Source organism: Anomaloglossus baeobatrachus, chromosome 2, assembly GCF_048569485.1.
Source record: "Anomaloglossus baeobatrachus isolate aAnoBae1 chromosome 2, aAnoBae1.hap1, whole genome shotgun sequence".
Lineage (NCBI taxonomy): Eukaryota > Metazoa > Chordata > Amphibia > Anura > Aromobatidae > Anomaloglossus > Anomaloglossus baeobatrachus.
In genome coordinates, this window is record NC_134354.1 from 489,084,739 (window position 1) to 489,228,917 (window position 144,179).

Here is a 144,179-nt window from a genome sequence, read left to right on the forward strand (position 1 = left end):
ACTTGCTTCATTGCCATCATCATTGGCTGACATACAATTGTGCCATCACCGAGAAGCAGATTAATTTGCATCATACGGTGGCTCCTGATAGTCTCAGTCCTCAAGTCTATTACCAATTCTTTTGTCAAGGAGCCCCCTAACTGGAACCTGGCCCTACTCAAAGGTCCCTACTCCCATGCCGCTATTGCACAATATACTGTCTCAAGGGATGGCATATCGACAACATGCGGTGCAATCGGGCATGATAGGGATCTCTGTATGTGGACAGGTTCCAGTTTGGGGACCTCATCAAAGGTAGGTGGTAACATTAGAAATTGCGGTCTCGCCCTATAAGGTATAGGAGCCAAATCTCTACACCCCCATCATTTTAAAAGTTATCACATATAACAATCATGAGTCCGCCTATGACAAAAACTGGACCTGCTGACAGTACAAAAGTAGCAGTAAGACAGACCCAATTTAGCGCTGTTCTCAGCTGTGTGTATGTTTAGTTGATTTTCTGATAGACAATTCAGGTGACTATGATTAACCCTTTAACAACTGGGTGATTTCCCGTTTTTGTGCTTTCATTTTTCTCCTCCCCTTCTGACACAAGTTATATTACTTTTTCATCCACATAGTCATATATTGGTGTGGTTTTTGCAGGTCGAGCTGTACTTTTGAGTGACACCATTCATGTTATTATGTGATGTACTGTGTTGAAATTGCAAAAAATAGTACAATTCCGCAGTTTATTTTTTTTTTTAGTTACCACGTTCACTATACAGTAAAACTGATCTGGCAATATAATTCTAGAGGTCAGTATGATTACGCAGATATCAAATGATTTAAGTGGTGAAAAATTTCAGAAATTTGTAAAAAAAAAAAAGTTTGCCTGTGTCTCCGTTTTCTGAGACCAAAAAAGCTTTGAATTCTGATGTGACGGCTCATGTTTTGCATCCTGAGCTGACATTTGTACTTATACCGTTTTTGGGTATATGTGATGTTGTGATCGTATTTTATTGCCAATTGGATTAATTTATTTCATATTTCGATAGATTTGACTTTTGCGAATGCAGTGATAACAAATGTGTATTTTTTTAAAACTATGGATATTTTTAATGGGCAAAATGTTTGAACTTCTGATTTATTAATTTTTTCACATTTTTAAAAGCATTTTTTCTGTATTTAATAGTCCTCTTAGGGGACTTGAAACTGCGATCCTCTGATCGTTTGTGTTAGGCCTGAAACACACGTCCTTGAAAACCACGTGCGTGTAATACGGGTCGTTTTTCGGGTTCGTTTTCCAGGTCCGTTTTTATGGTATGTGTGGCCTGCGTGTGTATCCCGTATGCTAGCCGTATGTGCGGGTGAAATGTCCGTGTGTGCGTGTGAAACTTAACTGACATGTGTTTGTGTTTTCCGTGAGAAATGTTGCATGTGTGATGCAAAATGTCGTTACCACATGTCGGCTGACAGCAGACAGAGGCACGCGATGAGAATGAACTCGGGTGAACTTCACCCGACTTCATTGTCATGCTGTGGCTCTGTCTGTGTACCGCGTAATGATTAGGATTCACCGGTGACCGCTAATTCCCCGAGTGACGGAAGTGAGCAGCCCTCTCTCATACTCACCGATCCCCGATCACCAGCGTGGCGCTGCACGGCATTCACACTGCTCTTGCAGCTTTTTTTATTTTGAAAAAGCCGGCCGCTCATTAAACAATCTCGTATTCCCTGCTTTCCCCGCCCACCGGCAAATATGATTGGTTGCAGTGAGACACGCCCACACGGTGAGTGACAGCTGTCTAACTGCAACCAATCACAGCCGCCGGTGGGCGTGTCACTATGGAGCAGAGAAATAAATAATTTAAAAAACCGGCGTGCTGTCCCCCCGCAATTTTAATACCAGCCAGATAAAGTCATACGGCTGCAGGCTGGTATTCTCAGGATGGGGAGCCCCACGTTATGGGGAGCCCCCCCAGCCTAACAATATCAGCCAGCAGCCTCCCAGAATTGCCGCATACATTAGATGTGACAGTTCTGGGACTGTACCCGGCTCTTCCCGATTTGCCCTAGTGCGTTGGCAATCGGGGTAATAAGGAGTTAATGGCAGCCCATAGCTGCCACTAAATCCTAGATCATGTCAGGCGTCTCCCCGAGATACCTTCCATGAGTAATCTGTAAATTACAGTAAATAAACACACACACACCTGAAAAAATCCTTTTTTTGTAATAAAAACCACTAACAAATACCCTCATTCACCACTTTAATCAGCCCGAAAAAGCCCTCCATGTCCGGCGTAATCCACGGAGTTCCAGCGTCGCTTCCAGCTCTGCTACATGGAGGTGACAGGAGCTGCAGAAGACACCGCCGCTCCTGTCAGCTCCATGCAGCAACTGAAGAGAGTCGCGCGATCAGCGATAACGTCAGTCAGGTAACTCGCGGCCACCGCTGGATCATACAACTGTGACAGCAACTCACCTGTGACTTCATCGCTGTCACTCGGGCGACTTGCTGTCACAGTATACTTGGAGCTTGTGAGACCATGTTCACACTGGCCATAAGACAAAGAGAAGCCAAGGAACAAATTGTGAAAACATACCCTGTTGTAACTAAATAAAAGCATAGTGCATATAAACTTAGGGTACTTAGTAAACACTTTTTTTTTTTATCAAAAAAAGCATAAAGCTATCCTAACAAACGTCAAGAGGTGTACCCAGTTGGGATAGTACCTACACTCTCTAATATTAAAAACCTTACCATGGGTCTAAAATAGGCCTCAATGTGGCTAAGGGCTGAGAGTGACCGGGTCCCAACAGGACACACAGTCAGGAGATGCACAGAATGAAATGCCCAGCACACTGAGAAGGGGGCCACTCCCTGTTTGTACTTAATACAAAAAAACTACATAAAAACAAAAAAGTGTTTTTCTGGTTTTCGAAAACCTCTGTCCACTGGCTACAGTTTGTTTAAAAAAACAAACAAAAAAAACATTGTGCTTTACTCACCCTCCCTGGGTCCAGTGCTAAGTCTCCTCCGCTACTCCGGAAGTCTATTATTGTCTGTATTGTCAATAATTGAATTCAGCAATTCTGCCCAAGCTACTGAGCTCAGTGATTGGCTGCTGCGCTGTCCACTTTATATCAGCACTGAAGACGATTGTCAACAAGGATTAGCCACTGAGACTCGGCGCTGGACCCAGAGAGGGTGAGTGAAGTACAGTTTTTTTGCCTATTTATTTGTTTTAAACAAACTGTACATGGAGAACAGAGGTTGTCTGAAACCAGAAAATACATTTAAGTTATAAAATGTTTACTTCTTAAGTTTTGTTGCATTTGGGCTGACCAATGAGTGATGGCTACTCAAACTACCAATATATAATATAATATTAAAGGAGAATTCCACTTTCAGCAAAGTGGTTAGAAATGATTGCGGGCATGTAAAATAGCCTGCACCACTGGAGGCGGCCCTATCCCTATTCCCGAATTGTTCTTCCAGGGGAAGGGACTGTTATATATGTCTTGGGTTTTTTTTTTTTTGTTCGTTTTTCAATAATAATAAATACGAACCTGATTAAAAAAATAATAGTAATACCCTGCACCAACTCTCCGATGCTGCTCACACCTTTGTGTTTTGAGTGAAGTGGCAACAGCAATATGAAGTATCACTACTGCAGTCATTCACTGTCCAATTTGCCTTTTTTCTGTTGTTCGAATACGCACAAAGGAAATAAACATGTGTATAACAAATCATATGTAACTGCAATAATTTTCTGGAGATATAGTTAATTTTCTGGAACAATTTCAAGGGTGCCGACACTTTTGTCAATGGCTATATATAATACATATACGGTAAGTTTATTATTATCTGGGGTCTGGAACAAAATAATGGACATTAAATTAGCAGAGGATATATTCTCTGTGAATTGAATTTCCCAAGAAGAAAAACCTGCAAACAGGCGAATTCAATTTTGACTAATCCACTCATCGCTAACATGGCAGAAAAATAAGTGCTATGGGTCTCGGACAATGATGACAAAAATATTATTTTTTTACCACTTAAATGAAAAAGAAATGATGGTAGTATGGTATCTTTGAAAATTATGTTGCTGGGCAATTTTTGTAGCTCACTGAACACTAAAAGCAAAACATGCTTTTTTTCTTTCCTTCATGTCATCACTATACATAGACATTTTCCCCATTTTTCAGTACATTATATGGTAAAGAAAATGGTGCATTCAAAATTGTAACTCGTCCTGTAGAAAAACAGTTATGTTAATGGGAAAAAAAAGTAATTTATAAGAAAGTGTTCTGGTCAGATGAGACAAAAGTAGAACGTTTTGGGCTAAATGCAAAACACTATATGGGACAGGAAACAAAACACTGCACATCACCCTGAAAATACCATCCCTACAGTCACACATGGTAGTGGCCACATCATGCTGTGGGGGTGCTTTTCTTCAGCAGGGACAGGGAAGCAGGTCAGAGTTGATGGGGCAATATGCAGCACACTGCACCCTATGGTGTCAGGTGTTGCTAAGAAACAACAAAATCCCAGGCTCCTGGAGTTCAGTGCTGGCAACCGACAACAGACATTCAAATTGTCCACTTCCCAGCCCAGGCAACAGGTTAGCAACGGGTTTAAAGGGGTCGCTGTCCATTGGCTAGGACCTGCCCAATCCGGGAGCTGGAAGCCCAGGGAGAGGAGTAGTCAAGGAATCAGTTAAAAATAACGGTTTAGTGAGGAGGAATGGAGGACGGATGTATGTGTGGAGGCTCAGGTCCACTGCAAGGGCCTGAGATGGTCTTAGTTGGCGCATAAGGAGTGGTTGCCAGGGAGTCGCGTAACAGGAACTCCAGGGACCAAGGCACAGAAGGGTACAGAGCTCTAGGCCAGGTGGAAGTTTCAAGCCCATCTGGCAAGTCTGTAGGGGACTGGGACTTTCACGGTTCATCACCACCAGAGTGTCCGGGACACAGTGGTAGAGCGGGAACCAGGGAGTGACACGAAGGTCTGGCTCCGCATCGGTTCATGCCACCTGTCATACAGGCCAGCAGCAGCAGGAGAGAGAGAATCAGAGAGAGACCCCAAACAGCTTCACGCCACGGGGGGACCCCCAATTACGAGGTGCCAGAAACTGAGCCAACAGAGCCACAGGACCAGCACTGCACAAAGGGAACCTGGGATCCCCGCAACCAGCACCAGGCTGCATATTACCACCTGTGTGAGTAAAGAACCGGTTAACCTTCAGTCCCTGTGTGGTCTCCATTACTGCTGCATTCTTGCATCACGAACTAACATACTACTACAACCACCAACATCCTCCCCTGGGCCACCGCTCTACTTGTGGAGAGTGATAACATCCAGGCTGCCCTACACAATCAGCCCCAGTGGTGACATATTGTGCAGAAGCGGCTTCTACACATTGCCACATACCGCAAGTGGCGTCTCAGACATTAAAAACTATATATCCCCTGTAAATATAACCCATTTTACAAACGGCCCCTGGGGTCATGGAACCAGGCACTGGCCACCACTGACAGACTCTGAGAACCGGACACCTGGGTCTGATCAGCTCCTCTGCAGGCCCAGGGACACGGCAAATATATGTGGTTAAAATTAGGGCAATCCTGGAGAAAAACCTGTTAGAGGCTGTAAAAGAGATTTGAGCGTAGGTTTAGTTTCCAGCAGCACAACCCTAAACATACTGCCAAAGCTACAATGGAATGGTTTAGGTCAAAGTCCAGACCTAAATCCCATTGAGAATCTGAGTAAAGGCCACTTTACACACACATACACACACACAGATAAATCTGTGGCAGATCTGTGGTTGCAGTGAAATCATGGACATATTGTTCCATTTGTACACAGCCACAAACCTGGCACTGATTGTCCACAATTTCACTGCAACCACAGATCTGCTGCAGATTTCTCTCTGTGTGTAAAGTGGCCTAAAATTGCTGTTCATAGATGCTCTCCATCCAACACACGTGACTTTAGATAACGTGCTATTTGCTCATCACTAGTAAATGATGTGTCAAAGTGCATTTTTCTGCTTCCATAGTTTATTGGCATGACACTGTATGGCTTGTACATATTTACTATAGATGAGCCGCTGTTCAAAGGATTTACAATGAAATGAAGATTGCCTAATGTATGAAAACAGATTTGCCCTAGAAACAAAGAATGTTAATGGACTTGAGTCACATCTTCACAATATATAAACAAGACATTATTGCTTGGAAATATTTTCACATATAAATTCTTTCTGGAGGAAGTGTGAAATCTAATTAAAAACACTTCTGCTTGTATGGCAAGGAATTCATAGTGCGTGGGATGTGAAGGTCAGAGGAATACAGGCAGTAAACGTCCTTGAAGATGTCTGAAGATGTCATCCTTGTGCCAAGGTTACACCACGCGTGTATGTTTCCTTCCTCGGTTGTGTGATTTAGGTGTGAAGCATCATCACTTAAGAGTTGTTTGGCACAACTCTAGGGAGAGCTAAATTATCGCTCTGATAAAGGGAGGCTTTCATTTACCAGAATTCATTAACTCTGCGTTAATTAAACTATCCCTCTCCTGCTGGTACAGCTGACAAGATAGCCCACTGATGAGAAGCTGTCCATCAACAATGAACATGCAGACACCGAGCTTTCCTCTAAGGAGAGGGATACAAGTCACACACTGACAGCTAACCTTCATCCACAAACATTACATTCTTTATATTGAGGGATGTCATACAAGGCTGCAGAAGGAATGACAACAATATATCAGGAATGTTTATTTGTATAGTTTAAAGGGGATGTCCAGTCTCAGAATAAGTCTGCAGTCATTGTCTGCCTGCTAAATCGTGACAATGAGCAATGTGTATACTGTCATGATTCCCTTGTATTATCAGTGCTGATGGGCAGCCACATGACTGCATTTTAGATTTACATATTTGTGCTCACCTGACAACTAGACTTTCCTCCGCTGCTCAGTTTTCAAGAGAAAAGTCTAGTTTGCACATGTATAGAAATCGCATAGATGCAATGACGTTACCGCCCACCCATACTCTGTCACATAGAATGACTGTAGAGTTTTATCTTAGACCAGACAACCCCTGAAAGGCCATCTTTAGGGCCTTTCAAATTTGTAATGATCTCATATTTGCAACCCTAAAGCCTATTTCTCACCAAAGTAAGGCTATCACACATCAGTGTATCATGGTCTGAGCACGGACTGTAATGCCGCAGGTCTCCTGACCCCACCTTAATAGCCTGATAGTCATATCAACAGGGTACTTTACACGCTGCGATATCGGTACCAATATCGCTAGTGAGCATACCCGCCCCCGTCGGTTGTGCATCACGGGCAAATCGCTGCCCGTGGCGCACAACATCGCTAACACCCGTCACACGGACTTACATGCCCTGCGACGTCGCTGTTGCCGGGGAACTGCCTCCTTTCTAAGGGGGCGGTCCGTGCGGCGTCACAGCGACGTCACACGGCAGCCGTCCAATAGCAGAGGAGGGGTGAAGATGAACGGCTGGAACATGCCGCCCACCTCCTTCCTTCCTCATTGCCGGTGGACGGAGGTAAGGAGATGTTAGTCGCTCCTGCAGTGTCACACATAGCGATGTGTGCTGCCGCAGGAACGACGACCATCATCGCTACTTACCAGACAACGATTTTTGGTATATGAACGACCTCTCATATACCAACGATTTTTGTCTCTTTTGCAATTGTTTAAGGTCGCTCTAGCCTGTCACATGCTGCGATGTCGCTAACGACGCCAGATGTGCGTCACTAACACTGTGACCCCGACGATATATCGTTAGCGATGTCGCAGCGTGTAAATGGCCCTTAAGGATTACATCCTAGTACCTAACAGCAGTCAGTGTACTGTTGGCCATCACATGGACAGTCCCTCAATAATACGCCTCACCTGACCATCATTGATCCAACATCAAACCTGCAATGCAGGCTAATGTTGCAGCCAGTACAACTTCAATCACAGCTTTTCCAGACTCTTATATCATATGTGCTCCGTGTGAATCTGCTTTTGTCTCTAAAGAGAAAGCAGCAGCAGCAGAGCTGGACCTGCCAATGCAAATTAAGCTGATGGACTGTGAGCATAGGTCCCCTGCAGGGCCCTCATACCATCGTCATATAGTCTGTTTCTGACAATAGTACACTAGCAAAATTATATAAGAATCGGTCAGGAAGGGAAAGATCTTGCCTCTTGGGGTAGTGACCTGGAATATCACACCCTTTTGGGGTTGTCTTATTGCAGTCTCCCCAGTGCATGTGTTGTAAATTTTCATTTGCAACAAAGCAGGTGAAATTGATTGTCATTCACCTTTTCTTCTTAACCAGACAGATTTATATCCCTGAAATGTAATCGATTTGTTTGAGGTTAGGCCAAATTCATCTGTGAAAAACAGTTTGTGTACGTAGTGGCCTATGATTTACATTTGTGCCCGTTTCACACGTCAGTGAAAAACAGACGTTCTTCACTGACGTGTAAAACACGCACATGTCCCTCCGTGTGCCGTGATTCACGGCACACGTGGGTTGTCTAAGTGCAATCCGGGCTCCGTTCTCCGTGGTCCGTGATTGCACATAGAGATTAACTCACCTGTGCCCGCTCCCGCTCTCCATGGTGCTGAACGCTCCCACGGTGCAGCATCCGGCCGGCGCTGACCCCCGCAGCAGCTGCTTCCGGGTCGGCTATGTTGTGCATTCATGAATATGCACGACAGTAATGAGCCGGCTCAGACGCAGCAGGCAGAACAGGCTGCAGAGAGCGCCGCTGAAGCCAGGTGAGCAAAAATTATTTTTTTTATTTTATATGCACGTTTTTTTCTGGCACGTGTTTCACGGATCACACCACTGCGTGGTCCGTGGGACATCAGTGATGCCAGAAAAAAATGGACATGTCTCCGTGCGGCAATCACGGACACGCGGGTACGCCACATGGAGACACATTCAGTGAAAAATCACTGATGTGTGAGCAGACCCATTAATTATTATGGGTCTGCGTATGTCAGTGATTCTGGTACGTAGAAAAAAAAAAGCACAAACGTACCAGAATCACTGACGTGTGAAGGGGGCCTAAGGCTCTGTGCGCACTAGACCGTTTTACCCGCGGATTTGCCATGGAAATTTCTTGAGAAATGTCTGTAATCTTTGTGCAGACATTTCCCAGCAAATTCTATGAGAAAAAAAAATAGCTGTGCGCACTGTGCGGATTTTTCTCAAGAAATTTCCTTGAGAAGAATTTCTCGAGAAAATTTCTTGAGAAAATGAGCATGTCCATTATTTTCCGCAGGTACCCTGCGGATTTCGGCAGTACAGCCTGCAAAATCCGCAGGGAACCACCCGCGGGAAAATCGCGGCAAATTCGTGGCTATTCCGCAGCTAATCCGCGGCAAATCCGCATGCGGATTTGGTGCGGATTTTTTCCGGAGGTCCGGAAATCTTTCACTCCCAGAAGTTTCTGTAAGCCGTGCACCGGGGTGGGCTCTTTAGGATACAGCGAAGTCACAAATGGGAAATAAACGGCCCCAAAACTAGATTAACTAACAAAAGTGCTTTACTACAATTTGGATATGAACACAATCTAACAGGGGAAGACACTCAGGGAAAAATTCACAAACACTCAGCGATTAAGCTGAGACCCTCGTGCTATACAGCGTGGCGCCTTTTAACATGAGTCAACTACAATATATACACTATATGTTACCTACAGGCATGACTGGATATTCCAACTGCCAACTACCTATTAGTACCCTTAAACATGAAACAAAAAAATGGATGGGTGTGAAATACAAGCCGCCCGCAGTATAGCACAACAGTTTACAAACTTAAAATAAATTTACTCTAACCCCAAATTGACTATTCCCCTGCCCCAATATAAATACAGTGCCCATTAATGGAGGATCCTTCCCAAGATTCACCTTGAATAACCAAACAACTTACTATATACAATGACTGCTTAGCAAAGAGCATAAAGACATAAAAAAAAAAAACAGATATATTGTTCAATACAAGTTCCCTCCTGAATGAGCTCAACTCTGGCCTAAAATAGGTCTTAGCAACATCCAGGTATGAGGTCATTGTGGTCCACAGAGAAGCCTCAATAGCAGATAATTAGATGTTGTAGTTGTAGAAACAATGGTCCCAAACGGTGATTGTGCAGTAAGTGTGGCCTGAAGGGGTTACAATGACTACCTAAACTAACTACAAGCCCTACCTGAGTCTCAAATATTTTGGCGCCAAACTGATGTGAGGTGCGTGCACGGTTACCCACTGCGATGGCGCAGTGGGCCTTACTTATCTTATCGACCCGGGTCTGCTCTGGACAATATATCTGAAGTACGCAGTCAGATGAGAGGCCTCTCCAACAGCTGAGCAGTACTGCTGGTCACTGTGGCTTGTCTCCTTGGCAACGTCCTATCAACTTCACAAAAGCGCAAAAGCATTCTTTCAGCAATCTTCTCCCATCTGGTAAGGATACGGATACAGTGTCACAGCTCTGATCAAGATGATAGATTTCTAGTCGCAAATATCTCTTCCTTCTTCCGCACGTCCTCTGTCTCTGTATTCATTCACTGCCAACCGCTTCCAAGATGGCTGCTGCTCTACTTCCTTTGATGTACTTTTTTTTATCAGCCTGTAGCTCCGCCCCCATCTGAGCTACCTATTGCAGTCTTTCATCTCTGCTGAGAAACAGCGTCCTCTTATGGTTGAATAATGACATTTTTGTCCCTTATAAAGTATTATCACATCATTACTGACAGCTGCAGGTTATAAAGTTACATACAATAAATACTGTTCACATTTATGAGACACAAATATATACGTCTAAACTATGCTTGTGAGGTGATACAGGGGCTTGCCATGCACATCTTTAACCAGGTACATATTTCTGGCCATGAACAATGGGAGCTGTTTCACCATCTCACATTTCTCAAGAAATTTTCTTGAGAAACGTCACATTTCTAGTGCGCACATAGCCTAAGAGAGGATTAACCCTGGCTAAGAAGATGATCCTGCTTCATACCAGGCAAATGTCAGCTGTGTTACATTGCCGGCATCTGCAGCAACTGGAGCTTACTTTCATCAATGCAGTTTCACCATTTAAATGCTGTTAATCACAACAGAGGCATTTAAATAGCGTCATTGCCTGTGTGCATCACCAATAGTTATAGTTACTCATTCGTAACTAGTGTTTGGCCTTCTGGGAAGCTCAGCCAGAGGCTGGGCTTCATAGGAGCACAATGGTTATGGTATATATTGCAACACTGTAGCACTGCAGTATATACTGTAATATGTGTTCAGTTTACTTAAAGTTCAAATACTCTAGAAAAAATAATGTGAAAATTAAAAAAAAAATAATCAATCAAAATCTAAAATTATTTAAAGCGCAAGTTACACAGTAAAATTGTCAATTTTTGGTCACTGCACTTCACAAAAAAAATTCAACATAAAAGGATCATTAAAAACCATAAGCTCAGGTGCAAAAAAAGCCATCACAGCGCTTCATCATCAAAAAACAGATGTAAAAAAAAATTACAGGTTAAAAAATGGCTACAACAAAAGTATTTTTTTCCAGAATTTTTTTTCACCAATAAAATAATGAAAAAAAAAATATCTAAACAAATTTGGTGTTGGCAAAATTATTACGATCCGGGAAACCATCTTGTCAGGTCATTTTTAACATACAAAGAACGCTGTAAAAACAAAGCCCCCCTCCAAAAAACAACAATTGGTGGAAATGCAGGGGGAGAAAAGGCTTTGCAATTTCAACTACGCTTGAAAATTTGTGTAAGCTTTCCAGTATATATTATGGTAAAATAGGTGGCATCAATCACAATTGCAACTTGTCTTGCAAAAAACAAGCCCTCAAATGGTTGTTGATGGAAAAATAAAGTTATGACTCTTAAGGGTACTTTACACGCTGCGACGTCGCTACCGATATATCGTCGGGGTAACGTCGTTAGTGACGCACATCCGGCACCGGTAGCGACATCGCAGCGTGTAATCCAATGAGCAACGATCAACGAACACAAAATCGTTCAAAAACGGTGATCGTTGACACGTCGTTCATTTCCTTAATATTGCTGCTGCCACCGGTACGATGTTGTTCGTCGTTCCTGCGGCATCACACATCGCTATGTGTGACACCGCAGGAGCGACGAACATCTCCTTACCTGCGTCCACCGGCATTGCAGAATGAAGGAGGTGGGCGGGATGTTATGTCCCACTCATCTCCACCCCTTCGCTTCTATTGGCTGGCCGCTCAGTGACGTCGCTATGATGCCGAACGCACCTCCCCCTTGAGGGAGATATTGTTCGGCGGTCACAGCGACGTCGCGGACAAGGTATGTGCGTGTGACGCTGCTGTAGCGATAATGTTCGCTACGGCAGCGACCACCAAATGTCGTACGCGCGACGGGGGCGGGTGCTATTGCGCTCGACATCGCTAGCGATGTCGCAGCGTGTAAAGCACCCTTTAGGCCAGGGGTCTCAAACTCATCAGATTAAGAGGGCCGCACATAAAAAAAAAACATTTAAGGCAGAGGGCCACATTCCTTTCAAATTTAGTACAATACAATATAATTGTTAATCATTTATTTCAAATATTATAACAATGCTACAATAGTATGCGCTGAGAATCAAAAATACCGTGAAGCCAAACGTCATTTTTTTATATTATTTATTTGTCAAAGAGAGTGGGCATCTGTGATTGGCATCAGCATCAAAATGTATAAGCAGATTCCCGGTTATTCCAACAGGCAAGCACAGACACTCATCTCTGTCACAACATCCGTGATTGGCTGTTGGGTCTGTCACACATAGTAGTATAAAAAGAAATACATTAAAAAAATGACAGCGCTCCACAGTATTTTTGATTCTCAGTGCAGATAAAGCGGACAGCTACGGGCTGCCACCCCCAGCTGCCTGGCTTTACCTTAGCTGGCAATCAAAATACAGGGAAGCCCAATTGTTTTTTTAATTAAATAATGAAAAAAAAAAAATGCGTGGGCTCCCGCCATATTTTGATCACCAACCAGGTAAAACCAGACAGCTGAGGGCTGGGATTCTCAGCGTGGTAAGGCCCAAGCATTTTGGCCCCCCCACGCTGAAAATCGCAGCCCACAACCGCCCCTGGAAATGGCGCATTCATCACAGCACCATTTCCAGGTGCTTTACCTGACTCTTCCAGCGTCCCTGGTGGCAATGGCACGCTGGGTAATAATGGGGTTAATACCAGCTTTGTATTCTCAGCTGGTAGTAAACCCGAAATTCATGGCGTCATGTCAAATTCGATGTGACCACCATGAATTTCTAGTAAACAGTAAAAAAAAACACAACACAGAGAAAAATATTATTATTAGAAATTAAACAAAAAACACATTTAGGGACGCCATCTTTTTTAGAAGAAGAAAAAAAAAAAGCTTCCCTCTGACGTAGTCCAAAGTCAATGTCAGCTCAGCTTCATCGCTCTGAACAGATGAGCGTCTGTCCAGACTGACAAGAAGGCTGAGACCGAAAGTAACATTTTCCGGTCTTCCAGTCACCATCATCAAAATCATTTTTATCATCATCATACACACACAGCCACCATCATCATCATACAAACACACACGGCAATCATCATTATACACACACACAGCCAACATCATCATCATACACAGCCATCGTCATCATCGTCACTCACAAACAGCCACCACCAGGATCATCATCAGTCACACACAGCCACCACCACGATCATCATCAGTCACACACAGCCACCACCACCATCATCATGTCACACACAGCCACCACCGCCATCATCATCATCAGTCGCACATAGCCACCACCGACTTCATCATGATCAGTCGCACACAGCCACCATCACCATCATCCGTCACACACAGCCACCACCGCTATCATCATCATCATTATACAGCCATCATCATCCACACACACACAGCCATCATCATCATCCACACACACAGCCATCATCCACACACACACACACAGCCATCATCCACACATACACAATCATCATCATCATCCACACACAGCCATCATCATCATCATCCACACACACAGCTATTATCATCATCCACACACACAGCCATCATCATCCACACACACACAGCCATCATCATCATCCACACACACACAGCCATCATCATCCACACACACACAGCCATCATCATCATCATCCACACACACACACACACACACACACCCATCATCCACACACACAGTCATCATCATCATCCACACACAGTCATCATCATCCACACACACACACACAGCCATCATCATCCACACACACACACACACAGCCAGCCATAATCATACACACACACTCATCATCAGACACCACACAAACACAGACACCACAAACGTTCTAACATGCCCTATGCTCTTGTTCCTTCCGCTGCACCCGCTGGCAAAGCAGCGGACGTCAGCGCTGCTCGGGTCGCGCTGCTGAGCTCGAGTTGAACGCCGCCGTCGATTGGTTCGCCCTGACATCTCATTGAACGCCGCCTTTGATTGCTTCTCCCTGGCGGCGTCTCCAATGCGGAAGTGTGGCCGGCCGCGGCTGCAATTTGACCGCTAAATGACTGGAGGCAGTGGAGAGCAAATATCAAGTGTTCTGCACTGTGTGTCTGCGGACCGCATAAATCAGACTGGCGGGCCGCATGAGGCCCGGGGGCCGCGTGTTTGAGACCCCTGCTTTAGGCCATGTTTACACAGGACGTTTTTGCAGTGTGTTTTTCCTGACCAAAACCTGATTTTGTGGCAGGATGTGTCCTGGGAGTCATCTGCGGTTCTGTTGCGGTTTTTGTGGCGGCTTTTTGTGGCATTTTTACAGCGTTTTTTTCTGTGTTGTCAAGACCAGCAAGGGTTCAAGAGTACTCGAGTGCTGGGCCGGGCCAAGATTGACCTGGATTCGGCACTTGGGTAGTTAGAAAAAAGAAAAAAAAATCAAGCGCGCTATACTTACCAGTCTCCGGTAGATGCTAGAGTGTATGGGCTCTTTCCAGGTATGACGTCATTCAACAGGCCCCTATCACATGGGGGTCGAAGCATGATTGTAGTGGAAGGGAGAAAACATCGCTAAGCTCACTAACCAAGCCGTACACACTCACTAAGTCAGCTAACCATGCCCGCTAACCTGGAAGGAGTCCATACATTCTAGGATCATCCGTACCTGCTCCCACAGTCCCTCCTACGTCTGGTGCTGCTCATTAGCCTCATGCATATTTACTGCCCCCCCCCCCTCCCCCACACTGGAGTCTGTGGGTCTATCATACAGTAAAAAATAAATTAAAAAAAATGAGGTAGGATCCCCCCATATTATCCATTAGATAATAGATGCGACAATCCCAGAACTCTTCCCGAATTGCCCTGGTGTGGTGGCAATTTGGCTAATATCAGAGGTTAATCGCAGCTCATAGCTGCAACCAAGCCCTAGGTTGGTAATGGCAGGCGTCTATGAGCCCCCCCCCATCACCAATCTGTAATAAGTGAGAAGAAATAAACACAAACACCGAAAAATCCTTTATTTGACATAAAATACAAAAAGCCCCCTCTTTCACCACTTCATTAACCCAATAATCACCCTTGCAAGTCCGATGTAATCCACACGAGGTCCTACGACGATTCAGCTCTGCTACATCCGAAGATCACAACGCGCAGCCATAGAACTGGACTGCCCACTGTGAGCTCCAGAGAATGAATGAGCTGCATGATCAGCAGTCACTTCACTCAGGTGATTTCCGGTCACAGCTGGCAATACTTGTGACCTGAGTGAAGTCACAGCTGAATGAGCGGCTCACTCATTCTCTACGCTAGACCCGCACACCAGGTCTGTGATTGGTTGCAGTCAGACGGCTGTGGGTACGTCTGACTGCAACCAATCACAGATGAAAGCAGTGAATATGTAATGAGCGGGGACGTGGAGGAACCGCATGAGCGTACAGCCGCACCAGTGATTCGGGTAAATATACCGCACCTGCTCCAATCCCCCTATCCCCACCACCATTTAAGTCCCGGACAGATACCCTGGATCACTTATGGGCCTAACCGGGTTTTTTATTAACCTGGTTAGACCCACCGATCCAGGGTATCTGAGAGTCCACCTGTCACTAGGGTGAAAATCATGGCAAAACTGCAGAAAAGAATTGACATGTTCATTGTTTTCATAACATAGCAAAACCAGAGGTATTTCACAAAACTGTCAGGAAAAAATCCTGATGTGTTTGTGTGGGTGTGAATGAGATTTTAAAAATCTCATAGGTTTTGCTGGGACTGTAAAAAGTAGCTTTTTATTAGCATGGATTTGCATAAAACCAAGGCAAATCCGTAGCTAAAAAAACACTGCAAAAACGCCCAGTGTGAACGAGGGAAGGAAAAAAAAAAAAGTGAAAAAATAAAAATGTTCTGGTCATTAAATGGTTAAACTGCAAGAGGATGATAATGATATACCAGGTCCCTATACTCTATGCAAAGCCAGGACTAATATATACAGTTTATTCACAAAGCAGGAAATAACAGAAGCATGTTAAATTGGATTTGTTTTATGTGGATATCTGCGTCACATTCTCCATCTTGCTTATGTCTGGCTTTGGAAGTGAAATGTTTCCCTATAAATGCAATGTAAAGACATTCTTAATTTATACCAGTTTACTGAAGTGTAATGTTGCTTAGGCTAAGAACACACATCCGGCTTTTCTCACGTTTGTCGGATCCGGTGCGCTCCCGTACAGTTTATACAGTAAACAGTGACTGCGCTGCAACTTCCTGGTCACATGCACCGGTCATATGACAGCGTTTGACCGGAGCTTGTCGTGCAGCCACTGTACTGTATAAACTGTATGGGAGCGCGAAGGATCCAAGAAACGTTTGAAAAGCCGGATGTGTGTTTGTAGCCTAAAGGCCGCTTTACACGCAACAACATCGCTAATGAGATGTCGTTGGGATCACAGAATTCGTGGCGCACATCCGTTCTAGTTAGTGACGTCGCTGCGTGTGACACGTACGAGCGACCGCTAACGATCAAAAATATTCATTCACCTTATCGTTGACACGCTGTCCAGTTCCCAAATATCGTTGCTGCTGCAGGACACAGGTTGTTCATTGTTCCTGCGGCAGCACACATCGCTACGTGTGAGACCGCAGGAACGAGGAACCTCACCTTACCTGTGGCCGCCCGCAATGAGGAAGGAAGGAGGTGGACGGGTTGTTCGTACCGCTCATCTCCGCCCCCTCCGCTTCTATTGGGCAGCCGCTTAGTGACGTCACTGTGACGCCGAACGAACTGCCCCCTTAGAAAGGAGGCGGTTCGCCGGTCACAGCGACGTTGCTAGGCAGGTAAGTAGTGTGACGGGTCCGATCAATGTTGTGCACCACGGGCAGCGATTTGCCCATGACCCACAACCGACGGGGGCAGGTACGCACGCTAGCAATCTCACTAGCGAGATCGCAGCGTGTAAAGCGGCTTTTAGAGGCATCCTAAAGATTCCATTACCATCATCTAACCAAAGACCACGATTCATCATTCAAGTTTTCCGGAGTAATTTTCTCCATTTTACTGTCTTTACTATCTGTGCTTTATTTCTATACATTTTGCTCCACTTTTTAAGTTCGTTTTTTTTTATCTTCCTTGAAAACTATTCGGATGTTTTCTATTTATGAAATGCAACTTTTACAAAAGGTCACTTTTTTCGCACATATATAGTCTCTAGTTCCCCCTCTGTGAGGTTTCTGGAGTTTTCAATTTGATGCGGTTTTGCAATGTTTGGGGTTTTCAAAAGAAAAAAAAAAAAAAAGTCGCAAAAGCTGGTTAAAGGAAAATAAAGAAAAAAAGCGTTTTTGATTTTGCCCCAAATTTAATTACTACATATGCAATTTTGACGACTGTGGAGCAAAAAAAAAAAAAAAAAAAAAAAAAGTGACTTCAATTGTCTTTTGTTCTACTTAGAGCAATGAATTGTGCCTTTTGGAAAGAAGTACAGTAATGATGTGAAGAGTTGGTTGTGCACAAGTTCATGGCAGAAATACAGCAGAGAATAGTGAGTGCTATGATTCAGTCTGTGGGGAAGGGGAGTTCATTGAGCAGACTTATTGAATGAATAGCATTAATCTGAGTGTTGTCTGTTTTTCCCCCATACAGAATACAGACGGTCACGTGAATGTAGAATCCAGATTTAAACAAGACTTTTTTCCATACATTGACAGCAGATTTTGGAAACTATTGATTTGCTGGACACCTCTCATACACAAAATCTTCAATAACGGAGGTTTTTGGAAATCGCTTTGCCTTGTAATTAGAAGATGAAGATAAAGGGGTTTTCCAGGAATCGAATATCTGTCACCCAGGATCCCCGACCGATCAGGTGTTAAGCTCCAGTGGCAGTCAGATGTAAACACTGAAAGGAGCTAAACGGCTTAGGCTGGTTTCACACTTGCGTTTTTTTCCTTCAGTCGCAATCCGCCGTTTTGGATAGCAGCAGAATCAGTTAACAGATTCCGCTGCTTCCCATAGACTTGTATGGACGACGGATTGCGACTGATGAACCTGCGTTGCTTCCGCTGGCCGACACTGCGTTGCTTCCGCCGGGCGGAAGGAACACAGCACGTAACGTTTTTTTGAGCAGCGGAATCCTTTATTTTTTCACTGCGCATGCTCATTTTTATTTTTTTTTTTAAACCACAGAAACTTTATTTGGTCTCTTGGTGGCTGAACGATCAGAAGAGCGCCCGGCAGCCGGCTTTTGAGAGCGATCAGCTGAGCGCCCGGCAGCCGGGTTTTGAGAGCAATCAGCTGAGCGCCCGGCAGCCGGGTTTTGAGAGTGATCAGCTGAGCGCCCGGCAGCCAGGTTTTGAGAGCGATCAGCTGAGCGCCCGGCAGCCGGGTTTTGAGAGCGATCAGCTGAGCGCCCGGCAGCCGGATTTTGAGAGCGATCAGCTGAGCGCCCGGCAGCCAGGTGATAAGCTGATCGTTCACAATAGTCTGCTGCCAGTAAAACTGTATAGGAGAAAAAAAAAAAAAAAAAACAGATTCCGTTGTTTTGTACGATCCGTTGCATCCGTTGTGCCACTATATGTAATGCATCCTTCACACAACGCAATGCAACGAATGCCATTCAACGCAAGTGTGAAACTAGCCTTAGCTTTATTCAATATGTGGCGGTCACAGCCGAGTGCTGTAGATCAGCCCATACTGAAGAGAAGAAGAGCCGGTCTGCACTTCTCGGCAATGTAAATATTAAATAAATCTTTGCTAAATGTTAACTTCCTTTCGTTCTTTATTTATTAATATTTCTAAGATATTTCCTCGAGAATCAAAATATTACATTAACAAACTTACCAATGACATTCAAAAAGATTTTTTTATTTGAAACGTGTGAATGAGATTTCATAACGTCTCATCCCTACTGCTACCACTTTACTAAGGCTACTTTCACACATCAGTTTTTTTCCATCAGGTACAATCCGGAAAAAAAACGGGTAAAACGGATCCGGTACCGCATCCGTTTTATCCCCATAGATTTGCTTTGTTACCGGATTGTACCTGATGGCTTTGCGTTGCATCCGTTTTTTTTCCAGATGCGGCAAAATTAGTTAAAGCGGCGGCCGGAGGCAACGTAGCTTGCAACTTTTTTTGTCCGGCAAAAAAACCGCATTGCGCCGCATCCGGCTGCTGCGGTGCATTTTTGAATGCATGCCTATGGACGCCGGATGCGGCGCAATGCGGAAAAAAACGCATCCGGCTTCTTCCACTGCGCATGCTCAGTAGCGTGCCACAACCGGAAAAAAACGGACGGGCCGCATGTAAAAACTTATGCAAAGGATGCGGTGTTTTCGCCGCATCCGTTGCATAGGTTTCACAGCCGGATTGAGCCGCACTGCTCAAACCGGATGTGTGAAAGTAGCCTAAGCCACATGTGAACCCATAGGTCAGATTTATTAAAGGGCTTAAAAGTTCTGTTTTCTTGAACAAAACAATAATATTTTTGAATAGAGTATAAATTGAAAAGCCATAAAATACAAGTAGAAACTATATATAAAAGATAATTTAGCAATATTTTCTGGACTATAAGGCTCACCTTCACTTTGACTTGAGAAAAGCAGATGTAAAATGTGCAAAAATACATATTTCAACTTCTTGGAAAGGAAGACTAGATAAACAGAAGATTGCTGGAGCCCACCACAGTAAAATAGAAAAAGAAATAGCAAAAATACTTACTAAAAGAAGCCAGGTAGAGAAGGCAAATGACATTCAGAAACAGCACCTTGGTAGCACTCATGGCTCCTGTCTGGTTTCTTCATACAACAAAGTAGTCAAACCCAGTATTATATACTGCACTATGACGAAGGCCTGACCACTACACTGCATGGTGTACACCCTCCTTGAGCAGGGACCCAACAAGGTTTTACCATCTAACATATCCTCGTGAGATTTGTATGGCAAGAGAGACATCTTACAAAACCATGCTAAAATGCAGCAAAGGAATCTGGACTGCGAAGAGCAGAGCCCTGCAGCATGTATACATCATTACTTGTACACACACTATGATTACATACACATACAGAGGCTCAATATAAACTGTTAGGATGTCTCTAAATTGTAATTTTGGAAAAGTGTGTTCTGCATTTGTCATTTTTAAAGGATCTCTCACTTGTTAGAGCATAACAAACCTGACAACATAGAGAAGTGGCTGCAGAGATTAGTAAAACAGTTTATATTTTAATTTTTCCTCTCCTATGCAGAGATATTTGCTTCTAAAGTATAGATTATAATTTATTTCAAGTGCAAGGGGGACATTATCAGAGTATTTTCACAGGGGGCATATACTTCTTCGCCACTATGACACTGACCAATCAGAAGCATGCAGCAACGTACAGGGGAAAAAAAAACACCCTCCCCACAGTAGCATTGAGGAGGTTTCTCATGGTGAGAAGTGTAATGACTGTCTGCTCTCATTAGTCTCACTGCAGAGATTACTTACACCTTTCATCTCACAGTAGTCAGTGTGGGGGAGGGGCAGTGCAGCAAAGCTGACAACACTGTGAGGAGAGATAAGTTTGTAGTGAGACATAGCTCAGCTCTGATGTACTACCCCTCCTCCAACACTGACTGCTGTGAGATAAAAGCTGAAGGCGTTAATATGTTCTGCTCTACACCCAACTGTAAATCATTCTGCAGTGAGGAGAGCAGACTGCCATTACATCTCTCGTCTCACAAAGAAAAAAGCCTGTGGGGTGTTCTTTTTACCCTGGTATGCTGCTGCTGCCTATGATTGGTCATCATCATACAGGTGAACAAGTAAGCCACCCCCCTCCTCCCCTCAGTGAAAAATCTCTTCTCTCCCTTGGAGCTACCATAAATCATAATTAAACTTCATAAGCTTATATCTATGCAAAGGAGAGAAAAAATTAAAAAATAAAAACATTTTATTCTGCTCTGAATCCACTAGTCCATAATGTGGCTGCAGACAGCATACCTGTCACCATGTAAAAAAGTGCCCAATTTTTGTTCTCATTTTACACCTTATGTTTTTTAAATCCAGAAATAACTGGTTACAGACATAGTGGCCTTTTTTATTTAATGCTATATTTTATCATTTTTACCACAAACGTAAGAATTTGTACCAAATACAAACACCCATATCTCTGCAAACATATAGGAAATACAAAAAAACAAACCACTCAGGGGAGCAGAAGGAATAAAATACGAGCAAAAACTGGCGGCTTTTAAACTAGTGACAAGTACTTTATGCTTAAACTAGTGAATGCTCCTTAAGGCCCTGTGCGCACACGGCGTTTTTACCTGCGTTTTTTTTTGCTGCAGAAATTTGAGAAAATGGTTATAACCTTTCTGCAGACATTCCCCAGCAAAACCTATGGAGAAAAAAAAAAAAATAGCTGTGGGCACACTCCGTTTTTTTTCTCAAGAACATTCTTTCTGCAGAATTTCTTGAGAAAAAGCATGTGCATGTCACTTCTTTTCTGCAGGTACCTGAGTTTTTTTGCCATAGACAATACCTGCGGAAAAAAACGCATCAAAAACATGGTAAAAACGCATGCGGTTTTCGGTGCGTTTTTTGAACGCAAGTGTGCTAATCATTCAGATTCAAGAAATTTCTTGAGAAAAATCCTTTTTCTAGGGTGAACAGAGCCTTAAGGGGGCTTTACACTCTGCGACACCGCTAGCGATGTCGTGAGCGATAGCACCCGCCCCTGTCGTTCCTGCGATATGTGCTGATAGCTGCCGTAGCGAACATTATGGCTACAGCAGCGTCACACGCACATACCTGCTTAGCGGCGTCGCTGGAGACACCGAACAATCTCTTCTATAAGGGGAAGGTTCGTTCGGCGTCACTAAGCGGCCGCCCAATAGAAGAGGAGGGGCGGAGATGAGCGGCCGGAACATGCCGCCCACCTCTTTCCTTCCTCATTGCCGGTGGACGCAGGTAAGGAGATGTTAGTCGTTCCTGCGGTGTCACACATAGCGATGTGTGATGCCGCAGAAACGACGAACAACCAGCGGAATGCACCACCAACGATATTATGAAAAGGAGCAATGTGTCAACGATCAATGATTTTTGACGTTTTTGCGATCGTTAATCGTCGCTCCTAGGTGTCACACGCTGCGATGTCGCTAACGGCGCCGGATGTGCGTCACTAACGACGTGACCCGGACGATATATCGTTTGCGATGTCGCAGCGTGTAAAGCACCCTTTAGTCTGGATTTGTAGGATTGTAAACTAATTCACAAGTAATCCACAAACAGGTTAATTTTGCTCTTACGATATTAAAAACATCACAATCGTTTCAAAAAAACATTTTTTATTTGTCTGTATTAGCATAGACAGCTACACATACATTTTACTTTCGGAATTAAATACTTAACTGTATATTTATAACAGGCAGAAGATGGGGCATAGAAAAAAAATGAGGATGGCACATTTGGTTACTTTTCATGTAGAACTTTGAATTAAATAACCTGCTTATGAACTTTATTATTTTGCAGTAATGACAGACCAAATACACTATTTACTACAATCATGTCACCAGGGTATTCTGAGATATACTGCCACCATACGTTGTGCACTCAGCAGAGCGGTGAGGAGGTATTGTATTGTAGTGGCAGAGCACTGTACAGTGTAAAGAGTGTTTCAAGAGCCTAGGAGCGGTTTCAATAAACTACCTGGTAAGCAACAAGGCTACAAGTTTCACAGCCACAACCGATACAGCATGTCTACATTATTATTACCTAGTTGCTGCAGCTTCAGTGCATTTCTTTGTGCCTAACATCTTTCAATAAAAATTTTTTGTTTTTATATGATAAAAAAAACAAAACAATAAAGTATCTTAACACTGCTTCAAGTTGCCCCCTATTCCTCTTGCTAGCCATACCTAGCTATGAACTGTAAACATATGCAGAATAGGAGACTTTCAACCAAGGCATGACAGTGAGTGCTACAATGGTCACTTAAGTGAGGTCTTTAACCTGAGGGCAAGATGACTTACAAAACAGAAAAGACAGAACAAACACACAAATAAAAAAGATAAAAGTACTATGTCAGAGTGTTTGTGGTATCAGAGGGTCCGTATTGTAGAGATTGCGTCTATTGTAATGATGGCTCTGTTCCATGGAAGTCATTTTTCGGAACTAAGGCTTGAAGATTGAGGCCAGTCTAAGTGAGGCCGCGGATCAGTCTGATGTCACTGTAGTGCTTTCACCAGATATAACTTTTCGCCATGTTCACTAGTGAAGATGGGGGCTTTTTTGTAATGTTCCACCAGTTCATCCATGTTCTTAAACCTCCTCTGTCCAATGCAATAGACCGTGTCCACCATCTGCACTTTGAAGTGCTTGTTTTTTCCTGATGCCTTTAATGATATGGAAAAATCACTGGGCTGTACCAAGAAAAAGAAAAGACATATATGTTATCTTCTGTTATACAGTCATTATTACGTATTTACATGAAATGTGTGAAAAGATCCAGCACAATATTAAAAATCCCTTAAAAGGGGTTACCAGAGCTTATTTATTTCTTCTTGTATAGGACTAGGCACATACAGTGCCTTGCAAAAGTATTCGGCTCTGTTGAATTTTTCAATCTTTTCCCACATTTCAGGCTTCAAACATAAAGATAAAAATGTTAATGTTATAGAGAAGAATCAACAACAAGTGGGACACAATTGTGAAGTTGAACGATATTTATTGCTTATTTTAAACTTTTAAAAAAATAAATAACTGAAAATTGGGGCGTGCAATATTATTCGTCCCCTTTACTTTCAGTGCAGAAAACTCACTCCAGAGGTTCATTGAGGATCTCTGAATGATCCAATGTTGTCCTAAATGACTGATGATGATAAATATAACCCACATGTGTGTAATCAAGTCTCTGTATTAATGCACCTGTTTTGTGATAGTCTCAGTGTTCTGTTTAAAGCGCAGATAGCATCATGAAGACCAAGGAACACAACAGGCAGGTCCATGATACTGTTGGAGAAGTTTAAAGCCGGATTTGGTCACAAAAAGATTTCAAAAACTTTAAACATCCCAAGGAGCACTGTGCAAGCGATCATATTGAAATGGAAGGACTATCATACCACTGCAAATCTACCAAGACCTGGCCGTCCATCCAAACTTTCATCTCAAACAAGGAGAATACTGATCAGAGATGCAGCCAAGACGCCCATGATCACACTGGATGAACTGCAGAGATCTACAGCTGAGGTGAGAGTCTGTCCATAGGACAACAATCAGTCGTACAATGCACAAATCTGGCCTTTTTTGAAGAGTGGCAAGAAGTAAGCCATTTCTCAAAGATATCCATAAAAAGTGTCGTTTAAAGTTTGCAACAAGCCACCCGGGAGACACAAACATGTGGAAGAAGGTGCTCTGGTGAGATGAAACCAAAATCAAACTATTTGGGCACAATGCCAAATGACATTTTTGGCGTACAAGCAACACAGCTCATCACCCTGAACACACCATCCCCACTGTCAAACATGGTGGTGACAGCATCATGGTTTGGACCTGCTTTTCTTCAGCAGGGCCAGGGAAGATGGTTAATATTGATGGGAAGATGGATGGAGCCAAATACAGGACCATTCTTGAAGAAAACCTGTTGAAGTCCGCAAAAGACCTGAGACTGGGACGGATATTTGTCTTCCAACAAGACAATGATCCAAAACAAAGCAAAATCTACAATGGAATGGTTCACAAATAAAACGTATCCAGGTGTTAGAATGGCCAAGTCAAAGTCCAGACCTGAATCCACTAGAGAATCTGTGGAAAGAGCTGAAAACTGCTGTTCACAAACTCTCTCCATCCCACCTCACTCAGCTCCAGCTGTTTGCAAAGGAAAAATAAGCAAGAATTTCAGTCTCTCGATGTGCAAAACTGATAGACACATACCCCAAGCGACTTGCAGCTGTAATCGCAGCAAAAGGTGGGGCTACAAAGTATTAACTTAAAGGGGACAAATATTGCACACCCCAATTTTCAGTTTTTTTATTTTTTAAAAAAAGTTTAAAATAAGCAATACATTTCATTCAACTTCACAATTGTGTCCCACTTGTTGTTGATTCTTCACCATAAAATTACGGTACATTTTTTATCTTTGAAGCCTGAAATGTGGGAAAAGGTTGAAAAATTCAAGGGGGCCGAATACTTTCACAAGGCACTGTATCAGCAGGTAGTTACTGACTACCTACCTGTTCTGCCATGTTCTCACATTCGCCACAACCCAGCACTACATGACAGAGGTTATACCAAACCGCTCCTCTAACTAATTCCAAGCGGAAGACAGCACATGAGTCTCCACTGCATTATAATGACCTTTAAGGATTAAGGACAGACTTTCCAAATCCCTCACCAGATATTCATATATTGTCTAAAAAACACTCTGAGATTGCTGACTACTTTGGTGCTAATCCCTACTTAATATGTTCTCTCTTCAAAAACATCATAGGGGCGACTAGTGAGCAAGGCCTAATAAAAGGCTGAAACGTTTGTTCGATCGCAAGACTCACAATAAAAGCACAATTTTGATTTCAACTTCAGGAGAGTGCAGTGATTTCTATTGTTGTTTGTTCTGCCATGTGACAATATCTCCCAGCTAAGAGCAGTCATGGTCCGCTCCTGTCAGCAATTCTATTTCCTGTGACGTCACGTCGACATTGCAGTTCCTCTTATTCTGCTCTGCTGACAGGACGTTAATGAGGAAGTCATGCTGATAGACAGCTGCCTCAGCCTAAATCAGCCGAGAGACGGCTGTCAAACAACAAGATGTTGTGTGTGACTCCCTGTCAAAGCGGAGAAGTAACTTCCCTAAAAAACATGCTGTCACAGAAAGCAAGATCTGCTACCGCTCTGAACCGGTAGAGATGGTCATGCGGCAGAACAGACAGGTAACTAGCAACTACCTGCCAATAAGTGCTTACCCCTATAAAACAAAAATAATTTAAGTTCCCTGATCCTTGAGGAAGAAACAAGTAGTTTCGAAACGCGTCATATTGGCCTTTGGAGGCCGCCATACTTTGTGGCGACGTCACCTCTCCTGCGCGTTGTGTCAGGTGCCTTGCTTTGTTTGGGACGCCGACGGCCAAGGCGTCCAGCAGCAGTATCGTGCACAGCAGTCCAGGGGAATCACTCTACTGTGTTGGGATACACCCTCACAGTACCCCGCACCGAGGAGCCATACATAGGTTGGCGAAAGTTTAAGCAGATCTACTTTATTCTGAGTAACTAGAGATCACTCGGACACAGTTAAGGAATTGCATTCCTGCAAGTGAACGATTTGCAACCAGCCTTAACCCCTTAAGGACGAAGCCAGTTTTGTACTTAATGCCCAGGCCATTTTTTGCAATTTTGACCAGTGTCACTTTATAAGGTTATAACTCTAGAATGCTTCAATGGATCCCGGTGATTCTGAGATTGTTTTTTCGTGACATATTGGGCTTCATGTTAGAGGTAAATTTAGGATGATATTTTTTTATTTTATTTGTGAAAAAATCTGAAATTTGACAAAAAATTAAAAATTTTGCAATTTTCAAACTTAATTTTTATGCCCATAAACCAGAGAGTTATGTCACACAAAATAGTTAATAAATAACATTTCCCACTTGTCTACTTTAGATCAGCGCAATTTTTGAAACAAAATTTTTTGGGGTTAGGAAGTTAGAAGGGTTCAAAGTTAATCAGCAAATTCCCATTTTTTCAACAAAATTTACAAAACCATTTTTTTAGGGACCACATCCCATTTGAAGTGACTTTGAGAGGCCTAGGTTACAGAAAATACCCAAAAGTGACACCATTCTAAAAACCTGCACCCCCCAAAGTACTCAAAACCACATTCAAGAAGTTTATTAACCCTTCAGGTGCTTCACAGGAACTAAAGTAATGTGGAATGAAAAAAAATAAAAATTAACATTTTACCTAAAAATGTTGCTTTAGCACTAATTTTCTTACTTTTTCAAGAGGTAACAGCAAAAATTGGACCTCACACTTTGTTACCCACTTTCTTATGAGCACGCCGATACCCCACATGTGGTCAGAAACCTTTGTTTGGGTAAATGGGAGGGCTTGGAACGAAAAGAGCAATATTTGAATTTTGGAAAGCAAAGTTGGCTGAAACAGATTGCGAGCACCATGCTGCATTTACAGATCCCCTAAGGTACCTAAACAGCAGGAACCCCCCTCAAGTGACCACATTTTGGAAACTAGACCCCTTAAGGCTTTTATCGAGGGGTATAGTGAGCATTTTGGACCCACAGGTACTTCACAGATTTTGATAACGTTACGTTGTCATATTGAAAATTGTCATTTTTTTTCTCAAAAATGTTGCTTTAGCATCAATTCTCACTTTTTCAAGAGGTAATTCCAAAAATTCCAAAAATTTGACCCAAATGTTTGTTACCCACTTTTTCATGAGCGCGGTGATACCTCACATGTGGTCTGAAACCTTTGTATGGACAAATGGGAGGGCTTGGAACGAAAGGAGCAATATTTGAATTTTGGAAAGGAAATTTGTCTGAAAAAGATTGCGGGCACCATGTCGCATTTGGAGGTCCCCTAAGGTACGTAAACAGCAAAAAACCACCACAAGTGACCCCATATTGGAAACTAGGCTTCTCAAGGAATTTATCTAGATGTTTGGTGAGTACCCTGAACTCAGGTGCTTCACAGAAGTTTATAACGTTGAGCCATGAAAATAAAAAAATAAAATTTTACCACAAAATTGTTACTTCAATCAGGTAGCTTTTTTTCACAAGGGTAAAAGGAAAAAAATCACCATGAAATTGATTGTGCAATTTCACCTGAGTTTGGTGATATCTTATATGTGGTGAAAATCAACTGTTTGGGCACACGGCAGGTCTTGGAAGGGAAGGAGTGCAATTTGACTGCAAAATTGGCTGGAATCAATAGCGGACACCATGTTGCACTAGGAGAGCCCCTGAGGTGCCTAAGCAGTGGAGGTCCCCCACAAGTGACCCCATTCTGGAAAATAGACCCCTCAAGGAATTTATCTAGATGTTTGGTGAGCACCCTGAACCCCCAGGTGCTTCACAGAAGTTTATAATGTTGAGCTGTGAAAATAAAAAAAATACATTTTTACCACAAAATTGTTACTTCAACCACATAGCTTTCTTTTAACAAGAGTAAAAGGAAAAAAAGCAGCATAAAATTTATTGTGCAATTTCTCCTGAGTATGCTCATACCTTATGTGTGGTGGAAATCAACTGTTTGGGTGCACAGCAGGGCTCGGAAGGGAAAAAGTGCCATTTGACTGAACATTTGGCTGGAATAATTAGTGGACACTATGTCGCATTTGGAAAGCCACTAAGGTGCCTAAACAGTGGAGGTCCCCCACAAGTGACCCCATTCTGGAAACAAGACACCTCAAGGCTTTTATCTAGGTGTATATTGAGCATTTTGAATCCACGAATACTTCACAGAATTTGATAAGCTTAGGTTGCCATATTGAAAATTTTCATTTTTTTCACAAAAATGTTTCTTTAGCATCACATTTCTCACTTTTTCAAGAGGCAACAACAAAACGTGGACCCCACAGGTTGTTATCCAATTTCTTGTGAGCGCAGGGATACCCCATATGTGGCCAAAAACCTCTGTTTGGATAAATGGGAGGGCTTGGAATGGAAGAAGCACCATTTGAATTTTGGAAAAGTTGAAATAAATTGCGTGCACCATGTCACATTAGCAGGGCCTTTCGGGTACCTATACATTAGAAACCCCCCACAAGTGACCCAATTTTGGAAACTGGACCCCTCAAAAATTTTATTCAGGAGTATAGTAAGCATTTTGAATCCACAGGTACTTCACAAAAATGTTGCTGTAGCAACAATATTCTCACTGTTAGGCTATGTGGCCATGATCCAGCGACAGTGTCAGCCTTCCTGCAGAGATGTGAGTGTTGTCCACGGGAGAACGCAGATGCCCATGCCCACGATTTGGGTTCAGGCTGCTGTGGTCTTTAGTTCTATTCTACCTGCAGAGAACACTCCTCTCCGCAGCATAAAATTGACATGCTGAGGCTCGGGAAGCTGCACCACAGGTCGGTTTATGCTGCGGAGAAAAGAAGCCCAGTGGGCATGGGATTTCTAAAAATCCTTCCACTGTGCTTCTACCGCACAACGTAGCATTATGGATGCAGGGAAAACACTCTGCGCCCAAAACGCTGCAAACCCTGATTGTGGGGGCACAGCGTAAAATGCTACAATGGATGAATGGATAGATGTCAAACATATATAACGTCCCACCCCCTGCATATTCTAACCTGGCGCCCTTTAGTGCGTTTCATGTGGCACTAAAAAATGCCTAGCCTTGTATTTAGCCCAAAAAGAAAAAAAATAATTAAAATAAATGACGTGGGGTCCCCCCTATTTTTGATAGCCAGCTAGGGTAAAGCAGACAGCTGTAGTCTGCAAACCACAGCTGACAGCTTCACCTTGGCTGGTGATCAATTTGGAGGGCTCCCCAAGCTGTTATTTTTTTTTTTTTTTTTATTTATTTATAAATAAATAATAAAAAAAAACCCAAACAAACGTAGGGTCCCCCCAAATTAGATCACCAGCCAAGGTGAAGCTGACAGCTGGGGTCTGCTAATCTCAGGGTGGGAAGAGCCATGGTTATTGGACTCTTCCCAGCCTAAAAATAGCAGGCCGCAGCCGCCCCAGAAGTGGCGCATCCATTAGATGTGCCAATCCTGGCGCTTCGCCCCAACTCATCCCGTTGCCCTGGTGCGGTGGCAAACGGCGTAATAAATGGGGTTGATTCCAGATGTGTAATGTCACCTGGCATCAAGCCCAGCAATTAGTTATGTCACGGCGTCTATTTGATACCAGACATAACTAATTGACAGTAATAAAAAAAAAAAAAAAAAAAAAGACAAAAAAAAAAATTATTTGAAAAAACACTCCCCAAAAACATTCCCTCTTTGACCAATTTATTGAAAGAAAAAAAGAAAAAAAAAAAAAAAAAAAATCGGGTCCCTGCTGTAATCCATTGTGAAAGTCCCACGGCGATTCTGGACCTTCTAGAATATGGGGGGCATGTTCAGGGGGCATGTTCAGGGAACGTGTCCCCCATTTTCTAGGAGTGCAGACCCTCCATTTGAGGAGAGTGGGTGCAAAGAATTTGCACCCACACTCCCCGGGTCACAGCTGCAGAGTGCGAGCAGTGAGCCAGCGTCTCTGAAAGCAAAGCAGGAAGCTGGCTGACAGCCGCGCTCTGCACGTGTGACCGGCGTGCACTGTGAAGGAGGTGGGGGCCGCGGGGGATCAGCGCTCCGACAGGCACGGGGGACACCGGGTGGGAATAGGGGGTGACCTGGCAGGGCCTGGGGAGCAGTTTTCTGTCGTATGTGTGATAGCACATGCAACAGAAACCAGAGGAACAGGGTAAATGCGGCCGGCGCACTGCTGTGCGCGCTGGTGTGCGCGGCGCCATGTTAGATTTTCGGGAGGAAGGGGGTGTGGGGGGACACTTTGGCGACACCGGTGGAGCGGAGAGGACCGGGGGATGAGATTTATCTCCCATCTGACATGTTTGTTTATGCCAGATGGGAGATAAATGATTTTTTACCGGCGCAGTCATTTACTGTAAGGTGATCATCGGTAAACGGTGTGTACCGGTGATCACGTGAGCGGGGACCGGAAAAACCGGCCAGAATCATGATCTCCAGGGTCTCAGCTACCCTCGGCAGCTGAGACCCCGGAAATTTTCCGACTCTGGGGGGCGCTAGACCTTTTTTTCCAACCGCCGTTAAAAAGCGGCGGTTTGGAAGAAGTACCCTGATTTGTCGCCGTTAAAAGGCGTATCGGCGGTCGTTAAGGGGTTAATATGGTGCTCTCCAGATTTGTACCTCCGGTTACGAATGGTCACAGTGAGTGTTCCCTTGGCTGACAAATATAAGTGTTTACTTTGATACACCCCTCTAAGGTGCTCCACTGTTTGCTAATTCATTGGATTTGTGTCTGACCCCAGCAGGAGAGCCATCTGCGCAGCGGTATTAGGGTAGGTGCGCACATTGCGTACTGCCGTGACAAATATTCTGCAGCGATTTGGCAGTGCATGTGCGCTTCAAATCGCTGCAGAAACACTGCGTAATGTATGTAGTGTGTCTGCAGAATAGATACAGATTTCATGCACTCTGGATGCTGCCTCTCCCATAGACAGACAGAATGGGAGCAGCATCCAAAGCGCATGAAAGAAGTGACATGTTGCTTTTTTGAGCGCAGCGATTTGGATCAAGATTTCAGCATACAAATCACTGCGCTCTCAAACGCAACGTGCTCATGGATTATGCACAATCTTCATAGATTGTGCAGGGGACGCAGGACGCATGCGTTCACGCTGCAGTGCAATATGCAGCGTAAATGTATGAAATTACGCAACATGTGCCTTACTCTTATACATTTTTCCTTGCTTGACACTTTGCAGGAGTGTTTGTTATTGCTTGCAGCATCCACGTGCTCTCTATGTGGTGGTTAGTTAGGGTGCAGATACTCACCTTATATTCTTTAAAGTTCCCGATAACCCCCATAAGAATCCATTAAACGTTAGCCAAAAATCAATATAAGAAATCTTATTTTATGAAATTTACAAATATCCTAACATGCAAAGCTACTCTTTATTCGAGCCACCAAGTTGCACATATTCTTGTATTTAGTAGTTCTTGTTAAGGAGCATAAGGTCGCCAAAAAGAAAGTTTCTATGGTATGTAACCCCTTAACCGCGGACGGTAAAATTACGTCCTAGCGGTCATAGTGCTGATTTCTGCCTGCCAGGCACAAGTGGAATCGCGTTCTGCCCGTGTTTTTTAACCCCTTAAATGGCGCTGTCAACATGTGACAGCACCATTATAATACTCAGGCCTCCACCAGACGTCACGTGACCACATGGATGCGATGGTTGTCATCGTAGCACAGGGTCAAGGGTCATGTGAGGACTCCTGTGCTCACATGACTCTGGTCCTGTAAGAAACAGCCGAGTACTGGCTGTTACAAGAGATGATCATTTATTCCGGTCTGAAAGGTCCTGCTCTGATCGGGAGAAATGAATGAGTGATCAGACAGCTGATCGTCATAGCCCCCTAGAGGGACTAGTAAAATGAATTTAAAAAAAAAATAAATAAAAAAAAGATTTGGAAAACAAAAAATAAAAAAAACCCCCAAAAGTTCAAATCACCCTCCCATTCGCCCCATTGAAAATTAAAGGTTTAAAAAAAAAAAAAAAAAAAAAAAAAAATACACACATTTGGTATCGCCACGTTCAGAAATGCTCGATTATGAAAATATGAAATCAATTAATCTGATCAGTAACCGGCGTAGCGGCAAAAAAACTCCAAACGCCAACATTACGTTTTTTGGTTGCCACAAATTTTGCGCAAAATGCAATAACAGGCGATCAAAACGTAGCATCTGCGCAAAAATGGTACCGTTAAAAACGTTACTGGAGACGCAAAGAAAAATGAGAATGCTATGGGTTTCAGAAACTGTCGTAAAACTTGCGCCACTTTTTCAGACAAATTTCTGATTTTTTTTTAACCCCTTCCTTAAAAGTAAACCTATTCATGTTCTACACGAACTCGCACCGACATGAGGCATCACAACACATCGTTTTACCCTACAGTGAACACTGAGTAAAATATCTCAAAAACAATAGTGAAATCAAAACTTTTTTTTGCAATTTTTCTGCATTTGGAATTTTTTTGCCGTTTTCCAGTATACTATATGGTAAAACTCATGGATTTAAAAGTACAGCTCGTTCCGCAAAAAACAAGCCCTCACATGACCATATTAACTGAAAAATAAAAAAAGTTACGTCTCTCGGAAGAAGAATGGCGAAAAAAAACGGAAAGTGCAAAATTGGCCGGGGATAAGATACAATTTCAATGTTGAGGAGCGAAACACCAAGAAGGATAAAGTTGTGTAATTATGGAAGTCTAAGGATCGATATATTTAATGCAATGCAAAGGATGAAAAAATGGAAGCAACGCTTTAGGCTATATGCACACGTTGCGTATTTGCATGCAGTTACACTGCGATCTGCACCACAGCGTAACTGCATGCGTCCTGCGTCCCCAGCACAATCTATGAAGATTATGCAGGAGACATGCGCACGTGGCATTTTAGAGCGCAGCGCTTCACTGCTGCCCAAGCGCGCGTTCTAAGAAGTGACATGTCACTTATTCGGTGCACTCTGCATGCAGCCCCCGCTCTGTCTAGGGGCTGCAGTTAGAACTCATGGAATCGGCTTTTTTTTTTTCATTACGGACTCTCTCTGCAGCGATTTGAAGCGCACTTGTGCTGTTCAAATCGCTGCAGAAATTTCTGCAGGGCAGAACGCTACGTGCGCACATAGCCTTACTGTACTGGTACATCCTATGTTGGGTATTGGTGTACAGAACGCAGGAACTGAGCCCATTCTATACACAGCACAGGTGGTGTCTGAAGTATACAGTTAGTGCCTGCATCTAACAGCAGCATCACGAGCTAGCATCCATCATTGCTTTGTAACCAGTTAGATGGTGCCGTTGTTATTTGGGGAACAAACCTTTAAAAGGATATATGCAATAAAGAAAATCATCTTGACTTGGATCAGTGGCAAATTCTAAATGGAGAATGTAAAAAGGGCAGAAGATGAAGCCTCAGGCCACACATTGCAAAACCCTTGCAAAAAGCTTGGAGCAGGACGACAGTTTGAAAGCTTTGGATGCTCATCTAGCCATCACAATTTGGCCTTTATCAAAGTTGTTCAGTTCCTCCTTCCAGCCCTTTTTCCTGCTTCATACACAATGCCCATGTCCACACTCAGGCCTCACTCCCAAGTCCGTGTTCAAATACATACATGACAAATTGGTTCTGGGTGTCATCAGTGTTCTGGATCAATGTGTCATCAGTTTATAATCAGAGATTAGCAGACCCATCTAAGTTTGGTTTGGCGGGTTTAGCTTTAGAAAAGTTAGGTTCTGGACTCGCACTTGACCCAAACCTCATTGAAATCTCTTATTGGGCAGTTTGGGTCTCTGCCCACATGCAGCCAGCCATAAACAGATCACTTCCTGGAAAGGGGGATGTTTTTGGGTTTATTTTGGTGCACACTGCATCCGATAATGCCGTTTTTACGCCCAGTGTCAGCCGTTTTAACACTGCAAGTGGCTCACACTAGGTTCAGCATTGGGTGCACCCGAGCACAGCGATGCTCCATTGAGTGGTTAGCACACGTGAAAGCACCTAAACGTGAACATTGATTTTTGTAAAGTCTGTGTTCAGTGCGAACCCCAAACTTTACTGTTCGGGTTCGCTCATCTCTATTTACAATCCGTGTGCCAGTTTATACCATGAGTGAGTCATCAGTGTTTTTCATGCATAGATCGTTAGCCCCTTCACCTCCGGGCGATTTTCTGTTTTGTTTTTTTGACGTCTCAGGTCAGTGCGAGTTTGTAGACACCAAACATGAATAGGTTTACATTTATCTAAGGAGTTAAAAAAAAAATCACAAGTTTGTGCAAAAAAAGTGGCGCACTTTTTGAGCAATTTTCCAAAACCCGTAACGTTCTCATTTTTCGGGATCTGTGTCTCAGTGACGGCTTTTTTTTGCATCTCGAGCTGATGTTTTTAACATTACTATTTTTGCGCAGATGCTACGTTTTGATCACCTGTTATTGCATTTTGCGAAAAATTTGCGGTGACTAAAAAAAGGAATTTTGGCATTTGGATTTTTTTTGCCGCTACGCTGTTTACCGATCAGATTAAATGATTTCATATTTTGATAGATCCAAATTTATTGTAGTACATGAACATGTGTATGTGAACATCAGACATTTAATAATTTTTAATCTTGTGTTATATATATATATATATATATATATATATATATATATATATATATATATATATATTATATATATATATTATATATATACACACACACACATACATATACACTGTATATTGTATTACATATTTACAATTTATTAGTTTTTTGTGTTCTAAAGCTGTATTCCAATAAATATATTTTATGTTCTATCTAAATATCTTGATTATTGTATCATAAAAATGATTAAATTTCTAATGTTCACATTGTACTGCAATACATTTTTCACTTAAATATAAGCATTATACTAAATGTTATTATTTAGTAAAATATTCAGCACATTCTGCATTGCACTCCTGTCCCCAATTTATTATATATTTTAGGAGTCGGAGCATTTTATCCCGACTACGACTCCACCAAAATGAACTCCGACTCAGACTCCGACTCCACGACTCCGACTCCACAGGCCTGGATAGATCGGACATTTCTGAACACGGCGATACCAAATGTGTGTATTTTTTTAACCCTTTAGCTTTCAATGGGCTGAATGGGGGGGGGGGGGTGATTTGAACTTAGGTTTATTTTCTTTTTTAAAACTTTTTTTTACTTTACTAGGTCCCCTAGCTGTCTGATCGCTCTTCTATTTCTCCCGATCACAGCTACACAGCTGAGATCTGAAGAAAAGCTGCTTTACCCTCACACTCTAGCGGCAGTGAGAGAAAGTGATTCATGATAGCTACAGGAGTCATCACATGACCCTGTGCTACCATGACAACCACCGGAAGTCACGTGACTTCCGATGGGGGTGGGCAAGTTATCCTTATGGGGGCGCGCTGTTACATTTCGCTGTCAGAATTTGACAGCGAGATGTAAGGGGTTAATAGGCACGGGCAAAATGCGATTCCACTCGCGCCTGTCAGCTGTTGAAATGAGCTGACATATCGGCGGATCGCCGCGGTCTTCAAACGGCAGCCCGCGGAGATTAACCTCACACGATCCATGATGTACCCAGTACGTCATGTGTCGTGATGAGGGACAGTGTTCGCCAAAGCACGTTACTCGATCAAGCCTCAAGTATCTGAGTTTGAAAATGCTTGAGTTTCCCATTGACTTCCATTATACTTGGTAACTAGCAGTGACTAGCACGCTCACTCAACACTAATCATTAACAAAATTAAACGAGAAATATTTTCCTACACTTGACAATGTTAAACACGTACAACACACAAACTTGTATTGGATCTTGTGGTCCCGTGCTGCTGGAGAAAAAAAATAAAGTATTTTACACTGACACACGGTCCGTGTAAAATATGGATATGTGGATAGTAACATTATAATGGGTATGTCTGGTATCTGTGAAAAATGAGGGATACCACATGCATGTGCCACATGGCCGAAAGAATGAGGCCTTAGCTGTACTGCATACAAGGGAGCAGCATAAAATCACACAACTCAAACCACCGAGCAGAAAACTCAGAGGAGCTCTGAAAATAGACTACAAAGTCATGAGAACATTTAATGTTTTATTCCAGCACACACGGATCTTCCTACAAAAAGAGGACAACTCCCAAATGTGAGAGAAAAGCCAGAACTTCTCTAACAGACACTTGGTCCAACAGTGATGGAAATACAGAATTGGTATCGTCTGAAATTATTCTTCCTAGATGATTTTAGCCAGTGTAGAAACAGCAAACTTCATAACAATAATCGGACATTTTCTATGAGAAAGTTTATAACAGCTGTATAAATGCTTCCAGTTTTCTTCTGCTTGTACCCTTCATGCTTCTAAAAAGTATTCACATTTTACTCAACACACAAAATCGAACATGGATTTTATTTTCGTAATTATGGAACGCTTTTCAAACTAGTAGTAATTTCCAAGACCATAGTCCTAAATTATTATTTAGGGGAACCTTTCATGGGAAAAAAAACCAAAACAATATGAACCTGGAGATACGGGGTTAAGCTGCAGGTTAACTGCATTCTGAATTTGCCCGGCACCTGCACAATGAATCCCTCTGCCGGAAGGAATAAACTGTATTCCTCCAGGCAGTGTTCGGGTTTCAGCCATGGGGTGGCGTCGGGCAGTGGGTTCAGTCATCGATCTGTGTATGGGGAGCGGCGGCTGTAACCGCAGCTCCCCGCACTGACCGACAGCCCCTCAGCATTAGGGGAACATTTATAGCGATACACAGAGTGGTGACAAGCCATGCCGCCACTGCCCCTGTGACTGAAACCTGCACACTACCAGTAGGATTAAAGTTATTTTCCTCCTGGCAGCAGGAATCGATGTGCAGGCGCCAGGAAGGTTCGAAACACTATTAACCGGTAGATTAACCCCATATCTGTAGGTTAATAGCGTTTTTTTTCCACGTGATGTATTCCTTTTCAAAAAAAAAGTCAAGTGTATAAAAGCCTTCATATATGGAATGGACATGCAATGCAGGAAAAACAGTATGCAATAAAAAGGAGAAAAAAAATCTACTCACTGAAGACTCACTGTCTCTGATAAGAAAGTCTCCTTCCACGCCCCTTTCATTCAGGGCACATTCAGCTTGATGTCTTGTCACTCCTCCATAGTACCATCCTTTCCCAGCGAAGCGTCCTGTGCACGCAGGACCAGTATAGCTTATTTGGTGAACATGAGAACTATTGACGGAGGGGCCATCATTTAAAATAACAACATAGTTTTTGGGAACAAGGCCAATCTGTCCACTGGAGTTTTTACATTTCCACCATTCAGGGTCATTTTCGGGCTTTTCAATGACTTCCATGATTTCGCCTTTCTCAAAGTTTAGTTCTTCTTCTGTTACCGAACTAAATGGGTATAGTGTCTGAACAACATGGAGAATTTTAGTGTTCTGACCATTGCTAATAGATGCTCCTTTTCTCAAGCTGAGAAAACTAGGGGAATCAGCCGTCGCATCATCAACTTCTTCTACAACATAGTTTGATGGAAACCACCCAACCTGTCCATTGTGTGATCCCCGCCACCAGCCATCACTGCACTTTTCCATAACAATCACTCGCGAACCCTTTACAAGGGAGAGTTCATCATCTCTCTCGGCGGCATATGCAAACTTTACATACGCTGGAACGTTTAAGTCATAGATCCTATCTGCATTGGTGCCATTGGAAGAATATTCTGCATCAGTGCTTGGAGTGGGTGAGGCATCCCGAGTGCTAGTCTTTCTCTTGGTCTTCCCAAGACCTGAAAAGCAGAAATGGAAAACACGTAATCAACAACTACATGCAAACCATTAGTAAAAACCTGTCCCACCTGTAAAGCTGGTGTCACACTAAACGACAGCGACGTCGCTGTTACGTCACCATTTTCGGTGACGTAACAGCGACCTTGTAAGTCGCTGTTATGATCGCTGCTTAGCTGTCAAACACAGCAGAAGCAGCGATCATAAGGTCGCTGTGCTACATGTTCAGAGAGCAGGGAGCCGCGCTTAGCGCTGGCTCCTTGCTCTCCTGCAGCACACATCGGGTTAATTAACCCGATGTGTGCTGCAGCTACATGTCACAGTTCAGAGAGCAGGGAGCCGCGCTTAGCGCTGGCTCCTTGCTCTCCTGCAGCACACATCGGGTTAATTAACCCGATGTGTGCTGCAGCTACATGTCACAGTTCAGAGAGCAGGGAGCCGCGCTTAGCGCTGGCTCCTTGCTCTCCTGCAGCACACATCGGGTTAATTAACCCGATGTGTGCTGCAGCTACATGTCACAGTGCAGAGAGCAGGGAGCCGCGCGCACTGCTTTGCGCTGGCTCCTTGCTCTCTTTGCTACAGTATGCATCGGGTTAATTACCCGATGCATACTGCAGCCACATGTCACAGTGCAGGAGCCGGCACTGGCAGCAAGAGCGGAGGCTGGTAACCAGCGTAAACATCGGGTAACTAGGGAAAGGTCTTCCCTTGGTTACCCGATGTTTACGCTGGTTACAGCTTACCGCAGCTGCCAGTGCCGGCTCCTGCTCGCTTCATTTCGTCGCTCTCTCGCTGTCACACACAGCGATGTGTGTGTCACAGCGGGAGAGTGACGACCAAAAAATGAAGCTGGACATTCAGCAACGACCGGCGACCTCACAGCAGGGGCCAGGTCGTTGCTGGATGTCACACACAGCGACAGCGACGGGACGTCGCTGCAACGTCACAGAAAATGGTGACGTAGCAGCGACGTCGTTGTCGTCGTCGTTATGTGTGACACCAGCTTAAGAAATCACAATCTCACAGATCAGGGGTGGACAATTATTTTTCCCCAGGGGGCACTTAAGAGACCATGACTGGTGAGGATGGCCGAGCAAATAGGCGGAAATTAATTCTGCTTATTATTATTAACATATTAATTCTTATTATTATTTTGGATTAACATTCATTGTATCATTTAACCCTAGAAGTCCCAGAAATTTCGAGCTCTCTGGGTTCCAAAGGTAGAAATGTTAAATGACCCCTCTCTAGGACTTCTAGTGTTAATATTAAGCAGAGCAAAATTAAGTATGCTAACATCCCCGTATATAACGTATGAGACCCCACAATGCCTTCTATATACTGTATGATGCGTTACACAGCCCCCCCTATAATCACAGCATGAGCCCTCATACAGATCCCTACTTACCAGTATAAGCCTCCACACAGCCCTCTATGTACAGCATGAGCCCCCACATAGTCCCCTACATACAATATGAACTCCCACATAGCCCTCAAGTACATTGCAAGACACCCACCTTTATATACAGTATGAGCCCCACCACATAGCACCTCTATATACAGTATGAGCCCCACCACATAGCACCGCTATATACAGTATGAGCCCCACCACATAGCACCTCTATATACAGTATGAGCCCCACCACATAGCACCGCTATATACAGTATGAGCCCCACCACATAGCACCTCTATATACAGTATGAGCCCCACCACATAGCACCTCTATATACAGTATGAGCCCCACCACATAGCACCTCTATATACAGTATGAGCCCCACCACATAGCACCTCTATATACAGTATGAGCCCCACCACATAGCACCTCTATATACAGTATGAGCCCCACCACATAGCACCTCTATATACAGTATGAGCCCCACCACATAGCACCTCTATGTACAGTATGAGCCCCACCACATAGCACCTCTATATACAGTATGAGCCCCACCACATAGCCCCTCTATATACAGTATGAGCCCCACCACATAGCACCTCTATATACAGTATGAGCCCCACCACATAGCACCTCTATGTACAGTATGAGCCCCACCACATAGCACCGCTATATACAGTATGAGCCCCACCACATAGCACCTCTATATACAGTATGAGCCCCACCACATAGCACCTCTATATACAGTATGAGCCCCACCACATAGCACCTCTATATACAGTATGAGCCCCACCACATAGCACCTCTATATACAGTATGAGCCCCACCACATAGCACCTCTATATACAGTATGAGCCCCACCACATAGCACCTCTATATACAGTATGAGCCCCACCACATAGCACCTCTATATACAGTATGAGCCCCACCACATAGCACCTCTATATACAGTATGAGCCCCACCACATAGCACCTCTATATACAGTATGAGCCCCACCACATAGCACCTCTATATACAGTATGAGCCCCACCACATAGCACCTCTATATACAGTATGAGCCCCACCACATAGCACCTCTATATACAGTATGAGCCCCACCACATAGCACCTCTATATACAGTATGAGCCCCACCACATAGCACCTCTATATACAGTATGAGCCCCACCACATAGCACCTCTATATACAGTATGAGCCCCACCACATAGCACCTCTATATACAGTATGAGCCCCACCACATAGCACCTCTATGTACAGTATGAGCCCCACCACATAGCACCTCTATATACAGTATGAGCCCCACCACATAGCCCCTCTATATACAGTATGAGCCCCACCACATAGCACCTCTATATACAGTATGAGCCCCACCACATAGCACCTCTATGTACAGTATGAGCCCCACCACATAGCACCGCTATATACAGTATGAGCCCCACCACATAGCACCTCTATATACAGTATGAGCCCCACCACATAGCACCTCTATATACAGTATGAGCCCCACCACATAGCACCTCTATATACAGTATGAGCCCCACCACATAGCACCTCTATATACAGTATGAGCCCCACCACATAGCACCTCTATATACAGTATGAGCCCCACCACATAGCACCTCTATATACAGTATGAGCCCCACCACATAGCACCTCTATATACAGTATGAGCCCCACCACATAGCACCTCTATATACAGTATGAGCCCCACCACATAGCACCTCTATATACAGTATGAGCCCCACCACATAGCACCTCTATATACAGTATGAGCCCCACCACATAGCACCTCTATATACAGTATGAGCCCCACCACATAGCACCTCTATATACAGTATGAGCCCCACCACATAGCACCTCTATATACAGTATGAGCCCCACCACATAGCACCTCTATATACAGTATGAGCCCCACCACATAGCACCTCTATATACAGTATGAGCCCCACCACATAGCACCTCTATATACAGTATGAGCCCCACCACATAGCACCGCTATATACAGTATGAGCCCCACCACATAGCACCTCTATATACAGTATGAGCCCCACCACATAGCACCTCTATATACAGTATGAGCCCCACCACATAGCACCTCTATGTACAGTATGAGCCCCACCACATAGCACCTCTATATACACAGTATGAGCCCCACCACATAGCACCTCTATATACAGTATGAGCCCCACCACATAGCACCTCTATATACAGTATGAGCCCCACCACATAGCACCTCTATATACAGTATGAGCCCCACCACATAGCACCTCTATATACAGTATGAGCCCCACCACATAGCACCTCTATATACAGTATGAGCCCCACCACATAGCACCTCTATATACAGTATGAGCCCCACCACATAGCACCTCTATATACAGTATGAGCCCCACCACATAGCACCTCTATATACAGTATGAGCCCCACCACATAGCACCTCTATATACAGTATGAGCCCCACCACATAGCACCTCTATATACTGTATGAGCCCCACCACATAGCACCTCTATATACAGTATGAGTCTCCTAAATACAGCATGAGCCCCAACACAGCCTCCTAAATACAGCATTAGCACTTCGCCCCCTATATACATTTTGAACCCCACATAGCCTCCTACGGTATATACAGTATGAGCCATCACATAGCCTCCTAAATACATTATGAGCCCCACATAGCCACCTATATACATTATGAGCCCCACAGTCGCCTATATACACACCATGAGGCCCATATAACCTCATATACACATTATGAGCCTCACATAGCCTCCTATAAACATTTTTGAGCCCTTTACATAGCCCCCATATACATTATAAGCCCCTACACCGTATCCTACATACATAAATGTAAACGTCCCATACAAAAAAAGAAAAAAAAAAACATCAAAATACCACATACTCCCCTCTCTCCAGTCCCCACTGCGCTCTGCTCTGACCTCTGGTGCACTGACACTACACACAGCACACACGATGATTTAAACGCATTGTATCTCCTCTTTCACATGTTGACCGGTGGAAGACTTTGCCGGCTGCACCATCCTCCACCAATGTGTTCACCACTACCTGCCTCCTGAGGATGCAGATAGCTGTGGTATCAGGACACTTGCAGCGGGCAGCGAAGGGCATAGTGTGGACCGAGTTCCACTGTTCTTAGCCCTTCGGATATTTCAGTTTGCGAGCTGGATGGGAACAGCCCGAGGGCTGGATGTATCCCGCGGACTGTACTTTGCCGAACCCTGTCATGGCTCATCAAAATGAGATTATTAAAAGCACCACTTCAGTGTTAATTTTATTACACCACTGGAGTAGTGCTTTAAATCTAAGTCCCCTGCTACATGTCTTATACTCACATTCTTACATCTTCATCTGTTTCCAGCTCTGCTCCAGTCAGTCTACGCCACTTTGTGACCTGTTGGCAGCTCCAGCGTTCAATGGAGCGAACCGGAGGTCACAAAATCAATACAACTCTATGAAAGCCTTGTTCTGGCTCTCATAGTAAATTGTACTGAGAGCTTGTGATACAACTTCTGATTTCCGGCCTGTCGGAAGTTAGTGTCACAAAATGGCGCCGTGAAACCAGAGCGACACCAGAAAAAAAGGCGAAAACGCCAGAGTGCGAGTATAAGATCGGGATCAGGGGACCTGGGTTTAAAGCAACACTCCAGCAGTGAAATAAAAAAAAATGCTGGAGCGGTGCTTTAAACTCCTTGCATTTCCATCTTTCAGTTGGAAAGGTTGTAAGAGAGCTCTTAAAGGAAAAGCAAAAAAAAAAAAAAATCATCATCCTAAAGAGAGAAAGCATAATAAATACATTGCTGAATTATCTATTGATGTATGTTGGGTGGGGAAAGAGGGTTATTATGGGATTCACATTTTTTATTCTATATACAGACTATGTTATTGTGCAAGTTCTATAAAACTGTAATAAAAACATAATTAAAAAATACGTTCCTTAACACCATTACAGGTCAGTGTTTGCTGCGTCAAAAACAAGCACAGTGGGCACGGGATTTCTAGAAATCCATCCACTGTGCTTGTACTGTACAACGCAGCGTATTGGACGCAGCGAAAGCACGCTACATCCTGATTGTGGGCACAAACCCTAAGGCCCTGTGTACACTAGAAAAAGGATTTTTCTCAAGAAATTTCTTGAGTGAAAGATTAGCGCACCTGCGTTCAAAAAACGCACCAAAAACGCATTTTTGACACGTTTTTGGTGCGTTTTTTCCGCAGGTTGGTCCCTGCGTTATTTTACCATTATCTATGGCAAAAAACGCAGGTACCTGCAGTTAAGAAGTGACATGCCCATTCTTTTTCTCAAGAAATTCTGCAGAGAGAATTTTCTTGAGAAAAAAACCGCAGTGTGCGCACAGCTAATTTTTTTCTTCCATAGGTTTTGCTGGGGAATGTCTGCAAAAAGGTTACAACCATTTTCTCAAGAAATTTCTGCAGCAAAAATGCAAAAAAAAAACCGTGGGTTAAAAATGCAGTGTGCGCAAAGGGCCTTAGAGTTAAAGCACCACTCTAGTGCTGAAATGGAAAAATAAATAAATCAGCTGGAGTAGTACTTTGGCATATTAAAACCCTTAATGCACATTAGACTAAATGGATGAAAAAGCCAATGTCGATGGGATAGGCTGAAAATCTAATGTATTTGGGGGCCTCAATCAGATGATTTTTGGGGGAGCTAAGGACAAGGCTTTTGTTCTTCCGGAGAAGTCGCAGCTGGAAATGTTTGGTGGCGGCTTTCTCATGGAGAATACAGCAACACAGTGCAGAGTGAGGACTCCTGTGTATGGGAGAGGTGGCTAAAGACCATCAGAAATTTAACAAAGAGAGGAAACTACTAGAAGACCGAAAAAAACTCCCTAAAAACAGATATTTATTAATTAAAGTTAAAAAATTGTCCAAGCAATGTAACACAAATAGCTACCACGGGTTACTGACCGTTGTAGCTATTTGTGTTACATTGCTTTGACAATTTTTTAACTTTAATTAATAAATATCTGTTTTTAGGGAGTTTTTTTCGGTCTTTTAGTATGGGAGAGGTGGCCAAGATAAAAGCTGACTGACCAATCATTCGGCTAAGGTGTGTATGGTGGGCTTAAAGAGGTCATTGACTACTTAAGGCCCCTTTGCACACTGAGACTTTCAGCGATCCCACCAGCGATCCCAACCTGGCCGGGATCGCTACAAAGTCTCTGGTGAGTCTCTGGTGAGCTGAAAACAGGCAAACCTGGCCAACGACGCAACAGCGATCCGGACCTGCAGAACGACCTAGGTAGTCAAACACTGGAAACGAGTGATGTGTCACAATATCTGTCAATCACTATTCTCTGTCAGTCGGTCTCTCCCTCTCGGTCTCTATTCTCTCTGTAGGTCCGTCACTATCTCTGTCCCTCTCTCACAGTCTGTCGGTCATTTTCCCCTCCTCTCTCATACTCACCGATCCCCGGCGCGGCGCTGCACGGCATTCACACTGCTCCGGCGGCTTTTACAATTTTGAAAAAGCCGGCCGCTCATTAAACAATTTCGTATTCCCTACTTTCCCTGCCCACAGGCGCCGATGATTGGTTGCAGTGAGACACACCCCCACGCTGAGTGACAGGTGTCTCACTGCACCCAATCACAGCAGCCGGTGGGCGTGTCTATACTGTGCAGTGAAATAAATAATTAAATAATTAAAAAAAACGGCGTGCGGTCCCCCCCAATTTTAATACCAGCCAGATAAAGCCATACGGCTGAAGGCTGGTATTCTCAGGATGGGGAGCTCCACGTTATGGGGAGCCCCCCAGCCTAACAATATCAGTCAGCAGCTGCCCAGAATTGCCGCATACATTATATGCGACAGTTTTGGGACTGTACCCGGCTCTTCCCGATTTGCCCTGGTGCGTTGGCAAATCGGGGTAATAAGGAGTTAATGGCAGCCCATAGCTGTCAATAAGTCCTAGATTAATCATGTCAGGCGTCTCCACGAGATTCCTTCCATGATTAATCTGTAAATTACAGTAAATAAACACACACAACTGAAAAATCCTTTATTAGAAATAAAAAACACAAACAAATTCCCTTATCACCAATTTAATCAGCCCCAAAAAGCCCTCCATGTCCGGCGTAATCCACGGACCTCCAGCGTCGCTTCCAGCTCAGCTGCATGCAGGTGACAGGAGCAGCAGAATACACCGCCGCTCCTGTCACCTCCACGCAGCTAATGAAGGCAATAGCGCGATCGGCTGAGCTGTCACTGGATCCAGCGGTGGATGCAGCGGTGGCCGCGGGTAACCTCAGTGACAGCTCAGCTGATCGCGCTACTCACCGCCGCTGCGGTCAGCTCCACGCAGCAACTGAGGTGAGTATAGCGATCAGCTGCTGTCACTGAGGTTACCCGTGGCCACCGCTGCGGCCACCGCTGCATCCACCGCTGGATCCAGGTAACCTCAGTGACAGCTCAGCTGATCGCGCTATTGCCTTCATTAGCTGCGTGGAGGTGACAGGAGCGGCGGTGTCTTCTGCTGCTCCTGTCACCTGCATGCAGCAGAGCTGGATGCGACGCTGGAGGTCTGTGGATTACGCCGGACATGGAGGGCTTTTTGGGGCTGATTAAATTGGTGATGAGGGAATTTGTTTGTGTTTTTTATTTCTAATAAAGGATTTTTCAGGTGTGTGTGTTTATTTACTGTAATTTACAGATTAATCATGGAAGGAATCTCGTGGAGACGCCTGACATGATTAATCTAGGACTTATTGGCAGCTATGGGCTGCCAATAACTCCTTATTACCCCGATTTGTCAACGCACCAGGGCAAATCGGGAAGAGCCGGGTACAGTCCCAGAACTGTCGCATATAATGTATGCGGCAATTCTGGGCGGCTGCTGACTGATATCGTTAGGCTGGGGGGCTCCCCATAACGTGAAGCTCCCCATCCTGAGAATACCAGCCTTCAGCCGTATGGCTTTATCTGGCTGGTATTAAAATTGGGGGGGACCGCACGCCGTTTTTTTTTAATTATTTATTTCACTGCACAGTATAGACACGCCCACCGGCTGCTGTGATTGGGTGCAGTGAGACACCTGTCACTCAGCGTGGGGGCGTGTCTCACTGCAACCAATCAAAGGCGCCTGTGGGCGGGGAAAGTAGGGAATACGAAATTGTTTAATGAGCGGCCGGCTTTTTCAAAATAGTAAAAACCGCCGCAGCAGTGTGAATGCTGTGCAACGCCGCGCCGGGGATCGGTGAGTATGAGAGAGGAGGGGAAAATGACCGACAGACTGTGAGAGAGGGACAGAGATAGTGACGGACCGACAGAGAGAAAATAGAGACCGAGAGGGAGAGACCGACTGACAGAGTAGTGATTGACAGATATTATATTGTGACACATCACTCGTTTCCAGTGTTTTAAGTCCCCTTTACACACTGAGACTTTCTAGCGATCATGCTGCACAGCGGGAAACAAAGGACCAAAGAATGGCCCTGAACGATTTGTAGCGATCAGCAACTTCACAGCAGGGGCCAGGTCGCTGATGTGTTTCACACACTGCAATGTCGCTGGGGAGGTCGCTATTACGTCACAAAACCGGTGACGTTACAGCGATGTCGTTTGCGATGTTGCAGTGTGTAAAGCCACCTTTAGTGTAGTTTTCACAAAATCAGTTTTATTAGCAGGAGATTATTATTAGAGGGCTACTTGGCGTGCTGCTGGGTAGTCCTGCGTATTCAGGAGCTCTGTACAACCACACCCTTATTACTGATTGGACGCTTTCTGTGTACACGGTAGAAGGGCAGAAAGCTCCCAATCAGTGGTACGGACGGGGTTCTAGAGAGCTCAGCAGAATGGAAAGATCTTCAGTAGATAAATCAGGAATTTTATCAAAATGACAGCCAACAGCCCAATTAGTGACATTGCTGGAATCATGATCTCTTCACCTACATTATGCTGCTCTCAGATTGGGTAAGATTCTCCTTATCTATATACCAGTGGTCTTTTACTTATTTCCCACAAGAGATGTGTATGGCAGATTGATATGGAACACGTGCCTATTTCTTTGTCTTGAACAGTATTAGGCAGTAAGCACACCCCTTCATGGTTAGGAATAGGGCATTAAACACCCGCTATCAGGACTGTGCTTGTCTCAGCAGTCGGATGACCACCACTCAGACATTTATATTGTATATACTCTTGATGTGCTATGAAATTATAGAGGAGGCTTACCCAAGGTGTCTTTTAAATTCTTAACCAGAGATCCTTTCTTTAGGCTATTTTTCCTCTCTACGTAGTTTGATGGTACATATCCCATCCTGTTAGCTGCATTTCTAACTCGCCACCAGGTTTTGGAGTCATCCAGCAACCACAAGCGCTCATTTTTCTTAATATCAAGTTCTTGGTCCTGTTGTGCCATATAATCCCATTTGGCAATAACAATGACTTCCTCTGTCATTTTTCATGGAGTCACTGTTGAGAAAAGTCAGAAACCTGAATTAGTAATTGCAATTCAGAGATATTTTAAAGAAAAACACACATTCTGTTAATGCAGCTTTATTTTTTACCTTTTAGCAAATTAATTTGCATATGATAAGCAAATCTAGGTTTCAAAAGTTCCATAATGGGCTTGTCTAGGTCTTTGAGTGCATGTGATCTGAGTTGCAGTTCAATGAACAACCACTATGCAGTGCACAAAGCTATGGTGTCCTGGCCGGCTCCATACACTGTTTACATCGACCACCGCAGGACCGGAGATGGTGGCCTCCAGCCAATGTGATACTGATTACCTATCCGAAGAATAAGTTATTCAATAGCAAAGTCCTGTACAACTCCTGTACTAAAGAAAAATGCTATAATAAAAATGTAAAGGAGAAATACTAATCCTATAGGCAAATATGTGTGCAGTCTGAAGATAGGCAAAAACGTTTGCACTACGCTGGACTGAGATCCTCTTCAGCTGGACCAAAGCGGGTCCAACTTCATCGCCCGAAAATCAAATGCCTGCATCCTCGGAACCTCTTATAATAAACAGATCATCGTAACATCAGGATGGGTACTGCATCAGATCAGGTAGAGTGAATCTGTTTGCTCATGTCTAGGGCAATCATTTTGAATTTCTTCAGAATTTAGCATAAAATTGCAACAGAACAATATTTCATTGAAATGTGATAAAGCAGTAACGTCTATTTTTAGAAGTTTAATCTAATAAAAAAGGAGTCTAATTAATGAAACGTCAAACAAATTTATTTAGCCACAGCAATATTTCATTTATTTGGGAGCTAAAAATGACAAAATCATGTGTGTGTATATTGGTATATAAAGCATGCACATCTAGTTTCCCCGTCACTGAGTGATCACTGTAGATAGTGCGTATAAATGACAGCGAGAATACACCTTTTTGATATTTAAAAAACAAATAAAATAATAATAATAATAATAATAAAATAAATAAAATATTAACTTTGGAATATCTTGAAAAGTTTTTACTACAGAGTGGTTGAACAAACTTTTTTGAAAAGTAATAGGAACGAACATCTTCTGTATTTCTTAAAGGGCTTGTAAGTGTACTGGGAGGATTCACTGGTTTCTGGGTTAGGTGACAGTAATTATGCGAAATGCATGTTCCTGGCCAGAACCCAACAAATGGGTGCGGCTCGCTCAGTACAAGTGTATTGAATGAGGCCGCGCTAACTAGATGGCTGTGCCTGCATGTGACAGTAATTCCCGGTTCAGGAACTGGCGAATCCTCACAGCGCACTGTGCGAGTACTGGGAGGATTCACAAGTCTGCAGTTACAGCCGGACCCACAGCCGGACCCACAGCCGGACCCACAGCCGGACTGCAGACTTGTCATTCTGGACCATACAACCCCTTTAAGCTGTTAGTACACATCAAACGCCTGGCAGCTAAGTAGCTCAGCTCCATAACCATGAACACTTGGCTCAGCTGAGCGCTCATGTGCTTTCAATAGGGAAAGAGGAGAAGTTGGCTGCCAGACGCTTTCCCCAGTGAAAACCAGCATGCTCAGCTGAGCCGAGTGTTAATGAGTATGGTGCAGTGGGGAGAGATCACTGAACGCCATCTTTTCTTACCTTTCCTTAAAACTAAATAATTGAGTAAAAAATAATTGGGAGTGAGAGTCGTGAGGGCTCATACACATAAGATGGTTAGCAAGCTTTCATCTAATATGCATGGGGAGGTCTTCAGTCAGACAGTGCTGTTCGCACAAAAAGCTGACATTGATAATAGATATGCATAAACCTGAATTAAAAGGAAAACACTTGTCAGGGAAAAATGACAATGAATCTACTTAAAGATAATCTAATTATCTAACAAAATGCAAAACCATGACTAGGGCTGCTCTCACAAAAAAATTTTGATCCATTTTTTTGCCCGAAATGTGGCTCTAATGTTCCTTTATGTTACATTGTGAGTCTATTGCAAGGAGAGTGTGAAATATATGCTTATTTTTTAATAGCATCAAGAGTGACTTTCTACTGTTCTGGCAGAGTGAATTCTATGAAGAACGAGCTGTAGGACCCGGCATTGCCCAAGATAGTAACTGTCTCTCTGTGTCTGTCCCTTTCCCAGTCTTTGTCCGTCTCTCTGTCTCTTTCCCTGTCTGTCTCTTTCCCCGTGTGTCTGTCTGGCTGGCTTTTTTTTCCCCATCGGTCTCTGTGTGTGTGTCTGTCTCTCTTTCCCTGTGTGCCTCTGTCGGTCTCCCCACTGACATCATATTACCTCACACATAAGCTTCTTATATTATGAATGTCCTTTGCTCCTATGGCAACCAATTATAGCTCCTATTAACAGCCTGTAGCTTGCAGCTCCATTCACTTTAATGGAGGCATGCTTTTTGGAGAGTAACTGTAAAGCGCGAGGTTAAATTTTCTTGTCAAAACATAGTCTATGATGTTCCCTGAGTCACATGGGGTGTCTGTGCAAAATTTTGTGATTGTAAATGCGACTGAGCAGATTCCTTTAGAAGACACGCACACACAGCTTTATATATTCGATGAGAACCAGATGCATCCATCTGACAACAATAGGTCACCAGTATGTCATATGATTTCACGGTGGTAGTCAACTACAGAACAAGTCCTTAATGTTCACCAAGGGAGTTCAAGAAAATTATTTGAAAACAAAGCAAGCAAAAAAAAAAAAACACCACCAAAAAAACCCAAAAAACAAACCACACCTTAAACTGGTCTCTTATGCTCTCTCACTGCCTGGTTCAGATCCGCAACAAGTCAATATGTTTTGCGGGTACACTGATTTTTATGTGCATGTTTCGACTGCTTGAACTGCAGCAGATGCAGAAAAGACGTAGGTAAAAATCACGTTAGTCCATTTCTGCTGCAGAAAAGCCTTTAATGCACATGAGCCACACAAGACTTTATAAATAAATTGTCAAAACCAAATACCAGTAATTTTTAAAAAAGAAACATTACATACAAAAATGGGATAAATAACGCAGTGCCAAAAACTATAAAAAGGCTGCAAAAAGGAAAAGTAACCTAAAAACTCACCTAATATTCATTGTGGGAAAGTAGCCTGAGCGATTCTAAATATCACCAAGGGTACGGTTCCACTTGCATTTTGCACAGGCGATTGCAAGCCGATAAAACATCGGATTGCTCTCACTCTAGTGCAAAACTATGGGGCAGTGTCCATCTGCGATTGATTTCTCATGCTCACACACCCCCATACAACTCTATGGGAGCGTGTGAAACACTGCACTGCACTCACATGTAATCCGAGTGCAGTGCGATATACGCAGAGACAGACAGCAGAGGAGATGGGAGAAAGTGATCCCTACCTCTCCTCCGCAGCTGTGATGCGATCACAAAAATCACATCACAGTCACATGACCTTGGCTGACGCTCGCAGCAGAGGGTCATTAGCATATCGCTTCCAATGCTCTTGCATCGGATGCTATACATTAGTGGAACCGTACTTTAACACTGATGACATTTCTTCCATAAGTCTGTATTTTGGACCGGTGTTACAGATTTTTAACAATACTTGTGTGTGAAAAAACGCTAAAGAACAGAATTTAGACGGCCAGGAACATGAAGCAATCGCTTGGGTACTGTCAAACAATGCAAAATGGTGATGACCTCAAACACACCTTGAAGTACAGAGTTATCTCGCAGATAACAAAATCAATACTTCCAATTACATCTCAGTTAAGCGTTACAGAGCACCTGTTGTCTGGATCCAAGAGTTCATGGGAAAAGATGTAAAAAAAAATAAAGGGTGATGAACGAGTCTTCATAATATAGACCTCTGCAAACTTAAAAAAAAAAAACCTTCTCAGGCCTGGTGCATACGCTGCGCTTTTGGGTGCAGTTTGTTGTCCTAAACTGCATGTATTCCTTCCCCAGCAAAGTCTATGAGAATTCAGAAAAGCTGTGCGCACGTTGCTTTTTTTTTTTTTTTTGCCTGCAGTTTTTGGTGTAGAAAAAAGAGCAACATGTCAATTATTCCTGCGTTTTTCACCCATTCACCAAAAACATATGGAAAAATACAGGTAGCTAATTCTTTGCAAATGCAGGTAACTAATTCTTTGCTTTTAATTGCGTTTTCCCACGTTTTGTCCTGCATTTTGGATGATTGGCAGATCAATCCCCCGCTGACTGGGGGTCTGCGGGGGATTGATGCATGGTATCTGGCCAGATGCTGATCCCCATAAGTCCACGCAAAGGGGTAGGAACAAGAGCTTCATACTCACCGATGACCAGGCGGCTGTCACACTGCTCCCGCAGCAGCTCTTTGTTCTTCCAGCAGCAGCTCTTTGTTCTTCCCGAGCCGGCCGCTCATTAGGATCATATATCTGCTTCTCCCAACCACCGGCGCCTGTGATTGGTTGCAGTCAGACGCACCCCCAAGCTCAGTGACTGCCTTCTGGCTGCAACCAACCACAGATGCCAGTGGGCGAGTCTACATCATACAGTAAAATAGATAAAAAAAAAAGCCTGGGGTCCCCACAATTTTGTTACCCAGCCAAGATAAAGCCCCACAGCTGGGGCTGGTATTCTCAGACTGGGGAGGCCTATGGTTATTAGGCTGCCCTCCAGCCTAAAAATTTCAGCCTGCAACCGGCAGCATTGCAGCATCCATTAGATGTGACAATCTCGGCACTTTACCAAACTCATCCCTATTGCCCTGGTGCGGTGGCAATCAGGGTAATAAGGAATTAATAGCAGCCCATAACTGCCACTAAGTCCTAGAGTTTTGATGTCAGGCTGGTCTGAGACACCCCCATCATTAATCTGTAAGTGGAATTAAACACAAACACCCCAAAAATCCTTTATTAAATAAAAGACAAAAAAGCACACTCCACACACCCCTCCAGGTCCGACGTAATCCACATGGGGTCCCATGACACTTCCACCACTGCTACATCTGACAATCACAACAAGCGGCCATAGAGCATGACTGCCCGCTGTGAGGTGACTCACTCAGGTGAGTTCTCCCCCTGCGGCTCACTTCAGCCGCAGCCTTATTTGCAGTCACAGGTGGAGGACTCCAGCTGTGACAGGAAATCACCAGACTGACTGAAGTAAGCCGCGCGATCAACGTGACATCACTCAGGTTACTTTCAGCCACAGGCTGTCAAATTGAACTCGGGTAAACCCGTGACATCACTGTCACGAAACCCGTGATACTGCGGGATACGCAGCTACGATGTCAGGCGTTCACCAGAGTTCATTCTGACACCCTGTGGCTGCGAGTAAGGCCAGAGTTACACTTGCAAGGGACTCTCGTGAGTCTCGCATCACACGACACGGCATGACGCTCTCCGGACACGAGCATGCAGCTGCATAGAAATACATGCAGCCGACGCGCTCCTGTCAGGAGAGTGTGCGGCCGTGCTGGGTGATGCAATGTGAGACTCGTGAGAGTCTCTCGCAAGTGGGACTCTAGCCTTAGTCGCAGCCAATAAGTGTCAAAATGAATTCTGATGAACTCCGTCACAGCTGCGCGCCCCGCACTACCGTAGGTGTCGCGGCAGTGATGTCACAGGTTCACCTGAGTTCATTCTAACACCCTGTGGCTTTGACTAACTGGAGTGATGTCACGCTGATTGCATGGCTCACTTCAGTCACTTGGGTGATTTGCTATCCCAGGGAGAGGTCTCCAGCCGTGGCTCTGACCGTGCGGCTCACTTCAGCGGGGAGCTCACAGCTGGTTATGTTGTATGGCCACTTTCTGTGAGCGTTACATGTAGCAATTGTGGAAGTTTTGTGGGACCTTGTGTCGATTACTTCGGACCTGCAATGGTGTTTTGGGGGTTAATGAAGTGGTGACAGGGGATGCTTTTTTGTCTTATTTCAAATAAAAGGATTTTTGGGGTGTTTGTGTTTATCACCCATCACCATTTGAGATGTCGATAACGGTGCTGGTGGGGACACTGCGGGCAGCCGCCGCCAGACCCCTCCCCCCAGCTCACAGGCGCCACAGCAGTGGCTGGGAGGTTGCGAGGAGAGTACGGAATGTGGTGAGGGTGCAGGTGAGGGAGGGCGGTGACTCCAGCACACTATACCTGACCAGCAGGTCGGCTACATGACGTCTCCTGTGATGCCAGTTTACAAGGCGAACAAACTCCTGCCCCTGTCGACGTGACATCATAGGAAGCAGCACCATCCCGGCTGGAGAGGTCACATGGCCGCTCTGAGCTGGGGGAGAGGGGCTGACAGCAGGGCAGGTAGGTAGTTACTATCTACTTATCTGCCCCAATGTAGCCCAATACTGAAATAATAAAAAAAAAAAAGCAAAATAAACCAGATTACCCCTTTAATGATGGAAACCATGAAGCCAGTAGCTTATCTAATGACTTTAAATGAATCTGTCTCCAGGTTTTTCCCATATAAACTGCGGTCACCACTAGTGAGCTCTTATATACAGCATTCTAGAATTTTGTATATAACAGATCAGCCTGGCCTCTATAACATAAAAAAGACCTTTTATTACTCTCACCTATGGGGAGGTCCGGTCCAATGGGCATCGTTGATATTGACCCGGAGTCTCCTCTCTGCTTGCAATTGCCGTCCTCCTTGTTCCGTGTGGATGACGTGTCCTATGTCATCCACAGAGTGTCCCCTACTGGGCTCCTTCGTAAGAAGATAGGAGGCGCCAGGTCAAGACCACTGACGCCCATCGGAGCGGAAAATGTGAGTGCGCAGGATCACAATGGAGGACACTGTGTTGATGACATAGGACACGTCATCCACAAGCAGCAGGGAAAGAGGACAGTCATCGCAAGAAGCTATATGGTGCCGGATTAAGATCAGTGACGCCCATCGAACATGACCGCCCCGCTAATGAGTATAATAAAAGGGTTTTTTTTTTAGGTTATTCAGATCAGCTTGGGGCTTATATAGAGTATTCTAGAATACTGTATATAAGGTTTTAATGGTGGTGGCTGCAGTTTATATGGTAAAATCCTGGTGACCGATTCCTTTAAAACAAATGGTTTATGGGGAACTGGCAAGATACCGTGGGTGTAAAAAGTCTACACATCAGTTATAATATCAAGTTTTTGTCATGTAAAAAATATAATACCAAAATAATAATTTCATAACTTTTTCTACCTTTAGGCCAGGGTCACAGTAGCGTATAACATCTAATGCGAGAAGCATTGGATTTGATATGATAAAGACACTGCTGTGAGCATGAGCCAAGTATCAGTCACTGCTCTGATACTCCTGCATGCGAGACTCTGATCACAGGTGCTGATCACAAGATTAATGTCTCCATCTTCTCCATTGCCGGTCTCTGCAGATAACGGAATGCACGCGGATGACTTGTATGGGTACGTGTGATCCAAGATATGCGGCCATACACATCATGCAGTGATTTTTTTTTCTCAGCCGGATTACAGCGGAGGAAAAAGTTGCAGATCTGACTTTTAACATTAAAGGGGTGGTTCACCCATTTTTTTCATTTTCTGTAGGAGTTCTACTTACAATTCTAGGTATTTTCTCCATTGGCTTGTATTTCCATTTCTGGCACTGATCGGCGCTATCCTGCACGCTCAGTGCCTGTCACATGACCCCCTGGAGCTGTGGCCGCCAGCATCCTCTTACGTCCCGGCAAGTTCCGGGCTCTCAAACTTGACGGGTACGTCAGAGGAGGCTGGCACCACTCAGATTGAGTGACAGGGCTGTGGGCGGTGACTACCGCACGTCACAGCCCAGCATCGAGGGGAGGAGCCGGAGGACGTGTGGAGCCGGCTACGCGTCCTGCAGATGGTGAGGCACGGGGCGCCAGTGTGCAGTACAGGGGGGGGTTCTTCAGCTGAAATCCCCCCCTGCACGTAAGTATGTGCTCATACTCTCCACCCGCCCGCTCTGCTGCGATGTCAGGAGAGCGGCCGGTGTCGGGCAGTGATCATGTGCTCCTCCCACCAGCACTACAGGACGCAGCAAGACACTGACAGGCATGTCACCGCTGTGCTCTGCCATCTGTCCTGCTGCATGGAACCAACTGTCTGCACTCTGTCACCTGCACCACAAGTCACAGAGTGGAGACAGTTGGTGACAGAGCACCTCTTCCCCCCCCTCTCTTCTTTCCCCACTCTCTTCTCTTCTCCCCCTCCTCCCTTCCCCCCTCTTCTCCCGCTCTCTCCTCCCCCGCTCTCTCTCCCTCCCCCCCGCTCGCTCTCCCTCCCCCCCCCGCTCTCTCTCTCTCCCCCCCGCTCGCTCTCTCCCCCCCGCTCGCTCTCTCCCCCCCGCTCGCTCTCTCTCCCTCCCCCCCGCTCTCTCTCTCTCCCTCCCCCCCGCTCTCTCTCTCTCCCTCCCCCCCGCTCTCTCTCTCTCCCTCCCCCCCGCTCTCTCTCTCTCCCTCCCCCCCGCTCGCTCTCTCTCCCTCCCCCCCCGCTCGCTCTCTCTCCCTCCCCCCCGCTCGCTCTCTCTCCCTCCCCCCCGCTCGCTCTCTCTCTCCCTCCCCCCCGCTCGCTCTCTCTCTCCCTCCCCCCCGCTCGCTCTCTCTCTCTCCCTCCCCCCCGCTCGCTCTCCCTCCCTCCCTCCCCCCCCGCTCGCTCTCCCTCCCTCCCCCCCAGTCGCTCTCTCTCCCTCCCCCCCGCTCGCTCTCTCTCTTTTCCCTCGCTCTCTCCTGGCATGGTCAGTACAGAAATCTCTCCATCGTGGAGGGTTGAGAGGGAGTAATAAACATGGAGTCCCTACTGTGTCTGTGTATTTATTTCTAATAAAGTATTTTTCTCTGTGTGTTGTCTTTTTTTTTTTTTTTTAAACCCTTTGTTGGAGATTCTTAAAGGCCAGGTCAAACTTGGCCTGACATTAAGAATCTCGGGCTTTATACCAGCTGGTAAAACATAGCTGGTATTAACCCCTTATTACCCAGCGTGCCACCTGCCACCAGGGTCACTGGAGGCGTTGGATACAGCGCCTGAAGATGGCGCTTCTATGAAAGCGCCATTTTCTGGGGCAGCTGTGGACTGCAATTCGCAGTGGGGGGGCCCAGAAAGTTTGGGCACCCTGCACTGCGGATTCCAATCCCCAGCTGCCTAGTTGTACCTGGCTGGACTCAAAAATTCGGCGAAGCCCACATCATTTTTTTTTTTAATTATTTCATGAAATTCATGAAAAAAAGGGCTTCTCTATATTTTTGGTTCCCAGCCGGGTACAACTAGGCAGCTTGGGGGTTGGGGGCAGCCCGTAGCTGCCTGCTGTACCTGGCTAGCATACAAAAAGATGGCGAAGCCCACGTCATTTTCTTAAAAAAGTTTTCAGGGAAAAACCTTTATAAAAAAAAAAAAAAATGCTTCCCTGGATTTCTATTGCCAGTGAAAGTAACATCAAGCAGCGGGGGCTAGCAGCCAGTAGCTGCTTTGGTTACCCTTAGCAATAGAAAATGCAGCGGGAGCCCACAAACAATGTGATTTTTTGTGTTTTTTTTATTTTTAATGAATTTTAAAAAAAAAAAAAAAAAAAAAAATCGGCATGGGCTTCGCCCATCGAGCACCAGGGCATTTTACTGCTCATTCATCCCAAGTAATCGGATGACTCCAGTGTCGGCCGATTACTTGTTCTGTGTCCCCCTGCATCCATCGCAGCGTGTACGGGCTGTGAGGTCACCTGAGTTCAGTCCAGCACTGGAGTCAGCTGATCTGAAATCAGCTGAACTCCAGCCTGAACACGCTGTGATGGATGCAGGGGGAAACAGAACAAGTAAGGTCTAAGCCACACGGCGAGAAAAACAGTGCGAGTGGAGTGCGATAAAACATCGCATTCCACTCGGACCAATATTAGCCTGTGTGTTAGCGCACATGAGTGATTATTTTCTCAGTCCTAATTGGACCGAGAAAACAATAGCAGCATGCTGCGACTGTAATGCAAGACTCTCTCTTTTACCCATTCAAGTGTATGGGGTGAGAGAAAAATCGCACTGCACTTGCGGTACATCGGTGGACTATGGAGGAGAGAGGGAGAGAAATCCCTCCCACCCCTCAGTGCTGGCCCACCCCTCGAGTGCTGGACCGCCCCTCGCAGCTGAGGTCTGCTCGCACAGTCGGACCTCAGTCGCAGGGACACACGCATGACACTCAGCTCTGCTGTACTGAGCGTGAGCCGAGTGTAATGCGAGGGGATCGCAGTAATCCCCGTGTGGCCCCAGCCTAGAGAGATGAATCAATGAATGGAGGGCTGGATAGATAGATAGATAGATAGATAGATAGATAGATAGATGAGAAAGACATATATAATGTCCCACCCCCATGCATATTCTAAGCTGGCACCCTTTTGTGACTTTCATGTGGCATTAAGGTGCTTAGTCTTGTATTTAGCCAAAAATAAATAATTAAAAAAAATGACATGTGGTCCCCCTATCTTTTGTAGCCAGCTAGGGTAAAGCAAACTGCTGCAGCCTGCAAACCACAGCTGGCAGCTTCACCTTGGCTGGTAATCCAAAACAGAGGGCACCCCACGCTGTTATTTTAAATTAAATAATTTAAAACAAAAAACACGGGGTCCCCCGAAATTGGATCACCAGCCTAGGGAGGTTCACCATTATTTGACACTCCCCAGCCTAAAAATAGCAGGCTGCAGCCGCCCCAGAAGTAGCACATCCATTAGATGCACCAGTCCTGGTGCTTTTCCCAGCTCATCCCGTTACCCTGGTGCGGTGGCAAACGGGGTAATATATGGGGTTACTACCAGATGTGTAATGTCACCTGGCATCAAGCCCTGGAGTTAGTGATGTCAGGCGTGTATCAGATACCCGACATCACGAACCCAGGCAGTAATAAAAAAAAAAAAAAAAAAAAAAAAAAAAATATAGACAACAAACACATTTTTATTTGAAAAAACACTCCCCAACACATTCCCTCTTTCACCAATTTATTAGAAAGAAAAACAAATCCAGGTCTGGTGTAATACAAGGGGGTCCCACGACGATCCATACCATAGTCAATGTCCCAGTCAATGAAGAATAGAATGTTCCCTATTTGCTGGGAGAGCCGTGCAGTGACCTGAGCTAACATCAATAGGTCAGCCCAGGTCCCTGCAGGGCAGGACGAGTGCTGCTATCAGGAGGTTAGCGAGGCATATTACCTATGATGAACGCTGAACTCCTGACAGCAGCGCTGTCACCGAGTTCAATGACCGCCGCCTTCACAAACCAAGTATCGCGAGCGGCCCGTGACGTCACCACTAGTCACAGTCTCGGGTCAACAGCGAGAGGTGATGTGACAAGCGGCGGGCATAGAAGGCAGTGACGACCGCTGACGTCAGGAGGGCAGGACTTCATCACCGTAGGTAATGAACTTACTAACCTCCTGACGGTAGCGCTTGTCATCCCCGCGGCTGCTGACACTGCAGTGCGGGCCGCAGCTGACACTGCTGAGCGGGCAGCCGTGGGGCTGGGGCTGGAGCGGGACACTGACTGCACGGGCACCCGACAGAAGTCACACGGAAGTGTTTCTGCGTTGCTTCCGGGAATTTTGTGGACCCATTGACTTGTATTGAGTCACGGTTCGTTATTACGGAACAGAATAGGACATGTTCCATAATAACGGAGCGGACATACGGCATCCGATGTTTTTTTTTTTTGTAGGATCGGATGCACATGGAAGTGCTACCGTGTGCCATCTGATCCTACACAAAAGACATTGAAAAGATAGTCCTGTCTGTGGGGCCGCAAAAAAACAGGAACTGACCAGGACAAACGGAACGGTCATGTGAATGAGCCCACCTGCAGCCATTGCAGCGTGTGCGGGCTGTGAGATCAGGAGTCAGCTGACTCCAGCGCCGGCCGATAAATTCTGTGTCCCGCTGCAGAAGGATCCGGTAAAATAACGGTTGCATGCGCTGCACATTTAATCCACAGGATCCGGTCATATGCGGTTTGCGGATGATACGGACGACACACAGACTAGGCAAGAGGGAAAAAAGCAATCTCATCACCCCGTCACTTTTTTTTCCCCAATTAATTTTTTTCACATGTTGCGCCGGCTAATAATCATAATTTTTGTACACACACACACACACACACACACACACACACACACGCACACACACTTTCCTCCCCTGGCTGTGCAGAGCTGTCAGCTTCAGATGTCTCTGTGTGATTGCTCTCAGTGCATCCACACAGGGAAGAGGCAGAGAGGAGGCTTTGGGTGAAGAGGAGAGTGGGGTGTTACACACAGTGGGTGTGTTAGATAAGCTAGACACCGCCCTAGAGCCACAAAGAATTCTGGGGCTTGTAGGAACTGAACACAGGAAGTCAGAGGAGAGATTAACCCCATCAGAGGTTAGGAGCCAGCAATGAGCATGTGCTGCTAGTGCACAATAAAAGGTAATTTTGCTGAAAAAAACATAAATAGATGTGTTGAGGGGCACATATTAGCAAGATTTATCAGAAGAAAAAAAAAATCAGTTTTGGTAACTGGACAACTTCTTTAACTATCATTGGGTCGATAATAGTGATGGGTGGACCCGGACAGTAAAAGTTGGGATCCGCGCAGTTTCAAAGGTACCCGGAGCCATGATTATGGCTGCTGTCACAGACTGGGGAAACAAAAAAACAAAACAAAAAAACGGAAAAATAAGAATTAAGCAAGCGTTTCATACTTATTGAGGCTCGGGTGCAGCTGTACACTGCTCCCACGGCCTCTCCTTCACTTCCTGGGCCACTCATTATTGCTCATCCATATACACGGCTTTCTCCGCTCTCCGGCCATCCATGATTAATTGCAGTCAGATGCGCCCCCTAGCCTGTGTGACAGTGTCTAACTCCAACCAATCACAGGTGCTGTCTGCGGATCAGTAACGTGCTATAAAAATAAAATATTTGGTGTAGGGTCCCCCATATTATGATACCCAGCACAGATAAAGCATACGTCTACAGGCTGCAGCCCCCCGCCATGCGCTTATTTTGGCCATATATCAAAATAAGAGGAACCGCATAACATTTCTGAAGCTGTGGTTCAGAGCAAGGGAATGTGTCTGTTAGAACATGTGGTATGAGAGAATGAAGAGAGCCTAGCTTCACCAATGCAGTCTTCTTTATTTGATAGAAAATCAAAATCACATTAAAACCATTATCCATGAACATTTGGACATGAGGAAGCTATCTGCAAAGTGGTTCCCCAAATGTTTGACAACAGATCAGAGAAGCTTGTGAGTGACAACTTCCTGGTCCATTTGTCAGCGTTTCAGCACCAATAAGAAACTTCCTGGATTGACTGGTCACTATAGATGAGACCTGGATTTATTTGTATGACCCTGAAAACAAGGAGCAGTTAAAAGAGTGGAGGCACAGTGGTTCTCCTCGTCCAAAGAAGTTCAGGGTGCAAAAATCAGCCACTAAGGTGATGGCGTCTGTGTTCTGGAATAAGGAGAGTATTCTGTTAGTGGACTACTTTCAAAAGGGTTCCACCATCAATGCAATGTATTACATTGGACTATTAGACCAATTGAAGGCAGCTCTGAAGGCCAAAAGGCGCAGCAAGCTGTCCAAAGGAATCTTGTTCCTGCAAGACAACGCCTCCAATCACACTGCACAAGCAACCACAGCAAAACTGGCAGAGCTGGGCTTCCAGCTGGTTGACTACCTACCTTATTCACCAGATCTAAGTCCCTCCGACTATCATCTCTTTCCAAACCTGAAGAAACACCTCAAGGGTACCAAATCTCATACCATTTCTGAGGTCATGGCTGCTACGGGATGCCTGGTTTGAGGCACAACCGAAATCCTCCTTTTTGCTAGGCTTACAGAACTAGGAATAACTATGTAAGAAGTGTGCTGACATCAGTGGAGAGTATGTGGAATAAATGTAAAGTTTCATCATCCTATATCATTTCTTTCTGGGTAAAGCCAAAGGCTCATCAGCAGCCCCTCGTACCATGCTGACTCCTACTCAAAAAGACTGAATGCTATCATTAACCTGCAAAGAAAGTGAGGGATTTGGAGCTTTGTTCTGTGGTTAAATTCTTTGCAAAATAAAAAAGAAGCCTAAAGAAATCCTTGAAAAGATGAAACATGGGTGTCTACCACTACAATCCTTAGATCAAACAAGAGTCCATGCAATAGAAGCACAAGGGGTCGCAAACGGCAAAAAAAAAAAAAAAAAAAAAAAAAGAAATTGTGACCAGTAGTTAGCTGGAAGGATCATGGCAAGAGATGTTTTGGGATATAGAAGGCAAATTATTACTAGAATGCATGCCACACAAGACAACAATTTCGGGAGACACCTATGCTTCAACAATGAAGGAATTACGTGAGGAAATCACAGAGAAACACCATGGGAAGTGGTCGGCAGGTGTGCTGCTTCATGAGAATGTGCCAGCTTACAAGTCTAGCAAATACAAGAAATGGGGCTTCATGGAGATAAACCATCCACCCTGAAGACCTGGCTCCCAATGATTCATTTTGTATCTCTGAACCTGAAGAAATTTCTGCATGGGAAACAATTTCTTGATGATAATACAGTCAAAGAGGCAGTAACTGGGTCCTTGCAGCAGCAAGAAGTCTCCTAGTCTAAGGAAATTCGGTCATTAGAGGTGAAGTGTAATAAGTGTGCTGAGATCAATTTTTCGTTACAAGTGAAAAGCTTTTGGTACCGTGTTAGCCAGTTGAATAATTATTGAATGTTCTCAATGAGGTCAATTTTCACACATTTTGTGCTCATATTCATGCAGATGAAATGAACACCCCTCCTATAAAGGGGTTAAGAAAAGGGTCAACACAACATGTCCTGAGCCAAAACGAGGTAGCATGGTAGCTCAGTGAGTTAAAGGCAAACTCTCAGCAGAAAATGACCTGTTCATTAAATCAAAAATTGTGTTAAATGTAAAAATGTTGCCAATTTTTTTTTTCACATAGCATAATGTGTATTAAACATAAATACATAATAGAAATTGTCCAATTTTCACACTGACCACTGGGGCTTTTTTAGACTCATACATTCTTTCGTTGCAGGATACAACCATGTGTTCATGGCCAAGCTGTTATGCTGTTATGATCCCCACCCTGAGCCTGTGAAAAGGTCAATGTGAGGAGAGGGTCAGCTGTGAAATAGTTTCTTGTGATTGGTGGATCCTATGTTATCAGCTGAGAATAGGGCTGTTGCCTGTCATTGTAACCCTACCTCTGATGATACGGAACCTGGCGAAAACTCTTCCTGAAAGGACAAGAAGTAGGAGTCTACAAAAAGCACCAGTGGCCAGTGTGAAAACTAAAATATTACATAGTCAATTTTATTAATAAAGCACATGATGTGGAGAGAAAAAAAAAACAAAAACAAAAAACAACACATTGCTAATTAAGAAATACATGTTAACCAATAGGTCACATTCTGATGCTAGCAACTTTAAAAATCTTGTCATTAATCCAACTTTCATAGTATTTATAACATACTAATATGGGGTTCCAAATGCCAAAGAAAGATAGGATTGTGATACAGAACCTGAAAACTAATCCAGGTGACCACAAATCATGTACAGCACCATAGAATAGTAGAAAATTATTAACAAAAACAATACTTTGCCCAACATAATAGAGCAGAGTATTCAGCACAATTCCTTTTATATTTGCCCTGAAATATCTCCCCTCTGCTACTGATACATTTCACTCAGTGAGACCCATTTACTAACATCCTCACCTCACGCAGATTCACACAGGCAGGCTGATTTGTGACTGTATGCCAACAGCTGGAGAAATGCATGGGAGGTACAGCGCCTTTCATCCTGTCATGTTTTCCTAGCACTAAGTGCTGACAGGGCTCGGAGTTGCTGTATAGCCTGCCTGTGCACAGACAGGGCATAATTGAGAGCAGAGATTGCATCAACTCATGTGGAAAACATTGCTGGATTATAGGAAGGATAAAAGCACCGGACAAGGAGAAAATGCTGGTATAATGACAGTGACAGGGCATCAGGGAAGACAGAAGGAGGCCCTCTGCAGGTCAGTGTTGTAGGAGGAGTACCCAGCCTGTCCTTAAATAACAGACGGCTACTGATTATAGTGGAAAAACACACTGCAGAATGACGACCTGACAAACCAAAATGATGGGCCAAAAGAACAATGCAAAAACTTCTAATTATTCTGTCTGTCTAGTATTCTTCACCAGGCTGGATGCGCACAGCAGTTTTTCCAAAAACAAGACAGCAAGATGTTAAAGGGAACCTGTCATCAGAAATTTCGCCCAAAAGCTAAAAGCTTCCCCCTCTGCAGCTCCTGGGCTGCATTCTAGGAAGGTCCCTGTTATTATTGTGCCCCCTGTGAGACCAAAATAAAGCCTTTATAAAGTTCTACCTTTTTGTATGCAGCTTCTGTAAATGTGTCACGGGGGCGGGCTCTCTGCCGTCCGTTATTCTGCCCCCTGGTCCTGTATGCCGCCCCCATCGCTCCTTTCCATATCTGATGCACCGCCCACTGCTCCAGCCATCCCCGCGCATGCCCAGTGCCAGTCTCACAGGACTGAGCAGTGTGACCGCTGGTGACGTGTGCGCAGGCAAGTGATTATGGACGGGACTGTGACTGTTATCAGCAAGTACCCGCCCATAATCTCTTGAGCGCGCAAACCTCTCCAGCATTCACACTGAGCTCAGTGTAGATGCTAGACTGTATGGGCTGCTTCCAGGAATGACGTCCCTTTGTCACGTGATAGTATTTCGAACACGCCCCTATCACATGACAAAGGGACGTCATCCCTGGAAGCAGCCCATACAGTCTAGCATCTACACTGAGCTCAGTGTGAATGCTGGAGAGATTTGCGCGCTCAAGAGATTATGGGCGGGTACTTGCTGATAACAGTCACAGTCCCGTCCATAATCACTTGCCTGCGCACACGTCACCAGCGGTCACACTGCTCAGTCCTGTGAGACTGGCACTGGGCATGCGCGGGGATGGCTGGAGCAGTGGGCGGTGCATCAGATATGGAAAGGAGCGATGGGGGCGGCATACAGGACCAGGAGGCAGAATAACGGACGGCAGAGAGCCCGCCCCCGTGACGGATTTACAGAAGCTGCATACAAAAAGGTAGAACTTTATAAAGGCTTTATTTTGGTCTCACATGGGGCACAATAATAACATGGACCTTCCTAGAATGCAGCCCAGGAGCTGCAGAGGGGGAAGCTTTTAGCTTTTGGGCGAAATTTCTGATGACAGGTTCCCTTTAAGGCCTATTAAAAAATAAATAAATTAAAAAAACCAAAATAACACTTCATAGGTTTGTTTGTGTAAGGCTCTGTGCTCACATTGCGTATTGCTCTGCAGTGTAATTGCATGCGTCCTGCGTCCCCAGCACAATCTATGAAGATTGTGCATAATTTATGCGCACGTGGCGTATTAGAACGCAGCGATTTGCATGCTGCCAAATTGCTGCGTTCTAAAAAGCAATATGTCACTTATTCCGTGCTCTTTGGATGCAGGTCCCTCTGTCTATGGTACACAGTACGCAGGGTTTCTGCAGCGATTTGAAGGGCACATGTGCTGTTCAAATCGCTGCAGAAATTCCTGCAAGGACACAACACAGCGTGGGCACATAGCCTAACAGGATAACCATGAGTCTCCCCAGCCTGAGAACACCAGCTGTCTGCTTTATCAGGGTTAGGTATCAAAATTGGGGGGGGGGGGGCGCACGCTGTTTTTTTTTTAAATTAAATGTTTGTTTTTTTAAAAGCCGCAGAGAGTCCCACTTACTGTGATACATAGCCAAGATAAGAACATGACTAGGGGCTGCAGCCTGTAGCCTTATGCTTTATCTGTGCTGGGTATCACACTATGGGGCGACCGTACACCCATTTTTTTTTATTTATTTTTACACCACTATAGGTACACAGACAGTGTGTGATTCCAAGCAATCACACACGCTATCCCACAGGGTGGGGGTCTGGTTTGACTGCAACCAATCACAGACGTCGGTACTGCTGGTGATTGGGGAAAGCAGTAAATATGTATGAGGGTAATAAGAGGCCACAGAAAGTGTTACAACCGAGTGGGATACTCAGTAAGTATAGCGTGCCTGTTCTAATCCCCATTGCCCTTTCTACCACCATTTTAAAACACAATATTCAAGTCCCCATAGAATTTTACGAGGATCGGCGTTCGGGCAGATATCCAGGATAGATTCCAGTCCCAAACCGGGCTTTTTATTATTAAAAAAAAAAAAAAAAAAATATATCATCTGATTAGACACGCCGATCAAGAATATCTCGGTTTTCCCCATCACTTATAACCAGCCACTGTAAAGCACACAGCTGGGGGATGGTGTTGTCAAGCTGGGAAGGCCCATGGATAGTTGGCCCTTCCCAGCCATGGCAGTTGGGTTAATACTTTAGGGTTGATGTCAGCTGTGAATTGACAACCGGCATCAAGCCCAGGGGTTAGTAATGAGTAGATGTCTATCAGACATCCCCTTTGCCAACCCAGCAAGTGTAGAGTTAAAAAACACACACGACACAGGAAAAAAAAAAAAAAAAAAAAAAATACACCTAAATTCTCAAAGCTCCATAGGTCACTCCCGGTCAGTGCAAGCACAGAATTCCTCCCCAAAATGTACTTTTTTTTTTGCAAACCTATGATTTTTTTTGACCACTAAAATAATAATAATAATAATAATAATAAATAAAAAAAAGGACATTTTTGGTATTGCTGTAATCATACACAATCCTCTTCCCAGGTCATTTGTATCATAAAAACAAATTCCACCACAAAAATGTCTGAAATCTAGGTTTTTTTTCACAATTTCTCCCAATTTGACATTTTTTTCCCCATTTACAGTACGCCATGTGGTAAAATTAATGGTGTCATTCAAAACTACATCTCATCCCACAAAAAATAAATCTAATAGGTCTATGTGGACAAAAAAAAAATAAAACACAAGATAGGGATCTGGAAAAGGGGAAGGAAAAAAAATGCAAAAGCCAAAATTGATTGTGTCGCGAACGGGTTACAAAATACATACACTTTCAGGCTTGCATTAGAAGGTCTTACCCAAGATAAGCAGAAGAGGCATCACACCTCTAAGATGAGTTGCTAGATGCTACCGTACTTAGGCCTATAGTACAAGAACCACTGAGAATATGCCCCCCCCCAGGTTCTGTGAAAATTTGCAAGCAAAAAATAAAATGCCTAATAAAACCACCAGATCTGAAGAGACTAAGTTATCTGTAACACAGATACCCGCATATGAAGGGATCAGACGAGGACTAAAGTTCCTACTTCCTCTACATGTCAGGAGGGAAGTGTCTGTGCTCTGCAGGGGATGGCCGCCCATTGTGGCAGCAGACCTCCTCAGGGTGATGGAATCACATTGTTCAGAAAGAATCATTTCAGACGGTGGCTCAATAAACTGCTGTACATTTTAGATACAATAAACTCCAGTTTTCTGGCAATAGATTATATCTAATATGTCGATCTATTGCAAGCCCTGTCACTTTTTGAAAGTGGATTGTTGTTCATGAAAAGACATTCCCTGAAAATAAGCCCAAGCCCATTTTTCGAAGCAAAAATTAATCTTATTTTCAGAGAAACACGGAAGCAGTTCTCGGAATGCTGAGCTCCATAATTTCCTGCCCGCACCACTGTCCGACAGGTTTTGTGCACACTGTATATTGGCGGAAAGCTGCCTATAAGTGATGGGGGTAGTGCTATACAGAGTTCACATATGGATGACTAAAGTGCAGCAGGTTTACTAGTTTATACTGAAAAATAAAAAATTACTTCCATCAGCAGATTATAAAAAAACTACAGTAAGCAGCCCAGTAAATGATACAAAGTTGGATTTTGGGCTCGGTCGCTACATCATGCTGTTATGAAAAAAGGTGGCAAAAACATAGTGAAGGATTCCCTATAAAAAGTACATTTATTAGATCTGTGTTCAATTGATTTTCCTCTAAAATCAACTACAACTACTGATATTGTCAGATTACCATGCTAGAATGCAAAAATACATAGTCTGTAGAGAAGAATGACATGCTTGAAAGAGCTCTAACAACGACAGCTTTATTAACATGTGGTCAGATTATCCCTCTCTCTAGGTCTCCGGCCATCTTAGCTTTGGATGACTTAGTAAGATTACGGCTGCTAGTTTCTGCACTCACGCCTGCTTAAATATTTAAGGTTCTGTAAAAGCGATGAATCAGTGAAGTCCACCTTAACCCTCTTCTGGCAAGTCACCGTGACATGACAAATATGCAATCAATTCGGGGGTTTGAGCTTATACCATGGCTAAACAAAAGGTGGGTGTGGCAATGTGGAGCCAGTACAACACCTGAACTTGCTGTACATTTTTAACACTATTCAGGCTTAGGCCAAGTTCACACTTCCATTGTTTTGTATCAGTCACAATCCGTCACCTTGAGGAATTACGGTATCCTGCAAAATATTTTGCAGGATTCCAGTTTTTCCCCATAGACTTCTATTGGCGACGGATTGTGACTGATGATGCTGCGTTGCATCCGCTGCAACGCGGTCAGTCGTTTTTTGACTGACCGCCGGGCGGGAGCAACGCAGCATGTAACGTTTTTTGTGCAGTGGAATCCGTTGGATTTCGCTGCGCATGCGCTCTCTGGCTCCCCGCACAGGTAACCAGGATAAACATCGGGTTACTAAGCAACGCGCTTTGGTTAGTTACCCGGTATTTACACTGGTTACGGGTGCAGGGAGCCAGCGCTGAGCGGTGTACGCTGGTAACCAAGATAAATATCAGGTAACCAAGCAAAAAGTGCTTTGCTTATACCCGATATTTACACTGGCTGTGCACGGAGCCAGACACTTCACCACTCGGCTCCGCCCCCTCCCGCACTCAGCATGTATACACACACACTCACACACTCACTTGTCCTGCAGTCCCCGCGGCACTGATGTCCTCAGTGCCATGGCCCCGCTCGGCTCCACCAACCCGAACTCCGCCCCCTCACACTCTGCCCCCCACACACAGCATGTACACACACACACACACACCTGTCCTGCAGTCCCCACGGCACTGACGTACTCAATGCCACGGCCCCGCTCGGCTCCAACCCCGAACTCCGCCCCCCGCACACAACGGAATCCGACAAAGAATTCTGTTCTTTGTCATCCATTGTCATCCGTTGTACAGCGCATCAGTCACATGCGTCAAGCGACGCATGTGACTGATGCAAAACAACGGAAGTGTGAACTTAGCCTTACACAATGATATAGGACTGCTTCAGACAGCCATACTAAGCTGTAATTTCTAAGGGTTGAAATACTTTTTCAGCAAGTCTGGGAATCGTGCTGGACACTTTGTAGGACCAGTTTCAAGACAAACAAATGGTAAATCACTGTTATTGCAGTATTAGAGATGGCTGTATGCCTCTTTACAAAAACAGGGATATTCTAAGTACACAAAGTAACATGGCACAAGAGGATATCAAGATGGAATTCCCCTTTAAAAAGACATGGAATTTAAAAAAATGTTAATATGTTTAGCATTGAAGATTTTGCATGCTAAAATCCCAGCATTAAAAGGGTGATTCACCCATAGTTTTTATTTTCTACATCGATATTATATTGAGAAACAATGTCTCTCTCAAATGTCTTGTGTTGGCAATAGTGCCTGTGAGGCGCCATTGCAGACCGCTGTTCCCCGCTCCGGTGACGTCACGTCAAGTTCCGCACACGTCACATCCCTGCGGCCGGCCCCGGTCTTCCTGAGTCACTGGGCTGTGAGCGGTGTTTGACCACTCATCACAGCTCAGCGTGTCGCCTGCTTGCAGCATTTTGCTGTGAGGGAGCAGGGAGCAGATGGGCTGTGACGAGCGGTGAAACACCACCCACAGGCCATCAGTCACAGACACTGTGGCCGGCCGCGGTGTCAGGAACTTGACGTGATGTCACCGGATCCCCGAGGTCATGGAGGCCGGGGGTCACAGAGCGGGGAAGGGCGGTCTGCAATGGCGCCTCTCACAGGCACTATTGCCAACATAAGGTATTTGAGAGAAACATTGTTTCTCAATATAATATCGATCTAGAAAATAAAAAAATATGGGTGAACCACCCCTTTAAATCTCAAAAATAGAAATTAATTATAGATGAGGCCCTGTGATTTCAGAGACCTATAAAGGAAATGTGTACGGTCAGTGGCCTACCATCTCCTACTTTCTACTTGTCAGTATTAAAATGTATGTGATTCACTGGCACACGTCAATCACTCAGGTTTAGCTTTCCTTATATCTGTGCTCTACGTGATAATGCTGTGCTGGATCCGCTGGAAGCAAAATCGTCACCCAACCTGTCCACTAACTGGGTAACAACACTTGTACAGCATGTATTGAAGTGAATTAAGAACTTCTGTTCTTGTGAACCTGTGTTATCATTGCAGGCTCATACCCTCGGAACACCCTCCTCTCCTCGCTGAGAGCACAAGCACACTCAGCCCAACCAAGCATGCATATGTTAAGGGGGTGTCAGGGGGAAAGAGTATGGCAGAACAAGTGACCATCCAAAGGCAGCTAAACGGAAGATATCTGAAACAGTAATAGAGTAATCAGACTGAAAATTGTTCATTTTATACATTAACATTTACTCAATACAAACAAAAGTTTAGAGAGTGCATGTTTTTTTGTTTAAATCACCAAGATAAAATGACCAATTAGACATGTGTGAGTAGGTAAACATTAATTACTGTCTGTCTGAGATGTAGAATTTACGCATCATTATAACTACATCATCACGTATGCCGAGACAATGTGGGATCTGTGTCTAGTGCATGTTTGTAGCTTTTTTGCCATTTGGGCCAGGATTGTCAGCAGCTTTTTCCACTTTTCTCATTGAAAAGATAAGTAAAAGCTCGACCAAGAATGGAGAGCAAATGTATGAGGAAGTCAGGAGGAATAGATGCAGAGATGTAGTCATATGACCAGCACCCAAGGTTGGAAAAGTTCTGCACCCCCCACCACAAATGAGCCCTTTGTCTTTCCCCCCTTTGGAAGCAAGTCTGAACTACTATGGATGGGACTGATCAATAACCAGTCTAGAAACACAAATAGGAAGCACACACCAGTCTCATATTGATATAAAAGGGTGTCTCCAGCATCAAATGATGATCAACTTGCTTTACTATGGCATCACAAATTCAGAAAAAGCAGCAATGTTTCTCAAGCATAAGTTATAGGTCTGGGCCTTTACCAAGCTAATGGACAGCCTCCTTTATAAACTCCCTTCAACCAAGCAGAACAAATGTACTTATCCACCAATATATACAATTATATAGCAAACCTGGAATAACACAGAATAGCATTACCTATATACCAAAGATATATGGTCAAGGTCAAGTATGACTGCGTAAAAAACTGTACAGAAATAATAGAGGAAAATAGAAGAATAGATCCGTGGGTCTACGGCAACATATGGACTGGCTTGGTATAAAAAAAAAAAAAAAAAAAAAAAAAAAAACCTACTGGGCATGCTCAGAAAAAGTACCCTGATTGGTTAAAGACTGGAGTGCTGGCTACTGTAGCACCGAGGCCCTCCGGAATACTATAAATTCTGACATTGGTCAGCACCTGCCTCCTCACGGCTGTGTGGTCGCACTGCCAATCGGTATGTGCCTCCTCCATTTATGGCTTTAGAGAAAACATGTGGGCGTGCCACTGTAATGGACACTGGAAAAGGGAAACGTCCGTACTACTAAAGCCTGGGAGCAGCCACTGTGGAGCCTATGATAAAATACAACACTCATACTACTGCTCATATGTCTTGCTAAAAGACTGGATTTACACATAAGATCTACTCTACTTACAACGTCATACATAATCTACTTTTCTGCTATCATAAAGCAGTTATCCAGGACTATTTTACACAGGGACAGAAGAGGGGGCACGGCAGAGCCGAAGACCCTACCCACAGGCCTACCCCAGTGCATCGAAGCCTAAGGCTATGTGCCCACGCTACAGGATTTATCGCGGATTTGACGCGGATTTTGACGCGGATTTAGCGCGGATTTGCCGAAAATCTGCAGCACAGCTACTCCCCAGCCATTTCAATGGCATTTTGGAAATGCTGTGCCCATGCTGCGGATTTTTCCGCTGCGGATTTTGCCGCGGATTTTGATGCGGAACAAACTGCAGCATGTCAATTGTTTGGTGCAGTTTTGGTGCGGATTTTCTGTTTTGAATGGGGGAAAAAAAAAAAAAATGAAATCCGCATCAAAATCCGCGGCAAATCCGCGGCAAATCCGCGGTAAATCCGCAGCAAATCCGCGGGTGCGGATTTGCCGCGAAAGTTGCGGATTTTCAGGCAAAAAAATCCGCATGGACATTCTAGCGTGGGCACATAGCCTAAGGCTATGTGTCCACAGTAAAAGGTCCCTGCGGATTTTTTTGCCTGAAAATCCGCAACTTTCGCGGCAAATCCGCACCCGCGGATTTGCCGCGGATTTACCGCGGATTTACCGCGGATTTGCCGCGGATTTTGATGCGGATTTTATTTTTTTTTTTTTCCCCATTCAAAACAGAAAATCCGCACCAAATCCGCACCAAACAATTGACATGCTGCAGTTTGTTCCGCATCAAAATCCGCGGCAAAATCCGCAGCGGAAAAATCCGCAGCATGGGCACAGCATTTCCAAAATGCCATTGAAATGGCTGGGGAGTAGCTGTGCTGCAGATTTTCGGCAAATCCGCGCTAAATCCGCGTCAAAATCCGCGTCAAATCCGCGATAAATCCTGTAGCGTGGGCACATAGCCTAAAACTTCTAATGAGGATTTTATTTCACCATGCATGGTCCTGATGACGACAGGTTCTCTTTACAAGATTCACGCTGCTCAATATTTTACAAATAGGAATAATCCACTGTCACTGCATGGATGCACTAAAGGAAAACAATGGCATTATTTAAATATATTTGTAGCGTTAACTAATTCAGAGTATTTTAGACATCCAAACATCCGAGGTGTTTGCTTTTATTTTTCTCCTGCTGCTCCCCTGAATAAGGCTTTTTTTTTTTTTTAATCTGCCATGCAGTTTCAAACATGAAAAATGGATATTTACTGCACATAGATAATGGCCTTAAAAAGGGGCATGGCTTACAGCAGGGGTGGGGAACCTAAGGCCCACGGGCCGCATGCGGCCCACAATGACCTTTTATGCGCCCCCTGGGCGCCGCTGCGGTCCTGTAGGCTGCCGGCCCTTTAAATCACAACATGCGCCGCTGTCCAGTGTCAGAGTGCTCAGCGGTAGGTGTGTGCCCGCCCCTCTACTCTCCGGAGCGGTGTGCCCGGCGCCTGCCCTCCGTGCCCCATCCAGTGCTTTGGGGCCTTCCAGTTCTGTGTACTCCCCCCCCCCCCCTGTGTCACCCCAGTGATGTCAGGGCTCTGCAAGTGCTGTGTGCAGCCGTGCACTCCCAATGATGTGTATCACCCTCACCCCCAGTGTTGTATTACCCCAGTCATTCCTGTGCTCTGAAAGTGCTGTCTGTGCCTCTATTCCCCCCAGTGATGTCTCTGCCCACCCCCCAGTGATGTCTCTGCCCACCCCCCAGTGAGGTCTCTGCCCACCCCCCAGTGAGGTCTCTGCCCACCCCCCAGTGAGGTCTCTGCCCACCCCCCAGTGAGGTCTCTGCCCACCCCCCAGTGAGGTCTCTGCCCACCCCCCAGTGAGGTCTCTGCCCACCCCCCAGTGAGGTCTCTGCCCACCCCCCAGTGAGGTCTCTGCCACCCCCAGTGAGGTCTCTGCCACCCCCAGTGAGGTCTCTGCCACCCCCAGTGAGGTCTCTGCCACCCCCAGTGAGGTCTCTGCCACCCCCAGTGAGGTCTCTGCCACCCCCAGTGAGGTCTCTGCCACCCCCAGTGAGGTCTCTGCCACCCCCAGTGAGGTCTCTGCCACCCCCAGTGAGGTCTCTGCCCCCAGCCCCTCTTGTGATGTCTGTGCCTCCAGCGTCTCCTGTGATGTATATACAAAGAGTTGACTGCGCTACAGACCGAGACAAACCTGGAAAAGCAGTGGTCAGAAGCAACATGATTTGTATCATCAAACATCACAGCCACACCAAAGAGAAGGAGCTGCAGCTACCACAGTAAAGGTGAGTGAATTGTTTGACCAAATATAGAAGGGTTATTTTCACATTGATAATTTGGTGCGGCCCACGAAGGTTGGTAGAAATTGCCATATGGCCCCCGGCAGTAAAAAAGGTTCCTCACCCCTGGCTTACAGGATCCTCTGGGGCCGTGTCTATAGGCAACACTTTATTACCCTGTGAGCATCGCCCCCTTGGTAATAACCATCAAACTTTGCAATAAATACAAAGGCCCATAATCTCTGGAATTGGTGGGAGCATTTAAAAGGGAATTTGTCACCAGATTTCTGCCAACTAATCTGAGATCATGCACAAGAATAAAAAATAAATAACCCTGATTACAGCCGTGTCACTGCTAAGTTTTGACAAAATCACAGTTTTATCAGCAGGAGATAATTGGACGACTAGTAAACTTGTTGACAGGTAGTCAACCATATTCATAAGTTTATAAATTCTGCATTCTGCATAATCTTCTGCCTATACATAGTGTACACAGAAAGGTGCCAATTAGTGGTATGGGCAGTGTTATACAGAGCTCAGCATTCAGATACTTATCAAAATGACAGCAAGCAGCCCAGTAAGTGATTCATCGCTGAATTGAAGGACTATACCCCTATATTATGCTACTGTCAGATGAGGTAATAAAAACCTAGTAACAGATTCTATTTAATAAGGAAATCAGAATATTCAGGCAATCAACTGGAATAAAATAGAAGCAAACACTGATCAGCTCACGGATTGTAAATTTATGAGCAGGGTCCTCTACAACGGTATATGCAGATTTGTTTCTAGCTTAGGTTTTGTCTGTTAAATGGCCACAGTGTGACCATGCTCCTACATGTTGCATGTATACCAAGTTATGATCAAGCTCATTTCTTTGGTTTTGCTAGATCTATAAATAAATGAAATCATCCTTACATTACCCTTTGCTGCTACTGCAACACTCCTGTGCCATGACCCTTGCAATCTGCTGGCACTGACAACTACAGCATGTGACTGCGGCGGGCAATCACTGGGCTCAGCGATTTCATGATGTCAGCAAGACCTCTGAGCCCAGTGGGTAATGCAGAAGTTATTTTCTGTAATCATTATGTCACTGTTGCAGCCATGTCAACGGAGACCAGGGACTGTGAGGAAGACGTGGTGCTGGAGCTGCAGTGCGTAAGCTGATGGCTAGCTTCATATAAGGTATCTGTTTTAGGGCTCTTTTCCACTTGCCATTGACATGTACGAGTGTGATCCAATAAAACATCGGACCGCACTCGCACCAGTGTTAGTCAATGAGGCAGTGTCCTCTTTCCTTTTATTTCTCGACATGAATTGTGCTCTCTCGTTTTGCAGTGAGTCTCGGCTCACGTGTGCCGCCCCTGCAGCAGTCGAACCGCTCAGATCTGGGATTTGCTGTGGCTCCTCGGACCCGGGGACTCGCGGCAACTCGAATGTAAAAGGGGTATTTACAGGGTATAATAGTTCGTGACGCCACCCGTGGTTCGCGGTGAGGGGAGTACCGCCGCTGCCGATAAGAATACCCGGGGAGATGGAGTGGGGGCAGTCAGATGACGTTTCCCTCCTCGGGTAGGGGAGACCCCGGGACTCTGGATGGTGGTGTTGGGGAGCGGGGTGCGGATTGGAAGCAGGGGAGGACCATGTACTCACTCAGGCAGTATTGGTGATAATGCGGCCGCAAAGCAGACTGACAACAAGGTGAACCAAGTCTCTGGGTGCCGCTGCCCTCTTGGAGGAGCCCGTCCAGGTATTCATCCCCTATAGTACTGCTGGGTGGTCCGGAGCCTGCCTCCGTGCACAAATTTGAAGTGTTCTGGTGGTCCGTTGGCATAAAGCTGTCCGGGCCTCGCTCCCTACTGTTTGTAGTGGAGTTGAGCTCTCAAGGGCTCAAGCTTGGGATTTCTGTGGGCTGCTTGGGTTGGAAAGCCCCATCCCCCTCATTGCGCTAGTGCCCCTGATCTCTGAGCTTCTTGGGGACAGTCCATAACGTCACTATCCTCTGCAGGTTAATTGCCGGGTTGCCTGAAGCTACTCCCCAACCTAGGATCCTGTACCCTGCCGTCCTTTCGGTACCAGACTGGTTATTAGACTCATATGCCTCCTGTCCTCCAAGACCGGGTCCAGGCACCCAGCCTCAATACCCTGTGACCGGGTCTCCGACTCCTCCGGTCCCAGACCACCGTCTGCGACCCAACCTGCCACAGACAGACAGCCACTCCCTCCCAGCTCCTCACTTCTCGGGAGCTACTACTTCACTGACTTACTTCCCTCCCACCAGTCTGCCTGACCCCTAGGTAGGCGGCCCTATTCCAGCTCAGCAGCCCACTGGTGTGTCTGACAGGGTGTCAGGTGTGTGAGGTGTGGTTGGGATTTGGATGCTGATGAAGGCAGTACTATAGGTTGGGAACCCAGAACCATGGGGGGGTTGAGTCCTGCACTAAGAGGTAAAGAGCGTGCAGTACCCTGTGACGACCTGACTAGTCCGGGGGTGTCACACACGCACCCCCATACAAGCCTATGGGAGCGTGTGAAACATCGCACTGCACTCGCATGTTATGCAACTGCAGTCCGATATACGCAGAGAAAGACAGCGGAGGAGATGGGGAGAAAGTGATCCCTCGCTCTTCTCCGAGGCTGTGATATGATCGCCAGTTCGCATCACAGTCGCATGACCCTCGGCTGACACACGTAGCAGAGGGTCATTAGCATATCGCTCTTGCATCGGAAGCGGTATACAAGTGAAAAAGAGGCCTTAGGCCTGGAATGTCCTTACACACTGCCCTATACTAATCATGGCCATTACATAGTGTGCAGAACTAAGGTACTTTCAGTGTGTCGCAGCAGCTCATCAGTGGGGGGGGGGGGGCTGGGAGTTAGAGCCCCAACAATCTGTTATTGCTGAACTGTCTTAAAGAGAAGTCAACCAGAAAAAAAGAAGACAGCATAACAGCATAGAATGCAATGGCTTCTCTCAAATCTGCCTCCTGAACAACAGGGGGTGGCCTCATAGTTTAAGCAGCATTATGATCGGGAACAATTCGCCCACATACAGCCTTTCAACACTTCTCTGGGTTCATATAAGGATCTGTATTTGCTTTAATCTGTTTACTTAAGTATCACATGCCTGTTGCAGTTATATACAGATACAAAAAGAAGAGAAATTATAATTTCCCAAAAAGAGGAAAAGGATTTACAAAATGAGAAAGTGAGCTATATTGCCAGGTCTGCTATTCTCAGCTGCACCTGATTAACGGCATCATTCACACGCGGTATTTATAGACCCATTTAATTAGGGAAGCAGAAATGCAAATTGAAAAATCAGTTCCCTCATGATATTTTCCAGTCACTTTGGAAGTGCTTCCATTTAACGGCAACGTTTGATTTCATCGTATAATTAGTTCCTTGCAGTACACGGTCGCCACATCCAGTCACTGCTTACTAATTGGTGACATCAGTAATACAAGTCTATTAATCTATTCCTAAAGACAGAGGATTTAGGCTACTTTCACACTTGCGTTGAACGGTATCCGTTGCATTGCGTTGTGTAACGGATGCAACGGATGCTGCAAAACAACGCAATTCGTTTTGATTTTTTTTTTTTTTTTTCCCGGTTTTACCAGCGGCAGACTATAGTGAACGATCAGCTGATCGTTCCCTGCAGCCGGCCGCCGGGTGATCAGCTGATCGCTCCCGCCCGCCGGGTGATCAGCTGATCGCTCCCGGCTGCCGGGTGATCAGCTGATCGCTCCCTGCAGCCGGCTGCCGGGTGATCAGCTGATCGCTCCCGGCCGCCGGGTGATCAGCTGATCGCTCCCGGCCGCCGGGTGATCAGCTGATCGCTCCCTGCAGCCGGCCGCCGGGTGATCAGCTGATCGCTCCCTGCAGCCGGCCGCCGGGTGATCAGCTGATCGCTGTCACTTGCCGGCGCCCGGGCATGCCGGCGGGCGGGCGCTCAGCTGAGCGCTGTGACTTGCCGGCGGCCGGGCATGCTGGTGGCCGGTCATTCAGCTGAGCGCTGTCGCTTGCCGACGGCCGGGCGCTCAGCTGAACGTTCGGCCACCGCGAGCCAAAATAAAGTTTGATTTAAAAAAAAAAAAAAAAAAAAAAAAAGAGCATGCGCAGTGAAATCCAGAGGATTCCGCTGCTCAAAATAACGTTACATGCTGCGTTCCTCCCGCTGGGCGGAAGCAACGGAGCATCGCCCAGCGGAAGCAACGCAGCTCCTTTTGGTACAATCCGTCAACCATACAAGTCTATGGGAAACAGCGGAATCCGTTAACGGATTCCGCTGTTTCCCAAAAGGGCGGATTGTAACGGAAGGAAAATAACGCAAGTGTGAAAGTACCCTTAGACACAGGCAAGTCATTGTACTTCCACAGCTTACAAGGCTTAGCCTGCAGTGAGCATGTCCATTAATAAATGAACATGTTTTGCTTTATTTTAATTTTTCCATGCGAAAGCCCAAGTCCAAATTCAGTAAACAGAAAAAATCACTTCAATTACAAACAGATATGAATGGTCGTGAACTTATCAATAATGACCGTGACATTTCATGTGACATTTGCAAATGTCCCTCACCCAGGACCTAAACACAAACAATTATTTCACAATTAAAAACCAAGGTTTAATCCCTCCACATAGAATTATTACCCACACAAGAGAGAGCTGACAATCCAGATCAGGAATTACCAGAGCGGTGATAGTGGAGGGATGTGTTACAGTAACAGACGGACCATTTAGATTTTATTTCCGTTGAACAACGTAGGATTTATGTGTGCCCGAGTAGAAGCTATTTCCTTGTAAAACACTGAACTACAGACAGATGATACCAGTGTGATCCCTGTCCGCTTCTATAGAAAGCCGTCTGTTCACCATTGTCTCTGGAGGCAGGCACTGAATGAACGCACTGTTTATGGAAGCTACCACTGACCTTTGTGACGACAGCAGCAGGACTCAATGGCTTTACTAACGGAATACAATACCCATTTACCAAAGGAAACCTCACTATATGAAGACTAATAGAAAAGAACTTAAAGGGGGTTGTGCTGGTTCAGGGAAACACTTATTGGACAGACAAGCATTGACACCTCTTCTTTGCTCTCTATTTAGGTACATTTGTAGAAAGAAAAACTTTTTTTTTGCATATTTTTTCTTCAAACAGATCCATACTGTGCCGTTACTGAAGAGGAGCATACTAAAAGCATACATGCTGGTATAATAGAAGCCAATGCAGCATGAAGCATAGCTATACTTTTCTAGCCTTCAGGTTTATAGAAATGGTGGACACCGCATGTCTGCACCTGTCTCTTCCCAGCAATCCGTGAACTGATGAATGTCTGAACGAGACTGAAACGCTTTCACTTTGCACCTTGGATTGCCAATATATCAAAGAAATCACCATTGTCCTTTTCACCGTATTGGAGCGCCTTGTCTATAGCTTTCTAATTACAAAACTGGATCCTACCTGAGCACCCAAACTCAGAAGAGCCATGTCTTCTCTACTTTGTAGAAATATGCTTGACAGCATACATCCTGAGCCCTCGCGGGCAGGGTCCTCTCCTCCTGTACCAGTCTGTTTTAGGCTAAGTTCACATATCCGTTGTTTTGTATCAGTCACACGGATTCCGTTGTGTGCGGGGGGCGGAGTTCGGGGGGAGGGAGCCGAGCGGGGCCGTGGCACTGAGGACGTCAGTGCCGCAGGGAGTGCAGGACAGGTGAGTGTGTGTGTGTGTGTGTATGAGTGAGTGTGTGAGTGTGTGTACACACATGTGCGGGAGGGGGCGGAGCCGAGCAGGGGGCGGAGCCAGGTGCTGAGGATGTCAGTGGCAGTGCTGCGATCTGCATGGCTGGGGACAGGGGACAGGTGAGAATGTGTGTGTGTGTACACACACACACATGTGCGGAGTGCGAGAGGGGACGGAGCCGAGCAGGGGGCGGAGCCAGGTGCTGAGGATGTCAGTGGCAGTGCTGCGATCTGCATGGCTGGGGACAGGGGACAGGTGAGAATGTGTGTGTGTGTACACACACACACATGTGCGGAGTGCGGGAGGGGACGGAGCCGAGCAGGGGGCGGAGCCAGGTGCTGAGGATGTCAGTGGCAGTGCTGCGGTCTGCATGGCTGGGGACAGGGGACAGGTGAGAATGTGTGTGTGTGTGTACACACACATGTGCGGAGTGCGGGAGGGGACGGAGCCGAGCAGGGGGCGGAGCCAGGTGCTGAGGATGTCAGTGGCAGTGCTGCGGTCTGCATGGCTGGGGACAGGTGTGTGTGTGTGTGTACACACATGTGCGGAGTGCGGGAGGGGGCGGGGCCGAGCTGGGAAGTGTCGGCCTCCCTGCACACGTAACCAGACTAAATATCGGGTAACAGCAAAGCACCCGATGTTTACCTTGGTTACGGGCCTACACCGCTTAGCGCTGGCTCCTTGCACCGTAACCAGGGTAAATATCGGGTAACCAACCAAAGCTGGTGAAGTGTGCAGGGAGCCAGAGAGCATGCGCAGCGAAATCCGACGGATCGCGCTGCTCAAAAAACGTTACATGCTGCGTTCCTCCCGCCCGGCGGTCAGTCGTTCCACGACTGATCAGTCGGGCGGAGGGTGCAACGCAGCATCATCAGTCACAATCCGCTGCTCATACAAGTCTATGGGAGCAACGGAATCCGCTAAACGGATTCCGTTGTTTACAAGAGCAGCGGATTGTGACTGATACATTTTAGCGGAAATGTGAACTTAGCCTTATACTGTTAATGATTGTTGTACGTATACCCTCTTTCACTTGTAAAGCGCCATGGAATAAATGGCGCTATAATAATAACAACAAAGACCATAATAAATTTAATCAGACTGGTACAAAAGTAAAATGATATACTTGTCCATAGAAAGCCAATCAGAATGCGGCTTTCATTTTCCAAAGAGTCTATGGAAAAATGAAAAGGTGGAATCTCATTTGCTGCCAAACGCCCCATAATGTGTCTTGATCTGAAACATTTCCAGGAGAAGTCTATGGAAATGTCATAAAAGTGGTGCAGCTTTGACTGTTCCACAGATATATAAAGTATGTAATTTTTATTACTCTGTTTAGTTCTTTTATGGGACATAAATAAAACCAGCAAGAGGAAATGTTACCCCCGTGTTACAGCTAAGAATGGCAGAAGAAAAAATGCAGCATACTTGTCCGGTAAAATGCTGGACACCAGGAATCCCAAAGGACCCCAGGCCCTACACGTGTGTCACGTGACAGATCTGGCATTGCTTTTATTTTGTTTTTTTAGGGGATATAAAAGTATGATAAAAATGGAATTCATGGCACAGGTGTGAACAAAGGCTCAATTCCCCGTCAATGAAGCATGGTTCCCTGCCAACCTCTGCTGGCTTTTCAGTCATGTGGTTATGTGAGCAGGGAATCACTGATCATACAGTAGTACGTAAATCACGTATTTTAAAAAAAGTTCCTACTGCAAATCAGCAAGGGAAAAAAAAGGGAATATTATGGCTATGTGCACACGCTGCGTTTTTTTGACGCTGCGTTTTTGGCCGCTAAAAACGCACAAAAAGGCACCCGCGGCAAAAAATGCGGCAAAAAACGCATGCGTTTTTACCGCGATTTGGTGCGTTTTCAGCTGCGTTTTTGATCTCTGCGTTTTTTCAATGCATTGCATGGGGGGAAAACGCAGAAAAACGCAGGAAAGAATTGACATGTCCATTTTTTTTTTAAGCTCAAAAAAAAAGTTGTGTGCGGACAGCAAAAATGAAAACTCAGACTTTGCTGGGGAAGCAAAGTCATGCAGTTTTGAGGCCAAAAACGCACCCAAAAAAACGAGCAAAAACGCCACGAAAAACACACTGTGTTAACTTACCCTATCTCACCACCAGCTTCTTTTCACAACCGCACAGTACTGGGATGTTGGCTGGCCCACTGGCTTGTCCAGGCAAAGAATCCCACCTAGATTGAAAAATTAGATGCAAATCCAGTGTAAATTAACACCTTCTTTTATTTAAAACACCACTCCAGCATTTTATTTTTTCAGCGCTGGAATGGTGGTTTAAATCTCCGCTAACGGCATCCTTTTCGTCACTGTTCCGGTCGGCCTGCGTTATATTGTGCCTGTAACGTCTGAATGGCTGAAAGTCAGATGTTAATGTGACAAGCCTTCAATCCAAGTCTATGAGAGCCAGAATAAGGCTCTCATTGTGATGTACTGAGTAGTGAAACATTGGAGCTGCAAGTCCTAAATCGTCGGAGAGCGACGCTGGGAAAAGGTGAAGATGTCAGCAACTAAGTATGAGACAGGGGACTTACTTTTAAAGCACCAATACAGCGGTGCAATACAAATAACAAAATAAAAAAAAAAAACAAAACCGCTGCATGGTGTTTTAATGTCTATTAAAATTCAATGGGCATCGTGGTGATACAAATTTATTGACGCATTTCGACCGTAGGGTCTTAATCACAGCATATAATTTACGTGCCAGCATGCATGTTTGAAAAAAAACTAAGCCCCTCTCCAAATAATGACATTTTACAATTCAACAACACATTTGTGAAAAATAAAGCATTAAATATACATGAAGCCATTACGTTCCATGTGGACATCTAGTATTCACATTCATAATCCATGATGTCTCCTTTAAAGGGAACCAATCACCAGGATTTTCGTATATAACCTTCAGGCTGATTCTATACATACCTGTAGTGGTCAGCTCAGATGTTTAGGTTTTGAAATCCAAAAAAGTAAAATTTATAAAATTAGCTGCTTGTTGTGTGACAGTTGCACTGGAACAGACAATATATTCATAGTTATCCCCTTCTTCTGTTAGAATTAGCATAAACATCCGAGCTGACCACTACAGGTATGTATAGAATCAGCCTGATAGTGCCAGTATAGCGCTGGCTTTAGCTTATATACAAAAATCCAGGTGATTGGTTCCCTTTAAGGAAAATGTTCTTCCAATACCCGCCACTTACAGGCTTGTTAGCACTTTCTATTCCAAAAAAGTTAGGAAAAATCAGTTCAACTGTGTGTATTTTAGATTAGTGTTTAGCAGCCCCTGATGTGTGATCTTTTTTTGTGAATGTCGACATGTTCAACAATCCTGCTTTTGAGTTGCACTACATGCCGATAAACCACATGGGTGGTATCACAGTTCATTAAAAACTCACCTTCATTGGCACAGAGGGAAGAAATGTTTTTTTTCTGAAAACAATTCATCTACTGATTTCCCGGTTTTATATGGCCGATTCATAGACGATTTACTTAATGAGGCGGCAATACCAAACTATATCAGATATACTCATGACAATAGTTACACTGCATAACACCATTTTAATTTTTGGATCACTAATAAACAGGGGATAATAAAGTAAACCTGGGATGTAAAAAAAATGCTCCTAAGCTGCAGATATGAGGTTTAATTTGCAGGTTAATAGCGTTCGGCCACTGCACTGTGAGAAAATTATTATTTTCCTCCTGGACGTTTCGGGTCACTACTCAGTACATAGTGTTTGGCTCCAGCCACGCACTGGCACTGACAGACAGACAAATGCTGAAGCACGGTTACAGACACCGATCAAAGTACTGAGCAGTGACTGAAAGCCCAAAACGTCTAGGAGGAAAAAGTTAATATTCTGGCAGCGGAGCTCTCAATGCGGCAGCTGCACGGTGTCAGAACACTTTTAACCTACAAATTAACCTTATATCTGAAGGTTAATAGCATTGTTTTACATGACAGGTTCCTTTTAATAGCAAGTGTTCACACCACTATATACAGTCATGGACAAAGTGTTGGCACTCTTGAAAATGTTCCAGAAAATTAAATACCGTATTTTTTGACGCACCGGATTATAAAACGCACCCCAAATATAGGGATACAAAAGGTAAAATATTAAATGTGGTCCATCTTATACTGCAGTGGTGTCTTACTGTGGGGGGGGGGGGGGGGGGCGACAGCAGTGGTGGAGAGTGGGGTCACAGGAGGCAGGGGCAGTGCTGGAGTAGGGCAATACCGGCTGCAGTGTGGTCGGCTGCTGTGCGGAGGTGAGATGCTCTGTCGGCGGTGCGATCTGCAAATAATGCAGCCCGGAATCAGTGCATGCGAAGATTGAGCTCTCGGCTCAATGACAATCCAAGAGATCCATCACAGCACAGCCCCGCACTGCCGACAAAGCATCTCACCCGCCGCACCGCCCTGCTCCACCCAGCGCACACCGCTGCCAGCACCGAGCCCATTCTCCACTTCCCGTAAGCTACATTCGGATTTTAAGATGAGCCCCTAATTTTCCTCCCAAATTTTTAGAAGGAAAAGTGCATCTTATAATCCGAAAAATAAGGTATTTCTTTCAGAAAAATATTGCAATTACATGCTTTGTCATACACATGTTATTTTCTTTTGTGTATATTTGAACAACCCAAACAAATGAGTAGAGAGAAAAAAAAAAAAAAAGAAAAAAAAAAAAAAGGGAAAAATTAGACAGAATTTCACACACACAACTCCAAACATGGGCAGGATAAAATTCTTGGCATCCGCAACTTAATATTTGCGCACACCCTTTGGTGTAAACTGCAGTCACTTCCCATAACCATCAACAAGCTTCTTACATCTCATCTGGAATTTTGGACCACTCTTCATTTACAAACTGCTCCAGGTTCTCATATATGAAGGTGCCTTCTCCCAACAGCAATTTAACATCTCTCCAGAGGTGTTCATTGGGATTTAGATCTTGCCTCATTGCTGGCCACTTCAGAACTGTCCAGCTCTTTGTTTCTAACCCTTTCTAGATGTTTCTTGAAGTATGTTTGGTTATGTTTGGGACACATGACCAAAGACAAACCCAGCTTTCTGATACTGGGCACAACATTTCAACTCAAAATTCTTTAGTAATCTTCAGATTTCATGATAACTTGCACACAGTCAAGGCACCTAGTGCCAGAGATAGCAAAACAACCCGAAAACATGTTTGGACCTCCACCATATTTAACTGTAGGTATTGTGTTTTCTTTGTAGGCCTCAGTCCATTTTTGGTAAACAGAACAATGAGCTCTATCTTGATCTCATCTGTCCACAAGACACTTTCCCAGAAGGATTTTGGCTAACTCACATACATTTCCACAAACTACAGTCTAGCTTTTTTTATTTTATCTGTGCCAGCAGTGGGGTCCTCCTGGGTCTCCTGCCATAGCGTTTCATTTCATTCAAATGTCGACAGATAGTTCGCTCTGACAGGGATTTAAGCTGTCTTGCAGGCCCAGGCAGCATTTCTTTGGAATTTGATTGGGGATGCTTACCCACCATGCAGACTATACTGCGTTACAACCTTTCATCAAATTTTCTTTCCCGTTCAGGGTGATTACCTACAGTGCCATGGGCTGTAAACTTCTTTATTATGTTGTACACCGAGTACAAATGAACATCAAGAGCTCTGGAGACGGACTTGTAACCTTGAGATTGTAGATATTTTTCAACAATTTTGGTTCACAAGTAGAGATGAGCGAACCCGAAAAAAAAAAAAAAAAAAATTGAAATACCCCTCCCACCTGCCAAAAGAAGTGTTCTGTTTATGCCTGGTTACATGTGGGCGGAAGCCCGAATTGCCAATTAATGACTTCCACTCAGGGACAGGTAAAGCCTAACCGTACTTGATCTAAAGTTCGGCTGAACCCACCAAACCAAAACTTCCATGGGTCCACTCATCTCTATTCTCAAGTCTTTCAGCCAGTTTTGTTTATTGTTCTCCATGCTTAGTGTGGCGCACACACAGACACATAATGAAAAGACTCAGTCAAATTCACCCCTTTTTATCCGGATTAAGATGTGATTTTCATATTGCCTAAACCTGTAATTTGCCACAGGTGAGTTTGAAACAAAGTTGCTTACCCACAATTTTGCAAAGGTGCCAACAATTTTGTCTGGCCCAATTTGTGGTTTTCTCTGAAATGTCTAATTTACCTGTTTTTCCCATCCAAAAACAGAAAATAAACATGTATAGAACAAAACATGTAATTGCAATAATTTTCTGGGAGATATACTTTATTTTCTGGAACAATTTCAAGGTTGTCAACACTTTTGGCCATGACTGTATATAAAACCTTGTTCAAGAAATACTATTGTAGGCTGTGTGCCCATAATGAGTTTTTAGTGAGTTTGAGATGTTGCGTATTTTTGCTGAGTCAAAAACAGTCTTAGGCTATGTGCGCACGTCGCGTAAAAACATGCAGTTACGCTGCGCTTTGTAGCGCAGCGTAACTGCATGCGTCCTGCGTCCCCTGCACAGTCTATGGAGATTGTGCAGGGGCCGTGCTGCGCAAAAAGAAGTGACATGTCACTTCTTTCCTGCGCTTTGCCGGCAGCTCCTGCACGGTCTATGGCAGGAGCTGCAGGCAGAGCGCATGGAATCGGCGCTCACTACGGACATTTCTGCAGCGATCTAAAGCGCACATGTGCTCTTCAGATCGCTGCAGAAATTTCTGCAGGGCTTGTACGCAACGTGCGCACATAGCCTTAGGCTGGAATCACACTTGCGAGTGTAAAATCGGTCCGAGTCTCATGCTAGAAAGTCGGACGATTTTAGTTCACTTTTCATCAGTGTGCAATCAGTTTTTACCCTAAGCAGCTGCTATTCATGTACTGTAATGTACAGGAGCATTTACAGTGTTCTCTGCTATTTGCTAGAAATCTATTGAGAAAAACAGATGTCACTAGGATGGTGTATGTGCCGTCCGTGTGACATCCGTTTTTTTCCACGCACCCATAGACTTGCATTGAAGAGACTCACGCGAGAAACACAAAACGCAGCATGCTGCGATATTTTTCTCAGTCCGATTTGGGTTGAGTAAAAAATAGCAGATGGGAGCTGCTTCATTGATTAACATTTGTCCGAGTGCAATGCGAGATTCTCGCATAGGACTCGTGCGAGATTATCGCAAGTGTGACTCCAGCCTTAGGCTACATGCCCACGCTGTGTTTCTTGCTGCAGTTTTGTTGTCAGAACTTTCTGACATATGACTTCCCAGCAAAGTCTATGAGCAGTCAGATTTGCTATGCACACATTGCAGTTTGTCAGCTTTTTATTTGTCAAAAGTTTGTGACAAAAAAAAAAAAATACAGCATGTTCATTCTTCTGGCGTTTTTATCAACATTTGTCACAAAGACGCAGCAAAAACGTATGTTGTGAAAAACGCACCGAAAATGCAGCAAAAACACACCTACAATTACAAGCATTTTTTGTGACATTTCCAGGCTCGCTTTGCCAAAATGCAGTTTTGGCTGCAGTTTGTGAACACAAAAAGATGCAGTGTGCGCATGTAGCCTTATGCTGTGTGCGCACGCTGCGGATTTACTGCAGAAAATGTGTCTAACATTTCTGCAGTCATTCCCCAGCAAAACCTATGGGAATAAAAAATGCAGTGCGCACACTGCGTTTTTTTATACCTGTGGATTAACCCGCAGAATTTTTGCTGCGGAATTAATCTGCATGTCACTTCTTTTCTGCAGGTACCTGTAGTTTTTGCCATAGATAATGGTAAATGCAGGAACCAACCCGTGGAAAAACCGCTGCAAACCCGCGGCAAAAACGCGGGTGTGTTTTTTGCAGCGGGTGCAGTATTCTGCCAGAGGGTGCGGATTTTTCCTAAGAAAAGTCCATTTTCCAGTGCACACATAGCCTTACAGTTCCAGCAAAGTGGATGGGATTAAGGAAATATCCGACCCACTTTGCTTTTTTTGCCCCACTCTGCAACACGTGAATTTCTCTTGTGGGTACGCGGTTTTAGGTGCAGATTTTTCTCACAGACATGCAATAGATGTGTAAAATCCACAGGTAAAAAACGCACAAGTGGAAATGCATTCAAAATGCATATAATCCACACACAAGTAGATCAATAATGTTTATATGACAGGTTCTCTTTAAATAAAAGGATATCTTTCATTTACACTGGATTTGCAGCCAAATTTTTATTTTTTGCATACATTCACTGTGAGCCTATATAATTACTTTAATTGTACACAGCACGTCTAATAATTTGCTGCGGGCTCATTTTACTTTAACCCTTAATTCAAAGGCGACAAAGAAGGATAGTTATAAAATGAAAGTTATTGTACTAAGACTTGGAATTCATTTACCACCAACTGGATATCTGTTTTTATTTAATAGAACCATGCACCTACAATATCAATTACCAACCAATATTATCCTAGTGCCAATCCTATTAACCCACTTGGTGCCGCTGTTACTAACCCTAGAACTCATATTTGAGAGGGAAACTATAATGAATGACGCTCAGATCTAATCTAATGCAGGAATGCTGACTGGTATGGATAAAGGAACATGGAAGGAAACCTCAGCATTTCCTTATTCCTATAGGAACACCTATGCAGCCAGGTATGAAATATAGCAGAGGGGAAAAACTGATACCGCCATCATCACACAACATTGTACAATGAGGCTTATGCTTACATAATAAACAATTGCATGGACAGCAATTACTTAATATACATGCCATAGGAGCATTTACCAACCAGGAGCTTGAGTCACATGATACCCTCCAGCCACCTGCATGAGGCTCCTGTCACCGCCATTATTGTCGCAACAGTGGGGTCACCCAACTCACCATCATTACATAAAATCATTACTTTAATAGTTTTTCTTTTAATAAATTGCGTGATTTAACAGCGAATTAGCTCATGATCTAGTTGGTTAAAGGGGTATTCACAATTTTTGAAGTTACGGTATTTATTAACCACAAAATACGGAACTTAAGATCACTGGAGGTCCAGCCACTGGGACCCCCCCGACCCCAAAATTGGCACTCTGAAGTGTTCTGTGTAAATTGTGCAGTGATCTATCATATGTACTGACACTTCATTTGTACTTAATGGGATGACCATAGATACCTAAAGGCCTGTCACACACAGAGATAAATCTTTGGCAGATCTGTGGTTGCAGTGAAATCATGGACATATTGTTCCATTTGTACATGGCCACAAACCTGGCACTGATTGTCCACATTTTCACTGCAACCACAGATCTGCCGCAGATTTATCTCTGTGTGTGACAGGGCCTTAAGGCCCCTTTACACACTGCAACATCGCTGTAACGTCACTGGTTTTGTGACGTAATAGCGACCTCCCCAGCGACATTGCAGTGTGTGATACGCATCAGGGACCTGGCCCCCCGCTGTGAGGTCGCTGATCGGTACAAATCTCTCAGGACCATTTTTTGGTCCTTTGTTTCCCACTGAGCAGCATGCATCGGTGTGTTTAACCCCGTTACAATGACTTCGTTAGCGACTTCCCTTTCAGATAGCTGCTTTGACACGTCCCCAATGACTAGCTAGGTCGTTCTGCAGGTCCGGATCGCTGTTGCGTCGTTTTCCAGGTATGCCTGTTTGACAGCTCACCAGCGCCTCACCAGAGACTTTGTAGCGATCCCGGCCAGGTTGGGATCGCTGGTGGGATCGCTAGAAAGTCTCAGTGTGTAAAGGAGCCTTTAAGCGCTGCGCTGGTCTTGTCTTCCACATTCTCATAAGAGATAATACAGCTGCAGCGCGTATGATCCCAATAGTTGCTAAGATATTATCCTACTATGTGGATAGAGGGATAACTTCCAAACATAATACCCCTTTTTTAAGTCCTTTGAATTACAAGAGTCACTTCTGTTAAGAAGAAATCTGATTAAAGAGCTTTAAAATGGCCATTAATGGGGTGGGTCCTGTACCTCAAACAGGAAAGCCATTAACTCCATTCTGGTGGCCACTATGATGCAATAGGTGGCCGTGCATGAACAGCTCTCTCTACTGACGTCTACCGTAACTCACGACTCCTATAGAACAGAATGGAGTGCTTCACACACGAACCAGCACAATATCTACAAATTGCATCAGGAGATAAGAGAGGAGAGCAATGACCTTACATGTACTAGCACAGGAGAATATGGAAGCAGCACAGTGTGAGAAGTACACCACACCTACCAGGAGGAAAGTGTAAGGCTAAGTTCACATTTCCGCTAAAATCTATCAGTCACAATCCGCTGCTCTTGTAAACAGCGGAATCCGTTTAGCGGATTCCGCTGCTCCCCTAGACTTGTATGAGCAGCGGATTGTGACTGATGATGCTGCGTTGCACCCTCCGCCCGACTGATCAGTCGTGGAACGACTGACCGCCGGGCGGGAGGAACGCAGCATGTAACGTTTTTTGAGCAGCGCGATCCGTCGGATTTCGCTGCGCATGCTCTCTGGCTCCCTGCACACGTCACCAGCTTTGCTTGGTTACCCGATATTTACCCTGGTTACGGTGCAAGGAGCCAGCGCTAAGCGGTGTAGGCCCGTAACCAAGGTAAATATCGGGTAACCAAGGTAAACATCGGGTGCTTTGCTGTTACCCGATATTTAGGCTGGTTACGTGTGCAGGGAGGCCGACACTTCCCCGCTCGGCCCCGCCCCCTCCCGCACTCCGCACATGTATGTACACACACACACACACACACACACACACACCTGTCCCCAGCCATGCAGACAAGCACTGACACCCTCGTCTGGCCCCGCCCCCTGCTCGGCTCCGCCCCCTCCCGCACTTTGCATGTGCACACACACACACACATACATACATACATACATACATACATGCACATACACACACTCACTCACACATACACTCACCTGTCCCCAGCCATGCAGACCGCAGCACTTCTACTGACATCCTCAGCGCCTGGCCCCGCCCCCCGCTCGGCTCTGCCCCCGAACTCCGCCCCCCGCACACAACGGAATCCGACAAAGAATTCTGTTCTATGTCATCCGTTGTACAGCGTTGAACAGCGCATCAGTCACATGCGTCAAGCGACGCATGTGACTGATACAAATCAACGGAAATGTGAACTTAGCCTAACACATAATACAGGGTGTATGAAGACAGAGCCTGCACCCATTGATTTCAAATCCACACACCTTTCACAGTTTAATTTAAAGGAGTTGTCCAATACTTCTATATTGATGGTGTATCTGTAGGTCACATTCACACGGTCAGTATTTGGTGAGCCAAAATCAGTTCAACAATCAGAGGAAGACTATAGAAGAAACACACACAACATTTCTGCATTTTCCACCCACTCCTGGTTTTGGGTTACAAATACAAATCACCAAATAATGAATGTGTGCATATGGCCTAAAGCGGGCTTTACACGCTACGAGATCGCTACAGCGATCTCGTTGGGGTCACGGAATAGGTGACGCACATCCGGCCGCATTAGCGATGCCGTTGCGTGTGACACCTATGAGCGATTTTGCATCGTCGCAAATACGTGCAAAATTGCTCATCGGCGACATGGGGGCCCATTCTCAAATATCGTTACTGCAGCAGTAACGAAGTTGTTCCTCGTTCCTGCGGCAGCACACATCGCTCCATGTGACACCGCAGGAATGAGTAACCTCTCCTTACCTGCGTCCCGGCCACAATGCAGAAGGAAGGAGGTGGGCGGGATGTTCGTCCCGCTCATCTAAGCCCCTCCGCTTCTATTGGGCGGCGGTTCAGTGACGCTGATGTGACGCTTAGAAAGGAGGCGGTTCGCCGGTCACAGCGATGTTGCAGGGAAGGAAAGTAGTGTGACGGGTCCGGGCAATGTTGTGCGACACGGGCAGAGATTTGCCTGCGTCACACAACCGATGGGGGCAGGTACACACGCTAGCGATATCGGTACCAATATCGCAGCGTGTAAAGCGGCCTTTAGGATAGGTCTACAATGAATATATCTAATACCAATTACACACACACACCAATCAGCTGTTCACCCACCGGATGTGATCCATCTATCAACAGCATAGTGGCCGCAGCAGGATACTGCAGATAAACCCCTATTGACTGCAGCTCTGCAACTGATCACATCCGGCTGCGAACAGCAGCAACCCCACCAATCTGATATTGATGACGTAGCCTAAGGATAGGCCATCAATAGTAAAGGGCTGGACTAACCCTGGATTTCTTTTTTCCAGTTACATAGTATATAAACAATTATTAAATATGGGCAGCTATGTACAGAAGTTGTGTCCATTGACAAGATAGAAATGGAAACAGTGACCCTGTGGTAGTATATGATAAAAAAAATAAAATTGCTCACTATGTAGTGAATAATACAATCTGTCATTTATCTGCAATGGGAGCAGTTTCAGATACTGAAGACCATCAGGAGATATGGTGTATCAAAAAATAAAGGCTGATCAGCACATGTAAAAATAAATATAATCTTCAATTCTTAGGGATACTTCTCACATAGCGAGATCATTGCGGAGTCACAGGTTTTGTGATGCAGCAGTGACCTCATTAGCTATCTCGCTGTGTGTGACACTGAGCAGCGACCTGGCCCCTGCTGTGAAAGCGCTGCTTGTTACACACTGTTCTGGTTCATTTTATGCTCGTTGGTCTCCAGCTGTACAGCACACATCCGCGTCAACTCTGTCTAAGCAGCGTACGCTGGTAACCAGGGTAAATATCAGGTAACTAAGCAAAGCACTTTGCTTGGTTACCCGATATTTACCGTGGTTACCAGCGTACACCGCTTATAGGCTGCCAGCGCTCGCTCCCTGCACACGTAGCCAGAAAAATATCAGGTAACTAAGCAAAGCACTTTGCTTAGTAACCCGATGTGTACCCTAGCTACGTATACAGGGTGCCAGCGCTAGCAGCCTGTAAGCGGTGTACGCTGGTAACCAGGGTAATATCGGGTAACCAAGCAAAGGGCTTTGCTTATAGTTACCCGATATTTACCCTAGTTACCAAGCGCAGCATCGTTACATGACACACTGGTGAGATCTGCCTGACTGACAGCTCACCAGTGACCATGTAGCGATGCAGCAACGATCCCTGCCAAGTCAGATCGCTGGTGGGATCGTTGGTGCGTCGCTACGTGAGATGGTACCCTTATTCTAGGAAGAGCAAGTAAAATCCACGTGCTGGTGATAAAAACACACTTCAATCACCATCCTAGTGTTTGGTTTTTTTTACTGTTGGAGTGGTGCTTTAACCCCATAGCGACGGCCTAACGTCTCAAGACGTCGGAAAAACAGGGTACTTATTCTGTTCCGACGTCTTGAGACGTCAGGCCGGAAAAAGCTTGTAGCGCCCCCCAGTGACGAAAAATCTCGGGGGTTTCAGCTACCGGAGGTAGCTGAGACCCCCAAGATTATGAATCGGGGTGTTTTTTTTGGACCCCGTTAATGCGATCGCCGGTATACACCGTATACCGGCGACAACATTAAAAAAAAAAAAAATGGCCGGTAAAATTGATTTATTTCTCATCTGACGTGATCAAACATGTCAGATGAGAAATAAATATAATCCTCTAGTGCCCCCAAAGCCCCCGGTACCGGAGAGTCCCCCCACCACCCCTACCCCCCCTCCGGAAAATCCAAGATGGCGCCGACGCGCGCTGAAAACTGCCGCCGGCGCCGGCTCTGCAATCATTTCCCTCCGATCTGAAATGATCAAACATTTCAGATCGGAGGGAAATGTCCTCCCCCTGACCCCTCCTCCGGTACACCGGAGATCTCTGGTCCCCGGAGCCCCCTCCGGTTCTCCAGAGCCGCCTCCCACCTCCGGAGCGTGGAAAATGGCGGCCGCATTCATCCTACTCTTTCTGCCGCATGTGACACGTCACATGCGGCAGAAAGTTGTCCCCAGGTCCCCCCGTCACCCTCCGTCACCCCCCCCAGCCCCCGGTCATACGTTACCTGTCTGCTGGTGCTCCGGCCCCGCGATCACGCCGCCTCCTTCTCTTGAATGCTGGCGGCGCATGCGCAGACAGCGGCTGTCAGCTGGATCCCTGCAAGCAGGGATCCTGCTGACGTCGCTGATGCACAGGCTCCACTGTGGACCGGGGGAGGGTGAGTGCAGTGATCTGCAGCCACACTCCTCACATGGAGAGGCTGCTGTTCCAGAAAATGGGGGGTACGTTCTGTGAGCGTGCCCCTCATATTCTGGAATGAGGTTACTGCAGGTCACTCTGCCCTAGGTTGGACAGGGGCAGTGTGAGTGCAGTATTCTCAGATTACTGCACCCACACTGCTCATGGACAGCTTGCTCTTCCAGAAAATGGGGGATACGTTCCCTGAACGTGCCCCCCATATTCTAGAAGATCCAGAGACGGCGTGGGACCTCAAAAATGGATTACAGCGACCGAAATTTATTTATTTACAATAAATTGGTAAAAGAGGAATGTTTCGGGGAGTTTTTTTTCAAATAAATTTTTTTTTTGTCTTTATTTTTTTCTATTTCTTGACTGGGTTAGTGATGTCGGGTATCTGTTCAGATGCCGTGACATCACTAACCCCAGGGCTTGATGCCAGGTGACATTACAGCTGGTATCAACCCCATATATTACCCCGTCTGCCACCGCACCAGGGCGCGGGATGAGCTGGAGCGAAGCGCCAGGATTGGCGCATCTAATGGATGCGCCACTTCTGGGGCGGCTGCGGCCTGCTATTTTTAGGCTGGGAAGAGTCCAATAACCATGGCTCTTCCCACCCTGAGAATACCAGACCCCAGCTGTCTGCTTCACCTTGGCTGGTGATCTAATTTGGGGGGACCCCACGTTTTTGTTTTTTTTTTAAAAAACGCCTGGGGAGCCCTCCAAATTGATCACCAGCCAAGGTGAAGCTGTCAGCTGTGGTTTGCAGGCTACAGCTGTCTGCTTTACCCTAGCTGGCTATCAAAAATAGGGGGGACCCCACGTCGTTTATTTTAATTAATTTTTTGGGGGGCTAAATACAAGGCTAGGCACCCTTTAGTGCCACATGAAAGGCACTAAAGGGCGCCAGCTTAGAATATGCAGGGGGTGGGACGTTATATTTGTTTGACATCTATCCATTCATCCATTGTAGCATTTTAGGCTGTGCGCCCACAATCGGGATTTGCAGCGTTTTGGGCGCAGAGTGTTTTCCCTGCGTCCATAACGCTGCATTGTGCAGTAGAAGCACAGTGGAAGGATTTTTAGAAATCCCATGCCCAATGTGCTTGCCCAATGTACTTCTCTTCTCCGCAGCATAAACCGACCTGTGGCGCAGCTTCCCGAGCCTCAGCATGTCAATTTATGCTGCGGAGATGAGTGTTCTCTGCAGGTAGCATAGAGCTCCACAGCGGCCTGAACCCAAATCGTGGGCATGGGCAGCTGCGTTCTCCCGTGGACAACACTCACATCTCTGCAGGAGGTTGACACTGTGTACTAGGCGCCGTGTCGCTGGATCATGGCCACATAGCCTAAAAGTGAGACATTTGTTGCTACAGCAACATTTTTGTGAAGTACCTGTGGATTCAAAATGCTACTATACTCCTGAATAAAATCCAGTTTCCAAAATGGAGTCACTTGTGGGGGGTTTCGAATGTATAGGTACCCAAGGGGCCCTGCAAATGTGACATGGTGCCCGCAATTTATCTCAACTTTTCCAGAATTCAAATGGTGCTCCTTCCATTCCAAGCCCTCCCATTTATCCAAACAGAGGTTTTTGGCCACATGTGGGGTATCCCTGTGCTCATAAGACATTGGATAACAACCTGTTGGGTCCACGGTTGTTTGTTGTCTCTTGAAAAAGTGAGAAATTTGATGCTGAAGCAACATTTTTGTGAAAAAAATGAAAATTTTCAATATGGCAACCTAAGCTTATCAAAATCTGTGAAGTATTCGTGGATTCAAACTGCTCACTATACACCTAGATAAAAGCCTTGAGGTGTCTTGTTTCCAGAATGGAGTCACTTGTGGGGGACAGCCACTGTTTAGGCACCTCAGGGGCTCTCCAAATGCAACCTGGCGTCCGCTATTGATTCCAGCCAATTTTGCAGTCAAATGGCACTCCTTCCCTTCCGAGCCCTGCTGTGCACCCAAACAGTTGATTTCCACCACATATAAGGTATCGCCAAACTCAGGAGAAATTGCACAATAAATGTTATGCTGAATATTTTCCTTTTACTCTTGTAAAAAAAAAGCTACCTGGTTGAAATAACAATTTTGTGGTAAAATTTTATTTTTTTTTTTTCATGGCTCAACGTTATAAAATTCTGTGAAGCACCTGGGGGTTCAGGGTACTCACCAAACATCTAGATAAATTCCTTGAGGGGCCTAGTTTCCAAAATGGGGTCACTTGTGCGGGGTTTCTGCTGTTTAGGTACCTTAGGGGTCCTCCAAATGTGACATGGTGCCCGCAATCTTTTTCAGCCAAATTTCCTTTCCAAAATTCAAATATTGCCCCTTTCGTTCCAAGCCCTCCCATTTGTCCAAACAAAGGTTTCAGACCACATGTGAGGTATCACCGCGCTCATAAAAAAGTGGTTAACAAACCTTGAGGTCAAATTTTTGGAATTACCTCTTGAAAAAGTGAGAAAATTGATGCTAAAGCAACATTTTTGAGAAAATTATTAAAATTTTCAATATGACAACGTAACGTTAACAAAATCTGTGAAGTACCTGTGGATCTAAAATGCTCACTATACCCCTAGATAGAATCCTTGAGGGGTCTAGTTTCCAAAATGGTGTCACTTGTGAGGGATTTCTTCTGTTTAGGTACCTTAGCGGACCTGTAAATGCAACATGGTGCCCGCAATCTATTTCAGCCAAATTTGCTTTCCAAAATTCAAATATTGCTCCTTCTGTTCCGAGCCCTCCCATTTGTCCAAACAGAGGTTTCTGATCACATGTGGGGTATTGGCGCGTTCATAAGAAAGTGGGGAACAAGTTTTGGGGTCCATTTTGTTGTGTTATTTCTTCTAAAAGTGAATAAATTTGGGTTAGAGCAACATTTTTAGGTAAAATTTAATTTTTGCTTTTTTTTCATTCCACATTGCTTTTGTTCATGTGAAGCACCTGAAGGGTTAATAAACTTCTTGAACGTGGTTTTGAGTACTTTGGGGGGTGCAGTTTTTATAATGGTGTCACTTTTGGGTATTTTCTATCATCTAGGCCTCTCAAAGTCACTTCAAATGTGATGTGGTCCCTAAAAAAATGGTTTTGTAAATTTTGATGTAAAAATGAGAAATCGCTGATAAACTTTGAACCCCTCTAACTTCCTAACAAAAAAAAATGTTGTTTCCAAAATTGGTCTGATGTAAAGTAGATAAGTGGGAAATGTTATTTATTAACTATTTTGTGTCACAGAAATCTCTGGTTTAACGGTATAACAATTCAAAAGTTGAAAATTGCAAAATTTTCAAAATTTTTGCCAATATTCAATTTTTTTCATAAATAAACGCAAAAAATATTGTCCTAAATTTGGTACTAACACGAAGTCCAATATGTGACGAAAAAACAATCTCAGAATCACCGGGATCCGTTGAAGCGTTCTAGAGTTATAACCTCATAAAGTGACACTGGTCAGAATTGCAAAATTTGGTCTGGTCATTAAGGTGAAAATTAGCTCCGTCACTAAGGGGTTAAACCTAGGCCCTCCCTAAATTTAAACATTTATTTTTGGTCTGCCAATCAACCTTTATTTTTTCATACTATATTATAGTGGAGTGTTCGGCTATGTGCACAAGTTCAGTATTTGGTGAAGACATTCTCTGCACCAAATCTGCATCTTCTGCTAGAAAAACGTACGAAAAAACGTAGTACGCGTTGGCCATGTGTTTTTCATAATGAAGTCAATGGGTGGAAGGGCTGAAAAATGCAGGCAAAAACACACCAGGAATTGACATGCTGCAGATAATTTTCTGCACCAAATCTGCAATGAAAAAATATGCACTGCGCACAACCCATTGACTGTGCTGGCATAAGCACAGGCATGCAGATTTGTGACTATACTGCACCAAGAACCCATAACGAAATGCAGTGTGTGCACATGGCCTTAGATCACCCAAGTCAGAGGACAACCATAATGACCATTTATTTATTGGCCAAGTAAGGGTTGTCTCCCAGCTTTGATAACTCACACGTGCCCCATACACATTAGATGAACAGTTAGGGTACGTGCCCACAATCAGTGTTTGCAGCGTTTGGATGTAGCGTGTTTTCGCTGTGTCCAAAACGCTGCGTTGTACAGTACAAGCATAGTGGATGGAATTTCTAAAAATCTCGTGCCCACTGTGCTTGTTTTTTCCGCAGCAAATACTGACCTGCGGTGCGGCTTTCCATGTCAATTGTTTGCTGCGGATTCGCATGCGTCCTCCGTAGGGAGAACACAAGTGAGAGACCAAAGTACACTGAACCCTAATCGTGGGTACAAGCAGCTGCAGTCTCCTGCATTCTCCTACGGAGGAGACTAGCAGCCCCGCAGGTCAGGACACTGCGAGTCCTGATCGTGGGCACATACCCTTAATGTGTATGGAGATTCCTGACTCTCCCAATGACAAGTTAACATGACCAGATGAAAAATTGTCTGCTTTGCATCCAGATTAGGGAAGAAAAAAAAAAAAAAAAAAGTAGCACAATTTCTGTGAATAAAGTTTACGATTAAAACCCAATTTCCTATGTTCTGAACTGCAAGGTATCTGTAAAAATCAGATGTTATATGGCTGATCTGTATAGGATCTGATTTTTTGGGGAGCAAACGCATAGACCCATGTTTTTGTGCAGATATCTGAGCAGCCTAATTGAATCACAGTGGACCTTGTGCGGCCTGCACGATGTCAGGTTTGTTTGGGTTTTTTTTTCTAAGAACAGCATTTGCACCAAAACAAAGTTCATGTGAATGTAGCCCATATGGCAATTTTGAGAAGAATGGTTAAGGCTGCTTTCACACATCCGGCTTGAGCTGTGCGGCTCAATCCGGCTGTGCAAGCTATGCAACGGATGCGGTGAAAACACCGCATCCTTTGCATACGTTTTTCCCATGCGGCCCGTCCGGTTTTTGCCGCTTGCGGCATGCTACTGAGCATGCGCAGTGGCAAAAACCGCATGCGGCGGCCGGATGTGTTTTTTGCCGCATCGCGCCGAATCCGGCCGCCATAGACATGCATTGAAAAATGCGCCGCATCGGCCAAATGCGGCGCGATGCTGTTTTTGCCGTGCCAGGCAACGTTCCATCCGGCCACCGCATCGGCTAAATCTGCCGCATGCGGCAAAAACCGGATGGAACGCAAGGCCATGCGGCACAATGCGGCACTAATTAAAGTCTATGCAGAAAAAACGCAACCGGCAGCAAAAAAAAAACGGTTGCGATTTTCCTGCAAAGTGCCGAATTGTGCCGCATTGCAGAAACCGGAGGTGTGAAAGCAGCCTAAAGAGGTAGAATATTGATTAGTCACGTTGGATTTCCCCTTGCCTGACACTTCACTCCCATTCCAGGAAGACAGGGTCTGTTCCATCGTAAGAAAATCAAAGTGAGGCAAAAGGAGTTCCAGCAGCTATAATGCTGGCAGAATGCAAGTCAAGTGGAAATGCCCGCTCATAAAGAGTGGATTGCATACTAGATTACAAAGCATGAGAACAGGGACAGATCCCGGGCATATTAGGCTAGCTTGTGTCATTGTATCTTGTTGCAGGAGAGGAGGCCAGCAATACCATACTTTGATTTGGGCTAAATGACAAAAACAGCTTAATAGAATTTTTTTCTAACAGCAAAATATTTTAAGCTCTTATGAAAAACTGCATACTTCTACGAGAGGTGTTCTATCTTGCCTGACCCCTTATAAACATGCACACTCCGATCAGCCGAGCATGCTTATGTCATTAGGGAGTAGGTGATAAGCAGCTGTCCACACAATTCTACAGGGATTATATCTTTCAGGACAAAGGATTATTGATGGATAACAGTCAGGCATCTCCCATAAAGTCAAGATTGCCAGCTCAGGCTGCACAAGAGTAAAGGGTGCTTTACACGCTGTGACATCGCTGGCGATCTCGTTAGTGATTTAACACACCAGATCGCACATACGATTTACCGAGATCGCACATGTGTCCGGCGCTATAAAAATGACCTATGTGCGATCTGGCGTGTCATATCGCTAACGAGATTGCTAGCGATATCGCAGCGTGTAAAGCACCCTTAATGTAGAGGTTGGGCACATACATTGCGCCAGCGAGGAAGAATGACACCTGGTAATTGTTTTCTCCTATACAGCACAATGGGTCTGTATTATTCCAAGCTGTGGGGCACCACAAGGTGGGTGGTGCGAGGGAAGAAGTGCCACAGACTACCCATGAGATGTCCCCTACAGAGCAAGCTCTCACCACCCCCAGGCTAATGGGCTCCTCAAGGTGGGTGAGACGCCACCTATAGATCCAGCCTTCACCACCCCTATACTAATGGAAACCACAATACGGGTGTGAGGGGAGCGGTGTCACAGACTTCCCATATATAACCAGCTCTCACCACCTCTAGGCTAATGGCCACCACAAGGTCGGTATGAAGGGATTGGTGCCACAGACTACCCATGAGATGTCCCCTATATATCCCACTGGCACCATCCCCAGGCTAATGCACACCATAAGGTGGGCATGAGGCGAACAGTGCCACAGACTAACCCATGAGACATCCCCTATAGAGTCAGCTCTCACCACCACAGGCTAATGGGCACTGTAAGGTGGGTGTGAGGGGAACAGTGCCACAGACTAACCCATGAGACATCCCCTATAGAGTCAGCTCTCACCACCACAGGCTAATGGGCACTGTAAGGTGGGTGTGAGGGGAGCAGTGTCACAGACCACCCATGAGACATCCCCTTTAGAGCTAGCTGTCACCACCCCCAGGCTAATGGGCACCTCTAGGTTGGTATGAAGGGATTGGTGCCACAGACTACCCATGAGATGTCCCCTATATATCCCGTGGACACCATAAGGTGGGTGTGAGGGGAGTGGTGCCACAGACTACACATGAAATGTCCCGTATAGAGCCAGCTCTCACCGCTACAAGCTAATGAGCACTACAAAGTGGGTGTGAGGGGAGCGGTGCCACAGACTACCAATCAGTCCCCTTCTCACCACCCCCAGGCTAATGGGCACTACAAAGTGAGTGTGATGGGAGCGGTGCCACAGACTACCCATGAGATGTCCTGAATAGAGCCAGTTCTCACCATGCCCAGACTAATGAGCACCACAAGGTTGGTGTGAGGGGAGCAGTGCCACAGACTACCCATGAGAGGTCTCCTATTGAGCCAGTTCTCAGCACCCTGGGCTAATGGCACCACAAGGTGGGCGTGAGGCGAACAGTGCCACAGACTAACCCATGAGACATCCCCTATTGAGTCAGCTCTCACCACCACAGGCTAATGGGCACTGTAAGGTAGGTGTGAGGGGAGCAGTGCCACAAGCTACCCATGAAAAGTCCCTAGAGAGCCAGCTCTTACCACCCCCCAGGATAATGGGGGCCACAAGGTGGGTGTGTGGGGACCAGTGCCACAGACTACCCATCAGTCCCCTTCTCACAACCACAAGGTGGGTGTAAGGGGAGCAGTGCCACAGCCCACCCATGAAAAGTCCCTATAGAGCCAGCTCTTACCTCCCCAGGTTAATGGGGGCCACAAGGTGGGTGTGTGGGGACCACTGCCACAGACCACCCATACTATGCCCCCTGTAGAGCCAGCTCTTACCACCCCAGGCATTCCCACGTTGTGTGATGTGTACACCCGCCGTACCAGGGCAGACGTGCCAATACATGTGATGGCAGCTCCACCATGTCCAAAACTTCCAGCAGCCGGAAAGTTTGGAGCCGCACACCCGCGCCATATCCTGGGGACACATCTGTGCAGCCTCTGTCACCGGAGGGGACCTGACAGGGAGAGACCCCCGGGGAGGAGAAGTGGGGGGAGGGGAGGCCGCCTAACAAAGGCTGGCATATCGGGGCACCTGACGGGGCGGCCCACTGTACCAGGCCTCGGGGGCACAGCTGGCTCCATCATCTCCATCACACTCACCTCCGTCCGCACCGCGCACAATGCTGCTCGCTTTGTTTGCCGGAACCCACGGTCCCAGGCCCGGCTTCTCCCACGGCTCTTCCTGTCGGTGGCTGCTCACTTTCCTCCCTTCTATGTCTCCCTCTCTCTTTCCTTCACCTTCTCCTGGCAGTTCTCTCCGGCCAACCGACACGGCGCGCACCCCGTCACCTCCCGCCGGCGCGTGCATGAATCCGCGAGCCCGCGCCTTCCACAAGCAGTCACCTGACAGCGGTACTCTCCCGGGACCCTGCGTCACGTGACCGGCACGGTGATAACGGCTCCCCTCACTAAATCTCATGTCCCGACATATTAGTGTGCCCTGTGCCCTCCACTAACCCTCATGTACCAACATATTAGTGCGCATTCCACTAACCCTCATGTACCAACATATTAGTGCACACTCCACTAACCCTCATGTACCAACATATTAGTGCACACTCCACTAACCCTCATGTTTCCACAAATTAGTGTACCCTCCGCTAACCCTCATGTCCCGACATATTAGTGTGCCTTTCGCTTACCCTCATGTCCCGACATATTAGTGTGCCCTCCACTAACCCTCATGTACCAACATATTAGTGTGCCCTCCACTAACCCTCATGTACCAACATATTAGTGTGCCCTCCACTAACCCTCATGTACCAACATATTAGTGTGCCCTCCACTAACCCTCATGTACCAACATATTAGTGCGCATTCCACTAACCCTCATGTACCAACATATTAGTGCGCACTGCACTAACCCTCATGTTTCCACAAATTAGTGTACCCTCCGCTAACCCTCATGTCCCGACATATTAGTGTGCCTTTCGCTTACCCTCATGTCCCGACATATTAGTGTGCCTTTCGCTTACCCTCATGTCCCGACATATTAGTGTGCCCTTCACTAACCTTTATGTACCAACATATTAGTGTGCCCTTCACTAACCTTTATGTACCAACATATTAGTGTGCCCTTTGCTTACCTTCATGTTCGGACATATTAGTGTGCCCTCCACTAACCCTCATGTACCGACATATTAGTGTGCCCTCCACTAACCTTCATGTACCAACATATTAGTGTGCCCTTCGCTTACCCTCATGTCCCGAGATATTAATGTGCACTCCACTAACCCTCATGTCTTGACATATTAGTGTGCTCTTCGCTTACCCTCCCGTACCAACATATTAGTGTGCCCTCCACTAACCCTCATGTCCCGACATATTAGTGTGCCCTCCACTAACCCTCATGTCTCGACATATTAGTGTGCCCTCCACTAACCCTCATGTCTCGACATATTAGTGTGCCCATCGCTTACCCTCAAGTGCAGACATATAAATGTGCCCTCTGCTAACTTTGTGAAGTCCAGTCACACTGGCTGCCCTTCCCTATTGTTTGGGTACAAGGCTTCTCACAGTAACAATTGGGGCCACACTGAGTAATGGCTGCCAGTGAGCTCCTGTATTATAGAAAAATGGTGCAGAAACTGTGATCCCTGCGCACTGAGAAGGATAGACCACAATAGCCAAAGAGCACCATTGCGGCCCATTGTCACCAAGCAGCCATTGGAAATTGTAGCCCTGGACCATGTGAAATTAACACCCAGTCGGACAGGCTATACATATGCTTTCACAATGGTGGATCATTACTCCAGATTTTTGCTGGTCGTTCCAGTGAAGGACTTAGCAGCAAGGACTGCAGCAAAAACCTTTCAGGCTTACTTCTGTAGACCACACGGATACCCAGAACAAGTATTAACAGATCAAGGTTTTGCATTTGAAGCTGAAATATTCCATGAGTTCTGCAACTTATATGGCTGAAAAAAGATCCGCACTACGCCTTACTACCCACAGACTAACGGTATGTGTGAAAAGATGAACCAGGTAGTCATTGACCTGTTGAAGATTTTACAACTAGAAGAAAACAACATGTGGCCAGAAAAGCTACCTGACTTAGTGGACATGTACAACAACATTCCTGTGAGTTCCACAAACTGCACACCAGCGTATCTAATGAGAGCAAGACCTGGAAGATTGCCAGTTGATCTTGAGATGGGAGTCGTTCCAGAAATCAATTCATCAGATGCTGATTGGGACTCTAATCACCAAGCGCAGTATAGAAGAATACAAGAATGTGTCAAAAAAAGCTTAAATCAAAGTCGAGAAAAATAGAAGGATCATAACAAAAACGCACAAGCTGTTTCCTGAACACCTGGAGAAATATTTCTAAAAATAAAAGTCCATAAACTTGATGATCAGTGGTAAGCAGAACCCTACACTGTACTACCTTCCAATTCTGATAATAAGAAAACTTAATTAGCAGAGATAAAGGAAAAACCTTTGTCAACAGTCTCAAGGGATCATTTGAAGAGATGCCTAGAACCATTGAAACTAAAAGAAGTTCCCCGTACACCTCAAGTATCAGAGAAGAAAAAGAAGGTGATACATACAATATTTGGAGACTTTCCTGAGACTTGGCCTCAGTACAATGGAGCCATAATAGTGCCACTAATTACTTTCCCACAACCATTGGAAGAACCAGTTCAAGTTCCAGAAGAACCACCTGTTGTGGTTGGGGCGGCAAGGACACTATAAACACAGTGACATAAAACAAGTAAGTGTTTTCCATATAGATGTCTCCTAGCTACCGTGTTTTTTCAAAAATAAGACCTTCCCCAAAAATAAGCCCTAGCAGGGATTTTCAGCATTTTCAGAGCAAGGCTTAGGCTAGGTTCACACTTCCGTTGTTTTGCATCAGTCACAATCCGTCGCCTTGAGGAATTACGGTATCCTGCAAAATATTTTGCAGCAATCCAGTTTTTCCCCATAGACTTCTATTAGCGACGGATTGTGACTGATGGCTTTGCGTTGCATCTGCTGCGAACGGATCAGTCGTTTAGTGACTGACCATAAGGCGGGAGCAACGCTGAATGTAATGTTTTTTGGAGTGGCAAAAAAACGGACTCCGCAGGTGTCCGTCACAATCCGTCACAAGTTATAATGAATGTCTATGGTGCTGGATTCCATCATAATCCGTCATACGATGGAATCCAGTGCTGTATTCTGTCTGCTCTACTGATCATGCCCAGCATGTTTGGCACACCCAGTGGGCTGTCCCAACACAAACGGATCACGACGGATCCGTCAAAGAACGGATGCACAACGAATGTAACGAACGCGATGGATCAGTGTTTTCACAGGATTCCTTTGAACGGAATCCTGTGAAATTACGCATCCGTTGCGTCAGGTGATATCTCAAAAACGACGGATCCGTCATTGCATCGCAACTACGGACCTGACAGAAGCAAAACAACGGAAGTGTGAACCTAGCCTTAAACATAAGCCCTCCCCCGAAAATAAGCCCTAGTCGCGGATCAATAATGAAGAGTCCGTGCAGCTAAAAAAGTTAGATACTGCAGGACACTTCATTATATACAGCGGGCAGCGTAAACACACTCACCCGACGCTGAGCGGCAGGACCTATAGTGATCGCACTCCCGCCCACATCTGATCTCACACACACACACATCCGATCTCACACAGAAACATTCGATCTCACACACAAACATCGGATCGCACACACAATCAGATTGCACACATACTCACCACATCCAGCGACACCGATCTCTTCTCACCAGCGGAATCATGAGAGGCAGTGCGGTGGAGCGCAAGGACCTGTCACAACAGGACCTGCGGCTGGACACGTGACTTCCTCCCATCATTCCCTGCGTCCGGAAGCGCTGGATGTGATGTGATGTGAACGTGCGATCTGCTGTGTGTGTGTGTGTGTGTGTGTGTGAGCGTGTGATCTGCTGTGTGTGTGTGTGTGTGTGTGTGTGTGTCTGCGATCGGGCTGTGTGTGTCAGTGTGTCAGCCAGCAGCAGGGGAGGACAGTGTGCAGCACCCACCAGAGATCACAGGGAGGACCTGGGAGCCACGCAGACGTCCAGATCTGGTAAGTATGAGTCTCCAGGGAAGTGGGAGGTCTGCTCTTTTGGGGGGGTAAACTTACCCCCCAACCGTTTTTCTCCAAGAATAAGACCTCCTCCAAAAATAAGCCCTTGTGCTTTTTTGGGGAGCAAAAAAAATATAAGACAGTGTTGTATTTTTGGAAAGATACGGTATATACACTTTATGGGTAAATATATTATTTACAACCCTGCTGGATCTTACTTATGAACAATTACTACCTGTGTTATTAGGATCTAGGAACCTATAGTGAGTACGACTCTATTCATTATATCTATTATACCTTATGCACTTTACTTTGCTCTAAAAATATATATGGTGTCCTTACACTTTTTCAGCAACTTTTTGATTTTTAACATAGTTATAAATTATCTGTAGTTCACGGTGTTGCCCGGGCTAGTAATTACGTCTCTCCCTCTCCCTCTCATCACCAAAATCACTAACTGACACATAGCTGTTTTAGGCTGTTGTCAAATGAGCGTGTGAAAAACAGTCCCATTCTCATCCAGGTGAGTAGGACGTTTTTTTTCTCACTTGTCATCCGTTTGCAATCTGTTTTTTTTTTCTCAGCAACTATTATAATAATGAATAATAATTATTTATTTACAATCATTTACAGGACCAGTTACAGTTTTCTATGCTACAGAATAGTAATATATCCATAGAAACGGACATCACTGGGGTGGTCCATGTGGCATCCGTTTTTTTTTTTTCTTGCACCCACTGACTTGTATTGGTCTTGCATGATTTTGGTATCCACATGCTGTAACTTTTTTCTCATCCAGAATCTGGATGAGAAAAAACTGACAATATACTAAAGCCTGCTTTACATGTTACGATTCTGCATACGATATCGTATGCGATCGTAACCGCCCCCATCGTATGTGCGGCACGTTCAATTTTGTTGAATGTGCCGCACAATTAACCCCCGTCACACATACTTACCCGTCCTCGATGTGGGCGGCGAACGTCCACTTCCTGGAGTGGGAGGGACGTTCGAAATCACATTGACGTCACGCGGCAGCCGGCCAATAGAAGCGGAGTGGCGGAAATGAGCGGGACGTAAACATGCCGCCCACCTCCTTCCTTCCGCATTGCTGGCTTGGAGCCGCAGGACGCAGGTAAGATCTGATCATCGTTCCCATGGTGTCACACACTGTGATGTGTGCTACCCCGGGTACGATGAACAACCTGACATTCAATTTATGAGGAATGAACGACGTGCGGGCGATGAATGTTTTACCGTTCATTCGCAATCGCATGTAGCGGTTACACACTACAATGTACCTTACGATGCCGGATGTGCGTCACTTACGACGTGACCCCCCCGACACATCGTAAGATATATTGTAGCGTGTAAAGCGGGCTTTATTGACTAACATTGGTCAGAGTGCAATGCAAGATTTTCTCTCATTGCACTGGTCCAATTAATACGCTCATGTGAGTGAGGCCTTATATTAAGAATGTCTTTCATTGCCTAAAGCAACCAATCAGAGCTTCTCTATTAATGACCTGTAGCAAAATAGAAGCAGAGCTGTGATTGGTTGCTATAGGCCACCTGATAAATATCGAGTCAAACTGTCAAAACAGCCAATGTACAGTATTACCTCACACATCCAAACAGTAAATAAAGTGGGGTTTTTTTGCGAATAACTGTAAAGTGTGGGGTTAACATTTCCTTTGAAAACATAGTCTATGACGTTCCCTGAGTGAAATGAGGTGGCTATGCAAAATTTTGTCATTGTAAATGTGACAATGCGGATTCCTTTAGCGGACATACGCACATACATACACACACACACACACACACACACACACACTCAGCTTTACATATCTGATTTGTTTAAATATTTAAAATACAAGTACTAATGCACACACTAGAGGGGGGAAAGGGGTTTAAGTGGGGGGGTCAGTTGGAAAAATAAATAAAATAATTAGATATGGGTGAGAATGTGGTAACTGATACGCTATAATACTGGTAATATAAAAAAATATATAGGTTTTATTAAATAAATATAAAATTCATTCAGTGTAATGCACTAAGATGGAGGCTAAAAGTGGCACTGAAGAGCCAACTGGATAGGTGTGAAAAATCTGTCAAGAGAAGAGATAAACAGGGGTAAGTGTATTTGTATTCGGGATGGCAGGTAATATAAATCTTGGGGGTAAAGAGATTTATTTATTACCTGATGGTAGCACTTTTTGTTGGCTAAAATTAGATAATTTGAAGAAAAAGTGGAGTTAATGGTGGGTTCTTAAAAAAAGAACAATGTAAAATCACCTATTGGAAATAATATAACGTTTGAGATTATCTATGTGAGCAGCCTGAGTACAGATACCTTTATGTGTAACACAGGAGGGCTCACTATCCGTGGCCTATATGGATGGAGTGTTAAAAATAACCTGTAATAATGAAAATCGCAGGTTATCTATTTATAGTTCAATTGTACAATTAATCCTGATAGTAATGGAGGTAGATACCCGATATGTTGTATTCCTCTGAATTTGTTCTGATAGGACCTGAACCTATAAGAAGTCCAGAGGCTAAAACAATACATAAATTAAAAAAAAAAACAATTTTCAGAATAAAAATATAATATATATATATATATATATATATACATACCGTATATAAAAATATATATATCTTTCTAATATATAAAGCTGAGTGTGTGTGTGTGTGTGTGTGTGTGTGTGTGTGTATGTCCAGGATTGGCATCCGCACCGTCGCAGCTACAGCCACAAAATTTTGCACACTCACACTTCTGGACCCCGCGAGCGTCATAGGCTATGTTTCGAGGGGAAATTTTAACCCCGCTCTTTACAGTTATTCGCCAAAAAACCTGCCTCCATTAAAGCGAATGGAGCTGGGAGCCACAGTGCAGCCAGAACTTCAGAAGAATGCGCAGCCACGCCCTTATATGGAATGTTGGCGTGTCACAATGCAGCCAGGGAAAGAGACACAGACAAAGAGACAGAGACAGACACAGACAGGGTAAGAAACAGACATAGACAGGGTAAGAGACAGACACAAAGAGACAGACTGACAGGGAAAGAGACAGACAGGGAAAGTGACAGACAGGGAAAGAGATTGAGACAGACGGAGAAAGAGATTGAGACAGACGGAGAAAGAGAGAGAGACAGAGATATATACAGAGGGGGAGACAGACAGAGAATGGGAGAGAAACAGAGAGACAGTTACTAGCGCCGGGTGCTATGTTGTGAGGCGGAATTTTAACCCCGCGTGTTCCAATTTACCAATCAATTTTGCCCCTATCTACATAATGGGGAAAAAGTGAAACGAAAAGTGTTGGGGGCAAATTAACAGCTGCCAGATGTGAACAAGGGGGACTACAAGAATGAGAGCGATGGCGCCAAAGAGTATATACCGTACAGTTGCTAAGGTGGGGCCCCGACATGGGATACTCACCACACTCGGGGATATGAACACACACACAAAATGCGCCACACACTACCACGTGCTTGAGCACATATACCACCCTCAGCACACATCTCACCACACATACACCAACTTCACCACATAATCGCCCTAAACACACACAAGTCTGGTATTATCCTTCAAAAATAAAAATCTGATTAATAAGCAGCCAAACTACAAGAACAACAAATGTACCACATAGGAAATACGGCAGCTGTCAGTCACATGACCTGTCTATATGTGTATGTGTGAGCTAATATATACTGTCAGGGGGAGGGCTTTCTGTTGCCTGGAGATTTATCAGGCTGCCAATAGCAACCAATCACAGCTTAGCTTCTATTTTGCTACAGTTAATTCATCTGAGCTCTGATTGGTTAATATAGGCAACAATTTAATAATTACATTTCTATCTATTTGTTTTGTGGTTTTTGTGTGCAGAATACATTTTTGTTAATACATTCTAATTTGTTAACAGCAGCTATTAACCCGGGCGAAGCCGGGTAGTACAGCTAGTATATATATAATTATATATATATATATCAACTATAAATTAGTTTTTATATAAATGGTGATGAAAAAAGCCGAGGGGTTTCAATCAGCAGAAATATAGTATAGAGTATAAGCACAAAAAAAGGCTCAAAAACAAAAGACACCTTGCTAATCACAGTGTATGTGTGCTGGGCTTACCTGCATAAATGCGAAGCCGTTTTTGAGGCAAAAAGTGTTGGTCAGCTGGTAAAAACTGGAGAAGTTTAGGGGATTTAAATAAGTCTGTTCCGTAATTGGAGCTGCAAGATTAGATGTCTCTCAGGTAGTGGAGTGATGTTCCCTGGGACTAAATAGGGCTGTTAGGGATGGAACCTTAAGCGGTCTGCCGGTGCCTGGGTACGGCTGTGCGCACTCTCACCTAATCAGTGTTATCATTGTGAAGGTGATGGTTCATCCGATGTCCGTTGTCCGTTGGGGAACTGTCAGCTCGTCAGCTAAGCTAGGTCGGCGGGGAAGCTGCGTGGAATGCGGCAACTTTGGCTGAAAAACCGTAAGAGAACTAAAGGTTCCGGCCGGAAAACCTCCTGTCACAGTCTCGCGTGCTGTCAAAGTCAGTGACGTCACTGGATAGAAGCGGGAAAAATTAAATGAAGGCAAGGATGCACCAGACCACATGATCCAATGCGTTTCGAAGGGTCTCAGACCTTCTTCATCAGGGATGGCGCCTAGGTGTATACCTCAATTTAAATAACTTTACCAGGGAGAGAGTGAGAGAAAAAAAAAAAGAGGTAAATTCTAACCCATAATTGTTAGTGTTGAAAGAGTCTAGGAAACTTGTTAAGGGGGCAATTGAGTTGTCCCAAATAAAGATGATGTCGTCGATAAACCAACGCCATAATATTAGACCCTTGATGAGATGCCCATTATTACTTCGTTCTCCCAGCTACCTACATATAAATTTGTGTAGCTAGGTGCAAATTTTGTACCAATGGCAGTACCCCATGTTTGTCCATAAAATTATTTCTGATAACGAAAGTAATTGTGTGTGTAAGTATAAACTGAATGCAGTCTGTAATGAATTTGATGTGTGATATATTGTATTTGTTTAGCTTCACTAAGGCTGCCATTGCAGATTTGCATCCTTTTGAGTGTTAAATTACCGTATATAGTGACTTAATGTCGAGGGTGCCAATTGAGTAGGATTGTTTCCATGGAGTAGTATCTAGAATTTGTAGAATATAACTAGTGTCCTTAAAGGGAACCTGTAAGCAGAAATTTTGCTTTAAACCTAAAAGTTTCCCCTTCTGCAGCTCCTGGGCTGCATTCTAGCAAGGTTCCTATAGTTTTTGTGCCCCCTTTTAGACCAAATTAAATACTTTATAAAGTTGTACCTTTTGGTATGCAAATCTTCTAAATTATCCATGGGGGCGGGCTGTCTGGTGTCAGTTACTGTCCCTCCTGTCGATTTACGCCGTCCCCCAACGCTTCATTTCATACCTCAGGACGCTGCCCAGTGTGCCCGTGGTCCCGCGCATGCGCCGTGCGACTGTATCGGGACTGTGAACTGTGTGCACAGTGTGACCGCTGGTGACGTGTTGCGCAGGCACGAGATTATGGGTGGCGCTATGATTGTCATCATCAAGTGCCCGCCCATAATCTCGTGCCCACGCTTTCCCCTCTGCCTCCAGCGTTCTGCGCAAGCACTGGCCAGATGATTCGACGTCACCTCTTTCCCATCTTGCCCTGGAGCAGGAAATAGATGGGAGGAGTGGAGCAGGACACCACCGGTTACGAGAGGTGACGTCGGGTCATCTGGCCAGCGCTTGCACAGAACGCTGGAGGCAGAGGGGAAAGGGCAGGCACGAGATTATGGGCAGGCGCTTGCTGATGACAATCACAGCGCCGCCCACAATCTCGTGCCTGCGCAACACATCACCAGCGGTCACACTGTGCACACAGTGCACAGTCCCGGTACAGTCACATAGCGCATGCGCAGGACCACGGGCGCACTGGGTGGTGTCCTGAGGTATGAAATGGAGCGTTGGGGGACGGCGTAAATCGGCAGGAGGAACAGTACCGGACACCAGACAGCCCGCCCCAATGAATAATTTAGAAGATTTGCATGCCAAAAGGTACAACTTTATAAAATATTTAATTTGGTCTAAAAGGTGGCACAAAAATTATGGGAACCTTGCTAGAATGCAACCCAGGAGCTGCAGAGGGGGAAACTTTTAGGTTTAGAGCAAAATTTCTGCTGACAGGTTCCCTTTAAGGTAGGCCGGTAATAGGGTAACACATTTTTGTAAGTGTTGATCTATACACTGGGAGAGATTAGATGTGAGGCAGTTTATACCAGAAATAATGGGTCTTGCTGGAGGGGCAGTGGGATCTTTATGTATTTTTGGAATATGATAAAAAATAGCTACTGTGGGAGTTTTGTTTAATATGAAATCAGCCTCTTTTATTTAGGAAGCCTGCTGACAGGCCAAGATTGGCCAAAGCTTTTAACTGGTTTAAAAGGGTCTGAACTCAGATCTAGAAATGTTTGCGTTCTAGTGCCAACAGTCCTACCGACCCGTATCACCTACAGCTTTTCCTGTTCCAGGTCTGGTCTCCATGTAACATTTACATTTTACTGTATTTTATTTTTTCTGAAAGTTTTCCACTTCCATTTCTATACAACACTTAACATATCTAAAAACTTATATCCATTCGATATATAAATGCACACCTATTTATCTCCATGTATATCTGCATATGCAAACATATGTACACATATATATTTAAGGAAAAAAAAAAATATATAGTAATATTTATTTATTTTTCTGAAAACACTAAAATGAGTAACAGTAATGAGTAGAAATTAAGATTGTGAAAGATACATATACGCACACTGTCTCAACGAAAGCTTTCAAAGCTTTCAAAGTTTTTTTTTTTTATTTTTATATTTTTTACCTATTTATATATTTTTCTCTTTAACCTGCTATCATTTTCCATGTCACCTTATTACTTTATACCACATTCATTCCAAAATAGCAGACAACTTTGTCTCAAGGAAGAGGCCCTCCATTATAGATTCATATAATCTGAAACAGGTAAAATATATCTTTGTACCGTGTTAGCCAGTAGAGATAAAAAATTGTTTAAAAGAACTGAAGTTCTCAGTGGTTGATACCTTTTAATGGCTAACTGAAAAGATGGTAATAATAGCAAGCTTTCGCGACTGCTCAGGTCTCTTCTTCAGGCATGGTATAACACAAAATCTGAAGAGTCACATTTATACACAACAGGACATAGAATGGGGCAGTAAATAAAACAAGTTATGTGAAGCAGAACTATCAGTATGGCAGGGGGACAAACTGTTGTAGCCATTGTGAAAAAAAATGCTGCAGTTCAGTGTGAAAGTTTTATTGTTTTCTGATTAGAGTCTGGTCGGGGCTGTGATGCCCCCGGATGGTCAGAGGAGCACATCTCTTAATTGATGTAAAAAGACATGAATCCATAAGACACATTCATTCCTGCTCTGAATGTGTCAAAGGTCATCATACGTTTGTACTCCCATAGTCTCCTATCTTTCTGGGACTTGAATTTTCCTTTCAATACCAGCAATTTCATGTCCATGATGCTGTGGTCTGGGTTACAAAAATGTTTGGCCACAGGTAGATCTATTCTTTTTTCCTTAATTGTGTGGCGGTGAGAATTAATCCTTGTTCTGAGCTGTTGTCCTGTCTCCCTACATACAGACCCCCATTTGGACATTTGGTACATATAATTAAGTACACCACATTAGTTGTGGTGCAGCTGAAGGTACCTGGGATCTTGTAGTCCTGATGTGATCTGGGAAGCTTTATCTTGTCCATTGTCAGTATAAATGGACAGGTCTTACATTTTTTTCTGGTTGCAGGGAAGTGTTCCTGTTGTTGGAGAGGACAGGGAGCTTCTGACAATGATGCTTCTTAGATTTGGGGGCCATCTAAAACACAAAAGTGGTTTTTTTCCAGACCCCCATTCATTTGAAACTACAATCCTGTCCCTGCTTGCGGAGGGCTCAAACACCTAAACTGCACCACTCTATCAGCCCCAGCAAGGACCCTGCAGCAGCGGCCCCAATAACCTGGCCGCACACCGCAAGTGGCGTAGTCGAGAACTTTTTTATTTTTATTTCCCCTTTTACTTATTATTTTTCACCCCCTTTTTCTGAGGGACGGCACCGGGCCACGACCACGACTGTTCCCACTGCGAACTGCACGCCCGGGACTGAGTACTCCACAGCCCCTGGGGCGTCACACACTGGAAATCACAAACCCAGTTAGATCGGACACAACCCAGAGGAAAGTTGAACGGTGTCTGATACTGTTGAGTAAAAATGTAATGTGCTTTAAGATATGTGCCTGCTTACTGAACGTAAAGTTGTGAAAGAGAATAAATCGTACAGTAAAGTGTTTTTGTTGAAAGTGAACTCTTGGTTTCCTTGTGAGTGTGAGTCATCATTCGGTCCTGGCCAGCCAACACCAGCAACATTATGTGGCCTACATGGGTTCCCAGCCTGCATAGCAAAAGTCCACACACTCAGCCAGTCTATACATGCCACCAACTACTGCCCCGCACCACTCTATATCGGTGGCCCCCTGGACCAGACCACATCGTCACTGGAGTTAACGTGCCTTTGGGCCACATAGACCCCTGGTAAAAACGCTGTGAACACGTCAGTGCTAAGCACCAGCATTCAACTTTCTATGATAACGTGCACAATGCCAGGGGCATAACGATAGCGGTCGCAGAGAGTGTGACTGCGACCGGGCCCGGGAGGGTTAGGGTCCCGACTCCTTTCCGTGAGAGAGGAGCTGCACTGTTCAGTGGCAAACGATGCAGCCACGATTAGCTATTGGGCCCGTGACTCGGGTAGAGTTGAGCAATGTTCGAGGTTCGCCAATTTCATGTTCAAGTGATTTTGGGGGGTGCTCGAGAACGAACTCGAGCTTTTTGCTAAAAGCCCGACAGTTCGAGTTACGTTCGAGAACAGTTCGATCACCAAAAGCGTGGCTTTTTACAGTTACAGTGTGCAGGGAGCCATCGCTGGCAAAAGAACATGAATACCTAAGTCCATATTAATATAGTAATCTCATGAAGAGTCACCAAAAAATGAATTATATTCCTAAAAAAGACCTTCATACTCAAGGATATAAACAGTCAAAAGACCATGATGGTTCAATGCAGTATATATATATTTTTATTTTACAATTCATAATAAATTTATCTGGGGGTACAAAAAAGGGCAGGCAGAACCACAGACTATGTAATTAAAAATGTATAAAAACCGCAGGGGAGCGCGTGTTTACCTTACAGGGTCTGAGCACGACATGATATGAATATATACATGGGCAACATGATTATAGATGGAAAAACATGATTACAATCCAAATTCTGTGACAGCATACAATAATAATCCCAAATGAGGTTAGGTAAATACCTCTATTCAAAGAGAAAAGTCTGAACACAACATGATTGTATGATTATATATAGGCAACATGATTGTAGGTGGAAGGAAGCATGATCACGAACCAAATTCTGTGACAACATGCAGTAATGATCCCAAATGAGGTTAAAAAATACCTCAATTTGTTCAGCAGATGGACCGTGATCACTTCATATAGAATACATAACTATAAAGCAAACAATTTAAGCCCATGATGTTCAAGTACAATTTCAACCAATAGCAGCCATCAACATTTAGATTAAAGCAAGTTTATAATCAAAATATGCACTACATGTGCGTATATGGGGTGCCCAGGACGAGTGAAGGTACAGTGACCTACCCAGGAACCGCTACAGACCCTGTATACACACACCGCCCTGCACCTCGACGCGTTTCGCTATTGCCGATGAAGCAATAGCGAAACGCGTCGAGGTGCAGGGCGGTGTGTGTATACAGGGTCTGTAGCGGTTCCTGGGTAGGTCACTTTACCTTCACTCGTCCTGGGCACCCCATATACGCACATGTAGTGCATATTTTGATTATAAACTTGCTTTAATCTAAATGTTGATGGCTGCTATTGGTTGAAATTGTACTTGAACATCATGGGCTTAAATTGTTTGCTTTATAGTTATGTTCTCTATATGAAGTGATCACGGTCCATCTGCTGAACAAATTGAGGTATTTTTTAACCTCATTTGGGATCATTACTGCATGTTGTCACAGAATTTGGTTCGTGATCCTGCTTCCTTCCACCTACAATCATGTTGCCTATATATAATCATACAATCATGTGTTCAGACTTTTCTCTTTGAATAGAGGTATTTACCTAACCTCATTTGGGATTATTATTGTATGCTGTCACAGAATTTGGATTGTAATCATGTTTTTCCATCTATAATCATGTTGCCCATGTATATATTCATATAATCATGTCGTGCTCAGACCCTGTAAGGTAAACACGCGCTCCCCTGCGGTTTTTATAAATTTTTAATTACATAGTCTGTGGTTCTGTCTGCCCTTTTTTGTACCCCCAGATAAATTTATTATGAATTGTAAAATAAAAATATATATATACACTGCATTGAACCATCATGGTCTTTTGACTGTTTATATCCTTGAGTATGAAGGTCTTTTTTAGGAATATAAGCCATCGCTGGCAGCCTGCGGTAAGCTGATAGCCTAGGTAAATATCGGGTAACCAAGCAAAGCGCTTTGCTTAGTAACCCGATATTTACCCTGGCTACGTGTGCAGGGAGCCGATACTTCCCCGCTCGGCTGCGCCCCCTCCTGCACTCGGCATGTACACACACACACACTCACACTCACCTGTCCCCAGCCATGCAGTCCCCGCCTCTGACGTCCTCAGCGCCACATGGCCCCGGTCGGCTCCACCCACCTTGCACTCCGCCGCCCGCACACATGGCCCCGCTCGGATCCACCCACCTCGCACTCCGCCACCCGCACACATGGCCCCGATCGGCTCCACCCACCTCGCACTCCGCCGCCTGCACACATGGCCCCACTTGGCTCCAACCACCTCGCAGACATTCTCAGCGGCCGGCTATTGTGAATTCATTAGCCGGCCACCGGGAGATCATCTGTTCGTTCTCAAAAGCCGGCCGGCTAATGAGAGCGATAAGCTGATCATTCTCTCTTTTACAACAGAGTCCGACAATGAATTCTATTCTTGTCATCCGTTGTACAGTCATGGCCAAAAGTTTTGAGAATGACACCAAAATTATATTTTCACATGATCTGTTGCCCTCTGGTTTTTAATTGTGTTTGTTTGATGTTTACATCACATACAGAAATATAATTGCAATCATATTATGAGGACCAAAAGGTTCTATTGACAGAATGAATTAATGCAGCAAGTCAATATTTGCAGTGTTGACCCTTCTTCAGGACCTCTGCAATTCTCCCTGGCATGCTCTCAATCAACTTCTGGACCAAATCCTGACTGATAGCTGTCCATTCTTGCATAAGCAATGCTTGCATTTTGCCAGAATTTGTTGTTTTTTGTTTGTCCACCCGTCTCTTGATGATTGCCCACAAGTTCTCAATGGGATTAAGATCTGGGGAGTTTCCAAGCCATGGACCCAAAATCTCTATGTTTTGTTCCAGGAGCCATTTAGTGATCACCTTTGCTTTATGGCAAGGTGCTCCATCATGCTGGAAAAGGCATTGTTGGGCGCCAAACTGCTCTTGGACAGTTGGGAGAAGTTGCTCTTGGAGGACATTCTGGTACCATTCTTTATTCATGGCTGTGTTTTTAGGTAAGACTGTGAGTGAGCCGATTCCCTTGGCTGAGAAGCAACCCCACACATGAATTGTTTCAGGATGCTTAACAGTTGGCATGAGACAAGACTGGTGGTAGCGCTCACCTCTTCTTCTCCTAATAAGCTGTTTTCCAGATGTCCCAAACAATCGAAAAGGGGATTCATCTGAAAAAATGACTTTACCCCAGTCCTCAGCAGTCCACTCCCTGTACCTTTTGCAGAATATCAGTCGGTCCCTGATGTTTTTTCTGGAGAGAAGTGGCTTCTATGCTGCCCTCCTTGAAACCAGGCCTTGCTCAAGCAGTCTCCGCCTCACAGTGTGTGCAGAAGCACTCACACCAGCCTTTCTGCCATTGCTGAGCTAGCTCGGCACTGCTGGTAGTCGAATCCCACAGCTGAAACAGTTTTAAGATACGGTCCTGGCGTTTGCTGGTCCTTCTTGGGCGCCCTGGAGCCTTTTTGGCAACAATGGAAGCTCTCTCCTTGAAGTTCTTGATGATGCGATAGATTGTTGACTGAGGTGCAATCTTTGTAGCTGCGATACTCTTCCCTGTTAGGCCATTTTTGTGCAGAGCAATGATGGCTGCACGTGTTTCTTTAGAGATAACCATGGTTAACTGAAGAGAAACAATGATACCAAGCACCAGCCTCCTTTTAAAGTGTCCAGTGGTGTCATTCTTACTTAATCATGACTGATTGATCACCAGCCCTGTCCTCATCAACACCCACACCTGTGTTAATGGAACAATGACCAAAACAATGTTAGCTGCTCCTTTTAAAGGCAGGAATGCAATGATGTTGAAATGTGTTTTGGGGGTTAAAGTTCATTTTCTTAGCCAATATTGACTTTGCAAGTAATTGCTGTTAAGCTGATCACTCTTTATGACATTCTGGAGTATATGCAAATTGCCATTAGAAAAACTTAAGCAGTAGACTTTGTAAAAATTAATATTTGTAACATTCTCAAAACTTTTGGCCATGACTGTACAACACATCAGTCACAAGCGTCAAGCAACGCATGTGACTGATGCAAAACAACGGAAATAAAGACCTAGCCATACCTACGGTGATGAAGTCCTGCCCTCCCGATGTAAGTGCTGTCACTGTCCTCCATGGCCGCCGCTTGTCATATCTCCTCTTGCTGCCGACCCGAGACTGTCACTAGCGGTGACGTCACAGGCACCCGCGATACTTGGTTGTGAAGGCGGCGGTCATTGAACTCAGTGACAGCTCTGCTATCAGGAGTGCAGCGATCACCGCAGGTAATGTACCTCGCTAACCTCCTGACAGCAGCACTGGTCATGCCCTGCAGTGACCTGGGCTGACCTATTGATGTTAGCTCAGGTCACTGCACTGCTCTCCCAGTCAATATGGAACATTCTGTTCTTGACTGGGACATTGACTATGGTATGGATCGTCATGGGAACCCCTTGGATTACACCAGACCTGGATTTGTTTTTCTTTCTAATAAATTGGTGAAAGAGGGAATGTTTTGGGGAGTGAAAGGCACCAAGGGGTGCAAAATTACAAAATGCAGGAGAGTGGGACATTATGTGTCTTTCTGCCATTATAATGACAGAAAAGACTGTTATGGTACTGGTGCAAGCACAGGAAAATCACCAGAGCGCTCTATGCTGTGAAAAGCCCTAAAAAAAAAAAAAAATGGCACTGGAGTGAACATGTAACCGCCTCATGTAGGTTGAAGCTATGGATCCTGGGTAAATTTATGTATTTTCCCTCCTTCAGTTTTTTTGCAGTGCACAAAAAAACGCAAGGCACACGGATGACAAACAGATGACATACGGACCGTATACAGAACAGAAACGGATGCCACATGGATGCACCCGTGAAAAAAACGGACCGTTTTTTGCGGACCTCAAAAACGGATTGGTCGTGTGAATGTAGCCTTATTCTGATCTGCCGTTTATAAACAGCAGGCAGAAATAAGTGAATAGCGCCCCCCAGCGTCAGAAAATCTCCGGGGTTTCAGGGGGTAGCTGATCATGATTCAGGCCGTTTTTTCCGGTCCCCACTCACGTGATCACCAGTATACACCGTATACTGAGGATCACGTTACAGTAAATGACAGCGCCGGTAAATAATTATTTTTCTCCCATCTGGCATGAACAAACATGTCAGATGGGAGATAAATCTCCTCCCCGGTCCCCCGGTGTCGCCAAAGTGCCCCCCCCGATCCCCTCCCGGAAATCCAAGATAGTCGTGCACGCCAGCCGCATTCACCATACTCCTCTGATTTCTGTCGCATGTGTAATGACACATGCGACAGAAAACTCCTCCACCGGCCCTGCCATGTCGCCCCCTATAACGCCATCGGTGTTCCCCGGTGTCCCACGGTACCTGTGCAGTGTTGATCCCCGCGGCCCCCTCCTTCACAATAGACGCTGCCGCATGAACAGAGCGGCTGTCAGCTTAGCTTCCTGTGTTCAGACACAGTGAGTGGTGGTAACCATGCATTTGTAAGCTACTGCAATGCCCTGCTCATGAGGTAAGGAACATAGTTGATCAGGAGAGCTATACTACATTTCCAAATGGAGGTATTTGATTTTATAGTTGCACTGCTGAACGACTACCAAACATGAGAGTCCGTTATACGCCACAAGAAAACACAACTAAATAGCGAGCTCTGTTTAGTATTCATTCAGCAGGATTACTGGACTTAAAGGGGTATTCCATCTCCAAGATCATATCAGTAGGTGGAATAGTAATAATACCAGGACATACCTTTATTAGCAAATTTATTATAGTTCTCCTGATTAGGCATGGCCTTACCTCATGAGCAGGGCATTGCAGCTTTGGTAGCAACAGTTACCACATGGACTCTGCTGCTGTGGACCCGGGGAGAGTGGGTGCAGATTCACTGCACCCACACTCCTCACATGGAGGGTCTGAACTCTTAGAAAATGGGGGATACATTCCCTGAGCGTGTCCCCCTATATTCTAGATGGTCCAGAGTCGTCGTGGGACCCCCTTATTTTTTTTTTTCCTTACAATAAATTGATGAAAGAGGGAATGTTTTGGGGAGTGTTTTTTCAAATACATTTTTTTTGTCTATTTTTTTTGTTAGTACTGACAGTTTGTGATGTCGGGTATCTGATAGACGCCATGACATCACAAATTGCTGGGCTTGATGTCAGGTGACCTTACAGCTAGTATCAACCCCATTTACTACCCCGTTTGCCACTGCACCAGGGCACAGAATGAGCTGCCAGGATTGGCGCATGTAGTGGATGCCTCACTTCTGGGGCGCCTGCGGCCTGCTATTTTTAAGCTGTGAAGGGCCAATAACTGTGGACCTTCCCACCCTGAGAATACCAGACCACAGCTGTCCGCTTTACCTTTGGCTGGTGATCCAATTTGGGGGGGGGCCTACTTTTTTTTGTAATTATTAGTATTTATAAAATAATTATAAAAAAAGAGCCTGGGGTGACCTCCACATTGGATCACCAACCACGGTAAAGCTGCCAGCTGTGTTTTTCAGGCTACAGCCGTCTGCTTTACCCTAGCTGGCTATCAAAAATGGGGGGACCGCACGTCATTTTTTTTTTTAACTAAAATAAATAAAAAAAATTAATGGGCTTCCCTGTATTTTGATTGCCAGCCAAGGTAACACCAGGCAGTTGGGGGTGGCATCCCGTAGCTGTCTGCTTTATCTATGCTGAGAATCAAAAATACCGCGGAGCGCTACGTCCTTTTTTTTTTAATGATTTATTTTACAGTACTGTGATGTCCAGCAATCAAAATACAGGGAAGCCTATTTAAATAAATAATTAAAAAAATATATATATGGGCTCCCGCTGCATTTTTTTGTATTGCTAGCTAAGCGTAATCCAAGCAGCTACTGGCTGCTAACCCCCACTGCTTGGTGTTACCTTCACTGGCAATGGAAAATCCAGGGAAGCATTTTTTTTTTTTTGCAAAAAAAAACTAAAAAAAAAATGACGTGAGCTTTGCCATATTTTTGTATGCTAGCCAGGTCCACCAGGCAGGTACGGGCTGCCCCCAAACCCCAGCTGCCAATTTGTACCTGGCTGGGAACTAAAAATATAGGGAAGCCCTTTTTTTTGATTATTTCATGATTTTCATGAAATAATTAAAAAAAAAAAGAAAAAGACGTGGGCTTCGCCCCATTTTTGTGTCCAGCCGGGTACAACTAGGCAGCTGGGGATTGGAATCCGCAGCACAGGTTAGCCTGAGCTTTCTGGGCGCCTCTGCTGCGAATTGCAGTCCGCAGCCGCCCCAGAAAATGGTGGTTTCATAGAAGCGCCATCATCTGGTGCTGCATCCAACTCTTCCAGCTGCCCTGAAGCCGGGTGGCTCACTGGGTAATGAGGAGTTAATACTAGCTTCGTTTTACTAGCTAGTATTAAGCCAGAGATTCTTAATGTCAGGTAAGTTTGACCCAGCCATTAAGAATCTCCAATAAGGGTTGAAAAAAAGACACCACACAGAAAAAATACTTTAATAGAAATAAATGCACAGACACACTTAGAGACTCCATGTTTATTACTCTCCGTCAGCCTTCCACGATCCTGCTCTTCTGTCTTCTTTCCCCTTCAACCCATGCAGCTCTGCTACATCAGACAGCACTGCATGGGAGGAAGACGCTGCTGCTCCGTGCAGTAATCACTCTGTATGTGACCAGAGGCTGCCGGCTGTGAGCGGTGACGTCACCGCTGACAGAAGGGTTACCATAGCAACGGTGCTCCAATCACGTGATTCCCGATGCTGCTATTTACCGGCTGTGACAGCTAGTCCCTGCCTGTGGCTGACTCTGTAAAGAGCGTCCACATGCAGGAACGGTGAGTCGACCATGTACCAGAGCATTTCGCCGGTACACGGACATGCTCAAACGAGCACCGTGTACCAGAGAGATGCACGGACAGGACCTAGCATGACGTCATAGGCATGTGACCAGTCTGTAGCCAATGAGATAATAGACACGTGACTGATCACATGCTATTTTGACATCACGATAGGTCTTATCATCAGTGCTGGTTACCGGGAGGATGCAGCAATTATCGGAAGGAAATGCGGCGGGAGACAGAGTGCAGGACGCGTCGCGGGGACAGGTAAGTGTTATGGCAATGTTTATTAACAACAGAGAAACAGAAAGGTAGAATCAGCTCACCCAGATCACATGGAGACTCCAATGAAGGACAGGTGCACGGGAAGGCCGGCCCGGCCAAGAAACTCCAGGAAAAAGAAAAAAATCCAGCACTCGTGTCCAGGAAATGTAATAAAATTTGCTTCTTTTATTTATTCAATTTTCATAATAAAATTGGATCATATCCACAAAGTATAAAAAATCCCCATAAAGACAGGATGGGATGACAGAGGAGTACGCGTTTCGAGCTACATGCTCTTAATCTCAATCCACATTGAATGAACAACCACATGGGGATTTAAAGGGCGCCTTATCCCAGTTACAGGATAACAACAGTATCGTTATTAAAAGATCTGATAAAGGCGGTTCTGGTGTAGTTTTGGATATTGGACTCTATGAAATGGAACTAAACAAAATGCTTAGAGAAAATTCCATTTATAAAAAAATTCCTAATAATCCCATTAATGAGGTAAAAAAATGTTTATCTAGAATTCTGGAGGAGGGTGTGCAACTTGGGGTAATTTCGACAAAGCAGAGTGAATATTTAAATCCATCAACATCTATTATTCCATTGTTTCACGCTTTACCGAAAACGCATAAAAATCGCTTTCCTCCAGAATTCAGACCTATTATATCAGGGATTGGTTCTATGACTGAGCATCTATCAGAATGGTTGGATTTACGTTTACAATCATTGGCACAAATCTCACCAAGCTATGTAAGAGATACTAAACACATTCGGAGTATTTTTTCTAATTTTTCATGGAAAGAAGGATACAGCTGGCTAACCTGCGACATTACCAGCTTGTACACTTCCATACCCCATGAATTAGCCCTCATGGCCTTGAAACATCACATGTCTGGACATAGTGGCTACTCATCTGATCTTCAAAATTTTATTTTGGATGTGACTTGGTTTTTATTAAAAAACAATTTTTTCACCTTTATGGGTAGTTACTATGTCCAGACTCAAGGCTGTGCTATGGGTGCGAAATTTTCCCCCTCCCTAGCAAATATTTATTTGTCTTGGTGGGAGGAGGGAAATATTTTTTCTGTGGACAACCCATTTTCACATAATATTGCAATATTCCTCCGTTATATTGATGACGTGATCATTGTGTGGAAAGGGGAAGGAGAGGAGATTGTAGATTTCATGACATATCTAAATAACAACCCCTACAATCTTGGGTTTACATATGAACATCATAAAGAACAAATTACATTTTTGGATGTTATTTTTTCATCTAAACCTGGGAATGAGGGTGTAACTTGCAGTTTATTTAGAAAGCCGACAGCAGGGAATTCCCTGCTCCACGCTAATAGCTGTCATCCAAAACATGTAGTGGATAACATTCCCACAGGAGAGTTCATACGGGCAAGGAGGTGTTGCTCATCAGAGGAAGCATATGTGAAAGAATGTAGGATCATTAGGGAAAGGTTTCTCTGTCGGGGTTTCTCTGATGCGATTATTTCCAAAGCTAAAGTACGTGCAGATTCTAAAACCAGAGATCAGTATCTATTGAACAAACAAATGGACCTCACACATAAACAGCCATCAATTGTATTTTCCACTAAATATAGTACGGATTTTTATTCTATTGTCAACATCATTAAGAAATATCTCCCTATACTCAGTACGGATGATACCGTTAAAAATATTCTTGAGGAGGGAATAAAATTTGTCTCTAAACGTAACAACACTATTGCCTCTATGATCTCTCCCAGTGACCATACAAATCGTAATAGAGGTGGTGTGTATAATTGGCTATCTGTTACGGGCTCATATAGGTGTGGACAGAAGGTATGCGGCTTGTGCAAATATATGCCTAACACGAAAAAAATTGTATCTAGTGTAACGAAAAAAGAATATAATATCAATTCTTTTATAAACTGTAGTACAACTCATGTCGTGTATCTCATTACATGCGATACATGTAATATTCAGTATATTGGAAGCACTGGCCGTAGCCTTAGAAAAAGGATTTCAGAACACCTATATGATGCTTGTAACAGAAGTAGCAGAAGCCCTTCAGGTGCTTCACAACACTTTATCTCTGTTCACGGTGGCTGCACAAACAGCTGCCGTGTGAATGCTATTGAGAAAATTGTGTTACCACATAGAGGGGGTGATATCACAAAAATCATGCGCAAGAAGGAGGCAAAATGGATTTTCTTGATGGAGACTAGAGCCCCTCAAGGCATGAATTTAAGAGATGAATTAAGTGGTACACGGTTTTGATAAAATGAAATGATGATATTTTATTTTTTTTTTTCTTCCCTTATATGTACAATGTCGTTAAAGATTTATAATATAAAATATATAAGGATGCACTTGTACGTCTATAATATATTTGATACATGTGTTTTGTCACTTTGCATACTTTTACTGCAGATCGTCCCTTCTCTATATATGTATATATGGGGTTGCTATTCATACAATGTACTTAGTTATTCTGCTCTGTTTTTATCTGCTGCTATTTTGTTTGGTTCTGACTTTTTTCTATGGTGTCATATCCGTCTTAAATTCAAATTTTTCCTCCTCCTTTTTTTTTTTTTTTTTTTTTTTCTCCCTTTAAATCCCCATGTGGTTGTTCATTCAATGTGGATTGAGATTAAGAGCATGTAGCTCGAAACGCGTACTCCTCTGTCATCCCATCCTGTCTTTATGGGGATTTTTTATACTTTGTGGATATGATCCAATTTTATTATGAAAATTGAATAAATAAAAGAAGCAAATTTTATTACATTTCCTGGACACGAGTGCTGGATTTTTTTCTTTTTCCTAATGTTTATTAACAGTATGTGTACATTTATAATGTGTTTTTATGTGTTTGTGATTGCCTCCCATTGTTTTCAATGGGGTCCGAGAGATTCGTCGAAAGGCTCGCCGAACCGAACTCGAACGCGGCTTCCATTCGATGAACCAAACCGAACTCTAGCCTCTAGAGGCTGGCTCAGCTCTACTCAGGACGGGGGACCCTCGCCCGTCATCGCACACAGCTCTGATGAAGGATGGAGTGGAGGACTCCGGTCCATCCTTCATCATTCTCCCCCTGTGCCTGCGCTCGACGTCTCAGTGCAGCAGAGCCTGGTGATGTCACTACTGCGTGACTGCTGTGCTGAGGCTGCAGAGTGCAGGACAAGAGGACGCTCTGCCCGGAGCAGCGGGGGAACGAGGAAAGGGGAGTACTTGTTTATTTTTTTTTTTAATCAGTGAGTACACGGTGGCCAGATGGGTGTGCATTAAACGGTATGGGGGCTGCATAATACAATGTGAAGGACACCTTCTACATGAACTGTGGGAGTGCATTATAGTACATTGAGGCCTATGGGGGTGCATTAAATGGTATGGGGGCTGCATAATATAATATGAAGGACTATGGTGTTGCATTATAAAACATGGAGTACTATGGGGTGCATTAAATGGTATGGGGGCTGTATACCACAATATGAAGGACACCTTATACATGGACTATGGGGGTTCATTATAATAAATGGAGGGCTATGGGGTGCATTAAATGGTATGGGGACTGCAAAATATAATCTGAAGGACTATGGGGCTGCATTATAAAACATGGAGGACTATGGGGCTGCATTATAATACATAGAGGCCTGTTGCTGTACATTAAACAGTATGTGGGCTGCATAATACAATAGGAAGGACTATGGGGGCTGCATTATAATATATGAAGGGTTATGTGTGACCCATTATACTATATGGAAGGCTATGCGGGGGCCATTATAGTATTTGGAGAGCTATATACGAGGGGGACAAAGATAAAAGCATGGGATTGGAAAGTTTTGTGTTGAGGGAAAGAGGATCTTTCCCATGCTCTGCTATACAGTACATATTTCCCTCAGAACCCAGCTTTTCCATGCTCTGATATTTTGAGAAAATGAGAAAGCTGGGTGCTGAGGGAAAGATGTATATCAGAGCATGGGAAAGCTGTGTGCTGAGGGAAAGATGTACAGCAGACCATGGGGAAGATGTGTGCTGGGGACAAGATGGATATCAGAACATAGGAAAGCACGGTGCTGATAGAAAGAGGGATTTCAGATCATGGGAAACATGAGTGCTGAAGGAAGAAGCCAAGTGTCAGCAACACTATCCTGTACCCCGAGTGTCGGCGTCATTATCCTAAACCCCAAGTGTCGGTGTACGGTTGGGGGGGGGCCAGGTCCAAACTTTGCATCGGGGCCCATCAAACTCTAGTTACGCCACTGCACATTGGTATGTTGAACACAAGGTGCATATGTGACGCCCTGGACTAGCCAGGTTGTCACAGGTAGTCCCACACACCCCCCCCCCTTTTAGTAAGGTGACAGCAGCCAATCTACAAAACCCTTGTTGCCTCCCTCCAGGTTTGATGTTCACACCAGGGGGGTGGAGCCAGGTGGTTGGCTCCACCCACCGAGGAGTTCACAGGCCCGGAGGTGGGAAAAAGAGTAGTCTAGTCTAGTTGAGCTTTGACAGTGGAGTAGAGTGAAGTTCAAGGGCAGACCTGTGTCCAGGCCTGCCATAGTCTACACCAGGTGTCTGGGTTGGAGCCCAGTCACCTCTGGCAAGGAGGCAGACAGTGGTAGCCGCCTGCAGCAGTTGGGATTACAGCCGGTGGAACCGTAAGGACCGGGGACGGGCGGTGGCCCGCCGGTACCGAAACGTGGAACAGATTGGAAACCGGAGCTCCAGGAAGGGTACTCAGACCCAGTACGAGGCCCAGAACCAAGCGGGCTGAGTCAAATCAACTGATTGAGGACTGGACGTTAAGACCTTTCCCACCTAAGACCCGACTGAAGACAACAGCCCAAGCATTAGGCTAACGCCACCGCCCAGGCATAGAGACCCAAGGGGCCAGCGTCTGCGGGCAAAAAGGGCTCTCCCGGCACATACCAGGCCGGGGAGCGGACTACCGTTGCTCAGGCATAGGAGTCAACAGTTTCTACATAAGTGAGGTGCAGGAGAAAGACGGAAACCACCAATCTGTTAAGGGGAAAACTGCAGCCGGCTGCGGGCACCGTTCACAATCTTGTTTGGTTTACCAGAGACTCCAGCGTGTTTGTAATAGTGAGTACAACAGTGTCTTCGGGCCGCGCACCGCACCGACACCCCAGCACGCATCCAATCCCCCGCCTCAGCTCCTTTCTCGGGCCCCCAGGACCATCATCCATCGCAACACTGTCCCTGGGAGCCTAGTCAACGGCAGCTGTGGTGTCCATCTATTCACCACAACCCGTGGGTGGCGTCACAAACTCAAATCCCCTACAAACAACCGCGGCCCCGGCCATAGACCTCCCCACCGAAGTACCTACATGTAGCGCCAACCCCCTTTCAGAGCGACGTGACCCCCGGGTCCGTGAGGAGCTCGAGCCACCCACCGACGAGCATGGATCCGAGCGGCTCGGCAGCCAGCCGAGCCCCGGGGCGGTACACATGTTTAAGAAAATGGAAAATATTGTTCTGTTTAATATCTATATAGTGAATATGATACTGTGGAATAACCCTTAAATCCTTATCAGTATAATGGGTGTAATTTTGAATGTCCATATACAATTCACGATTCGTTTAGCTTTGACACAAACATGGTCCCCACAGTTCTTCGCATTTGTGTATCTCAGGCCATTTATTTATTTCTACTTCCTGGAATTTTTCTCCTCCCTAATTGTTATGTTCCTTGAGAACCTTCCACGTACCTGCATTTTTCTGGAGTGTTAGTTCTTAAGAAGAGATAACTTGAACTTCAAAAGAGTTAATCATTCACAGATGCTATTCTCACTTTGAAGTGATTGGACTCTGCTCTTTAGATAAATTGATTGTAAACCTTTGCTATGGTGCATAAATGCAGATAATGTTTTTATAGAAATGTTATTCTCTTTACGTAATTGGATTGTTTTAGGGTTCTTTTGCTTAAGACATCTGGAGTATTACCTGTTCCGTCTCTGGAGCTGGACCTTGTTTCCTTAGCAAATGGCTCACTCCCTTTTTACTCTTTAATGCCAGAATACTATAGTAACCTGACAAAGCATACTGTACCTCTGACATCACCTCCCAAAGCCTTTTAAAGGGAATCTGCAACCAGGTTTTTGCTAACCCATATCAGAGTAGCATGACGTAGGGGCAGAAAATCTGATTCCAGCGTTATATCACTTACTGAGCTGCTTGCTATAGCTTTGATAAAACCTCTTTTATCTGCTGCAGATCTTATGCGGGCGTCACACGATACGTTGGAATGGTGGTGGTATTCCCCGCCGACAGTCCCCGGAAGCCCGCCTGGGCAATCCCGTGATCAGGACCAGGTTACGGTAGCAAGACAGGCTCTGCGGAGGACACAGAGTTAGATATATGAAAGGCACAAAAGGACCTGAACACCTAGCTTACTGAAACTCATTGAACAGGCACTGCCCACATGGAAGGAACATCCTAATATACCTTATACCTGATTTAGGCAATATCCTGTTTCTGGGACGCTGGCCCTTTAAGAGGAGGTCAATGACCGCGCGCGCACCCTAATGCGCGCGCGTGGTCCGAGTGCCGGAGATCAGAGCAGGAAGCGGTGCCGAGGATGCAGGAGAGCCTGACAGTGTGTCCTGGGTCGCAGAGGAACACCGGGAGCGGGGGACAGGAAGCATGGAGGACGCAGAGGGAGAAGAGGGAGCTGTGTGACAGTGGGCAGGAGGACCGGGAACCGGAGCGGTGAGTAAGGAATGGCGTCGGGTCCCGGGGAGTATGACAGATTCACTGCTCCCAGAGCTGCTCCTGCCGTAGATCCCTGAGGGGGATAAGGTGAGTGGGAGTAACAAATTAGTGGTCAAATTAGGAGCGCTAGGAGGCAGGAATCAGGGATGATAAAAAAGTTTTTTTGAAATATAAAACTTTATTGAACTAAAATACCCTCTAATGGCCACAACGCATTTCAAGAGCTATTTTGCTGTCTTCATCAGGTTATTAGAGGGAATGGACTATTGGGGTAACATATATAGCTAAAAAACAGACGATTGGGTGGTACAAATGTGGCGCCCTGGACAAGCCAGGTCATCACAGCTACTGCAACAACACACCCCACACCCCGGCTAGGCACACCTAGGTCAAACACAAATCCTTGTTGCCTTCCTCCAGAGGCTGATGTTCACACCAGGGGGTGGGCCAGGCGGTTGGCCCCGCCCACCGAGGAGTTCACAGTCCTTGAGGCGGGAAAAGTAGGCAGTTGAGTTAGAGAGTTGGAGAAGTGAAGTGGTAGAGGAGCGGACTGACTGTGTCCGGGTGCGTGGCCCGGGCACATACAGCAAGGTTGGCAGACGGTGGTGACCGTCTGCAGGAGAGGCTGATTGAAGTGAACCGTAAGGACCGGGGACGGGCGGTGGCCCGCCGGTACCGGATGGGGGAGCGAAGAGAAGCCAGCACCATTCGGCAGGGCCTACGGACCCCGCCCAGGCTAGGAGTCGCCGTAAAACTGGTCAAATCCGTTAGCGAAGGGAACCTCTGGGGTTTCCCAGCAGTCAAGACCCGATTTAAGGCAACAGCTCAAACCGTGAAGGGAAACACAGTCACCGCCAAGGCTACAGTTCCCAGGGCCAGAGCCTGCGGGCAAAAGGGGCTCCCTCAGCATCCATCCAAGCTGGGGAGCGGGTTACTTGTGGGAAGCCACCAGAACCGAGAACACAACACAGGTGCAGGGAAAGGCAGTCACCACCAACCTACCGGGAGAAGAACAACCGCAGCCGTCTGTGGGACCCGTCCATCCAGCCGTTTGTTTTACCGGAGACTTTGTCTTCATCATTGGCTGAGTGAGAACCACTGTGCCGTGCGGCACCGCGCTGCCCCTGCGACCCTGCACCTCACCAGGCCCCGTAACCCGCCTGCCATCCCTCCCCTCACCGGGCCCCGGGACAACCAACCCCCCTACCCACGGAGGGGGAAAAACAACATCCAGGCTGCTCCCTGTCATCGCTCCCGGGATCCCCGTCCAGAGCAGCAGTGGTGTCACAACCTCACAACTGTGGGTGGCATCACGTACAATATCCCTAAACCAAATCACCCCACCCTTTCACTCACGGGCGAGGAACGCCGCTCGAGTCCCCGGGATCCGGCCCACCGCTCGAGCCACCACCGAGCAGCAGCAGCAGCCGGACCCGAGCAGTGGGTGAGCGCAGCGTCCCCTCCCCGGCCGCGACACAACTAATGATGATTAAAGCCAAAATTTAACCATTAAGGTCCTGGTCAGCATTTCAGAAAAAAAATACAATTAAAACAAGCAGAAATCACAAAACACAAGGCGAAAACATTTTGCCGCCCCAGAAAAGTCATCCAAGAATTATTAAACAAATTCTGGTTCATTTTGAGAGGTGACCCCATACTCTCTAAAAGTTTACCAGATAAACCCCTGATCATCTTTCAAAAGAATAAATGTTTACGTAACATGTTAGCCCCTAGCAACATATCAAGAAGTAATATTTACAATAAAGAAGGGGATAAAGCTATCCCTGACAATTGCAATCGCGACAGACAGTTTGGGCTTCTACCCTTAAGGTTAAAGCTTAAGGTGAAAAATCCTTTTCCTCCCACACAACGGGCATGACTTACTCCATCAACCATAAGTTGAATTGTCAATCCATGTATGTAATCTACCTATTGGAGTGCACGTGCGGCCTTCAATATGTGGGCCGCATGGTGCAGACAATGCACGCCCGACTCAATAAACATAGACATAATATTCGGACAGGCTACCAGCTTCATAGCCTGTCCAAACATTATAGCAACTTCCATGGTAGAGACTCTAAAATGATGAAACTCATTTGACCAGATTAAAAATTCTAGTAATTTTGGCTCCCCTCTCCAATTGCTTTTATGGCACTATTGGGATACCGTGTTAATAAGGTGTTTGTTAGCGGGGGGACGATTGTATGGAATCAAATTTCACAGTAAAGCTATCTGTGCGATACGTGCTCATCCGTGTGCGGCAACCATGCGCACGCGTGGGCACATTTTCACCTTGTGTTTTGTCATCTCTGCTTGTTTTAATTGTGGGTTTTTTTATGAAATTCTGACCAGGACCTTAATGGTTAAATGTTGGCTTTAATCATGATTAGTTATACCACCCTATCGTGTTTGTTTTTTAGACGCCGGGTATACTCTGCAGCACACACCCCTGGACTAGTCAGGGCGTTACAGGGTACTGCACGCTCTTTATCTCTTAGTGCAGGACTCAAACCCCCCCCCATGGGTCTGCATTCCCAACCTATGGTACTGCCTCTATCAGCATCCAAATCCCAACCACACCTCACACCACACCCTGCCAGACACACCAGTGGGCTGCTAAGCTGGAATAGGGCTGCCCACCTAGGTGTCAGGTAGACTGGTGGGAGGGAGTAGAGGAGAGGCATCGGCTCCAGGGTAGCAAAGGGAGAGGAAGCAGGAGTTGAGTTTAGCCCTCAAATGGTGAGGAGTTAGGGGAGCGTGTGGCTCCCGGAAGTTACAGGTTGGGTCGCAGACGGTGGTCTGGGACCGGAGGAGTCGGAGACCCGGTCGCAGGGTATTGAGGCTGGGTGCCTTGACCCGGTCTTGGGGGATGGGAGGCATATGAGTCTAATAACTGGTCTGGGACAAAAAGTACGGCGGGGTACTGGACCCTAGGTCGGGGAGTAGCTTCAAGCAAACGCAGCAATTAACCTGCGGAGGATAATGACTTTATGGACTATCCCCAAGAAGCTCAGAGATCAGGGGCACTAGCGCAACTGTGACACCCTGGCGCCGCCAGGTGGTCACAGAGAAACAATACCCCCGACATAACACCATCCCACATCAGGTACGATCTACCACAAAATCCTAGCCACCCCCCTCAGGGTAGGAAGGACAGACCAGTGGGCGGGACCAGGCGGATTGGGAGCGCCCACCTAGGGGTCTTGAGGATCCGGGGGAGGGAACCAGTCAGTGAAAGTCAGAGTCTTGAAGTGACAGTTGGAGGAGAGAGTGTAAGTTGAAGTAGAAGTCGAAGCCTAGTGAAGGGTAGCCAGGGTAGTGGCCCTGATCTACTGGGTAGGTGGCAAGCAGTGGGCCGTGTCCAAAGGTGACGGGAGTCCGGTCGCGGGAAATCCAAAGTGGACAGGGGCAGGGTTGGAGCCCGCCAGTACCGACAGCGGAGATCCGGTCCGAAACCATGCACAGGCGGGATACCTGGACCCTAGTTAGAAGACGATTGCAAGCCCCTTCTCTAATTAACCAGGCCGGGGACAAGGTTCCAGACGTTGTTCCAAAGCGTGAGCCCAGATAGAGCGAAACGACAGCCCACCGCGGGGGATAGGGTATCCGCAAGCACCCACTGAGATTCCAAGGGTCAGTTTTCGCGGGCATGTCTCCCAACCAGAACAGACCGGGAACGGACTTCCTCGTTCCATACGAGGTTGTCCAGAATAGACAAGTACAGAGTGCCGGAGGAAGGGACATTGGTACACCAGCCGGGTGTGGGAACAGAGTACACCCGGATGCGGCGGCTGCCCACTGACACCTTGGTTTACCAGCAGACTTGTGTGCAATTATTCAAGCATGAGTACACCAAAACCCTCCGGTCTGGCCTAGCACGCCACCTCCAGCAGCCATCGTCTCCAGTGTTCTGGACACCGAGCCCCGGGGGCATCCTCCCCTACCCACGGAGAGGTTAAACAACCAGCTGCCACTTCATCACCCCTGGGTGCTCTCCAACCACTGCGGTGGAACTCCATCTTACCACACACCGTGGGTGGCGTCACGCAGAAATCACAACAATCCCCTGTACAAGCCACGACCCCTTTTTATTTGAGTGTCCGTGTGACCCCCCCGGGTCCGGAGATCCCTCGAGCCACTGCGGGTCCTGATCCGAGCGGCTCGGCTGCTAACGTGGGGGCAGCACACAACCCAACCCAAGCAGCCCACTGAAATCCCAAGTGTGAGCCCTTGAGAGCATAGCTCCACTACAAACAGTAGTGAGCGGGACCCGGACAGCTTTATGCCAACGGGCCACCAGAACATTTCAAATTTGTGCACGGAGGCAGGCTCCGGACCACCCAGCAGTGCTATAGGGGATGGATACCCGGACGGGCTCCCCTAAGAGGGCAGTGGCACCCAGAGACTTCGTTCACCTTGTTGTCAGAGTGTCCCCTGCTTCCAATCCGCACCCCGCTCCCCAACACCACCATCCAGAGTCCCGGGGTCCCCCCTACCCGTGGAGGGATACGTCATCTGGCTGCCCCCACTTCAACTCCCCCGGGTACTCCCATCGACAGCGGCGGTACTCCCCTTACCGCGATCCACGGGTGGCGTCAAACTCTTATCGTCTTTAAATACCCCGTTTACATTTGAGTGGCCGCAAGCCCCCCGAGTTCGAAGACCCTCGAGCCACAGCAGACCCTGGATCCGAGCGGTTTGACCGCTGCAGGGGCGGCACAATGTCTCAAAGATCCTCAACTGGCAGCTTCATAAAATTGTACCCGCAAAACGCCAGTGTCAATGTCTACAGTGAAGAGGCAACTCTGGGATGCTGGCCTTCAGGGCAGAGTGGCAAAGAAAAAGCGATATCTGAAACTGGCTAATAAAAGGAAAAGATTAATATGGGCAAAAGAACACAGACATTGGTCAGAGGAAGATTGGAAAAAAGTGTTATGGACAGACAAATTGAAGTTTGACGTGTTTGGATCATACAGAAGAACATTTATGAGATGCAGAACAACTGAAAAGATGCTGGAATAGTGCCTGACGCCATCTGTCAAGCATGATGGAGGTAATGTGATGATCTGCGGTTGCTTTGGTGCTGGTAAAGTGGGAGATTTGTACAAGGTAAAAGGGATTTTGAATAAGGAAGTCTATCACTCCATTTTGCAACGCAATGACATACCCTGTGGAAAGCGGATGATTGGAGCCAATTTCATTCTACAACAGGACAATGACCCAAAGCACACCATCAAATTATGCATAACTACTTAGAATACCAGATGCCTGCTTCTTCCCTATCTGTAATGGAGTGGCCAGCCCAGTCACCAGATTTCAACCCTAAAGCCTGCTTTACACGGTACGACCGATTGTGCGATTTCACAATCGATCGTACCCACCCCCGTCCTTTTTGCGTCACGGGCAAATCGCTGCCCGTGTCGCACAAAGTTAGTAACCCCCGTCACACATACTTACCTCTCGTGCGACCTCGCTGTGGGCGGCGAACGTCCACTTCCTGGAGTGGGAGGGACGTTCGGCGTCACAGCGACGTCACACGGCCGCCGGCCAATAGAAGCGGAGGGGCGGAGATGAGCGGGACGTAAACATCCCGCCCACCTCCTTCCTTCCACATAGAGACGGCGGCGGCCGCGGGAGGCAGGTGAGCTGCTCATCGTTCCCGTGGTGTCACACGGAGCGACGTGTGCTACCACGGAAACGATGGTCAACTAAAGTAACCGATATTATGGAACCTAACGAGCAGTACCCGACTCACGATTTGTGAGCGATACTGCGTCGCTAGGAGGTGTCACACAGGCCGGCATCGCCAGCGATGCCGGATGTGCGTCACAAAAACCGTGACCCCGACGATCTATCGCACGATAGATTGCCTGGTGTAAAGCACCCTTTAGGCTATGTGCCCACGCTGCGGATTTTGCCACGGATTTACCGCGGATTTTCCGAAAATCTGCAGCAGCAGCACTTCCAAGCCATTTGAATGGCATTTTGGAAATGCTGTGTCCATGCTGCGGATTTTTCCGCGGCGGATTTGCCGCGGATTTTGATCCGGAAAAATCTGCAGCATGTCAATTATTGTTGCGGATTTTGGTGCGGATTTTGGGTATAGAATGGGGAAAAAAAAAAAAAAATCCGCATCAAAATCCGCGGCAAATTCGCGGCAAAAAAAAAGGTGCGGATTTGCCACGAAAGTTGCGGATTTTCATGCAGAAAAATCCGCAGGTACATTCTACCGTGGACACATAGCCTTAGGCTATGTGCCCACGCTGCGGAAAATGTGCGGATTTTGCCGCGGATTTCTCGCGGAAAAGCCACGGATTTCCCAAAAATCTGCAGCTCAGGCACTTCCCAGCCATTTCTATGGCATTTTGGAAATGCTGTGCCCACGCTGCGGATTTTTCCGCAGCGGATTTCGTGCGGATTTTGATCCGGAAAAATCTGCAACATGTCAATTATTGTTGCGGATTTTCATCCGGATTTTGGCTTTAAAATTGGGAAAAAAAAAAAATCCGCACCAAAATCCGCGGCAATTCCGCGGTAAATCCGCGGCAAATCCGCACCTTTGATAAGGTGCAGATTTTGCGGGAAAGCTGCGGATTTTGATGCAGAAAAATCCGCAGACACATTCTCCCGTGGACACATAGCCTAATGAGCTGATGTGGGACCAGATTGACCATATGGTGCGCAAAAAGTGCCCATCAAGCCAATCCAACTTGTGGGAGGGTCTTCTGGAAGCATGGGGTGAAATATCTCCAAATTACCTCATCAAATTAACAGCTAGAATGCCAAAGGTCTGCAAAGCTGTAATTGCTGCAAAGGGAGCATTCTTTGACGAAAGCAAAGTTTGAAGGAGAAAATTATTATATCAAGTAAAAATCATTATTTCTAACCGCGTCAATGTCTGGACCATATTTTCTATTCATTATGCAACTCACTTGATAAAAAAAATATGATTTTTCATGGAAAAGACAAAATTGTCTGGGTGACCCCAAACTTTTGAACTGTAGTCTATGTACCCATCCTGGTATATATGTCCTAATCCTGGGAATATTCTGATATTTATGCATTATCCTGGGCCCATCCTGGTATATATGCTCTCACTCTGGGCCCATTCTAGTATATTTGTGTACCGCCCCTGAGTGCTTGTCCTGTTCAAATCCGGGGATGAACATGGCTTGAGGGACCCGGGGGCCTAGTGGACACTCCAGAATAAAAAAGGGGATATATACAGGAGGAATGTTTATGAAGCCACCTGCGGGTTGCGGTAACGGGGAGTACCGCCACTGCCATTGGGAGTACCCGGGGCTGATGGTGTTGGGGCAGCCTGGTGGTGATTCCCTCCGCAGGTAGGGAGGCCCCGGGACTTGGGAGGATGATGCTGGTGAACGCTGTGTGGGTCGCAGGATAGGCAGGAGGGTCGAGGCTGCAGGGTACTCACTCAGATCACCATAGTGATAGCAAGCAGGCGGGAAGAATTCACAGACACAGATGTTAAACCAAGTCTCTTGGTGCCAATGCCTCCTGGCAGAACCCGTCCGGGTATGCCTCTTCCTATGGCCCTGTTTTGTGATCCAAAGGTCTTCCTCCGTGCACAAATTATTAATTGTTGACCCTTAAGGCCCCGTCACACGTAATGACGGATCTAACCATATATCGCCGGGGTCACAGATTCTGTGACGCACATCCGGCATCGTTAGAAACGTCGTTGCGTATGACACGCATGAACGACCGTTAACGATGGAAAATACTCACCAAATCATCCATCGTTGACACGTCGTTCATTTTCATAATATCATTGATTGTAGAGGACGCAGGTTGATCATCTTTCCCGAGGTAGCACACATCGCTACGTGTGACACCTCGGGAACGACGAACTGCAGCTTACCTGCGGCCGCCGTGAATGAGGAAGGAAGGTGGTGGGCGGCATGTTACGGCCGCTCATTTCCACCCCTCCGCTTCTATTGAGTCTTCCCATTACAGATAGGGAAGAAGTAGGCAGGTAAGTACGTGTGATGGCTCCAAACGATATTGTGCGCCACGGCAGCGATTTGCCCGTAGCGCACAACCGACGGGGGCGGGTGCTTTCACCAGCGATATCGCTGCGTGTAACACCCCCTTTAGGCTTTAAACCATCCAGGTCCCGCTCCCCAGTTATGTGGAGTAATGCCCTTGGCTGCAGGCACGTGGGATTTTCTGGCCGTTATTTGGGAAACCTATCCCCTTCGGTGTGCTGGCACTACCAATCTCTGGGCGCATAGGAGTAGAAAATGAAGACTCTACTCGCTACAGGCTAATTGCTGGGTTGAATATAGCTTCACCCCGACCTAGGGTCCATGTACCCTGCCATACTCAGTCCTGGACCGGTTACTGGACCACCAATCCAGTCCACCGTGACCAGGTCTCTGACTCCAGTGGTCCTGGACCACCTGTCTGCAACCTAGCCGTCTTCTAGGGACTACAATCCCTCCCTGGGAGCTCCAACTCCCTGTGACCTCTCCTCTTGAGAGTCACTACTTAACTCCCTGCTACTTCCTGAACTGTTTACTATATCCCTCCCACCATCCCGTCTAGCCCCTAGGTGGGCAGGCCCTTTCCCAACTGGTCCTACCCACTGGTGTGCTGGTGTGACGACCCTGGACCATCAGGTCGTCACAAGGTATTGCACAATCTGCTCTCTCGTGCAATATCCACCTTCTTCTTGGTTATGGATCCCCAACTGTATGGTGTTGCCAACATCAACCAATCAAAATCCTAGGTACACTCTGCACCACACCCACCAGACACACCATTGGACGGCTTGAGTGGAATAGGGTTGCCCACTAGGGGGGTTGGTTTGGGGAGGTCAGGAGTGTCAGGAAGAAGGAAGTTGTAGTTTGGAAGTGAAGGAGAGAGGAGGTCAGGAGAAGGGCTCCTAAGTAGATCTAGGTGGCAGACGGTGGTCTGGGCCTAGAGGAGCTGGACCCCCGGTCGCAGGAGATTGTGGCAAGGGGCACAGAACTGTCGAAGAGGACAGCCGGCGGCCTTGCATAATCACCGGGCTGGGACCAGGGCATGACGGGGTACGTGGACCCTAGGTCAGGGAGCACTTTCAGGCAACCTGACAATTGACCCGACGAGAATGTAGCCTTCAAGATCTGCTCTTCACCCACTCCAAAAATCGGGTTACTAGCGCAACGAGGGGGATAGGACTTTCCACATAAACGGTCCAGGAAATCCCAAGCGTGAACACTGAGAGCAAGCTTTCACACTTAGCCATAGTGGGGAGCGGGTCCCGGCAAGTTCCATACTACCGGGACCAACAGAGAAGTAAACTTAGTGCCAGGAGGCACGTCTCGGATTACCAGGCAGCACCATCGGGGATGGGACCCGAACGAGCTCCCCTAAGCGGCAGCTGTATCCAGAACTTTAGTTTATCCCATTGTCGGTGTCAGCTTTATGGACTGAGTGAGTACGCAAGTGACCCCTTCGCACCCAACGGCACTCCCACTCACCATCACTGAGTCCCGTGGTATCCCCCCTACCTGTGGAGCATCACAACACCTGGCTGCCCCATTCCATCACCCCGGGTACTCCCAACTGCAGCGGTGGTACTCCAAACTACCACATACCATGGGTGGCGTCACGAGCTTTAAAACAATCCCCTGTAAATACCCCCTTCATTTGAGAGGCCACATGACCCCCCCGGGCCGGAGACCCCTCGAGCCACCGCGGATCTGGATCCGAGCAGCCTGGCTGCTAGCACGGGGGCGGGACACTGGCAGGGTGTGGTGTGAGGTGGCTTAGGATTTTGTGTGCTGGTGTTCAGTGCCCCGGGTTAAGACTCCCAGAACCAAGGAGGGTGGGCCCTGCACCTAAGATAAAGGCAGTGCAGAACCCTGCAACATCCTGGTATAGCCAGGGCGTCACATATGTACTCATCCTGGTATATATGTCCTCATGCTGGGCCCATCCTGGTATTTATGGCTTATCTTGGGCCTATCTTGGTATATATGTTCTTATCCTGGGCCCATCCTGATATAAATGATCCACATCCTGGTGTATAAGGACCCTTTCTTAGGCCCATCTTGGTATATATGTCTTTATCCTGAGCCATGTTCTGGTATATACAGTCCCCATTCTGTCTCTAGCTCATAAAAAAAAAAACAACAAAAAAATCCCCATTCTACTCAACTCCCTCACCGCCCAGTATAATCTGTAGTAGGTGTGCAGTGGCTAACAGCTGACATCGGCATGTGCGCTATCTCACATGCAGGGCCGGACTGACCATAGGGAAATTCTGGCAAATGCCGGTGCCTGTAGTGGGCTGGTGCCTGTAGTGGCCGCTCAATCTTCAGTCACAGCCACTCTCCGCCGCAGTGTGCGCTGTGCTGTGTCGGCCCTGCTGTGCGATTCTGCACCCGACATACACACTGCTGAGGAGAGTGATGTTGACCGCAGCTCTCTCCTTCCTGATCAAATTTGCGTCTCTCACTCGTAAATACATTTGAACAGTGTAGCGCGGCGCTCGGGTCTGGGCTCCGACGTGCATCAGCGTGATGAGATCAGCACCTTGATGACGTCATCACACTGCTACGGGCGCTACAGAGACACGTCGGGCAGTGGTGAGCGCTCCATGGAGAAGCGGAAGATGAACTGTACTGGAGAAGGGGAGAACAATCGTGAAAGGGACACAGCTTTCTGAGAGGTAGTGGGGTGAGTACTTTATTCAGAGTGGGCAGTGTGTGTGTGTGGAGGATATTTTACAAAAGAGCACTGTGGTGGGGAATATTTTGCAGAGGCAGTGTGGGAGGGGTAAATAAATGAGACTGGCAGCATGGGGGTATATTAATGTGAGTGGCAGCTTGGGGGGATATTAAGGAGAGCGGCGTGGGGGGGTATATTAATGAGTGGCAGCGTGAGGTATATTAAGGAGAGTAGCACTGTGGGGGTATATTAAGGAGAGTGGCAGTGTCGGGGTATATTAAGGAGAGGAGCAGTGTGGGGGTAGATTAGGGAAAGTGTCAGTGTGGGGGTATATTAAGGAGAGTGGCAGTGTGGGGGTATACTAAGGAGAGTGGCAGTGTGGGGTTATATTAAGGAGAGCAGCATTGTGGAGGTATATTAAGGAGAGCGGCAGCATGAGGGTATATTAATTAGAGCAGCAGCGTGGGGGTATATTAAGGAGGGTGGCAGTGTGGGGGTATATTAAGGAAAGTGGCAGCATAGGGGGTATATTAAGGAGGTGCAGAGTGGAACCAAAAACTGCTGCCGCGAGGAGGTGCAGCATGCAATCCAAAAACTGCCGCCACGAGGAGTGCAGCATGCCTTTTAGAGATCATTTCATCTTCAACTTGTTTAACTGTTCTCAATAATAATTTTGACCAGGGGTGTCCAAACTTTTACATGCCACTGTATATTCTTATATAGCTTACTAGAAGGTGGCTCGATTCTAACGCATCGGGTATTCTAGAATTTATTGTGTAGTTAATGTATGATTTTTGTTATATATATAGTTGTTGTTGTGTGTAGTTGCCAAGTGTTTGTGTAGGGCGCGGTAAATGTTCTGAGTGTTGTCTGGTTGTGGGGGGTGTGAGAGCGGTGTTTGTGTGTTGCGTTGTTAGTGGAGCGTTGTGTGTGTGTGGTGCTGTGTGTGTTGCGTGGTTTGTGTGGGTGTGTGTGTGTTTTGGGGGAGGTATGTTTTGTGCAGTGTGTGTGTGTTGGAGGAGTAGTCCTGAGAAGAAAGGAGTATAATAGGAGGAGTAGTCCTGGAGGTGAGGAGTATAATAGGAGGAGTAGTCCTGGAGGTGAGGAGTATAATAGGAGGAGTAGTCCTGGGGAGAGAGGAGTCTAATAGGAGGAGTAGTCCTGGGAGGTGAGGAGTATAATAGGAGGAGTAGTCTTGGAGGTGAGGAGTATAATAGGAGGAGTAGTCGTGGGGGGAGAGGAGTATAATAGGAGGAGTAGTCGTGGGGGGAGAGGAGTATAATAGGAGGAGTAGTCCTGGGGGGAGAGGAGTATAATAGGAGGATTAGTCCTGGGGGAAGAGGAGGATAATAGGAGGAGGAGTCCTGGGGAGAGAGGAGGATAATAGGAGGAGTAGTCCTGAGGAGAGACGTGGATAATAGGAGGAGGAGTAGTCCTGGGGGGGGAGGAGGAAAATAGGAGGAGTAGTCCTGGGGGGAGGGGAGTATAATAGGAGGAGTAGTCCTGGGGAGAGAGGAGTATAATAGGAGGAGTAGTCCTGGGGAGAGAGGAGTCTAATAGGAGGAGTAGTCCTGGGGAGAGAGGAGTCTAATAGGAGGAGTAGTCCTGGGAGGTGAGGAGTATAATAGGAGGAGTAGTCGTGGGGGGAGAGGAGTATAATAGGAGGAGTAGTCCTGGGGGGAGAGGAGTAGTCCTGGGGGGAGAGGAGTATAATAGGAGGATTAGTCCTGGGGGAAGAGGAGGATAATAGGAGGAGGAGTAGTCCTGGGGGGGGGAGGAGGAAAATAGGAGGAGTAGTCCTGGGGGGAGGGGAGTATAATAGGAGGAGTAGTCCTGGGGGGAGGGGAGTATAATAGGAGGAGTAATCCTGGGGAAAGAGGAGGATAATATGAGGCGTAGTCCTGGGGAGAGAGGAGGATAATAGGAGGAGTTGGCCTGGGGACAGAGGAGGATAATAGGAGGAGTTGGCCTGGGGAGAGAGGAGTATAATAGGAGGAGTAGTCCTGGGAAGAGAGAGGAGGATAATAGAAGGAGTAGTCCTGGGGTAAGAGGATTATAATAGGAGGAGTAGTCCTGGGGGGAGAGGAGTATAATAGGAGGAGTAGTCATGGGGGGAGAGGAGTATAATAGGAGGAGTAGTCATGGGGGGAGAGGAGTATAATAGGAGTAGTAGTCCTGGACTTGAGGAGTATAATAGGAGGAGTAGTCCTGGGAGGAGAGGAGGATAATAGAAGGAGTAGTCCTGGAGGTGAGGAGTATAATATGAGGAGTAGTCCTGGGGAGAGAGGCATCTAAAAGGAGGACATCAAAGGATTATACTAGAGCACTTGCGCATTTTCAAATATAAACAATTTTATTAACACATTTGTATGTATAAAAACAATGATGAAAAGCATACATTGACATTAAAAAATGAGGTATGACAGTGTACAAAAGACACACATAGATGCGGGGGTCGTTTTGCTGGCTAGATATTGAGTCAGGGAAAACCTACAGTGGTCTTTGTTTCCTCCCTGCTATGCTGAGTAACAAAAGGTAGCATATGCTGCCAGGATGTTTGGGATTATAGTAGGGGAATATTTCTCCCAATATTATATCTATTTGTGTCCTAGATGGATAAAGTTCTTATAATATATTTGTGCATCCTGGCCAACATATCCTAATGCATTATTCACCTAAGAATTGAGTTTAAAGTGCCTAATAGATAATAGATGTCCACAGCATTCAGGTAAGTAAGTGTGGCTATTGTGTCTCACCATATATGTCTCACCATATAGTAAAATACAATTGTCGCAGGCGGGGTGGGCGCTGCGCTCACCACGCTCGGGTCCGGCGCTGCTGCTGCTGCTCGGTGGCTCGAGCGGTGGGCCGGATTCGGGGACTCGAGCGGCGCTCCTCGCCCGTGAGTGAAAGGGGGTGGTTTGGGGATTTTGTCCGTGACGCCACCCACGGTTGTGGTGAAGTTGGGACACCACCGCTGCTCTGGACGGGGATCCCGGGAGCGATGACAGGGAGCAGCCGAGATGTTTCTCTCCCCTCCGTGGGTAGGGTGTTTTGGGGGTCCCGGGGCCCGGTGATGATGACTGGAAGGTGGATGGCGGGGTTTGGTGAGGTGCAGGGTCGCGGGGAGGGGGGGGGCAGCGCAGTAAGTCACGGATGCAAATCGGATGACACCTTCGGCTGATTTAATCTTATCATTCGGTTACTTAACGATACTGGTGGTCCCAACGGGGACAACTTGCGGCGGAGGGACCGCTGACATCATGGCTCACTCTCATCCCCTTCACTTGGCTCCGGGTAGAAGAACACGGGTACCAGCCCCTCCAGCGCATAGCAGGCGCGACGGGGAAGGGCCGCCCGGTATCCATTATTTCCGCTCCGTGGGATGTAAGTGGCTTCCATGTCATACAAGGCGACGACTCCCTCGTCCTCCGAGACAGGTTCGGTGTCGGGCCCGGAGTCACTATCGTCTGTTCCTGCGCCAGGCGGGTTGCCGCCAGCTGCCGCAGCCTCCGGGCTCGCTACTCCTTCTGCTGCCGCTACAGGGGGCCGCAAGCCAGACGGACCAGCAGCGGCGGGGTGCGCAGGCAGGGAAGATGAAGGCAGTATGGGGGCCAGGGGCAGACCGGGTCCCTCAGCCGCAGTGGCCAGTCCCGCAGGGACACAGGGGCGTGGGTCACTCACCAGCTCCTCCATCATAGCCTCCATCCCGTACACCCGGGCGACTGCAGCCACCTCCTCCACCTCCGCGGTCCACTGCTCCATCAGAAGGCAGATCT

At 45.7% G+C, this 144,179-nt stretch overlaps 1 protein-coding gene and 1 long non-coding RNA gene across 2 annotated transcripts in view; both read right to left on the bottom strand.

Annotated features, from left to right (window-relative positions):
* Positions 1–10,272, bottom strand: part of LOC142290303 (uncharacterized) — a 20,153-nt gene extending 9,881 nt beyond the window's left edge. Inside the window, exon 1 of the long non-coding RNA XR_012750263.1 lies at positions 10,221–10,272. This is a non-coding gene — a long non-coding RNA (uncharacterized LOC142290303). The remainder of the gene's footprint in view (positions 1–10,220) is intronic.
* A 12,565-nt stretch (positions 10,273–22,837) lies between these two features.
* Positions 22,838–102,466, bottom strand: NCK2 (NCK adaptor protein 2). Its single transcript, XM_075336456.1, has 4 exons — positions 102,250–102,466; positions 48,148–48,387; positions 37,824–38,545; positions 22,838–23,900 (listed from the first exon to the last, which is right to left on the bottom strand). Exons 2-4 carry the CDS (start codon positions 48,371–48,373, stop codon positions 23,706–23,708), a joined length of 1,143 nt encoding a protein of 380 aa, XP_075192571.1. The 5' UTR covers positions 48,374–48,387; positions 102,250–102,466; the 3' UTR covers positions 22,838–23,705.
* Positions 102,467–144,179: the final 41,713 nt, after the last annotated feature.

Excerpts from the sequence above, each read along its gene's own strand:
- NCK2 (XM_075336456.1), bottom strand. The coding sequence starts at position 48,373 with ATGACAGAGGAAGTCATTGTTATTGCCAAATGGGATTATATGGCACAA. Across the intron at positions 38,546-48,147 it reads GAATTTAAAAGACACCTTGG|GTCTTGGGAAGACCAAGAGA; the intron begins GTAAGCCTCCTC and ends TCTGCTTTTCAG. Across the intron at positions 23,901-37,823 it reads TCAGAGACAGTGAGTCTTCA|CCCAGTGATTTTTCCATATC; the intron begins GTGAGTAGATTT and ends TTCTTGGTACAG.